General features: G+C 31.0%; 1 protein-coding gene and 5 long non-coding RNA genes across 8 annotated transcripts; 5 read left to right on the forward strand and 1 right to left on the reverse strand.

Annotated features, from left to right (window-relative positions):
- Window positions 1-2,196: 2,196 nt before the first annotated feature.
- Window positions 2,197-4,848, forward strand: LOC143072864 (uncharacterized). Its single transcript, XR_012977336.1, has 3 exons — window positions 2,197-2,724; window positions 3,469-3,537; window positions 4,300-4,848. It is a non-coding gene; the product is annotated as an uncharacterized LOC143072864 (long non-coding RNA).
- Window positions 4,849-19,348: 14,500 nt separating this feature from the next.
- LOC143070741 (uncharacterized) lies at window positions 19,349-22,025 on the forward strand. 2 transcript variants are annotated; one of them, XR_012976671.1, is made up of 4 exons: window positions 19,349-20,332; window positions 20,584-20,655; window positions 21,016-21,080; window positions 21,689-22,025. It is a non-coding gene; the product is annotated as an uncharacterized LOC143070741 (long non-coding RNA). The 2 variants fall into 2 exon arrangements; XR_012976670.1 differs by having other exon boundaries at window positions 19,349-20,655.
- Window positions 22,026-26,817: 4,792 nt separating this feature from the next.
- On the forward strand, window positions 26,818-97,829 carry LOC143072865 (inositol polyphosphate-5-phosphatase A-like). Of its 2 annotated transcripts, none has more exons than XM_076247990.1 (18): window positions 26,818-27,124; window positions 29,385-29,426; window positions 35,886-35,986; window positions 47,897-47,984; window positions 50,290-50,353; window positions 54,069-54,100; window positions 58,506-58,577; window positions 59,366-59,418; window positions 59,828-59,891; window positions 61,758-61,813; window positions 62,360-62,444; window positions 87,993-88,082; window positions 89,331-89,408; window positions 90,109-90,182; window positions 91,430-91,541; window positions 91,943-92,005; window positions 93,258-93,294; window positions 97,566-97,829. In XM_076247990.1, exons 1-18 carry the CDS (start codon window positions 27,062-27,064, stop codon window positions 97,727-97,729), a joined length of 1,338 nt encoding a protein of 445 aa, XP_076104105.1. In that variant the 5' UTR covers window positions 26,818-27,061; the 3' UTR covers window positions 97,730-97,829. The 2 variants fall into 2 exon arrangements, with proteins under 2 accessions (XP_076104105.1, XP_076104104.1); XM_076247989.1 differs by having other exon boundaries at window positions 93,258-93,935; window positions 97,566-97,703.
- A 13,539-nt stretch (window positions 97,830-111,368) lies between these two features.
- On the forward strand, window positions 111,369-113,204 carry LOC143070742 (uncharacterized). The gene is made up of 2 exons (XR_012976672.1): window positions 111,369-111,401; window positions 111,987-113,204. It is a non-coding gene; the product is annotated as an uncharacterized LOC143070742 (long non-coding RNA).
- Window positions 113,205-121,588: 8,384 nt separating this feature from the next.
- On the reverse strand, window positions 121,589-124,529 carry LOC143070743 (uncharacterized). Its single transcript, XR_012976673.1, has 3 exons — window positions 124,464-124,529; window positions 123,089-123,200; window positions 121,589-122,055 (listed from the first exon to the last, which is right to left on the reverse strand). It is a non-coding gene; the product is annotated as an uncharacterized LOC143070743 (long non-coding RNA).
- An 8,670-nt stretch (window positions 124,530-133,199) lies between these two features.
- LOC143070744 (uncharacterized) lies at window positions 133,200-140,014 on the forward strand. Its single transcript, XR_012976675.1, has 4 exons — window positions 133,200-133,277; window positions 134,123-134,250; window positions 136,072-136,156; window positions 139,877-140,014. It is a non-coding gene; the product is annotated as an uncharacterized LOC143070744 (long non-coding RNA).
- Window positions 140,015-144,179: the final 4,165 nt, after the last annotated feature.

A 144,179-nucleotide genomic window follows, 5' to 3' on the forward strand; every position in this document is an offset into this window, starting at 1 on the left:
GTTTATGTATTTCATTTTATATGTTCTTGTGTATGTTTATTTCTTTTCTTTATATTTTCTATAAGTTACTTCAAAGAATTGATATTGATTCATGTTTATGTATTTCATTTTATATGTTCTTGTGTATGTTTATTTCTTTTCTTTATATTTTCTATAGGTTACTTCAAAGAATTGATATTGATGCATGTTGATGTATTTCATTTAGTTCTTGTGTATGTTTGTTTATTTTTCTTTATATTTTCTATAGGTAACTTCAAAGAATTGATATTGATTCATGTTTATCTATTTCATTTTATATGTTCTTGTGAATGTTTATTTCTTTTCTTTATATTTTCTATAGGTTACTTCAAAGAATTGATATTGATGCATGTTTATGTATTCCATTTAGTTCTTGTGTATGTTTATTTCTTTTCTTTATATTTTCTATAGGTTACTTCAAAGAATTGATATTGATGCATGTTGATGTATTCCATTTAGTTCTTGTGTATGTTTGTTCTTTTTCTTTATATTTTCTATAGGTTACTTCAAAGAATTGATATTGATGCATGTTTGTGTATTTCATTTAGTTCTTGTGTATGTTTATTTCTTTTCTTTATATTTTCTATAGGTTACTTAAAGAATTGATATTGATGCATGTTTATGTATTTCATTTTATATGCTCTTGTGTATGTTTATTTCTTTTCATTATATTTTCTATAAGTTACTTCAAAGAATTGATATTGATGCATGTTTATGTATTTCATTTTATATGTTCTTGTGTATGTTTATTTCTTTTCTTTATATTTTCTATAGGTTACTTAAAGAATTGATATTGATGCATGTTTATGTATTTTATTTCATATGTTCTTGTGTATGTTTATTTCTTTTCTTTATATTTTCTATAGGTTACTTAAAGAATTGATATTGATGCATGTTTATGTATTTCATTTTATATGCTCTTGTGTATGTTTATTTCTTTTCATTATATTTTCTATAAGTTACTTCAAAGAATTGATATTGATGCATGTTTATGTATTTCATTTTATATGTTCTTGTGTATGTTTATTTCTTTTCTTTATATTTTCTATAGGTTACTTAAAGAATTGATATTGATGCATGTTTATGTATTTTATTTGATATGTTCTTGTGTATGTTTATTTCTTTTCTTTATATTTTCTATAGGTTACTTAAATAATTGGTATTGATGCATGTTTATGTATTTCATTTGATATGTTCTTGTGTATGTTTATTTCTTTTCTTTATATTTTCTATAGGTAACTTAAAGAATTGATATTGATGCATGTTTATGTATTTCATTTCATATGTTCTTGTGTATGTTTATTTCTTTTCTTTATATTTTCTATAGGTTACTTAAAGAATTGATATTGATGCATGTTTATGTATTTCATTTTATATTTTCTTGTGTATGTTTATTTCTTTTCTTTATTTTCTATAGGTTACTTCAAAGAATTGATATTGATGTATGTTTATGTATTTCATTTAGTTCTTGTGTATGTTTATTTCTTTTCTTTATATTTTCTATAGGTTACTTAAAGAATTGATATTGATGCATGTTTATGTATTTCATTTCATATGTTCTTGTGTATGTTTATTTCTTTTCTTTATATTTTCTATAGGTTACTTAAAGAATTGATATTGATGCATTTTTATGTATTTCATTTTATATGTTCTTGTGAATGTTTATTTCTTTTCTTTATATTTTCTATAGGTTACTTCAAAGAATTAATATTGATGCATGTTTATGTATTTCATTTTATATGTTCTTGTGTATGTTTATTTCTTTTCTTTATATTTTCTATAGGTTACTTAAAGAATTGATATTGATGCATGTTGATGTATTTCATTTTATATGTTCTTGTGTATGTTTATTTTTCTTTTCATTATATTTTCTATAGGTTACTTCAAAGAATTGATATTGATGCATGTTTATGTATTTCATTTTATATGATCTTGTGTATGTTTATTTCTTTTCTTTATATTTTCTATAGGTTATATACTTCAAAGAATTGATATTGATGCATGTTTATGTATTTCATTTTATATGTTCTTGTGTATGTTTATTTCTTTTCTTTATATTTTCTATAGGTTACTTCAAAGAATTGATATTGATGCATGTTTATGTATTTCATTTTATATGTTCTTGTGTATGTTTATTACTTTTCTTTATATTTTCTATAGGTTACTTCAAAGAATTGGGTCAGGATCCCTAATAGACCTTGAGATGAGGAACTCAGATGACGTAATTAAAAAAAATATTAGTCCGCCATACAATTGTGGATGCTGTGATTTTAAAAATGGACATAAATGAACAATAAGAACTGTTTTATAGAGCTGGTGTGATGAGAAAAGAAAGATGTAGATTTGACCTGAAATAAATTATTAGAAAGGACAATTTTTTTATTGAATTTTATGATCAGAATTTTGGGATTATTTCATGAGGAGACTGACATTTTTCACCATCTTCCGGGGTCCATCAATTTGCGAAAAAAGTAATCTCACTTGCCACCCCGAAAATTTAACCAGACATGTATAAATGTATCAGCTTCGATATGAGCCATCATACATGTTCAAGTAAACGATATGGACTGAGCAACGGAGGAAAACGTTACCATTACGGCCTATGGAGAATTAATTGTAAATGTATACCCAAATTAGAAGCTTAATTCCAGAAGTTTTCAGGCTGATTTATGGATGATTTCACCTTGTACACCACCGAAAATGATGGTTAGTAGTTTTTTATTTATACCTAGTTATTATAAATGGTTTAAGATAAATATTATTGATAAAGATCAGCAAAAACTCAATGAAACTTTGCTTTTAAAATGCATTACTGGCACGGGGCTGAACACTTTTTTTAGGCACAATCATCACTTTGTTTACTTCCGAGAGATCCGAAAGGAATTTGTTTACTATATTGAAAAAGGCAAGAAACAACTTTTAAATATTATTAAATTGTAAGTAAACATGACACAATATAGTCTTTGTTATGTAATTATCACTTCGGTCTACAGGAATACCTGATAATCAAGGGAGATAACACACTTCATACGAGTAAAGTGAGATACATCATCGCATGTGCTTTTATCCAATGATTTGACCCCTGGTCAGTAGATATCATATGCAAAAAAAACAGAAAAAACATGTACATGTTTTAAGAAAATCATGAACTAATATTTTTAATGCGCTTGAGCAAAACAATAGATATTGTCATTTCTCAGTGAAAAAGGGGGAGGGTCAAACCTTTTTGAAAACAATATTTCTGCACCTATTCAACTATTAAGCTAGTTAGCTACTACCCATTGCTTCTAAAATAAAAGGTTTAAATGAAGGTGACTAAGCCACAAGGGAGAAGCATTTGTCTTTCTTTGTGATTAAACTTTCAAGAATTAGATTTTTCTCTCTCAATAGTACTTATGTATTTAAATCAAATGATAACACAGCCTGAGTAATTTTTTTGTCTTATTTCAGTTCCAGACATACCATTACTTTTTAACCTGAGATGGCAAACTAGAGGTTTTAAAAAGTCCTGAATAACTGGTAAGCATTTTGCTTTATTAGGCAAGCTCTAAATTGTTTATTTATGGTATTTATGCAATTGAAATTACAGTCGGTATGTTAAAAATATGCAAATATGAAAACTGTTGCTATGGTCTTGGTATTAAATGAAAAGGCTTAGTTACAGATCGTTTCGACTCAATATTTCGAGTTAAATCTTGCGGCAACTGTTTCTCACGTAACACTGCAAACTATATTTAGCTCTATTTTGATCTGTCGTTATTTAATGACGCCATAATACATGTGATGTCACAATGTTTCCTTTAAAACCTCATGTGGATTTCTCACTAATAAAAGGTTTTCACTGAAATACATGTTAAAAACATTTTTTCTCAAATAGAATTATGTGAAAGGACAAGTTTTGAAAATTTGCACTATATTGCACTCTAATTATATGATAAAGATGACTTTCCAAGTAGTTAAGAGTGCTTTCCACAGTTTTAAATACCAGATTTCCACTAGTAAGAATAATTATTTTGGTGTTGGTTTTTTTATAAAATCTTCATTTTTGCATAATTTCTCTGTCAAAATGCACTTTAAGGCACAAGAAAATTTTATAGAATGCTTTAACAGGGTCTGTGTATTGTAATTAAAGGTTATAATCAGAAGTTTTGTCCTTGTTTTGACTAGTGAAGGTATTCTGGAAGAAATTAATTATACAAACACATTGTATTCAAAATAAATGAATATAGCGACGAAAGTGTCATTGCCTTATAGTGCTAAAACAACTTTATTTTTTTTCAGAAATGGACAAAAATACACAGATTTATTCAGAATGTTATACCGATGAAGATCACATAAAAATATTTGGAAAAATCAGAAGTATGAATTTCAATATGGGTCAGGATCCCTAATAGACCTTGAGATGAGGAACTCAGATGACGTAATTAAAAAAAATATTAGTCCGCCATACAATTGTGGATGCTGTGATTTTAAAAATGGACATAAATGAACAATAAGAACTGTTTTATAGAGCTGGTGTGATGAGAAAAGAAAGATGTAGATTTGACCTGAAATAAATTATTAGAAAGGACAATTTTTTTATTGAATTTTATGATCAGAATTTTGGGATTATTTCATGAGGAGACTGACATTTTTCACCATCTTCCGGGGTCCATCAATTTGCGAAAAAAGTAATCTCACTTGCCACCCCGAAAATTTAACCAGACATGTATAAATGTATCAGCTTCGATATGAGCCATCATACATGTTCAAGTAAACGATATGGACTGAGCAACGGAGGAAAACGTTACCATTACGGCCTATGGAGAATTAATTGTAAATGTATACCCAATTGATATTGATGCATGTTTATGTATTTCATTTTATATGTTCTTGTGTATGTTTATTTCTTTTCATTATATTTTCTATAGGTTACTTCAAAGAATTGATATTGACGTATGTTTATGTATTTCATTTAGTTCTTGTGTATGTTTATTTCTTTTCATTATATTTTCTATAGATTACTTCAAAGAATTGATATTGACGTATGTTTATCCATTTCATTTTATATGTTCTTGTGTATGTTTACTTCTTTTTCTTTATATTTTCTATAGGTTACTTCAAAGAATTGATATTGATGCATGTTTATGTATTTCATTTTATATGTTATTGTGTATGTTTATTTCTTTTAATTATATTTTCTATAGGTTGCTTCAAAGAATTGATATTGATGCATGTTTATGTATTTCATTTTATATGTACTTGTGTATGTTTATTTCTTTTCTTTGTATTTTCTATAAGTTACTTCAAAGAATTGATATTGATTCATGTTTATGTATTTCATTTTATATGTTCTTGTGTATGTTTATTTCTTTTCTTTATATTTTCTATAAGTTACTTCAAAGAATTGATATTGATTCATGTTTATGTATTTCATTTTATATGTTCTTGTGTATGTTTATTTCTTTTCTTTATATTTTCTATAGGTTACTTCAAAGAATTGATATTGATGCATGTTGATGTATTTCATTTAGTTCTTGTGTATGTTTGTTTATTTTTCTTTATATTTTCTATAGGTAACTTCAAAGAATTGATATTGATTCATGTTTATCTATTTCATTTTATATGTTCTTGTGAATGTTTATTTCTTTTCTTTATATTTTCTATAGGTTACTTCAAAGAATTGATATTGATGCATGTTTATGTATTCCATTTAGTTCTTGTGTATGTTTATTTCTTTTCTTTATATTTTCTATAGGTTACTTCAAAGAATTGATATTGATGCATGTTGATGTATTCCATTTAGTTCTTGTGTATGTTTGTTCTTTTTCTTTATATTTTCTATAGGTTACTTCAAAGAATTGATATTGATGCATCTTTGTGTATTTCATTTAGTTCTTGTGTATGTTTATTTCTTTTCTTTATATTTTCTATAGGTTACTTAAAGAATTGATATTGATGCATGTTTATGTATTTCATTTTATATGCTCTTGTGTATGTTTATTTCTTTTCATTATATTTTCTATAAGTTACTTCAAAGAATTGATATTGATGCATGTTTATGTATTTCATTTTATATGTTCTTGTGTATGTTTATTTCTTTTCTTTATATTTTCTATAGGTTACTTAAAGAATTGATATTGATGCATGTTTATGTATTTTATTTCATATGTTCTTGTGTATGTTTATTTCTTTTCTTTATATTTTCTATAGGTTACTTAAAGAATTGATATTGATGCATGTTTATGTATTTCATTTTATATGCTCTTGTGTATGTTTATTTCTTTTCATTATATTTTCTATAAGTTACTTCAAAGAATTGATATTGATGCATGTTTATGTATTTCATTTTATATGTTCTTGTGTATGTTTATTTCTTTTCTTTATATTTTCTATAGGTTACTTAAAGAATTGATATTGATGCATGTTTATGTATTTTATTTGATATGTTCTTGTGTATGTTTATTTCTTTTCTTTATATTTTCTATAGGTTACTTAAATAATTGGTATTGATGCATGTTTATGTATTTCATTTGATATGTTCTTGTGTATGTTTATTTCTTTTCTTTATATTTTCTATAGGTAACTTAAAGAATTGATATTGATGCATGTTTATGTATTTCATTTCATATGTTCTTGTGTATGTTTATTTCTTTTCTTTATATTTTCTATAGGTTACTTAAAGAATTGATATTGATGCATGTTTATGTATTTCATTTTATATTTTCTTGTGTATGTTTATTTCTTTTCTTTATTTTCTATAGGTTACTTCAAAGAATTGATATTGATGTATGTTTATGTATTTCATTTAGTTCTTGTGTATGTTTATTTCTTTTCTTTATATTTTCTATAGGTTACTTAAAGAATTGATATTGATGCATGTTTATGTATTTCATTTCATATGTTCTTGTGTATGTTTATTTCTTTTCTTTATATTTTCTATAGGTTACTTAAAGAATTGATATTGATGCATTTTTATGTATTTCATTTTATATGTTCTTGTGAATGTTTATTTCTTTTCTTTATATTTTCTATAGGTTACTTCAAAGAATTAATATTGATGCATGTTTATGTATTTCATTTTATATGTTCTTGTGTATGTTTATTTCTTTTCTTTATATTTTCTATAGGTTACTTAAAGAATTGATATTGATGCATGTTTATATATTTCATTTGATATGTTCTTGTGTATGTTTATTTCTTTTCTTTATATTTTCTATAGGTTACTTAAATAATTGATATTGATGCATGTTTATGTATTTCATTTGATATGTTCTTGTGTATGTTTATTTCTTTTCTTTATATTTTCTATAGGTTACTTAAAGAATTGATATTGATGCATGTTTATGTATTTCATTTCATATGTTCTTGTGTATGTTTATTTCTTTTCTTTATATTTTCTATAGGTTACTTAAAGAATTGATATTGATGCATGTTTATGTATTTCATTTTATATTTTCTTGTGTATGTTTATTTCTTTTCTTTATTTTCTATAGGTTACTTCAAAGAATTGATATTGATGTATGTTTATGTATTTCATTTAGTTCTTGTGTATGTTTATTTCTTTTCTTTATATTTTCTATAGGTTACTTAAAGAATTGATATTGATGCATGTTTATGTATTTCATTTCATATGTTCTTGTGTATGTTTATTTCTTTTCTTGATATTTTCTATAGGTTACTTAAAGAATTGATATTGATGCATTTTTATGTATTTCATTTTATATGTTCTTGTGAATGGTTATTTCTTTTCTTTATATTTTCTATAGGTTACTTAAAGAATTGATATTGATGCATGTTTATGTATTTCATTTTATATGTTCTTGTGTATGTTTATTTCTTTTCTTTATATTTTCTATAGGTTACTTCAAAGAATTGATATTGATGCATGTTGATGTATTTCATTTTATATGTTCTTGTGTATGTTTATTTCTTTTCTTTATATTTTCTGTAGATTACTTCAAAGAATTGATATTGACGTATGTTTATCTATTTCATTTTATATGTTCTTGTGTATGTTTATTTCTTTTCTTTATATTTTCTATAAGTTACTTCAAAGAATTGATATTGATGCATGTTTAGGTATTTCATTTTATATGTTCTTGTGTATGTTTATTTCTTTTCATTATATTTTCTATAGGTTACTTCTAAGAATTGATATTGATGCATGTTTATCTATTTCATTTTATATGTTCTTGTGTATGGTTTTTTCTTTTCTTTATATTTTCTATAGGTTACTTCAAAGAATTGATATTGATGCATGTTTATGTATTTCATTTTATCTGTTCTTGTGTATGGTTTTTTTTATTTTATTTTAATTTTCTATAGGTTACTTCAAAGAATTGATATTGATGCATGTTTATGTATTTCATTTTATATGTTCTTGTGTATGTTTATTTCTTTTCATTATATTTTCTATAGGTTACTTCAAAGAATTGATATTGATGCATGTTTATGTATTTCATTTTATCTGTTCTTGTGTATGTTTTTTTATTTTATTTTAATTTTCTATAGGTTACTTCAAAGAATTGATATTGATGCATGTTTATGTATTTCATTTTATATGTTCTTGTGTATGTTTATTTCTTTTCATTATATTTTCTATAGGTTACTTCAAAGAATTGATATTGATGCATGTTTATGTATTTCATTTTATATGTTCTTGTGTATGTTTATTTCTTTTCTTTATATATTTTCTATAGGTTACTTCCAAGATTTGATATTGATGCATGTTTATGTATTTCATTTAGTTCTTGTGTATGTTTATTTCTTTTCTTAATATTTTCTATAGGTTACTTCAAAGAATTGATATTGATGCATGTTTATGTATTTCATTTTATATGTTCTTGTGTCTGTTTATGTCTTTTCTTTATATTTTCTATAGGTAACTTCAAAGAATTGATATTGATGCATGTTTATGTATTTCATGTTATATGTTCTTGTGTATGTTTATTTCTTTTCTTTATATTTTCTATAGGTTACTTCAAAGAATTGATATTGATGCATGTTGATGTATTTCATTTTATATGTTCTTGTGTATGTTTATTTCTTTTCTTTATATTTTCTATAGGTTACTTCCAAGATTTGATATTGATTCATGTTTATGTATTTCATTTTATATGTTCTTGTGTATGTTTATTTCTTTTCTTTATATATTTTCTATAGGTTACTTCCAAGATTTGATATTGATTCATGTTTATGTATTTCATTTTATATGTTCTTGTGTATGTTTATTACTTTTCTTTATATTTTCTATAGGTTATATACTTCAAAGAATTGATATTGATGCATGTTTATGTATTTCATTTTATATGTTCTTGTGTATGTTTATTTCTTTTCTTTATATTTTCTATAGGTTACTTCAAAGAATTGATATTGATGCATGTTTATGTATTTCATTTTATATGTTCTTGTGTATGTTTATTACTTTTCTTTATATTTTCTATAGGTTACTTCAAAGAATTGATATTGATGCATGTTTATGTATTTCATTTTATATTTTCTTGTGTATGTTTATTTCTTTTAATTATATTTTCTATAGGTTACTTCAAAGAATTGATATTGATGCATGTTTATGTATTTCATTTTATATGTTCTTGTGTATGTTTATTTCTTTTCATTATATTTTCTATAGGTTACTTCAAAGAATTGATATTGACTTATATGTTCTTGTGTATGTTTATTTCTTTTCATTATATTTTCTATAGGTTACTTCAAAGAATTGATATTGACGTATGTTTATGTATTTCATTTAGTTTTTGTGTATGTTTATTTCTTTTCATTATATTTTCTATAGATTACTTCAAAGAATTGATATTGACGTATGTTTATCCATTTCATTTTATATGTTCTTGTGTATGTTTACTTCTTTTTCTTTATATTTTCTATAGGTTACTTCAAAGAATTGATATTGATGCATGTTTATGTATTTCATTTTATATGTTATTGTGTATGTTTATTTCTTTTAATTATATTTTCTATAGGTTACTTCAAACAATTGATATTGATGCATGTTTATGTATTTCATTTTATATGTACTTGTGTATGTTTATTTCTTTTCTTTGTATTTTCTATAAGTTACTTCAAAGAATTGATATTGATTCATGTTTATGTATTTCATTTTATATGTTCTTGTGTATGTTTATTTCTTTTCTTTATATTTTCTATAAGTTACTTCAAAGAATTGATATTGATTCATGTTTATGTATTTCATTTTATATGTTCTTGTGTATGTTTATTTCTTTTCTTTATATTTTCTATAGGTTACTTCAAAGAATTGATATTGATGCATGTTTATGTATTTCATTTAGTTCTTGTGTATGTTTGTTTATTTTTCTTTATATTTTTTATAGGTTACTTCAAAGAATTGATATTGATTCATGTTTATCTATTTCATTTTATATGTTCTTGTGAATGTTTATTTCTTTTCTTTATATTTTCTATAGGTTACTTCAAAGAATTGATATTGATGCATGTTTATGTATTCCATTTAGTTCTTGTGTATGTTTATTTCTTTTCTTTATATTTTCTATAGGTTACTTCAAAGAATTGATATTGATGCATGTTGATGTATTCCATTTAGTTCTTGTGTATGTTTGTTTCTTTTTCTTTATATTTTCTATAGGTTACTTCAAAGAATTGATATTGATGCATGTTTGTGTATTTCATTTAGTTCTTGTGTATGTTTATTTCTTTTCTTTATATTTTCTATAGGATACTTAAAGAATTGATATTGATGCATGTTTATGTATTTCATTTTATATGCTCTTGTGTATGTTTATTTCTTTTCATTATATTTTCTATAAGTTACTTCAAAGAATTGATATTGATGCATGTTTATGTATTTCATTTTATATGTTCTTGTGTATGTTTATTTCTTTTTTTTATATTTTCTATAGGTTACTTAAAGAATTGATATTGATGCATGTTTATGTATTTTATTTGATATGTTCTTGTGTATGTTTATTTCTTTTCTTTATATTTTCTATAGGTTACTTAAATAATTGGTATTGATGCATGTTTATGTATTTCATTTGATATGTTCTTGTGTATGTTTATTTCTTTTCTTTATATTTTCTATAGGTTACTTAAAGAATTGATATTGATGCATGTTTATGTATTTCATTTCATATGTTCTTGTGTATGTTTATTTCTTTTCTTTATATTTTCTATAGGTTACTTAAAGAATTGATATTGATGCATGTTTATGTATTTCATTTTATATTTTCTTGTGTATGTTTATTTCTTTTCTTTATTTTCTATAGGTTACTTCAAAGAATTGATATTGATGTATGTTTATGTATTTCATTTAGTTCTTGTGTATGTTTATTTCTTTTCTTTATATTTTCTATAGGTTACTTAAAGAATTGATATTGATGCATGTTTATGTATTTCATTTCATATGTTCTTGTGTATGTTTATTTCTTTTCTTTATATTTTCTATAGGTTACTTAAAGAATTGATATTGATGCATTTTTATGTATTTCATTTTATCTGTTCTTGTGAATGTTTATTTCTTTTCTTTATATTTTCTATAGGTTACTTCAAAGAATTAATATTGATGCATGTTTATGTATTTCATTTTATATGTTCTTGTGTATGTTTATTTCTTTTCTTTATATTTTCTATAGGTTACTTAAAGAATTGATATTGATGCATGTTTATGCATTTCATTTGATATGTTCTTGTGTATGTTTATTTCTTTTCTTTATATTTTCTATAGGTTACTTAAATAATTGATATTGATGCATGTTTATGTATTTCATTTGATATGTTCTTGTGTATGTTTATTTCTTTTCTTTATATTTTCTATAGGTTACTTAAAGAATTGATATTGATGCATGTTTATGTATTTCATTTCATATGTTCTTGTGTATGTTTATTTCTTTTCTTTATATTTTCTGTAGGTTACTTAAAGAATTGATATTGATGCATTTTTATGTATTTCATTTCATATGTTCTTGTGAATGTTTATTTCTTTTCTTTATATTTTCTATAGGTTACTTAAATAATTGATATTGATGCATGTTTATGTATTTCATTTGATATGTTCTTGTGTATGTTTATTTCTTTTCTTTATATTTTCTATAGGTTACTTAAAGAATTGATATTGATGCATGTTTATGTATTTTATTTGATATGTTCTTGTGTATGTTTATTTCTTTTCTTTATATTTTCTATAGGTTACTTAAATAATTGGTATTGATGCATGTTTATGTATTTCATTTGATATGTTCTTGTGTATGTTTATTTCTTTTCTTTATATTTTCTATAGGTTACTTAAAGAATTGATATTGATGCATGTTTATGTATTTCATTTAGTTCTTGTGTATGTTTATTTCTTTTCTTTATATTTTCTATAGGTTACTTCTAAGATTTGATATTGATTCATGTTTATGTGTTTCATTTTATATGTTCTTGTGTATGTTTATTTCTTTTCTTTAAATTTTCTATAGGTTACTTCAAAGAATTGATATTGATGCATGTTTATGTGTTTCATTTTATATGTTCTTGTGTATGTTTATTTCTTTTCTTTATATTTTCTATAGGTTACTTAAATAATTGGTATTGATGCATGTTTATGTATTTCATTTGATATGTTCTTGTGTATGTTTATTTCTTTTCTTTATATTTTCTATAGGTTACTTAAAGAATTGATATTGATGCATGTTTATGTATTTCATTTCATATGTTCTTGTGTATGTTTATTTCTTTTCTTTATATTTTCTATAGGTTACTTAAAAAATTGATATTGATGCATGTTTATGTATTTCATTTCATATGTTCTTGTGTATGTTTATTTCTTTTCTTTATATTTTCTATAGGTTACTTAAAGAATTGATATTGATGCATGTTTATGTATTTCATTTCATATGTTCTTGTGTATGTTTATTTCTTTTCTTTATATTTTCTATAGGTTACTTAAAGAATTGATATTGATGCATGTTTATGTATTTCATTTTATATGTTCTTGTGTATGTTTATTTCTTTTCTTTATATTTTCTATAGGTTACTTCAAAGAATTGATATTGATGCATGTTTATGTATTTCATTTCATATGTTCTTGTGTATGTTTATTTCTTTTCTTTATATTTTCTATAGGTTACTTAAAGAATTGATATTGATGCATGTTTATGTATTTCATTTTATATGTTCTTGTGTATGTTTATTTCTTTTCTTTATATTTTCTATAGGTTACTTCAAAGAATTGATATTGATGCATGTTTATGTGTTTCATTTTATATGTTCTTGTGTATGTTTATTTCTTTTCTTTATATTTTCTATAGGTTACTTCAAAGAATTGATATTGATGCATGTTTATGTGTTTCATTTTATATGTTCTTGTGTATGTTTATTTCTTTTCTTTATATTTTCTATAGGTTACTTAAAGAATTGATATTGATGCATGTTTATGTATTTCATTTAGTTCTTGTGTATGTTTATTTCTTTTCTTTATATTTTCTATAGGTTACTTCTAAGATTTGATATTGATTCATGTTTATGTGTTTCATTTTATATGTTCTTGTGTATGTTTATTTCTTTTCTTTATATTTTCTATAGGTTACTTCAAAGAATTGATATTGATGCATGTTTATGTGTTTCATTTTATATGTTCTTGTGTATGTTTATTTCTTTTCTTTATATTTTCTATAGGTTACTGCCAAGATTTGATATTGATTCATGTTAATGTATTTCATTTTATATGTTCTTGTGTATGTTTATTTCTTTTCTTTATATATTTTCTATAGGTTACTTCTAAGAATTGATATTGATGTATGTTTATGTATTTCATTTTATATGTTCTTGTGTATGGTGTTTTAATCAGACTGTCTTTGTTGCAGAAATGTAGTTCATTCAACAGACCTTTGCTCCATTGGGGAGTGGCAAGTATGGGTTCTCAAGTATTTAATGAAAGTGGTTAGAATAAATATAAATATAAATGTTGGTTCAAAATGATTGAATTTTAGTAAATATACTTTGCCATCACATGTTTAAACAAATTGATGATATTATGCTTTTTTTATGGTGTATTTTGTGTGTAATCTTTCTTTTTTGTAGTCTTGATTTAAACCAACCCTTACTATATCCACTTGCAGTGGCGGGCTGGTATTAGTCAGAAAGTCTTTGTTGCAGAAAGTAGTTCATTCAGTAGAAATTGGCTCCATTGGAGAGTGGCAAAAAATGGGCTTTTAAGTATTTATTGACAGAATTCAGAGTAAAGAATAAATATATTTTAGGTAAAAATAATTAATCAAATTCAAGAAAATTTTGGAATATAATTTTACAAATTTAAGGAAATATTAACTTTGCAATAACATGTTTAAATAAATTAATGGTATAATGATTTTTTATTGTGTGTTTTGTGTGTAATCTTTCTTTTTTGTATGCTCATTTAAACCAGCTCTTACTATCCACTTGCAGTGGGGGGCTGGTTTTAATCTGACTGTCTTTGTTGCAGAAAGTAGTCCATTCAACAGAACTTTGCTCCATTGGAGAGTGGCAAAAATGGTCTCTTAAGTATTTAATAAAAGTGTTCAGAAAAATATATATATATATTTTAGGTCATTATAATTTAACAAATTCAAGAAAATTTGACTGCAATATAATTTTACAAAAGTAAAAATATTTGACTGCAATCACATGTTTAAAGAAATTAATTATGTAATGCTTTTTAATGATGTATTTTGTGTGTAATTTCTCTTTTTTTAGTCTGATTTAAACCAGCCCGGACTATCCACATGCAGTGGGGGGCTGGTTTTAATTTGAACCTGCCTTGACTATTCACTTGCAGTGGGGGAGGGGGGGCTGGTTTTAATCAGACTGTCTTTGTTGCAGATTGTTTATTCAACAGAACTTGCCACTCCATTTTGGAGTGGCAAGAATGGGCTCTTAAGTATTTAATGAAAGTGTTTAAAATAAATATAAATATAATTTTTAAGTCAAAATGATTTAACAAACTCAAAAGAAAAATTGATTTTGTAATGTTATTTATGAATTTAAGAAAATTTTAACTTTGCAATCACATGTTTAAACAAATTGATGACATTATGCTTTTTTATGATGTATTTTGTGTGTAATCTTTCTTTTTTGTAGTCTTTGATTTAAACCAGCCCTTACAGTTCACTTGCAGTGGCAGGCTGGTTTTAGTCAGAAAGTCTTTGTTGCAGAAAGTAGTTCATTCAGTAGAACTTGGCTCCATTGGAGAGTGGCAAAAAACTAGGCTGTTAAGTATTTATTGATAGAATTCAGAATAAGGAATAAATATATTTTACGTAAAAATAATTCATCAAATTTAAGAAAATTTTGATTTTGCAATATAATTTTACAAATTTAAGAAAATTTTGACTTTGCAATAACATGTTTAAATACGTGAATGATGTTAACGATTGTTATGATGTGTTTTATGTGTAATCTTTCTTTTTTGCAGTGGGGTGCTTGTTTTAATCAGTCAGTCTGACTATGTTGCAGATTGTATTTAATTCAACAGAACTTGGCTCCATTGGAGAGTGGCAAAAACTAGGCTGTTAAGTATTTAATGATAGAATTCAGAATAAGGAATAAATATATTTTAGGTAAAAATAATTCATCAAATTTAAGAAAATTTTGATTTTGCAATATAATTTTACAAATTTAAGAAAATTTTGACTTTGCAATAACATGTTTAAATACGTGAATGATGTTAACGATTGTTATGATGTGTTTTGTGTGTAATCTTTCTTTTTTGCAGTGGGGTGCTTGTTTTAATCAGTCAGTCTGACTATGTTGCAGATTGTATTTAATACAACAGAACTTGGCTCCATTGGAGAGTGGCAAAAACTAGGCTGTTAAGTATTTAATGATAGAATTCAGAATAAGGAATAAATATATTTTAGGTAAAAATAATTCATCAAATTCAAGAAAATTTTGATTTTGCAATATAATTTTACAAATTTAAGAAAATTTTGACTTTGCAATAACATGTTTAAATAAGTGAATGATGTTAACGATTTTTATGATGTGTTTTGTGTATAATCTTTCTTTTTTGCAGTCTGACCAAAACCAGCCCTGACTATCCACTTGCCGTGGGGAGCTTGTTTTAATCAGTCAGTCTGTCTGTGTTGCAGATTGTATCTCATTCAACAGAACTAAGCTCCACTGGAGAGTGGCAAGAATGGTCTCTCGAGTATTTAATGATAGTGTTAAGAATAAAAAATAATTATATTTTTAGGTCAGTATAACATAAAAAATCAAGAAATTTTTTACTTTGCAATATATTCTATCAAATTTAAGAAAGTTTTGACTTTAAATATAATTTTACAAAATTTTGCAATCACATGTTTAGATGTATTAATGATATAATGCTTTTTATTGAGTGTTTTGTGTGTAATCTTTCTTCTTTGAATGCTCATTTAGACCAGCTCTTACTATCCACTTTCAGTGGGGGCTGATTTTTAGTCAGAAAGTCTTTGTTGCAGAAAGTAGTTCATTCAACAGAACTTTGCTCCATTGAAGAGTGGCAACAATGGGCTCTTAAGTATTTAATAAAAGTGTTCAGAAAAATATATATATATATATATTTATTTTAGGTCATTATAATTTAACAAATTCAAGATAATTTTGACTTTGCAATATAATTTTACAAAAGTAAAAATATTTGACTGCAATCACATGTTTAAAGAAATTAATTATGTAATGCTTTTTAATGATGTATTTTGTGTGTAATTTTTCTTTTTTTACCAGCCCGGACTATCCACATGCAGTGGGGGCTGGGTTTAATTTAAACCTGCCTTGACTATTCATTTGCAGTGGGGGAGGGGGGGCTGGTTTTAATCAGACTGTCTTTGTTGCAGATTGTTTATTCAACAGAACTTGGCTCCATTTGGGAGTGGCAAGAATGGGCTCTTAAGTATTTAATGAAAGTGTTTAAAATAAATATAAATATAATTTTTAAGTCAAAATGATTTAACAAACTCAAAAGAAAAATTGATTTTGTAATGTTATTTATGAATTTAAGAAAATTTTAACTTTGCAATCACATGTTTAAACAAATTGATGACATTATGCTTTTTTATGATGTATTTTGTGTGTTGTCTTTCTTTTTTGTAGTCTTTGATTTAAACCAGCCCTTACAGTTCACTTGCAGTGGCAGGCGTGGTTTTAGTCAGAAAGTCTTTGTTGCAGAAAGTAGTTCATTCAGTAGAACTTGGTTCCATTGGAGAGTGGCAAAAAATGGGCTCTTAAGTATTTAATGATAGAATTAAGAATAAGGAATAAATATATTTTAGGTAAAAATAATTCATCAAATTTAAGAAAATTTTGATTTTGCAATATAATTTTACAAATATTAGAAATTTTGACTTTGCAATAACATGTTTGAATGAGTGAATGATGTTTACGATTGTTATGATGTGTTTTGTGTGTAATCTTTCTTTTTTGCAGTGGGGTGCTTGTTTTAATCAGTCAGTCTGACTATCTGCAGATTGTATTTAATTCAACAGACCTTAGGTCCATTGGAGAGTGGCAAGAATGGTTATTTAAGTATTTAATGAAAGTGTTCAGAATCAATATAAATTTTAGGTCAAAATGATTTAACAATTTCAAGAAAATTTTGATTTTGTAATGAAATATGTTGCAGATTGTAGTTCATTCAACAGAACCTGGCTCCACTGGAGAGTGGCAAGAATGGTCTCTTAAGTATTTAATGATAGTGTTCAAAATTAAATATTTATTCATCAAATTCAAGAAAATTTTATTTTGCAATATAGTTTTACAAATTTAAGAAAATTTTGTCTCTTTGCATTATAAATAAATAAACCATGTTAACATTTTTTATTATGTGTTTTGTGTGTTATCTTTCTTTTTTGCAGTCTGACTGAAACAAGCCCCACCATTCATTGGCAGTTGGGGACTGGTTTTAATCAGATTGTCTATGTTGCAGATTGTAGTTCATTCAACAGAACTTGGCTCCACTGGGGAGTGGCAAGAATGGTCTCTTAAGTATTTAATGATAGTGTTAAGAATAAAATATAAATATATGTTTAGGTCAGTATAATTAAAAAAATTCAAGAAAATTTTGTTTATTTAAAAGTAATTGTATTTATGCAAATTAATATCATATAATAAATTCAGAAATACATCTTACTTACTATCCATTTCTGTACTAACATTTAACCACAAATCTAACAGACCTAACATTGTTTCTTTGTCATTGGTATGTCTAATCTACATTGGTCATTTCTGAGTGGTGTTTTCTTTATTTTGTGCTATTTTGCTGGTTTGAATTGTTTCCTATGTTTGATAGTTGAAATATTATCTTTAATTTCTATAGAGTTTCTTAGAAATGTATTTCTGAAGTTTATTTGTAAGATATTTTAAGCTTTAAAAAGTTTTTTCTCATTTGATGCAGTTACAATTTGATTTTTTGGGGTAATTATTTCAAAATTATATAACCAGTGTACTGCAGTAGTGCATTATCATTTACATTACTAAAGTTGTCGAGATCCTTGTCCATATTTGTTTTTATCATTTGTTAAGAGGGTTTCTGGGGTTACCTTTATGGGGAATAACGGTTGTGTAACGGCCGCTCCTAATGATTTCTGTTTTAAAAGTTTTCTAGTTCACCAATTTTGGAAAAGCTACCTACTAGAATAAATGTCATGAATATGCATGCAATATATCCAACTGGACATCAACTGGCTGCAACGAGTTGGAATATTTTGAGATAGTGATATCCTAGCAAGAGATCTCCATTACCAGAACAAAGGCCTGATGGAAGAAAACAAGCTTACCGTTGATGATGGCAGACTTGTTTCAATCAGAAAGATGGTCATATCGGATTCTTCAAGAAATCAAGGCTTTTCCATGTTTATTTTAAGGTATTCCATTTTGTTGCAGGGCTGGATGCAGCCATTTTTAAAAAGGGGGGGTCGCAACCCAGGATAAAAAAGGGGGGGATTCCAACCATATGTCACCATTCAAATGCATTGATCGTCCAAAAATAAGGGGGTTGCAACCCCATGAAACCCCCCCCCCTCTGGATCTGCCACTGTGTTGATATAATTTTTTTTGCATAAGCTGTAATATCAGGAAAATGTTATTAAAACAGGAACCTAAAAGAAGATATAGTAAACTGAGTGAAAATATAGAGATCAAATTAGATTATTCACGGTATTGCATTGCTAACTGATAAGTTAAGGAGCAGGCAAAATCAAGTAATATATTTCAAACATTTAAATTGAACTTATTGCATATCATATTTAATATTGAACTTTTTGCATATCATATTTAATATTGAACTTTTTGCATATCATATATTTAATATTGAACTTTTTGCATATCATATTTAATATTGAACTTTTTGTAGATTTGACTTTCTGGATTATAGAAAAAATTATGTGCCAGTTTTGAAGTATGTTCTATTTACAAATGTTAATCCATTCTTTTTCAGATGCCAAGATTACATAAAAAGGTTAATTCAATGTTGCTGCAGGGCTTTGAAAGTTAATACAGTTTAGTTAATAGTTTGTTAATAGATATTTGATTGTAAAAAGAGCATTGTTACTGTTACTGGCCCAAACGTAAAATATTGTAAAAACTAACATAAATTTCAGTCAATATTCTGTGACATAGAAAAACTGAATGGTGATTCTTTTAAGTGAACTGATTTAAAAAAAAACCTATTGTAAAGATGATTTTTTTTTAAATTTGAATACAGGGTGGATTTATTTTGGATTACTGTAAATTCAGAAATAACTGTTAAATGCAAATAGTGTGACTGAGTAGGTCAATAATCATAACTTGCATTCTGATATATAAATATGTATGCAAATTTTTCTGGAATTAGTCTTTTTTTTTCTAAATACACCCAATAGTTTTTAAATCTATAGCCATCAATTTTTAAAATCCTTTATCAGATGCAGACATCACACAAAATAGGTAATTCAATGTTTCTGCAGAACTTGGAAAATACATCCTGTTTTATTTCAGGTTTGTTGAAAAATATTTCATCTAAAGAAAGAAAAGATTTAGTTTTGTTACTCTGTCAGGTTTGATTAAATCTTTAAGGGGAAGTAACAAATGAACATATTCAAATTTAATTCCACTTAAAAGAATTTTATTTAATTTATTTAATTTGTAATTTATTGTTTCAGGGAGAATTTATCTTCTTTTTCAAAAAGCAATTCTATGTTGAATTAGACCTGATATTATTTTCCTACTAAAAAATACTACATTTTTTGTAATTAAAGATAGATATGAATTTTATACTTTTATTTTCATAGTGTTTTTAGAAATTGAGGTACATTGCTGTCAAACATTCTGTAGACTTGAGAATGAGAAACATTCCATCAACAGAACAGTAAATAGCATATTTTAAATCATTCAGAAAATAATTTTCAATTTGCTGCATTCATTCAATCTTAAATTGTATTAAAGAAAAGACTGGTGCCACTTCATGATAATGATCAGAAGAAATTGTAAAAGAACCATTTAAAAGTTAAGAATTTAATTGTAGATATCATTAACATCATTTATTTAAACTTTTAAATTAAGTATGTTTTGTTCTGTTTTTCGTAAAGCAAATGAAATTTGGACTTTTTGCTTTTTCAGGATGAAAATAGCAAACAGGAAGTTCAAAAGATTTTTTCCTCAATTCTAAAATGGTTAAATGCAAAACTTGAGGTAATCTTTTTTTAAAGATTTAGGAAGGTTATATATAGTTTATGATGGTCACATCACTCATATAAGTCCTAGTCATCCATCTGACTGGGACATTACGACTCTCTTATTTTTTACTATACTGAGAAAACACATAATAAAAAAATTCCAATCTGAATAATGGATGTGATACTCTTGCGAGATTTTTGTTGTTTGAAAATTATTCTTAGTAGACTGTTGCAACAAAGGCTGACTTTTAAAAAAAATCTAGAATAGAAATGAGTAATAGGCTAATTTTATAATGCTACCAATTTGAAGTTGAAGAAAAAAAATATATATAAAGCATGTCTGGACAGTACACATTTTGATAATTTATTTTTACAGCTTCATTCAATGCTGGCCTCAATATTTACAAAGTGCCAATTAGAAGAAATTTACCTGATGTTTAGGTAAGTCAGCATTACTACAAAAAAAAAGTACACAAATGCATTGTTAAGAGTAAAGTTGTATCCTTGTATGAAATTTTCTTGTTAAAAAATTCAGATGAGTTATTTCCCTTGATTCACAAGTTTATATATTTTATAGCTTCTAAACTAATTGATACATGACAGGACTCATTCCTCAATGAATTTCTTTTCATTAATAACTCATCACTTTCCAGATATACTTATTATGTAAAAATATGTGCATCACACAAGCATACTTAGGAAAGAGGGGGGATGCATTGATGAAAATTATTTCAAGGGAGATAATTTTAGATTTTTTTCTTCAGGACAAATATTATACAATATAATATAATAATCAGATTTGCAAATAGAGCTGAAATAACAGTTGTATCTTACTCTTAGGTTCAATTTTTTATGCAAGAACCACAGGATGGAAAAGTTTTAATTACTATTTGAAACATTTTGGGCACCAAATGGTATAAAAGTCAAGAATTTAGCAGCAAAACATAATTCAAACTTTTAAGAATGAAGACTAAAATAGTGATATAGAAAAACTGTTTCTCCTTTTTATTTTTAAGAACCTTGTAAAAAAATTTTCATTCCATTTTTAGGTAATATTTGATGCTTCCAATTCTGGGTTTTAAGGGGAAAGGTGGAAATGAAGGAAGGACATCAACACACAAAACATGTCTAAAGACTTGGTAACAAAATACAACTCTGTAATTATTTGCTGTGATAGAATATGGACTTAAACACTAATGGACTCAGGAACAAGCTGTGCAAGTGAAGCAACTTAAACAAAACCACAGACTCAGGAATATGTTGTGCAAAACAATGGACTTCAAAAACAAACAAAAAGAAGACCAAGAAATATGATATAATTCAACAAGAAACTTATATTTAACAACTAGGACATAGAATATAATCAGTGATGAAATAAAAACTATGTTTAGCATGAACTTTTTTATTTATTTGTTAGACAATTGAGATGCCTGTGCTAAGCATAACAATGCTTGCAGTTTTGCTAGAGCCCTGCTATCCTCAGTCATGTCTATAGACTGAATTTATTTTAATCATGCATGTGTTTAAGGATGATGAAAGATAATTTTAACAGTACATTGTAAGTCAATGATATTTGGTACACATTTAGGCAATACCTATAATTTGCATCCATTTTATTCAAAATTATTTGGTGTTCAATCCCTTTTTCCCCCTTTATATCTCTGGTCCATGGAAACACATTTTTTCCTCGTTTGGTGGGTAAAATTATCAGGACCAACTGAAAAAGAGTTAGTATTATACTTTAGCATCTGCAAACAGGATTTTTTAAAAGATTAAGCGTGAACTAGTGCAGTCATGGTTAATTTATAAAAAAATGAAAAGGTTTTCTTCTTGCCTCAATAGAGTCAAAAAGCGAGACATGGGTATATGCTGTTTCCGGTGTCTTAAACGATACATTAGTTTGGAATTCGGTCTCAGTTTATATGAGGAACCACCAGTGATTGCTAAAATTATATTTGGTATGCAGTTGTATCAGCACTGGCATATCTCATTTCCATGGACATTAGTTGGCTCCACCTAGTAATTTTCAACTTAGATGCAAGTCTGAATCCTGGTTATTGGAAGGATTAACTCCGATATGATTGCCAAGGATTGACTGAGTTTGATTTTAATTGCTGAAGATTTGTGATTCTCTCCAGGTACTAGTTCCGTCTTCCTCCACCAATTACATGAAAGATTAGCTAGCTATAAAACCAGGTTTAATCCACATTTTCTACATAACAAAAATGTCTGTACCAAGTCAGGAATATGAGCGTTGTTTTCCATTCATTTAATGTGTTTGTGCTTTTTATTTTGCCATTTGATTAGGGACTTTCCATTTTGAATTTTCCTCGGAGTTGAGCTCTTTTGTGATTTTGCTTAATACTGGCTGTCACATATAACCAAGGTTGCTGAATCAGTGGCCGACAACAATTTAAGAGCTTTGTATTCTTTGAGGGAAATAAAAAGTCATATTTATATATAACTTTTGCAGTGATTTTATTCTTGTTTAATTTAATATGTATGCTGAATTGATAGATTTGTAGATGTTTTTTAAATGTCCAGTGGCAAATGTTTCGTGCATGTTGAGGACAAACACTGAATTGAATCTGAATGGGTCAAAAAATCTTTTTGTGTTAGGTCTTAATTCATAGAAACTGGCAGAATGTCATACTTGCATGGTAAATATGGTGTGACCTTCAGTCAAAATATTGAATAAGCAGCACATAATCATAGCTTTGTGGCTTGTGATAGATTTTACGTCCTAAAATCACGGTATTATATTACAACATTATAAATTTTAGTCCCAGTTTACACCAAAGAAACGACAGTATTAAACATAGCAAGACCGTATTTATTTTTCTCTATCAAATGCAAAGATTGCTGACAATAACAAATGGTCTCTTGCTGGAAATCTGTAAGCGGTTTGGTTGCTAATTAAGTAGAATAAGTATAAGGCTTTCCATCCTGCAAGGGATTTCACTATTCAAAAGAAGTTAGTAATTTCACCAAATTCTAAATCCCATAGGTGCATTCCACACTTTGCACGTTAAAAAACAGCTGCAACAACTCTCTGATGGTTTATTGGGATATTTTCTGTCTCTATCCAGTCTGATCCATTCTCATCAGCAATCCGACGAATTCTAGTGGTAGTCCTTGCTATTCATCTTAACTTGTGTTCCTAATATACAGACTTTTACTTACTAATGGTACGCAGGGCCGTAACTACCTATGAGGCAGGGGAGGCAACTGCCTCCCCTGAATTGTCTACACCAATTTTTTTTTTTTTTAAGTAATAAAATGAAATACTGACAATATGTACACGAAGAACTTGAATTTATATTATAAACAACACAAGTTTACAGTTTGAACAGTGTTATTATGATACGTGACATATCTGTTATTTTCCGGATTTTTGATCGAAAGTGAACCGTTTCAGTATTCGTTCGAGAACACATATGAAACTTTGCAGCAATGCTTTCGACAATTTTAAATAAACCTTAACTATTTACATTTATTTAGGGGCTCAATTAGGCAGAGGAAGTTCCCTTTGTATTGTGAATCTTTTATGATATCGGAAATTCGTTACTGGCTGAATCAGCTGTTGGGTCATCTCTTAACGTCTCCCAATCGTACGAGAACATTATGGTCAATGCCTCAGTAGTTAAACACTCCCATTCGTTGAAGCAGGGACTTTCTATACTAAGTATATACTAGTATAGAAAGTCCCTGGTTGTAGTTATATACATGTCTGTTCAGCTTTCAACAATATTGAAATTCAAGGTCCTCGATCAAAAAAAATCTTGCGTTCTATGATCTTGCTGTATATGGTTTTTTTTTAACTTACCAGTTTGATTTCTAACAAAAATATCTTTAAATACAGATAATAATTGTTTGCATAAAAATTGCTTCCAGGATCCAGCAATACTGATGTTTCTTAAAGTAAGGAAATCGAAGGAAAACGGGTGATTTTTAGCAATATTGAGAAAAAAAATCCGCGGTCACAATGTATTTAATGTAATAATTATAGGTCAAACAACGGCCTTCAAGACGGAGCCTTGGCTCACCCCGAACAGCAATTTCAGCTTGTTTTTGCATAAAAAATGTTTCCAGGTTCAAGCAATACTGATGTTTCTTAAAGAAAGGAAATCGAAGGAAAACGGGTCATTTTTAGCCATTTTACTGAGAGAAAAAAATCGGCGGGGGCTGCGCCCCAACCCCTCTTTCTAAGGGGGGTCTCAGTCGGCGGCCCCCAAACCCCTGCCTCCCCTGAATTCAAACCCTAGTTACGACCCTGGTACGTATGACTGCGATTTGTTCCTGTCTGTCAATCCGTGCATCTGTTTGTCTGTCCGTCCTTCTATCATTCTTTTTGTTTTTAAAGATCCATACTCGTATTTATATCAGATTGCAACCTTACTGGAATATATGCCCCATATAATGAGATTGTTGATTTTTAGGTCAACATTTCAAAGGTCACTGTATTATATGTCTCTGCTAAAATATATGGTCATATTTAATAAGAGGAAGATCTCTACTAATTTGTGAGAAAGTTTCTCATCCGATCTTGTTTACTAAGGGTTTTTTTTAATTGTTTATCTGTTCTAGTCCCGAACATCACGAAATGTTTGTCACTGGAATTGAGGACTAAACTGGCAATCAATCAATCGTGACGTAATATGTATTTTAGAATTTTAACCATTTAACTAAAAGAAGCACATCTGAGTTGTTTTCCTGGATAAAAGACACGGAGGGGTCCAAATGACACACTGAAATTAACAACTACTAGCATAGGTCACCGTACGACCTCCAACAATAAGCAAATCCCATACCGCATAGTCAGCTATAAAATGCCTTTATGATTGGGAACCACAAAAGGTAAATTAATGATATTTGTTATAAGTATATAAGTATTGGCACATCTCAGTTCCATGGATATCATTTGGCCCAACCCCCTTCAATAAGCTTTGGCACATCTCATATCCATCATGGACATGGTATAATTGAATAGGGTCAACATTAATTCCACTAGCGTAGAAAAAAGTTGTTAATCAGATAAAAGGAAGATGATGTATTTCAGGCGGAAACCAAGTTTAAATTAAACAACAGAAATCGAACTATTTGTAAGAGAAGGTGAAACAGGCAAAGTTGGAAAATTTGAATTGGTTACTTCTGTTCTGTGGGCTTTAAGAGTTAAATGTTACATAATTTAGTACTTTATTCATCTTATACATGTATGTGTTTTATAGACAAATTTACAAAGCAGTCGATTGTGGGGCAAATTAATTCATGTGGATCTTTTTTGTCATAGCCATATATTCCGCCTTAGAAAATCAATAGAAAGATATAATAGATTCATATTTTTGAAGCTTCAATTAGCATCGCTTCCCACAGTGACAATTTTTTTTTATTAAAAAAAAATCCACCAAATAAGCAATATCATCGAAATGAGAAAGTTGAGTACACTTTTTTTTGTTCAGGCGTGTTTGAGTTGTCTATTCTGTCTTGAAAAGGTATAATATTTGATACATGAACATCTAGTTTCAGATTCTATTATTTAATTTTTACATATTTAGATTTAAATAACATTAAAAATTTACAGTACTGAAAGATCAAATATGTGGGTCAAGTGAAATACCTTTGTAAATGAGTCATATAAACCATGAACAAGATAAGTGTGTTGTAATTTTTTTTTAATAAAAGTACTTGAAGACAAATTTTCTGACTTTAAAAATATGCACAACTGAAAATTCTGAAAGTCTGCTTTTCCATTTTCTAAATATTTTTGAACTTTCGAAAATTCACGACAACCTATATGAGACAATAGTTTTGAGTTAACCAAATGAAAAAAGTACATTCAATGATGCTCAATAACTAGTATAGATACAGTTGTATTGTAAAAATTTAATACAACTAGCAGTCGGCATAGTATGTAAGATCATGAAAGGATTGTGTAATAAATGTCATTATGATACCATCAAAGACATATAATACATTGTGTACATATGTAATTATATGTCTCTGATACCATGTGGATAAATAAAGCTAAATTGACAGCGCGTCATCACTACAATGTCCTTTTCACAATGTTAGAATGATCAATTTTAAAAAGAAATCGTATTTCCCACCGTTTGTACAAACGAAGTCTTACGGTACTTTACGGTGTATTATTTATAGATGGCGCTGTCAAAGGAGAAGTGACGTCAATCGAGAGTTAGTGCTCGATGGAGAAACAGGAATACACAATTTGTGTATTGAATTGGATTTTATCGTTGTTTACAGGTGTCATTTCGTGAAATAAAAACATAGAGCAGATACAAACAATGAAATAGTTCCAATTGTAAAGTGCAATAGTTATGTGATGTAGAAAAACAACAAATTCAATGCAAACAATTATTTGAGTAACTTGCTTTGCACGAGCATAGATGAAGTGAAAAATTATTATGGAAGGGAATTATCCCCGAATGCTGCTTGTTACAGCTAATGTCGGGTCTATATTTGAAGATGTACGTATAAACATAAATATAATCGATCGTCTGGTAGTTAAATATTTGCATAGTGTAAAAATCAAAGTAATGTTATGCTTTTTATACAACATATGACATACGTATCGTCAGGTCAGTATGTCATGAAAATGACCATACCGTGCTGCTCACCTGAGGGCAATTATAATTACAATTTCACTGGAAATATGGACTGACATCAAAACTTTATCTGATTTGTCTAGTCCAAATAAAAATGACATCTTGCAATGCTATTTTTATAAAATTCTGGGACATGAAGGTGTCTCAGGTGTCAGAAAAAAATTTGAAAATAGCCTTGCAAGACCTCATAATTATTTGTCCTCCTCAATCTATCGGGTAACTGATACAGTAACGAGTTTGGTGACCATATCCCAAAGTTGTTTTAGGAACATGCAAATACTTTTTTCGGCCAGAATATTCTTTATTTTCCAATTTTCTACAGTTTTATTCCAACTTTATTTACTTTCAGGCTATTCATTTTTTTCAACTTTTCAAGTAAGGCTACAAATTAAAAAAAAAAAAAAAACTAACAAAAAAGTAAAAATCTGATTCATTGATTTTCTTGAACATGTTGAAGTACATGTAGTTTTATTTGTGTTAATTTATTTTTTAGTTTAGCAAAAGAAAGGTATCATTATTCTCTCTTGATATTCATTATATATACAACAATGGAGCATATATCAGACTCAGTATAACTTTTTTTTAAAGTATAGGTCTATTATAGCTATAAATTTACATAACAGATAAAATAACCTCTACAACTAATTAAAGTATTTAAATTTATTATTAGTAATTTGCTTGCTTGTTTAACATTTTATATTTTAAATCAAACTTAAAATAGTGTTTATTGTAAATAAACAAGAAAATATGAAGGTTGTGCTTTCAGAATGTAGGTGAAGTCATTTCTAAAAACTCTAAACTAAAACTGAATCCTCATTTTCTGAATCGTCTTGAACACACATAAAATATTTGCCACTGGACATCAAGCTACATTTGATCTGAAAAAAATGTGGAATATGACACTCTTATTGTAACCCCCTTAACTTTCCTGGTCGGCTTTACCTACTTTTAGCTAATCTTTATTATAAAATTTGTTGAAAAGAAGAAATTAAAATACTCCCAATTTCAACCACAAATTAATATAAAGCTCAAAATTTATCTTTTTCAAATCTCAAAAAAGTATAGATGCAGCAAGTGGCAAATTAGGATCTGTTTATTAAGAGCTAGAATCACAAAGATGTCACAAAATACATTTGAAATATGTTTTAAGATAACCAAATATATAAATCACTAATTAATAAAGTATGACTACAAATTTAGTTTAAAAGTAAAAAAACAACAAAAGCAAAAAACAAAAATTTAAATTTACCTATGTTTAAAAAAATTACTACAGGAGGATTAAATGTATAAACCGTAAAATATGTCAATTTAATAAAAACATTATCATTTATGAAATCATTATATTTTGAGTATGTGCTCCTGTAGGGTCCTCAATTGTTCAATAAATATCTCAAATCTGGGTAAAAGTGTTATTAATTTGTCATTGTACATTTACTAATTCATTCTTTCTGCATTAAATAATTGCCTCTGGACTTAGCAATTAACAAGCAATCATTATTTTATTCAAGTTTAATTTAGATTTGTTTAGAAAGGTGCACATCTTCAACAAGTGATAAAAATGTTTTGCCCAACTTGTTAATTAAGGCAGTTTTATAGTAGTTTTTTCTCCCCTTTGTTTCTGTATGTTTTTTTTGGTAGACTGGTAGTCATTTGCCTGACATTAAAGTGAGATGAATGATGTTGGATACAAATTTTATATTAAATTGTCAAGTATTACATGTACAAGTATTGAAATTTTAATAATGAAAAAATTCATGTCATTATGCATTTTATATATTTATTTCATGTTTAATGGGTGCAATTTGCCCTTCATAAGACAGAGTCAATTGAACATCATCATGATCATCACTTATGAAAGGAAAATTAACAATAAATGATAATGTATCCCATTAAACACATGTATGCATGGAGATTACCTTTAAAATTCCATCTAATTTCAATTTAGAAAAACACTTCAGTCACTATTCATGTTTGATGATATACCGGTAGTAAGCATTGGTTGTGGATAAATTTTATTTATGATGTTTTAGAAAAATTTACATGTATTATGATGTACTATCAAAATCTGCACTGGTTGTTTGTTTAGTTATTATGTTCATAAACTATTTTTTCTTTTTTTTAGCCTGATCATATGCTGAAGATTTGGCTGAGGGAATTTTTAAAGGTTTGTACAAAATTTACACATTACATAATATATGTGAACCATGATTGCAAGTGAGTTATACAAAAATCATGCACCATAAACCCAATAACAAAAATCTAATTTAAATTGCATCTTTAAGAGTAAAACGTTTTTGTAATGAAGAATTATGGTAGTTATTTGTTGTACATGAAAGAGATATTTTGAAGATGTTATACATTGCTAATGTATTACTTTTGCATACTACTACGGGGGTGTTTAACGACCTTGACTACCCATGAGGTTCTTGCACGACTGAGTATAACTTTTACATGGAAACCGTTTTATATAATATATGATAATATTACATGTATTAGTACTGAAGCACCTTGATTGGATACTTGGGCAGAAATAATAAAATTTGCATTTCTACAGGGGTTTAAATCAATATCCTTTCGTCCTTCTTCCAACCGAATTTTAAATATCTATTAGGTGCATTAGTATATGTACTGTTAAATTCAACCTACACATACATGTTATGAGAAGAAAGATGAGCAGATTTGCAAGGAATGGGAAGATCAGCTACACACAATAGGGAAAATAATATCAGGCATTATTTTTGTGTCAACTCTTCAAGTAGTGCAGCTGGGATTATAGCATGTTGTTTTCAGGGACACCAGCGTCAACAATTTGTCAAGTGTTGTGAATGAATAACTTTAATGAGAACCAATATTTTCAATTCCATAATAATTGTAATGCATTTACATAAGTACATGTATTAGTTCATCTACTATCCTCTACCTTACTCCCTCAGCCATGGTATGTTGAGCTAGAATCTCCTGTATAAATTACATACATGTTGTCGTTTGGTATTTATGTCAGTTTGAGGGGATCTGTCTTACAAAAAGCATTATATTTTTGGTATGCAGCTCATATCCATGTACTGTAGATGATTTTCCCCATCAATCATGATCTATTGGCTTTGAAACATTAACCATAGATTAAATGTTTAAGTTTATGATAAGGTCAATTGAAGATGCCCCCCATCATGGACCACTAATGATAATTAGTAAGTCTAAGATATTCTGAACTGAGTTGTATCAGTATTTACCTACACATCTCATTTCTATAGACATTATTTAGCCTGTATCTTCACTGACTTCAGCTCACGGACTTCAGTTAGATTGACTTTATAAAAATAAGATGTGGCATTGTTGTCAGTGAAACAAGTCTCCACTTTAAAAGAGACCAAATGACAGGAGATGCAGGTCACAGTAGAGCCTTCAACAATGAACTAAATCCACAGAGCAAATGACAGGAGATGCAGGTCACAGTAGGGCCTTCAACAATGAACTAAATCCACAGAGCAAAGCAACTTATAAAAGGCCACAAAATAGAAACTAAAGACCTGATTAATCATGTTAATGTACAAAACAATAAATTTAAATGTATGTGATATACAGTAACAGAAACTAATACAACCAATAACAGGCATTGCATAGTTAACATTTTAAAGTATTGCAGTTTTAAAATCAACATTTGTGTTTTCATATCTCCTCTGTGTCAAAATTATGGTTATAAATTATTTCATGTTTTTTTTGTTTCTGTACATGTATAACTTCCAAAACAAAGCTTTAGACCTCAAAAGTTAGAAGACAGTTTTAACAATAGTGAATGAATATTTTTTTTTAATAAATTGCATAACAATAGTGAATGAATATTTTAAAAATAACTTGCATGATAATTTAAGTAAAGGATGTTAATATCTGACAATAATGAAGTTGTAATATATATTGATCATGTATTGGGATTAAATCCCTAAATATGTGATGAATGAAATAAGAAGATCAAAATTATAAAATAAACAACAAAGGATGCGTAGGTGGATTTTAGTTTGTAAAAAGAAATCTATACAAAGTACATGTGCTGTCTACAGTGTATAATATTAATTCTTAATTTTATTTTTATGCAGATTCTAAATTAATGATTAAACAAGATACCATGTATTTCAAAACATTAAATTTTTCTACTAGTTCATGTATCATTTCAAATGTTTAACATGTTTATAGTGTTTTATATGAAGGTTTTATTCAGGGTGGTGCCCCCATGCATTTATTGGGGCTAATTTGGAGTCCATCCTTTAAAATTTGAAATTCTCTAACCTATATAACGTTTATAAACCCCCATCTTTCAAATTCATCACCACCATCCTTTTGTCAATCCCCCATTCTTTAAAAAATTTCTAAGAAAAACACAGATTCATTCCTATACATGTACTTTTAAAAGTAGCATTTCACACAATGAGATATAAAATTTTACAGGAAGTTTGTTATCATTATTATATAATTTTGAAGTATTTTCCTAGAAGCGTAAAATCATTATCCTTAAACTTGAGAAATTTATTCAATGATCATCTCATTCATGTCATTGTAAGATAGTAAGAAAAGAATAGCATGTCACTTTAAGTATCAGTTGTTCTAACTTTGTAAATTAAATTGGTGACACATGGATTTTTTTTTAAGTAATCAGTGGTTGTATCACATGTCCTGATTTCATTTTTGTTTGTTTGTTGACAAGTGACATAAAAGTCTCTATCAATATTTCCTTGTTCTTGTAGATCACCACAGTTTGACTGTTTGTTTATCTGGTTGATGAACCATGAATTCTTTATGAACTGTTTATAATTGCTGTGGTTGTATCACATGTCATGGTCTATCAAATGTATGTCCTTATTTCCTTTGGTTAATTGCTGTGTTTGTATCACATGTCATGGTCTATCAAATGAATGTCCCTATTTCCTTTGGCTAATTGCTATGGTTGTACCACATGTCATGGTCTGTCACATGTATGTCCTGATTTCCTTTGGTTAATTGCTGTGGTTGTATCACATGTCATTGTCTGTCACATGTATGTCCTTATTTCCTTGGTAAATTGCTGTGGTTACATCACATGTCATGGTCTATCAAATGTATGTCCTTATTTCCTTTGGCTAATTGCTGTGGTTGTATCACATGTCATGGTCTGTCACATGTATGTCCTGATTTTCTTGGGTTGATTGCTGTGGTTGTATCAAATGTCATGGTCTGTCCCATGTATATCCTGATTTCTTTGGTTAATTGCTGTGGTTGTATCACATGTCATGGTCTGTCACATGTATGTCCTGATTTCCTTTGGCTAATTGCTGTGGTTGTATCACATGTCATGTCATTGTCTGTCACATGTATGTCCTTATTTCCTTGGTTAATTGCTGTGGTTATATCACATGTCATGGTCTATCAAATGTATTTCCTGATTTCTTTGGTTAATTACTGTGGTTGTATCACATGTCATGGTCTGTCACATGTATGTCCTGTTACCTTGGTTACTTGCTGTGGTTGTATCACATGTCATGGTCTGTTACATGTATGTCCTGATTTCCTTTGGTTAATTACTGTGGTTGTATCACATGTCATGGTCTATCACATGTATGTCCTGATTTCCTTTGGCTAATTGCTGTGGTTGTATCACATGTCCTGGTATGTCACATGTATGTCCTGTTTCCTTGGTTAATTGCTGTGGTTGTATCACAAGTCAAGGTCTGTCACATGTATGTCCTGATTTCCTTTGGTTAATCATAAGTTGATTGCTGTGGTTGTATCACATGTCATGGTGTGTCTCATGTATGTCCTGATTTCCTTTGGTTAATCATAAGTTAATTGCTGTTGTTGTATCACATGTCATGGTGTGTCACATGTATGTCCTGATTTTCTTGGGTTGATTGCTGTGGTTGTATCACATGTTATGGTGTGTCACATGTTTGTCCTGATTTCCTTGGTTAATTGCTGTGGTTGTATCACATGTCATGGTCTATCACATGTATGTCCTGATTTCTTTGGTTAATTGCTGTGGTTGTAACACATGTCATGGTCTGTCGCATGTATGTTTTGATTTCTTTGGTTAATTGCTGTGGTTGTATCACATGTCATGGTTTGTCACATGTATGTCCTGATTTCTTTGGTTAATTGCTGTGGTTGTAACACATGTCATGGTCTGTCGCATGTATGTTTTGATTTCCTTGGTTAATTGCTGTGGTTGTATCACATGTCATGGTCTGTCACATGTATGTCCTGATTTCCTTGGTTAATTGCTGTGGTTGAATCACATGTCATGGTCTGTCACATGTATGTCCTGTTTCCTTGGTTAATTGCTGTGGTTATATCACATGTCATGGTGTATCACATGTTTGTCCTGATTTCCTTGGTTAATTGCTGTGGTTGTATCACATGTCATGGACTGTCCCATGTATGTCATGTTTCCTTGGTTAATTGCTGTGGTTATATCACATGTCATGGTCTGTCACATGTATGTCCTGATTTCCTTTGTTAATTGCTGTGGTTGTATCACATGTCATGGTCTGTCACATGTATGTCCTTATTTTCTTGGTTAATTGCTGTGGTTATATCACATGTCATGGTGTATCACATGTATATCCTGATTTCCTTGGTTAATTGCTGTGGTTATATCACATGTCATGATCTGTCACATGTATGTCCTAATTTCTTTGGTTAATTGCTGTGGTTGTATCACATGTCATGGTCTGTCGCATGTATGTTTTGATTTCCTTGGTTAATTGCTGTGGTTGTATCACATGTCATGGTCTGTCACATGTATGTTTTGATTTCCTTGGTTAATTGCTGTGGTTGTATCACATGTCATGGTCTGTCACATGTATGTCCTGTTTCCTTGGTTAATTGCTGTGGTTGTATCACATGTCATGGTCTGTCACATGTATGTTTTGATTTCCTTGGTTAATTGCTGTGGTTGTATCACATGTCATGGTCTGTCGCATGTATGTCCTGATTTATTTTACAGTTTCTTTTCATCAGAAATTGATTTTGTTTTTCAACCAGGCAGTTGTATTTGTAGCTAACATGTAGTTAATTTCAATACTTGGAAGTTTTAAACCAATTTCAATGAAATACTCACATTTGGTCTAGAAGCAGATTTAACATTCATTGTATTTTTGTTTTAAAAGGTTGAAAATCCAATTAATATGGAACGTTGATCTCTTTATGAATTATGATTATTTGTATAAACTGGCAAGTAATTGTACATGATAGTTATGGTTGGCATAGAGACCCTGTGTTTTTGTCATCAGCATTTATCTGATATCTCCAGCTAGGGAATTACACAATAGACAATTATTTATTTGTTTTGACTGAAACACTTACATTATGTATTCATATGTGTACGTAAAACACATTTATATAATTGATGTAAAAATAAAGAGATGTGATGTGATTGCTAATGAGGCAACTAGTCAACAGAGTTTTATAAATTACAAAAATAAAAGCTAAGAAAAAAGATCACAGTAAGGGACGACATCAAAAGATCAATGTAGGATAAAAATCTTAAATCAAATAGTTTTTTTTTTAGGGGGGGGGGGGGGGGGGGGGTCAACATTGCTGCAAGTTTTGTTAATCTAAAATCGATTTTACATATATCCCTATTGGTCAATCAATTTTTCCCAAATTAAGTTAAGAGGGGGCGGGGGGTCACTGAAAAAACTATGTGAATTAAATTTTTTATCCTTCATTGAACTTTTGATGTCGTCCTTAAGACCATGAAGACCTTCAACAATGAAAGGTGCCAAACCACCAATTCAAAATCCCTATTTATTCAACATTTTTTTTCCAATTTTTACAGCTTTATAAATACTTAACCATCACCATGTTAACATGCTTAAGAATATAACTTCATAGAAGCCAGGTATATTCAGAATTGTACATGTATCAACTTTCTACAGACTAATTTTCATCCAATGCTTCAAGTCTTATAATGACCTGTTTAGAAGGCACCTCAAACCCTTACAATATAGTCAGTAATAAAAAAAAAGAGACCCCAACATAAAAATCATGAAAATGTGAATCAATACAAGTATTGAGTACTCATTATTGAGATTAACTACTATATCTTAGAAGAAGAAGAATTCAACACAGAAAAAGCTACTTTTTTGTCACTTAAATTTGACAATGAATCAGAGTTAATCTGGCATTATCTTAGCCCACCAGGATATACCTACATATTTTAAAATATGTCTTTTGAAACTATAAAAACTTCTCAAACTTCTTCATTTGAATAATCTTCCAAATAATCATTTTGATATGAACAAAAGTCTTACTTAAAGATCTATTTATCTACAAGATGTTTTGTACAAGGATATTGATGCCAGTGAAATAATTTTTTTGAAACGACGCACTCATAATTTAGTTATTAAAAATTGTTTTTACCTGTAGTATGTTACCATGGTTACATATACATGTAAATTGTTAAATTACATTTCTGGCCTACAGTGAATACCAACTTGCATCACTATCACTATATATATACCTTCAACAAAATAATTATTATACATGTACATGTAACTTTGAAAAAACTGAAATGTTTTATATATTTTGCGATTCCTGCCGGCTACAAATGACTCCTATCAAAATTCCTACTTTAAATGTGTATCTTGATTTGTAGAGTGTACAGCATTACCAGCCAGGATTACTTGCTCTTCATTGTCAAGAAGTTGGCGGTAAAAACTATGAAGATTCCATGCAACATGTCAACAAGTTCGTCAAGTGAGTACATCTATGAAGAGTCAATGTTTTTTAGCTGTAGTGAGGCAAACAAAAGAATATTTAACAGAAAAGTATAGCCTGCTGTGCTTGATTGTCATTGGAAACTACTTTCACTTAACATGCTTAAAACAAATACATCTATTAAAAAATTTGAGTAGAAAAGTGGTTTAATGGACTGATGATGCCTTCAAGTCTCAGATTTAGGTAAAGTTTGAGTTGGTCAGTAAAAAAATCAACTTTATGTCATATTGTAGTCTAATATTAACCAATGACGATTTCATATAAAGAATGTTTTGAACACTGCATGTGAGAAAATTTAAAGAGTTAAATTCTGTTCAAAGTGTTTACATATCAGTAGGTATATCCTGGTGGGCTAAGATATTGTTATTTTAGGTCTATTTATAGCACAAATCATGCTGTGCATTTGACAAATGTTTGATAATAAGAGATATATCAGAATTGTGGACAATGCTGTCATTATTTTGAAAGATTGAATTGTTTCCTGATAGTTGAGAATTATTACATCATTTCTCGGGGGAAAAAACATGTCAATTCCAATTCATGCATAATAACAATTGAATTTCGTCAGCATCTTAACAAAATAAGCATGTTTAATATGATCAGAATCAGGAAACTTTAATACTTTTCGAACAGGAAATATTCTGTAAATTTAGAGATTAACTTTTATTACATGTTGTTATGTTTAGAGATTGGGTTAATGTTAATTCAGTACTGGTTTAAATTACTGTAAACAAACTCATTTTTGCCAGTAGAAAAATAGCTTTATATTGAGAACCTTGGTCTTCCCTTGTATAATATATGTCAATGACATTTGAATATTGCGAAAAATAAGTCCATGTGATATAATATTCATGAAATATGTTAATTTACAGTATTTATGATATAACATGTATTATATTAAGTGGACATCTGTAAATCAATATTCACTGCTGCAATCTAAGTTAGTCTGGCTTCTGAAAAAGTTGGTGAACAATTGTATATCAGGAAGTTATGTTTCCAGTAGCTAAAATCCAGGAAATCAGTTATTTATCAATTTGTACTTATTTATTTACATTGGCACTGGTACAATCCTTCATAAAAATTCATATTGGCTAAATTGGATTTTTTATTGAAAAAATGTTAATTATGAAAATTTAATATACATTGTAACATAAATTTAATATAGATTGTGACAGAAAAAACGTAAATAGATTGCTTTTTGACAACATCCAACTTTAAGATGGTTTTGTATTACTTTTATGATGTTGCGGCATTGCATTACGATTCTATACAGTTTAGCTTAATATCTGTTTCATAGATTTGTGGATGGTATAGATTTCAGCTATAGACGTCCACAGCATTTTAAGTTCATTGATATTTGAAATATTCCAATACAATTATTTTAGTCCTATCTGTTACAAATATGTATTATTTAGTAGGTATTCGTATCATCTCAACAGCAATTTAAAAGGTGCAAGAGACCTTCAAGGCTTGCTGTTTCAGACTACAGAAGTTTTAATGTACTTTTTTGTTGCTATTTCAATGATATAACCTTTTATTGACATTCAAAGCTGGTTCAATTTTTAAATTGCATAATAATTTAAAAGAAGAACTTATTTTGTCATAATTAGATAAACAACAAGTGATTACTTTTGTCCTTTCTGTTCATTTTGAATATTTACAGCCATGCATTGCCAGTAAAAGTTATTTGCAACCTTTAATCCAATGATTGATGTCTGCAAATACAGAAATATGGAACATCTAAATTTTGTTAAAAGTAAAGATTATTTGTATGGGAAAATATCAAATAGATATTAAAACCAAACTAGTTTTAAATTATGGAGAGGCAATGAAGCAAACCAAATCCTCTCAACATTTAAAATTATTTAATGGAAAGTTGTGCTTGATATTCAGATAAATATTTTAAATGTTTTCTTGTTTTGAGGACCATGGAAAATCTTAAATTTCAGTCAAACATATGAAGTTTTTTAAAATTTTAATCAGTCATTTTAATTTAGTTTTTTTACTCTATGAGTTCCTTATTTTAGTTTTAAGCATAGTTGAAATACATGAAATTCCTATGTTCATATTGACCCGATCATGTTATTTGCTCTTTGGTCAGGTTGTTGTCTCTTTGACATATTCCCCATTTCCATTTTCAATTTTATGATATACAGCAACAAATGCCAACCACTGAATTACAGGCTCTCGACTTTGGGATAGGCACTTACAGAATGTAAAGGGGTTAAACATGTTAAAAGATGCCCAGACCTCCCCATACCTGGGATAGTGGTGTAATAGTAACATATTCCGTTTCCACTATCTCACACTATTTCAATACTCATAATTTTTCATCTAATATATCTCATCACAAAGTTTTTTCTTGTAAAATGCAATGAGTGAAGCAGTATGGTACATTTTTTGCTTACTTACAAGTTCACCACCAAATGTAAAGTGGGGTTCATAATGTTATCTTTTTTTATTTTCTGTGTTGTGTTTGAAGACTATCGTTTGTGTTTTACTCTTTTGGTCATGGTGTGGTGTGTACTTTCTCTACATGTGATATTTGAAGTTATACAAAACCATATCTTCCATCATTTCCATTGCCAAGTTAACATGTCATCATAGTATTAAATCTTGCACATGGAGAATTGTGATAACAAAAGAGTAATATGATGGAGAACAAACAAGTTGTCCATCATAAGAAGTGTTAATCAGCTTTCGACCACCTAATCTCTTTACCTTTTGACATTGATGTATTAATTAAGTTATCTCTAAATTACAAAATCAATAAGTAATTGTATTTAATACTACATCCAATGTAGTCAATGAGTGAGTAGATTAATAATGAACCAGTGGACAGAGGCTCAATAAAAGTATGAAGTAGTGTATTATGTCAATAAGAGCAAAGTTTTACAAGTGTTTTTCTCTATTTACCCCTCAGATCAAGAGATATCGAAACATTAAAAGTAACTTTTATATCTTGGAATAGTGAAAAAGGCATTGAAACCTTACTTTCATAAGAAAAAATTCAGAAAACAATGATATTTATCAAAACAGGTTTCAATTTTATTATACCTGGTTTCTTACAACCACTGGGATGATGCCAATGCTTGTTGACTCTTTGTCCTGGAGGCTAGCCTATCATCAGCCCAGTAGTCAGCACTTTTGTGTTTACTTGAAATATCATTGAATTTTTTTTTTTAGATAAACTTACCCATAATGAAATGTAAAAACCCCGACATAGATACCCTTGGTATTTTTACTATTTGGTACAACTCATTGCAAGCTTTGGTTTTCACTCCTTTTTAACTTGATATTTGATTTGGTATGCCAACTGTATCTATTTTAACAAAATGCCCTTCTGACAAAGCAAATTATAAGCCTGAAACCTGTGATGATTTTTAAGAAAGCTGTTTTTCCAATTTTAGATTGATTTTTCTCACTTCTGTTTCCTGTTTCCTGCCAGATACATACATGTCTGTTACATGTAATTGACATCTGCAGACTATAAAATTTTCATCATGTTTTGCTCTGCAACTTTAAATCCTATTTTCATGGTATTTGTTACCAGAATTCATCTGCTATGCTGCAGGTCATGTCTTTAACTACATGTACATACTAATCTCTTAATAAAATAGGGTAAGGTTAAAATAGAATAATTTATTTTTGGATGTAACGCGTCTTCTGATTGGCTGACGTTATTTTGTTATGAGCCCATAGACATAATTTAGTCATGTGACCGTGACGTCATCAACGTTTTTTCATGGTTTTGTACAGTTTAAAATGGAATTTAGAATTAAATTATAAGAAATGACTGTAATATTTTTCTGTCTATTCGAAATAACATAAAAAATGTGGTGCACACTGTTAAATAACCCGCTACGCGCGTTATTCAGTGTGCACCACATTTTTTATGTTATTTCTTCATAGACAGAAAAAATATTACAGTCATTCCTTAATTAATTCTGTTTATATTCAATTATGATTGATAATTGTGTGTCAACATTTAAAGGAGTGAAAGGTCATCTAATGTTGTGACTAAAACTTTGTAGAATTCATTGCAAAATCATTGTTTGAGTTTTCTCAACCATATTTGGACGGTGTACGGAATGATTGGTAAAGGGTACATTACTGTCTGGCTTTTATCATCTGACCTTGACCTCATTTTCATGGTTCATTGGTCAATGTAAAGTGCATGTGATCTTGTAGTAAAACCTTTATCTTTTAAGACTTTCAACATTGATTCAATTATGATTAGTAAAGCAGGTGAGACGTTTTAGTGTATGCACTCTTGTTTAATACATGCCAAAGATACAACAAATGAGTTGAAGAAGTCTGACCACAGGTTTGCTGTAGATTCCAATGGGTTTGCAAAAGATAATAAATTTTAACTGCATATTTTTGCATTTTATGCTTGTATCCTTTTTGGGTTGTTATGTCCTGTATTCTTACTTTCTTTTTGTTTGTTTGATAATAAAAGCTTAAACCTGAAGATGAAGCATTATTTGATATGATTCATTTGTAAACTTGTCCATGCATGGAACGAAAAAAAAAAATGGCACTGTTAAACTGTTTAGAAACACTATACTACACCAATTCTATTTCAATCATTCCGAAGTATAAACATATACAAAACACCTTGAAGTTCTTCAAGTCAATTTACTTCTCTTGGCAGCTGTATTAAACTGTTTATAAATAGATTAGTGAAGAACTTCTTAGATCAATTAATGATGTGGAGAAAGAACATGAAAATCACATTTGACTATACAGTAGTAAAGGGAAATTCTCATGAAAAATAAAAACTATCAAATAAGCTATTGGTTAGAAAAATATATTTATAATAGTTAATATCAGTGATTTTTCTAACCAAGGGTGAGAAAAAGCTCAAGCGTACACATATTTTGAACACTTTTTAACTTCTTTCCATTAAATAATCTTTGAGAATATATATCTTCTCCAAATTTAAATTCGTTTTGAACTTGATATTGTAGAACGATATACTGTTATGTAGAATCATTAGATAAGCAGGGCAGTGACTTAATGTATTCCAAAAGTTTGAAACATAACTAAACCAATTGCACTTAGATGTTTGATTGCAGTCGTTTGCTTGTTTCTACACTTTTGTTAAAAAAGAGGCAGAAGCTTAAGATACCAAAAAAACAATTGAATATAATCATAAGCCAAAGTAAAAGAGAACAAAAAAAATGGTCTAAATGAAAAAAAAAATTGAGGGTAATCTCGGGTACTTCAGAAGGCTAAGCTACTCCACTTCAAGGACATATATTATGTTAGTTATACGTCCTTGTCCACTTGCTGCACTTGTCATGTTGCAACATGCAAGTAACAGTTTAAGGATGAGTCTTTATGACTTCTGAAGTTGCTGTTAGTAACACTTTCAAACATTGATATTGTCAAAATTTGAAGAGTGTTTTAAATGATAAGAGGTTATACAAGTATGAACTATAGACCAAGTAGCAGGTTAACATAAATCATTCAATTTTAATAAGTTGACTTTAAAATAAATTCTTGCTAATGTGGAGTTCACTTTTATGAATAAAGAAACTTGCTTTTGGACTGTTTGCTATAAATAGAACACTTTGAGGTGCTACATGTATTATAGATCACAGAGTGTTGATGGTTTGTCGATTATTGTCTAACAATAACATTGCATCTGCATATAAACAATTACATGTGATTTTCTTAATTGCATTGTCTGTTTCCAGTCAGCCTTGATTGAAGTTGTTGGGGAAATTAACTGGGGGGTAAATACAACAACAGAAACTTAAGAAATAATGTAATGCAAACGATTAATTTCTTCAGCAGATGTTGATTTCATCACCAGTTAATGAGTACAGACTTGTCCATTCCTAAATTAGTTGTCTGGAGGCATGTTAAACTGGATTGTTTAGGTTGGAATCAGTTCGTTAGATGATTTGCATGTATATAGTCTTACATGAAGAAGTTACAACTTATTAATGGCGTATTAAGTTGTAAGTGATCCAAGTTTTGTGCTGCCATTAATTTGTTTTTACTAAAGATAAAGGATTTTTCTGTTTCTTTATTATTTCTATGTCTATTTAATTTTGGCTACATGTGCTTCACGGCACCTAAGTCAATATATGAAAAAGAGATTGTCTATTTATTCTGCAATTTTGATTCTTTTAAGTTAAGTAGGAAGATTAATGTATTATGATTAAAACCCTTCAGGATGTTCAGTGCTTTGGAGTGAATGAGTATTGCATCTTGAAAGTCATTACGTTTTTTGGGGAACTGAGTACAAAATTAATTACAAGAGTCTTTGAATTGAACAAAAACAAATGTTTTGATTGTTAGAAAATACTTGGATATTTATTTTGGTGTTGTTGATCATTAGAATCTGTGCAGTTATGTTCTACATTAATTTTTATCTTTTCTAAAGTTATATTTTATGAATTGAATATGGAAAAGCATAGAATTACTCGTAACTTGTTTAGTAATAAAGAACTCCGCCACAAAATCCTGGATATCTGTCTTAAGACTTATGAGAATGAGAACCCTTGGGTGAATGAACGCCATGGATTATCTGTCACTTCTAATATGCAATCAATTTATTATCTTCCTTTAAATGTCTAAACAATTTATAGTTCATTAAATTATCAACATTTATCATATAGGATCAAACTTAATTAGTTAAGATTAAACAAATGGATTCATCAATTACACGATACAATTTCGAAGACAATAGTTAGTGATATAATTGAACGGTAAAAAATCTACTTTGGAACTTTTTGGCATTGCTTAAGGGAACAACAACACTCTTAAAACATTTTGGGCAGGGGTGCCAGAACTGACGAGAGTGGAGCACAGAGTCCCGCTTTTTTATGCTAAATAGAAACTCTTGTTATTCATTCTAAACAAGCAAATGACTGAATAGCCTTTTTGTGCCCCAACCCCTTCTTTGATAATGGGCACCTCTACCAAAAACCTTCTAAAAAGTGTGCCATTTAAATAATAAATAAAGTTTATAATGTGCTTTGTCTAACAGGCAGGCAAACTTACTTGTAGGTGATTTTTTTTACACAACCAAGTATATGTGCTGTAATTGCAATGGATTTAAAAGATTAAGTTATTGTAAGAATAAACATTGATAAATGTATAATGCTGATGTCACTTGTTTTTCTTATCCTCAGACAGAAATAATGTTTGGATATGAGATTTACAAAATTAGATTTGTGGGTTTATAATTAAGATATAATAACATGTGTACATTTATTGAAAGAGACATATTGCAATGTAATCATTTGAATAGAAAACAAGCAATATTGTTTGTTTATTAAATACTTATATTTAATTGTATATTTATACATGTATATCAGTAAGATGTGTTATGATGGACTAGAGACAAGATGTAGATGTGAGCAACTGTAGGTTGCACTTTGTAAATACAGCTGTTTCTCAAAACACGCCTCTTTTGGGGAGTAATAGAATATTCATAGAAAATTAATTTTGTTTACATACTGGTTCCCAGTTATGCTCTCTGTGTTCCATATCGCAGAGACAGAACTTGGGAATGTTACCAGTAAATAAACACGTGCAAATTGTTTACATTGAAATCTGTGGTAACCTGTCATTCGAGGTAGGGGTAGTTAAGAAAATTAGTGTAAGTTTACACTCTGAGAAGTTCAGGGCATATAAACGTTGAAAATATGCCGCACAGCCCTATATTTTGACCTTTGAAAAAAATTGTGGTGCATATGAACTTTCAATTCTAGGATAAGATTTTTTTCAAAACTTCATAGTAAAAGTGGTACAGTTTTAGCCGTAAAAGGAGTTCCTATGGGAAATTGCATTGTCAATATTTACAGAAATGCAACCTGTAGAATTGCTGTATGTCCTTCAACAATGAGCTCAGCCTAGACTTGCTACAATTCCCTTTCTATTATTTCTCTCTTACTAATTTATATGTTTACTGATAAGTGCCAGCCTACTGATTGTCCTTGGAGAATGTCAGTATAATTGTTATCTCCTAGTTATAGCAGTAAAATTATTAAAGGGGCAAAATTGAAAAAAAAAATAAAAAACATAATTAGGAAGGGACATGTAGCAAGTCTAAGCTCAGCCAACCTATACCATTATAAATAACAAAATATTATTTGTTAAAAGTAGTAAAAAAAGAGCTAACCCTCCCCATCTAAAAGAAATGGATAGGCAAATAACATTCCACAAAACACTTGAGGTATATATAAATAAACAACACCAACCCAAACACAAATGTGGTATGAATTCACTCCTGATCAGTTATTTGAAGGATAAGCAGTTCCTGCTCCACCAATAGAACCATTGTGATTAGTAATAAACTGGGGTTTAGTTAGATTCAGTAACAAAGCATGAAATGAGGATTGGATTGTGACTGTGATAAAGGGAACATATCCATGGTCCTTAGTGACACATATTTTCTTTTATGTTCAATAAAAAATTGTAATACATGTAACAACAATTACAAAAAGATGACCACAACTTAATAATTTAGAATCTTTTGTCAGTAGTTTCCTTGCAAGCAGAAACTATCTGTAGGATGTAAATTTGTGCATCTTATGGACTCCCAGATGTATACTTGAGTTTTGCTTCATGAATACAGAAAATTCAAAATGTAAAATATTGTTAACAATTTTATACAATGTATTTTATCTGTGTTTCCTCACTCAATGTTTTTTAAGGGTTTAGCAGAAATATGTGATATATGTTTTTGAGTTCAATTAAATGGATGCAATCATTGAATATGGTCACCAAACTTTGAATTGTTCAGTGAAAAGACAATCATTGCAGAAAATCAACTTAAACTTGGTTATTGTTATCTTCTTTTCATTTAGAGAAATTCTCTATTCATTCAAGTCTGTTATACTAAATTTCAATGTTTCACTATAACCAAAAGATAAGTTCTTAATTCAGAACATCTCCTGTACCTTGTAACAGATATTTGCATGGCTGCTGCAGTACAAATTTTCAATACAATGTTAAAGTGAGAATGCTGACCAGACATTTCTTCAATTTCTTATTCAAATTTACCATTTTGCTTCTTTGTTGATTGAAGAATGTGGTAGGTCAATGATCTAGATCAATATTGCAAATGATGTTTTGAAATGTGAACTTTCATTGTATGAAAATTCATTATATGTTAAATTATTGCAAATGTTAGCCACAAATGGCTTTCTATAGATTTAAATTTAGATGATTTGTTTTTTGTACAGTAGTGCATACTACAGGTTAACTGTTAAACATTAAAGTTCACTGAACTAATTTATAACAAGAAATCTTTGTGTTACCCTGGCAAATTCAGTATGAGGGTAACATACACAATCTCTTGCTGACAACTGTTTCATGCTTCATCCTTGTCATGATTGTTATATTGTATGCCAAGAATAGGGAATAACAATTCTGATAAATATTATAAGAAAAATAAACATTTTATGAACTTTCTAGTTAGGTTTGCAAACTTGTATCCAGCTATATAAAAATAGAATATTTACACAACAGCCAATGTGGATTTTGCTTTTTTTACCTACCCACAGTGGGCAGCCCACCCGTGCCCACTCTAGCTATAATCTCTTTTTTGTAAAAATATTGACAACAAATTCTTAAATATAGAATTTATATGTACAATTAAGTCTTGGACATGTCTTCAAATATAGAATTTATATGTACAAGTCTTGGACATGTTTTCAAATATAGAGTTTATATATACAAGTCTTGGACATGCGCATGCTTTCAAATATAGAATTTATATGTACAAGTCTTGGACATGTTTTCAAATATAGAATGTATATGTACAAGTCTTGGACATGTTTTCAAATATAGAATTTATATGTACAAGTCTTGGACATGCTTTCAAATATAGAATTTATATGTACAAGTCTTGGACATGTTTTCAAATATAGAATTTATATGTACAAGTCTTGGACATGTTTTCAAATATAGAATGTATATGTACAAGTCTTGGACCTGTCTTCAAATATAGAATTTATATGTACAAGTCTTGGACATGTTTTCAAATATAGAATTTATATCTACAAGTCTTGGACATGTTTTCAAATATAGAATGTATATGTACAAGTCTTGGACATGTTTTCAAATATAGAATTTATATGTACAAGTCTTGGACATGCTTTCAAATATAGAATTTAAATGTACAAGTCTTGGACATGTTTTCAAATATAGAATTTATATGTACAAGTCTTGAACATGTTTTCAAATATAGAATTTATATGTACAAGTCTTGGACATGTCTTCAAATATAGAATTTATATGTACAAATCTTGGACATGTTTTCAAATATAGAATTTATATGTACAAGTCTTGGACATGTTTTCAAATATAGAGTTTATATATATGTACAAGTCTTGGACAAAGGATGTATGTGTGAGTACTTTGCTTAGCATTTATATTCTGTTATAAGCTGGGTACAATTTTTCGAGACAATGTGTGGTTCTCTTTATACTACAACTCTTACAATAGTTTGAAATTAAGGTGGTACCTAAAACTACAGGGAGATAACTCTGTAAAGTCAGCTAAACGTTTTGTAATATTTTACAAAACCATATTCTTCCTTGTCTGAACAGGTTAAAATCATTAGCTACAGATTGTTTTGGAGACCATAACAGTCCTGACAGTGCTCTTGCCAGTATTTTCAAATTGCGCCATGGGATTTGAATAAAATTATAGCACCACTGTTGCAATACATTCTAAGACTAAGAGACAATCTGTAATGATATCATGCCTTTAAAAAAACACTGCATAGGTTTTTATCAAACCATCAGGATTTGAGGAAGGATTCTTCTATGATAGCTGCTGTATTTATGTTTTAAGAAATCTATCATTGATAATGCATTGAAGCTTACAGCTTTTACATTAATGCTAGCAAGACAAATCTTTGTTTAGCTTGCTTGCTTTGTTTGTATCAATGTTTGCTCAAGCATGGCAATTAAGATAGGCGGGGCTTCAGCTTGTATACACCATACTTAAATTTTATTGGACGTTATGTTTGAGGTTAAGGACACCTAATCACATGACAAATATTCTCACATGTTTCCTCACCTGTAAAAATACAATAATTTGTCAATGAAAATAAAATATAAACTTTTTTCTTGTATGAGGCTGAGAAACTGGCCTTCAGCATTGACCTAATATTGTTTTTTTTTATAACATATCAATCTATTAGTTCAGTCAGTTATTTCCATGTCTGCCCTTCCATTATGTAACTCAAGAAAATATTCAAAAAAATGGGAAACAATTGTATCGAAAAGAGGAAATCGAGTGTACATTTTTTTTTATGTTAGGGTGTGTTTGAGATGAATATTTTGTCTTGAAAACGTACAAAGCAAGAGTATTTGATACATCATCTCGCTTCAGATTGTATCATTTTAATATAGCAAAGCTACAGGTTGACTTTATAACATAAAAAAAATCACAGTACTAAAAGATGAAATATAGGGGTGAAGTGAAATACCTATCCAATGGATCACAAAATCAGAGTAGGTGTGTTCGAATAGCTATTTTACTAAAAGTGCTTGACGACAGTCTTTAAGTTGGATATTTGAAGAAAAAAAAATTGTCTTCCATTTCTACGATTGTGAAAATAAACTGGCGTAATGGGGAGATAATTTCGACGAAGTAAAATCCTGTCTGTATTGTATATTTACAGGTAAGGAAACATTTGAGAATATGAGTCATGGGATGTTTTAAAATTTAGTGTCCTTAACCTCAAACATAACGTCCAATAAAATTTAAGTATGATGTATACAAGCTGAAGCCCCGCCTATCTTAATTGCCATGCTTGAGCAAACACTGATACAAACAAAGCAAGCAAGCCAAACAAAGATTTGTCTTGCTAGCATTAATGTAAAAGCTGTAAAGTTTTGTTATAATTTTCAGAGCCATGTTGGGCTGTGAAGAACTGCAGAAGTATGATAGAGCTAGAGTATTTCTGGATGAGGACTTTACTGCTGCAGACAAATTCACGGTAATACTCGTAACTTGTTTGAAGCAAAGAAAACTTCTTTACAGTCATTTTAAGCATCTCTGTTTATATCCAGTTGTAAATTTTCAAAGAATTAAAATACATTTTGGTTTGTTGTGAGGAATCCTTACCATTCAATGGTATTCCCTTTAAATCTATGGGAGAGTGTACATGTACTACAATTATATTTTATAGATAAAATTGAACCCTAAATCTCCCTTTTATAAGTTTCCCCACATTAGAGTTGTATGTTTATGACTGGTAATTTAAATGTTGAACATATTTAAGTACTTGAAATGCAGTTCCCTAATCCCTATGTTTAAGTCACTTGTGTAGGTAGGATTCTCTTAGTTATCTTTAATTTATACATGATTATATGTTCTACTGAATACTGTGAAATAAGTCACCAAAAGTAATGTAAAGGAAACAATCATAGCTGAAGAAGACTATCCTTCTTCGAGAAACACCTGAATAGGACACTGAGAAAAATGAACATCATTGGAGCAGCACAAACAACCTGGAAAATTAAAGTGCATAGAGAATTGATACCATACCCAGAGTGTAGTGAAGCGACACAAAGTTTTAGATTTACAGCTATTTCCAACCACATTTGTAGGCTTCAAGTCTCTTATGTTTGGAAGACCGTTTTGAAGTGCCCAGGGCAGAGAAAGCATTAGAATAGTATGGGTCCCATAGAAGTGTCATTCAGTTGGGCAATTACATTGGGAAAATGGAATAAATTCTATTCTTTGGTTGGGCTGTTGTCTCTTTGACACATTCCTAATTCCATTCTCAATTTTATTGAAACAATGTCATTGTGAATGATAGTGGTAATGTAACTTTTGGGAACCACATTAACTGACAGATATCTCAGTTTGTGTAATTTGTGTATCAGATTTGTCAGTCAGGAAGATCTTACTCTAGCAAAACTAGCCTTTGTAATAAATTCTTAACTTGTGAATTTAGAGCTAACCAAGGTTGATGATATTTTTATTGCTTAAGAAAATACTAATTTGTATCTGGTGATTGCTGTAAAAAAAATATATTCAGATACTAAATCAATAGAGGATTGAAAAAATACTAAAGGTAGATGTAAAGTTTGTAGCTTATCTGAACTGTACCCTTACCTAAACAGTGACCACAGTTGCCTTTAGTTTTGGAGTGTGGTATGTCGTACAAATACAAAATCACTTCAGTTCCAAGATCACAGAAGAATATTCTGTATTATAAATGATAGATGTATATGTAATCATTTACCATCCTTGATATGGATCACAATCATACTTTTGATCCTTTGATTACCCAACGAGGAATGATGCTAATTTCCTATGACAAAATCAAAGCAGAATTTATCTTTCCCAAATCATCACTCCAAACTGCATAATATCTTGATCAGGGTTTACTGACCTTGACCTATACAGATATTATCATCATACAGACATATACTACAATATTTTATTATTTTAGTGTCATACAGTTTAATGTGGTCTTAAATTGTATTTTTTAACTTTAATCTATTAATACATGTTAAGTATAAAAAACAGAAGTAAAATATTGACCCAAAATACATGTTAAGTTTTATAAACAGAATTAAGGTGTACAAACATTGCATATTGTTGTTTTTGACTGACATTGCTTGTAAATACACTTTTAACAAAGTCTAGTGGTTTTTATGTAAATTTATTTTTTTCTGTTTTTTAATGTTTACATGTCATAAATTAAAACATTTAAGTATGATGAATTTGTATAGTTTACAACAAAACTCTATCCATTTAAAGTCTCAAGGAAAAGCTATCTTATTCAAATGTTACATTTTACATAATACATTAGGGAGGAAATCCTGATTTTTGTTCTCACCTGTAATGAATGTGGCATAGCTGATGCTATTTCTGGAGACAGCAGCTGCTTAAACTATTGGTATGCAGCTTTATTTTCAAGAAAGGTAGAAAACCTGCATTATACATAATTTGTATACAGATGCCTTATGTTCTGAAGTTTCCATCTGGCCCATGCCTTTTGTCCTTGACCTTATGTAAATGGTTAAGCTATTGCTTTATACCATAGTGTTCTATCACTTGATGTTCTTACTAATTGTCAGTAATAAGGTTTATATATTTGATTTATACATAGATGTAATATGATTTATAGACTCAATGTACATGGTTAACATCTGTTGGACAGGGTCCACATGACCTTGACCTCATTTTGTTAATCAGTGAGCAACATTAAGTTTTCATGTTAATGTCCCCGTTTATAAGCAGTATGTCAAATATTTATTGGGTTTTATTTTGTCTGCTCTATATTTCAGGCTTTAGGTAACCTTTATTTCGTCCATGAAAGTGTAGAAGATATATCTATATGGGACTTTGTAGGTAAGTAATAATGGATGTTAGTAGGCTAATCATTTCAAAGTAATAATGTCTAATGGGAAGGGACTTCAATTATAAGCAATCAGGCTGGTACACTTTCAGTTTGTACTTCTCGCATGCCCCCTGTCACACCCTTTTCTTGCAACCGCTTTTCCTAAGTGAGAGTTTTTATTCACCATTTAAGATACACGGTATGGAATTATTATTTGATTTTGAATGAGACATTAACATTAGTTAAACCAGTAATACACCATTAGTTAAACCAGTAATACACCATTTGCAGCATTGCCTCCAAACATTACCTGCATCTGGTATATCCTAGTAGTAGTTTTGTTGATTCATATTAATGCACCTATAAATTGGAAACAATTCAATGTCTCAAAATAACAAATGATACAAGCTTTTGTGTTTTGTTTGTTAAAAAAAAAATCTAAATTTAGTCATATCTTTAAAAATAAAATATTCTTTATGAGGTAGAGTTATGTCAGCTCTATTGAAATCTCATTGTAAATAGGTCAGCTGTACAGGTCTCCAAAAAAGGTCAAAAGTGAAAATTTAATTCACTTTAAATTTGATATTTAGATTGTTATTTCAACTTTTGTCAGAGAAATCAAAATATTCAGTAATAGATTAGGATGTGGTGATCCACACCAACAGTTTGAACTATTATACTATATTTAGATCTATAAACATTTGATAAAAGCAAAATATTACATGTACTATTAACCTAATTAGGTAAAACTCTATAGCTTATCTCATATATGAAACATTTTATAACTTAATAATGTAACAAAACAAAAAAAACATCAGCAAGTATTTCAATACTCATCTTATGATGAATCTGTTGATAAGATTTGGGACAGGCACATACAGAAAGTGGCAGGGTTAAACATGTTTGCTAGCCCCAAACCCTCCCTCTTACCTCGGACAGGGATGTAACTGTACAACTATTTTTAAAAAGTACAGATCTTAAGAGTACCCACAGTTACCATTCTAGAGTTATGCCCCTTTACAAATGGAAAAATTGCTTAATTTTTCTTTTCTGTTCTTGTTACTTGAATTTGCCTCAACCAAGTGTAATGAAACTTATACATAATGCTTAATACCCCAAACTCAGAACTTGTGTACAAATTCGGATATTATCACTTCAAGTGTTCTTGAATTATGTCCCTTTATAATATATATGCAAGCAGTGCCATCATCTGTGTCCAGGCAGATTCCCCATGTATTGCTTTTAGAATCATCAAAACTTGAATAACAGTTGTAATTGAAAAGCTGTCCAGTCATTGTTACATAATTATGATTTATTTTGAGCAAGTTTTCAGGATATGTTTTTGTCAGTAGACACTTGTTACGTATGCAAGCTGGATCAACATAATTTGTATTGTCTGTCTTGGGACATATCAATGCAGCATGTGTGTTATGGCCTTGAACTCATATGTATGCTTTAGTGGTCAGATTTAAAGTTTTGTGTAGGTCAGTTTTCAAACCTTACATAATAAGTTCACAATATTTGAATGCATTATCAAGGTTGCCAAATGTGTCTGAAAGGTTTCATTTGACCTTGATCTTCTAGTTCATTGACCTTCAACATTATACAGGCAGTCAATACATGTTAATTCCTCAACCATTTTGGTATAAGTAGCATTTATTTAACAAATATCTAACAATTGTCAGTTAAATTGAATTAGAACTGTGCATGATTCCAGTTTCCTGTATAATAAGGGCAAATTTTAGATTAGATTTTTGAAATCATGTTTTCTTATAATAGTCTTATATACATTTAGGGAGTTGATTTTTCTATTCTTCAAATGTATTTTGTTTTGATAAATTGGTGTACACACTTAATTAATAAAAAAAAGTTTTCTTTGTAGTATTGAAAATGATATAGTGAACCAGAATTTATGTAAACATTTCTCAGCTGTAATATTTGTTTAGTGATATAGATACTTTGTATTTTAGTTTTATATTTTGACCTTTCTCTTTTGAAATAGTTCTTGAATACATTAAACATGTTAAACATTTACTTACTGATTGTTTTGTGTTTTTTTCTGCTTATTCAAACTTTTTATATTTTCAAGTGTTTCTCTTTTTATTTTACTCTAACAAAATAACATGAAGGAATTAGCAAAAAGCAAATAGGTATTTTACATAAATGCAGTATCTTTCTAGCAAAGAAAAAAAGACACAATAAGTTGACATACAAAATAAGAGAAATTTTACTACTGTTACTACAAGTCTCCAAAAATATACCCTATACCACCATATAAATTATAAAAGGCTAAATTACATATCATCAGTGCATAATAGAATCACTGATTAATGGTACCCTCTCAGTGCCGTTTGATTTATGAAAATAAAAGAATTGTCTTGTCCTAAGAATACTGAAAATCATTTATGAAAATAAAAGAATTGTCTTGTCCTAAGAATACTGAAAATCATTTATGATTTATATAGGTTCACTGACTGAGCCATTTGAACTATGAAATTATAAAGGGTAGAAATCAGCTTCATTTTAGAGAGGGAACTATAGCCCAGCAATCTGCTGACTTTCCATTAACATCAATAATTTGATATCAAACAATAAAGTTTATTCATATTAGATAATTAATAATTTGTTTATTACATCAGTGTATTTTCATATTTATCAGATTGTTATCTTTTACTTGTGTATTTAATGTTTCATCACATGCTATCTTTTACATGTGCATATTACATCATATGAATCCTACTGATAGTTTAATCCTTTTTTAATCATTTAATCTTTCATATCACAGATTAAAAATGTTGTTTGTAGAAATCTGCAAAGTTTGTTTACCTTGTAAATGCATGACAGCAGTTTACTAAATTAATTTGCAACTGAAGATAATTTTTCTAACCATATTTGTGAAACCTTGACAAGTGAAATTAGGTTGATTGATTACTGTGTGCTTAATGTTCTTTGACAAATATTTCATGCATATTTGATGAAATTGGAGCTTTTAGCATAAAACGTGATCCATTGTGTGACTAACCTTCCCAAAGGTGTAATGTTAGTTCTTGCTATTGCAATCCCTTACAAGCTTCAGTTGACAGAGGATCAATAAGAATCTGAAACATACTGAAACTTCTGTATTTAAATTAAAGCACCATTTTTACAGAAATGTATAAAACTTTTGAATAGTTTGCATTTTACACAGGAGATACAAATCTTTGTATTGACAGTTTGTGCTCTTTTGAAATTATATTTGATAAACTTAGGATATGCTTTTAGCACACATGCTGCCACTGAAAAAACATGAGTCTGCACGAAACTTAATGAGTAACTACATTCACATATCTTGTCCTGAGAAAACTGCATGTTCAGTTTGTACTTGCATAAGCAACACATAAAAAAATAGATACCAGCCGTGATTTCCTTTTTCTATGAACATGGATATATGAAAGTGTGAGAGGGACATAGTGTCCCTCAAACCTATGTCCCTCAAACCCATATACTGTAAAAGAAGAAATTTTTGTGGAGGATTTAATTTTGTTTTTTTTATTAAAGCCCCCACGAAAATTTAACCTCCATGTAATACCACTTACATTTAAGAAAACCACTAAATTAAATCACCATGAAATCTTATAGAGAGACAAAACCAGGAAATTTTAACCACACAAATATTGATATTTGTTTGTATTCAGACAGAATACAAAATGATATTCTTGATTAAACAATTTTTTTTTTCTTTTGCAGACTGTAAATTTATACCAGTTGTTGGAAGAGAGGTGAGTTGATGTTACTAGCTGAAATAGTTCCTCATCTTATTGTACTATAGGCCCATTTCCTACATTGCCCATAAAAAAATATCACTGTCAACACTTTCCAAATATCTTGTGTGAATATGCTGCAGTTGCATTTCTGAATTCACCTTAAAAATGTTTAACTTTTGAAAAAATATTTCTTTTGACCATTTTCCTTCAAAATTGTGTGTGGATTAGAAGGTATGAAGGGGGTACGTAGAAATAAGTGATAAGAAGTCAAAAATCAGGAAAAAAGACATGCTTAAAGCACAGGCTTTTAGACACCTGGATCTGACTTTTTTCAATGTCTTTGTATATTTCTTCTGCTACCACAGTTGTTTTGTCAGAGCTATTTCTTTTTGTGTGTGTGTGCGAGAAAACACATTTTCTCTAACGTTATGGAATAACATTGACAAAAAATTTGAAAGTCTAGAAATAAGGGGGAGATAACCTGTTTGAATTATTTCCCTTTAAATGTTAAAATAGTTAAGTGGGTATAAATTTGTTGGGTCTTTTCATATCAATATTTCTTTCTTTTCAAACAGGCAATCTAAACTTGTTTTAAGTTGTATTTAGAAGAACACATAACATATTATTCATGACAAGCATGGTTTTTGTTATCTTGATTGTTTTATTTATTACAATTCTTATGTTTGCACAGTGTTATGCCAAAGACTCGTTATGTAAGCAGGTAAATTTCTACATCATCTTGTGTATAGGGTACATTATCACAGCTTTGAGTTTTTATAAACATTTGTTTGAGTTGAAGTGTAATCAGAGGAATGAAATTAATACAAACAAGGGTGGGAAAAATGCATTTTTTAATTCCTTGCCATAATGAAAAAAAAATCACTTTTGGAAAAAAGTATTAAATGCATCAATGATTTTCAATGAATACAAGATATATTTCAAATTAACACATACAATATCTGAATGAACAACAAAATGAAAGTATGATTGGTGATCAATCAATTACATATTAAGATTATAGACGGAAAAGGGGGTTGGTTGATTGATGACTTGTTGGGATGAACATTGGAAGTTCATGACCTCTGATGGTTTTGAAGATGTAGACAGTACAAGTTTTAGCTTTCTGAAAAGCTCTCTGTCTCTGTAGGATTACATGATTAGATTTAACTACAGGAATGTATTAATATAACACAGACGTTACTATTAAACATTTGCTCACAGACATTATTATTGAATATTTGCACACAAGTCGATGCTTTTTTATTATGACTGAACATTTGCACAATAACTGAAATCTTATTATTATACGACCGCAAAATTTGAAAAATTTTTCGTCGTATATTGCTATCACGTTGGCGTCTGCGTCGTCGTCGTCGTCCGGCGTCCGAATACTTTTAGTTTTCGCACTCTAACTTTAGTAAAAGTGAATGGAAATCTATGAAATTTTAACACAAGGTTTATGACCACAAAAGGAAGGTTGGTATTGATTTTGGGAGTTTTGGTCCCAACATTTTAGGAATTAGGGGCCAAAAAGGGCCCAAATAAGCATTTTCTTGGTTTTCACACTATAACTTTAGTTTAAGTGAATAGAAATCTATGAAATGTTGACACAAGGTTTATGACCACAAAAGGACGGTTGGGATTGATTTTGGGAGTTTTGGTTCCAACAATTTAGGAATTAAGGGCCAAAAAAGGGCCCAAATAAGCATTATTCTTGGTTTTCGCACAATAACTTTAGTATAAGTAAATAGAAATCTATGAAATGTTGACACAAGGTTTATGACCACAAAAGGACGGTTGGGATTGATTTTGGGAGTTTTGGTTCCAACAATTTAGGAATTAAGGGCCAAAAAAGGGCCCAAATAAGCATTATTCTTGGTTTTTGCACCATAACTTTAGTATAAGTAAATAGAAATCTATGAAATTTAAACACAAGGTTTATGACCATAAAAGGAAGGTTGGGTTTGATTTTGGGAGTTTTGGTCCCAACAGTTTAGGAATAAGGGGCCCAAAGGGTCCAAAATTGAACTTTGTGTGATTTCATCAAAAATTGAATAATTGGGGTTCTTTGATATGCCGAATCTAACTATGTATGTATATTCTTAATTTTTGGTCCCGTTTTCAAATTGGTCTACATTAAGGTCCAAAGGGTCCAAAATTAAACTTAGTTTGATTTTAACAAAAATTGAATCTTTGGGGTTCTTTGATATGCTGAATTTAAAAATGTACTTAGATTTTTAATTATTGGCCTAGTTTTCAAGTTGGTCCAAATGGGGGTCCAAAATTAAACTTTGTTTGATTTCATCAAAAATTGAATAAATGGGTTCTTTGATATGCCAAATCTAACTGTGTATGTAGATTCTTAATTTTTGGTCCAGTTTTCAAATTGGTCTACATTTAAGGTCCAAAGGGTCCAAAATTAAACTAAGTTTGATTTTAACAAAAATTAAATTCTTGGGCTTATTTGATATGCTTTATCTAAACATGTACTTTGATTTTTGATTATGGGCCCAGTTTTCAAGTTGGTCCAAATCAGGATTCCATATCAAGTATTGTGCAATAGCAAGAAATTTTTAATTGCACAGTATTGCACAATAGCAAGAAATATCTAATTGCACAATATTGTGCAATAGCAATTAATTTTCAATTGGAGTTATCTTTCTTTGTATAGAATAGTAGTTGATAATATATGTTGGAAATTTGCCAGACATGACTATGATGTCATTTTCTATTTTTATTTGCCAATAACTTTATGTAAATAACTTCATTGGAAATTTGCCAATATAAAATGTTGCTGATGAAGCTTTTTTTCCTTATCTTATCTAAAATGTTTTTAGATAATGTATGTTGGACATTTGCCAGACATGACTATGATGTCATTTTCTATTTTTATTTGCCAATAACTTTATGTAAATAACTTTATTGGAAATTTGCCAATATTAAATGTTGCTGATGAAGTTTTTTTTATTGTTTTATACAATAAACAATGTATATTCACTTTTACTACCAACCAATCTTTACCATTCAGTGATAACAAGCACTTTATTTTACATTTTAATATTTTATGATGTATTTAAAAGAGTAGTTATTGTTGCAAACTCCATTAGAAATTTGAATTGATATCAGTTTTGGAAAAAGGGAAACGGGGATGTGAAAAAAAAATGGGGGGGGAGGGGTTAAATTTTTCTCATTTCAGATTTCATAAATAAAAAGAAAATTTCTTCAAACATTTTTTTTAGAGGGTTAATATTCAACAGCATAGTGAATTGCTCAAAGGCCAAAAAAATGTTTTAAGTTCATTAGACCACATTCATTCTGTGTCAGAAACCTATGCTGTGTCAACTATTTAATTTTAGATTTAAATAAGTTTGAAGAAGAAATCTTTAATTGATTTGTAAAATCTTGACATTTGTTTTGTGTAAAAAAAAACCATGTAATGTCAAAAATTTGATCACAATCCAAATTCAGAGCTGTATCACGCTTGAATGTTTTGTCCATACTTGCCCCAACTGTTCAGGGTTCGACCTCTGCGGTCGTATAAAGCTGCGCCCTGCGGAGCACCTGGTTTCAATTGATAAAAAATGAAAAATTTTATGGGCAAAATATTCTGTATATCATTTTTTACACTCGGACCCGGCCTATATGATTTTATATTTGTTAAAATAAAAAAAGTACTTTAATAAAGAGTTCAAACCAATTCCCCTGTGGTATTGGAAGACATTTACTAGGCTTCAAATTGTCTCAGCCAATCAACAGATTTTGAGGCAGTAATAGTAATATCTGCCAATCAGGTAGTACACAGCATTTACCCCATAGACTGGATGGCTCAACTCTTAATACTGTCTAAGGGGAGATTGTTATAATAATGAGAGACATAATTTGTTGTTTGAAATATGTATGTATTAACTAGTAACCAAACAAAGACAGTCTTTGCAATCATATTCTGGTCTGTTGAAGTGATTTTTTTGGTGTGTTCATGATTTCGTATTAATAAAATTTTGGTTGTTTATCTTACAATTGGATATTTTTCGCCTTTGTTTTATATTTCTTCTTACAAGCATTGAAATATTATGCAAATAGTCAATATTACTGAATTAGATTATTTTGTTTCTGTATAGATAATAGAATAAATCATAAAAAAAAGAGATGAATAAATCATAATAAAAGCAATTTTTTTTTTAAAGGTTTGCATTGACAACTGTGAATGAAGCAGTTTATTTCTTCAGATGTCAGTTGATGACTAAGAAAGACATGTGTGTCTGTAGACATTTTGTCAAGTTCTTTTCTGGTAGGAGGGTTAACTAGTATTTTTCTACAGTAAAAACCTAGTATTTTTTAAATGATTTCCTGGAATTAATTTATACATAGAACACAGCTGTTTATTATATTTGACATTTGTTCTGTTATTTTCTGGTTTCAGGTCCTCTCAGGGAATATAGAAACAGTACAAATTAAGGAGAAGGCAAAGTTTCCACAAGACTTTTTCCCAGATGTAAGTCAATATCACATGGTTTAATGTTCTTTTAGTACACTATCTAATGACAGTCATTTTTTCTGTAATGAATCAAATATTTTAAGGCAGTTTTATTTTCACTGATGGTTTTAAATTTTCACATCGGATGTATGAATCTTCATCTGAATATAATTTTGTGTCGTCTGTAGCAACACATGTATGTTGTCTTTGAGTTCAGGTTGTCTTCAAAATCATACTGGGTTTATTTGAATATCCATGGAAGTAAACTAGACAGAGTTATACTAAACCTGAACAGATCAGATTCTTCTACAGATCATGATACTATGCCCATGCTATTTGAAACAGTTAATTTTGTAGTCCTCCAACACTTGCTTATGGTAGATTTCTTTAAAAAAAAAAAGAAGAAAAAATGATCAAATATTAAAAAGTCTGTGATTGTTTAAATTGCATTTACAGGTAAAAACAAATAGTAAAATAATTTTTAAGGCCTTTGCCTAATCTCAAAAAAGGTAAAGGATGTTTTGATTAGATGTTCCAGCTTGTTAATGACTGTAAGAATAAATTGGGTACTAAAGTTGTGAAATACTTGCATGTCTTTGAAATGTAACTGACTCGTTGATTTTTTCCATGCTTTCTGTTATTAGAAAGCTGATATGTTATATGCATTAATTAAGCATATAATTGAATAGCTTAAAATATTGTTCACCATTATGAAATATTGCTATATATAATAAGTTCATAATTGATTTGTCTTTATAAAAACATTGAAAAATATTTATATATTTGATTTACTAATTTCTTTGCAGTTTAAATGGTCTAGAAAAGGTTTCATTAGGACAAGGTGGAATATCAAAAATTGGTAAGGTTATGACATGTTTAAGGTTATTATAGGGTAAAGGTTATGATAAGGTTAAGGTTATTATAAGGTAAAGGTTATGACAGTGTACATGCCATGACATAGTAGTGTCACTGTCAATAATGCCTTACAGAATATATAAACAGAACTATTAATTTGAACCAATCATTTTAGTAAGAGTATATTTAAAAAGTCTATTGGAATATATGAAAGTATATAGTGGTTAAAGAAAAAATAGTAATGACAATGTATTTGTTGTAAAAGGTATGGTAGAAAGTCTGTATCAAGGTAAAATAGAAAAGCTTTCTAAACATTGATGGATATATAAGAATTTTATTGATACTAATTTGTTGTTAATGTAAATATTTGCACAGTAGTAATATTGTCCTGACATGCTATATTATTTTTTCAGCATATTTGACCTTGTCAACATTCATTTGTTCCATGACGCATCCAATATCATCTCCATGCAAGATGTAAGTAGTGTTAGGTACTAATTAATTTAATTTGTTTTTAGCCTGTCAAGTTGTTTTAATTTTGTCAAATTACGCTTAAAATCATTGCCGCTGTATTATTGACTTGCAAGTCAGTAATTCAACTCTTTTGAATTTGTATTCATGGATCCTTTTGACCTTGGTTAAGGCTTGTGCTTACTGTAATCAGTTTTTAAAAAGAAAAGAATATCAACATGGAAAATTGGTTGACCTATTCATTCCACAAAAAAATCCTTCACATACAGGTAAATGAAATATTGACATTTTTTATGCCTCCACTACTCCTGTTGCTAGGAGAAGGGGACATTTAGTGTTACCCTTCATCATCCTTCTTTTAGTCTGTTTTTCCATCCTACATACCTGTCAACCTGTGACGATGAAAATGCAGGTCATGACCTGCATTGAAGAATAAAATCTCAGGTCATAGCGCGTACGAACTTTTTGCGAGCTGAATTTCAGTATTTATGGTACATTTTCTTACAATGCATATCAAAGATACCAAACATCAATGCATGTTCACTTGGTTAAGTCATTTTAAGTCTTATTATTAATTTGTATGTCAGTGCACTTTTGAAGATTTTTATAAATTTGTGTATAAAGTCTTTTCTTCTTTATTTTTAGTATTTATCTAACATTTCAATTTATTTTTCAAATGTATATTTACAGTTTAAGAATATTGGCTATGTTGCCTTCTAAAATGAGAATTCTAATTAGCAAGGAAATAAGACTATGATAAAATATAGTAATACAGTTAATGGAAGTATAAATGTAAAAAATAATTTGCAACTTTTTTTTAAATATTGTATAAAGGTATGAAAATAATGAAAAGTTATTTTTCAATATGTATTTGAATTTTATATTTATATGATTTAATCTTTTTCATCCATAAAACGCGAAAATAAGGAATAATTTTGAATGGTGACAAATAAGGGGAAGTAACTAGTTGAAATATGTTTGTTTATGTTTATAGTGCAATTTATTTACGACCTAAAGCTAAGGTAATTTGTGTTAATTAACAGTGTGTTTGACACCAAAGCTGTCAAATAAAGCCATGCACTTAATGGGTCACTTAATTTGACAGTTTACATAGTTAGATGAACTTCCTGTTCATGGAAGAAATTACGAATTTGCCGGTATATCAAAGGAATATTACTAAATCAATCTCAAGGCTAAGAAATACGGGTGAAATCGGGTCATTTTCGGTATTCCCGGGTTATTTCAATGACCCGGCGGGTGTCCCGGGTGATCCCTCAGAATTGTGAAAATCTCGGGTCACACCCGCAAAATACGGGTCAGTTGACAGGTATGATCCTATTTTTGTTTCCACACTCTAATTTCAGTTTTTGTCATCAAAATTTTATGAAACTCATAATCAGTCAATGCTAAGAATCAAAACTCATAGACAGGGTACAAATTTGGAACCTGAGTCACTTTAAAGAGTAGTGGGCAATATAAAGCAGTGAATGAAATTACTGAATGAGAAACTTGAAGCATAGACTGTCATTGATGGGATGAAAAATGTGAAGCATAGTTTGTTTGTCAGAATGGAAAATCCAACTAAAATACTGTAATTTTCTTTGTAAGAAGTTATATCCACATAAAAACCAATCCTAATGCTATTGTAAACCAATAATGGGGGTTGTTTGTTCAGTTGGCAGCAGAAAGGTTCATTAATTTGCCATTTACTAAATATATACAATAAAACCTTGTTATAAAAACTCAAGTACCTCTAAAACAAACTGTTTACCCGTTTTAAGGTCAAAGATTATGATTATTGCAGTAATCGTGATAAGAAATGTTTATAGCACACTTATCTTCTGTTAATATGTACAAATTTACGTTTTCCAGAGCCCATCAGTGTACAGTAAAAACAGAAAGGCAGCATTTATACATACTCTTAAGAGGTAAATAGGATAAGTATACTTAGGTCATAAATCAAGATATATTTATTTTACAGAAGTGTGTTAGTTTTACAACTGTAAGGTTATGTTTGTTTATATTATAAACTGTTTCAACATTAAATTCCTTGAATTAAGATAAATGATATAGTTCTTATTCATGAAATGTCTTCTTCGGATTATAAGTAAACCCTCCATTAGACAGTAACCCAACAATATAATTAAATCAAATACACTTTTGGAGGTCTCCAACGCTTTATGACAGGCTATTACTAGACAATCGAATAATAGTTTTAAACAATCATTTGATAACAGTACACATATTAAACATCATATATACATCTGTCTTCTTGATGTTTCTATGTTATGTAAAAAATTGCCTTGTCACACTAATGGTTGATGAATAAAAAAAACCTAATGTATTCAAATGGATTAGGCTACCCAGATAGCATTTCCTAATTGTGAAAATAAAAAAGGGACATGTATTTTGTTTGCCAATGAGACAACAACCCACCAAAATTTAAATGAAGTAGATTGTTTTTGTATCTTTAGGTTTGAGGAAGACCAGTATGATAAAGTCCCACAGTTTATTTTTGGAGATTTTAATTTCCGACTAGATTCTAATACCTTAATAAATGTAAGTATGGATATTAATAGACATGACACATAATTTCACAAACAACCCTCTTAAATTGCATGTATACAATTCTATAAGTTGCACTTCGGTTATAATAGGGAATGCAATTTCCCATAGGAACTCCTTTTATGGCTAAAACTGTATTCTTTTAACTATGTAGTTTCATAGTGGCATACATATATATGCCTCAAACTTTCCTCTGCTCAGATTCCAAGATGGTTGCTATCCAAGTGGATTTATACTGATAAAAATTGACAAGTTGTGTCTCTATGAGATAGAATATTAAGATTAATTCTGGGAACCAGTATGTGAACAAAAAAGAATATCTATGTATATCAAATATCTCCCCAAAAGCGGCTGTATTAAATTCAAGTTATGAACAGGTAAATCTGTCTGAATAGACCATTTTCATATAATTGACTTTTGACTCTGATTCTACAATTATTCGGCAGGTTACATACTCTTTGGTAGAACATTCTAGTACTCAGTCATTAACAAGCAGCCAAAACAAGTACAATTAAATATATGATTGTGTAATTTTGGGGGAAGGGTACTATTTTCCGATTATTAAGTCATGTATAACAAGCATTTTTAAAACGGTTAACTTTCCCTCAAAATTTTACCAATTAAAATCTTGAATTTACTTATTATGGCACCCTCAACGGAGTTGGGGTGACATATTGTTATTCTACGTTTCTTTTTTTTCTTATTATGTCACCCGATCGACAATGTCGGGTGACATATTGCTTTTCCTCTGTTTCTTTTTCTGTATTATTATTATACTTCCACCTATTTTGTCCGGTAGGTTTTTTGGGGTGAAATGGAACCAATCTTAATGATAGTTCACTATAAGGTGGAACAAAAAATTTCGGGGTGCAGGTGGGTCTAAGACCATTAAAAATGGCTGCCGTTTCCATGGAAACGGAATAATTGTGAAAAATTCCAGTTTTGGGTTTTGGTGAATAATTTGGAGTTCCTTAAACTCAGAATCATCATATTTTGATACAATGTAGGTGCCAGCCATATACTGGTTTTGGATGATTTTGGCATTCATTGGAACTACTATGTTGCCATGGAAACTGCACCAAAAATTTCAAAAATATCAAAATGCTCCAAATTTTTTTGAAACTTCATGGTAACGATGAGCAACTTTGGTAGATGTGGAATTTGGCGTTGGAATTTCCAAAATGTCTGCTGTTACCATGGAAACAGAGCATAAGTGTCAAAATGCTCTAAAAACTTCAGGGTTTGGTGAATAATTTTGATATGCTTGAACTTGAAATCATCAAATTTTGACACAATATAGTTATCCACTTTATACAGGTTTAGATTGATTTTGACAATCATTGGAACTACTCTGTTACCATGGAAACAGGATCGAATATCTCAAAAATTTCAGAATGCTCCAAAATTGATGAAACTTAATATGATAGTTGACTGGCAAGTCTGGATGAGACTTTTGACTTTGGAATTTCCAAAATGGCCACTGTTGCCATGGAAACTGCAAAAAAGTCAATATTTCTCAAAATGCTTTGAACTTAATGAAACTTGATATTATTGTTAACTGGCAAATACAGATGAGACTTTTGACTTTGAAATTTTCAAAATGGCTGCTGTTGCCATGGAAACAGCAGAAATGTGATTTTTTTTAAAAATGCTCTGAATGTACTGAAAATTTACAGAAAGATGTATTGCCATGAATATATGTGCATTCACTGTTAAACCATTTTGAAATGGCTGCCGGTTAGTGGCAATAGGGGAAGGGTGACATCCGCTATTGCTTGCAATGGCAATTCTAGTTATGTCACCCGATCGACAATGTCGGGTGACATATTGCTTTTCCTCTGTTTCTTTTTCTGTATTATTATGGCACCCTCAACGGAGTTGGGGTGACATATTGTTATTGTTCGTTTCTTTTTTTCATATTATTATTATGTCACCCGATCGACAATGTCGGGTGACATATTGCTATTCCTCTGTTTCTTTTTCACTATTATTATTATTTTTCTTCCACCTACTTTTGTCCGGCAGTTTTCTCAGAGCCAATGGAACCAATCTTAATGATAGTTCACTATAACAAGGACCCCTGACTTTAGAGTTGCAGTGCAACTTTGGAACTATAAAATGGCTGCCGTTACCATGGAAACAGCAAAAATGTGAAAAAAAAATCAAAATTGAAAATCCATTCAATCTTTCATCATTAGACCCAACATGATGAAACTTTATGGGAATGTTGCCTGGCATGCCAAGATGTGTTGACCATATTTATAAATTCCAAAATGGCTGTTATTACCATGGAAACTGGATACACATTTACCATTAGACCCTATGGGAAATTCTTAAAAGTGGCATTTACTTCCTTAAAATGGTAGGTCAAATCCATTGAAACTCTGATGGTATGTTCCCTCCCATGTACCAATGTGGTATCTGCCATTAGAAATTTGGAATGGTCTGTGTTACCATAGAAACCAGCCAAAATATCAAAAATTTCAAAATGCTCAAAAAATAATGAAACTTTATATGAGTGTTGACTGTCAAGTAAGCATGAGACTTTTGGAGTTGGAATTTCCAAAATGGCCGCCGTTGCCATGGAAACTGCAGAAATGTCAAATATTTTCAAAATGCTCCAAACTTAATGAAACTTAATATTATTGTCAACTGACATGTATAAATGAGACTTTTGACTTTGGAATTTTCAAAATGGCTGCCGTTGCCATGGAAACAGCAGAAATGTGCAACTTTTGACAATTATCTTATTGTACTGAAAATTTACAGAAAGATATATCGCAATTCATAGATCTGCATTCACTGTTAAGTTGTTTTGAAATGGCTACCGCTTAGTGGCAATGGGGGGAAGGGTGACATCCGCTATTGCTTGCAATGGCAATTCTAGTTATGTCACCCGATCGACAAAGTCGGGTGACATATTGCTTTTCCTCTGTTTCTTTTTCCCTATTATTATTATGGCACCCTCAACGGAGTTGGGGTGACATATTGTTATTCTACGTTTCTTTTTTTTCTTATTTTTCTTCCACACATTTTGTCCGCGCGAGATCTTGGAATCCTATTGACCAATGTTGATGGAACTTTACTATAATGAGGACCACCATCTGAAGTTGTGCACCTTGCTATGGAATGGTAGAAAATGGCCGCCGTTTCCATGGAAACAGCACAAATGCGAAAAAAATCAAAGAGGTCCAAACTGAAAGAAACTCCACAGGAATGTTAACTGGCATGTGCTGATTTCCAGTTTGACTTTGGAATTTTCAAAATGGCTACCGTTACCATGGAAACAGCTAAAATATCAAAAATTCTAACTCTTTCGTTATAAGATCCAACTGGATGAAACTTTATGAAAATGTTCTCCAGTATGCAAATATGTCAAGACAATATTTGGATAGTTCAAAATGGCTGCCGTTGTCATGGAAACTAGGGCCAAGTTTTGCATTGACCCTATGGAAAAATGCATAAAATCACCATTTTCTCAGGGAATAGTGCAGCAAAGTAAATGAAACTGTATTGATATATAACATGACATGTGGCAATGAGATGTCTGCTTTTAGAATTTTGGAATTATCTACTGTTACCATGGTTGCAGCACAAATGTTCAAAATTTCCAAAAAAAATTAAGTGCGGCAAACTGGATGAAACTTTACAGGAATAGTGACTGACATGTGCGAAGTTGCATTTTGAAGTTGGAATTTCCAAAATGGCCGCCGTAACCATGGAAACAGCAAAATTGTCCAAAATTTTAAAATACTCCAAACTTAATGAAATTTTGCAAAAATGATAACTTGCAGGTGTAGATGCACTCTTTGACTTTGGAATTTCCAAAATGGCTGCCGCTCGCCTGGCAATGGGGGGACGAGGGTGCCATCCGTTATTGCTAGCAATTACAAATCTAGTTATTATTATTATTATTATTATTATTATTTTTCTTCCACCTAATTTTGTCCGGCAGTTTTCTCAGAGCCAAAGGAACCAATCTGAATGATAGTGCACTATAACAAGGAACCCTGACTTGCCTGTTTCTTTCCGGTATTGGAACTAAAAAAATGGCTGCCATCACCATGGAAACGAAAAAATGGTGAAAAAATATAATTTTAGAGTTAAGGGAATTGTTTGAGAATGCTTAGGCTTAAAATCTTTAGATTTTAATACAATGTAGGTGCCCACTATATACTGCTTTGGGATGATTTTGGCAATCATTGGAACTAGTATGTTGCCATGGATACTACACCAAAAATTTCCAAAATATGAAAATGTTACAAATTTTATAAAACTTCACAGTAACAATGAGCAACATTGGTTTATGTGGAATTTGGCGTTGGAATTTCGAAAATGTCTGCCGTTACCATGGAAACAATGCAAAACAGGTCAAAATGCTCAAAAAACTTCAGGATTTGGTGAATAATTTTGGTATGCCTTAATTTAGAATCATCTAATTTTCATACAATATAGTTTTCAACTATATACAGGTTTTGAATGATTTTGACAATCATTGGAACTTCAATGTTACCATGGATACAGCAGCAAAAATTTCAAAAAATTCAAAATGCTTTAATCTTAATGAAACTTCACAATAATGTTGACTGTCATGTGTTGAAGCAGAATTTGGGCTTAGAATTTCCAAAATGGCTGCCGTTGCCATGGAAACATCAAAAATTTCAAAAATTTCAAAATGCTTCAAATGTTCTGAAAAGTTGTAGAAAGATGAATTGCCATGCATATATGTAAAATCACTGTTTAAAATTTTTGAAATGGCTGCCACTTAGTGGCAATGGGGGGAAGGGTGACATCCGCTATTGCTTGCAATGGCAAATCTAGTTATTATTATTTTTCTTCCACCTAATTTTGTCCGGCAGTTTTCTCAGAGCCAAAGGAACCAATCTGAATGATAGTGCACTATAACAAGGAACCCTGACTTTCCTGTTTCTTTCCGGTATTGGAACTAAAAAAATGGCTGCCATCACCATGGAAACGAAAAAATGGTGAAAAAATATAATTTTAGAGTTAAGGGAATTATTTGAGAATGCTTAAGCTTAAAATCTTTAGATTTTAATACAATGTAGGTGCCCACTATATACTGCTTTGGGATGATTTTGGCAATCATTGGAACTGCTATGTTGCCATGGATACCACACCAAAAATTTCCAAAATATGGAAATGCTCCAAATTTAATAAAACTTCACAGAAACGATGAGCAACATTGTAAAATGTGGAATTTGGCGTTGGAATTGTGAAAATGTCTGCCGTTACCATGGAAACAATGCAAAACAGGTCAAAATGGTCCAAAAAACACCTAAAAGTGGCATTTACTTTCTTAAAAGGGTAGGTTAAATCCATTGAAACTCTGATGGTATGTTCCCTCCCATGTACCAATGTGGTATCTGCCATTAGAAATTTGGAATGGTCTGTGTAACCATAGAAACCAGCCAAAATGTCAAAAATTTCAAAATGCTTCAAAATTGATGAAACTTACTATGATTGTTGACTGTCAAGTCTGCATGAGACCTTTAAAGTTGGAATTTCCAAAATGGCTACCGTTGCCATGGAAACTGCAAAAATGTCAAATATTTTCAAAATGCTCCAAACTTAATGAAACTTAATATTATTGTAAACTGGCATGTATAGATCAGACTTTTGACTTAGAAAATTTCAAAATGGCTGCCGTTGCCATGGAAACAGCAAAAATGTCATGTTTTTAAAAATGATATAAATGTACTGAAAATTAACAGAAAAATGTATAGCCATGCAAATATGTGCATTCACTGTTAAAAGTTTTTGAAATGGCTGCCGCTTAGTGGCAATGGGGGGAAGGGTGACATCCGCTATTGCTTGCAATAGCAATTCTAGTTATGGCACCCTCAACGGAGTTGGGGTGACATATTGTTATTCTACGTTTCTTTTTATGGCACCCTCAACGGAGTTGGGGTGACATCTTGTTATTGTTCGTTTCTTTTTTTTCTTTTTATTATTATTATGGCACCCTCAACGGAGTTGGGGTGACATATTGTTATTCTACGTTTCTTTTTTTTCTTATTATGGCACCCTCAACGGAGTTGGGGTGACGTATTGTTATTGTACGTTTCTTTTTTTCCTTATTATGTCACCCGATCGACAATGTCGGGTGACATATTGCTTTTCTTATGTTTCTTTGTTATTATTATTATTCTTCCACCTTTTTTTGTCCGACAGGTTTTTTGGAGTAAAATGGAACCAATCTTAATGAGAATTCACTATAAGGAGGAACACAAAATTTCGGGTTGCAGTAGGGTCTAAGACCATAAAAAATGGCTGCCGTTTCCATGGAAACGGAACAATTGTGAAAAATTCCAGTTTTTGGTTTTGTGAATAATTTAGAGATGCTTAAACTCAGAATCATCATATTTTATCACAATGTAGGTGCCAGCCATATATTGGTTTTGGATGATATTGGCAATCATTGGAACCACTATGTTGCCATGGAAACTACCCCAAAAATTTCAAAAATTTCAAAATGCTCCAAATTTTTTGAAACTTCATAGTAACGATGAGCAACTTTGGTAGATGCGTAATTTGGCGTTGGAATTTCCAAAATGTCTGCCGTTACCATGGAAACAGTGCATAAGTGTCAAAATGCTCTAAAAACCTCAGGGTTTGGTAAATAATTTTGGTATGCTAGAACTTGAAATCATCAAATTTTTACACAATATAGTTGTCCACTATATACAGCTTTTGAATGATTTTGACAATCATTGGAACTCTTCTGTTACCATGGATACAGGACCAAATATTTCAAAAATTTCAAAATGCTCATAAATTGATCAAACTTAATATGATTGTTGACCTTGCAAGTCTGGATGATACTTTTGACTTTGGAATTTCCAAAATGGCCACCGTTGCCATGGAAACTGTAAAAAAGTCAAAAATTCTCTAAATGCTTTGAACTTAATGAAACTTGATATTATTGTTAACTGGCAAGTAAAGATGAGACTTTTGACTTCAAAACTTTCAAAATGGCTGCCGTTGCCATGGAAACAGCAGAATTGTGAAATATTTTAGAATGCTCTCAATGTACTGAAAATTTACAGAAAGATGTATTGCCATGCATATATGTGCATTCACTGTTAAACAATTTTGAAATGGCTGCCGCTTAGTGGCAATTGGGGGAAGGGTGACATCCGCTATTGCTTGCAATGGCAATTCTAGTTTTTATTATTCTTCTTCAACACTTTTTGTCCACACAGTTTCTCGGAATTATATGGACCAATGTTGATGGAACTATACCATTATGTGGACCAGCATATGAAGTTGTGCACCTGACTTTGGAATGGTCAAGATGGCTGCCGTTTCCATGGAAACTGCAAAAATCCGAAAATATTCAAAGTGTTCCAAACTGGAAGAAACTCCACAGGAATGGTAACTGGCATGAGATGATTTGCAGTTTGACTTTGGAATTTCCAAAATGGCTGCCGTTACCATGGAAACAGCTCAAATATAAAAAATTCTAACTCTTTCATTATAACATCCAGCTGGATGAAACTTTATGAAAATGTGACCCAGTACGCCAAGATGTCAAAACAATATTCGGATAGTTCAAAATGGCCGCCGTTGTCATGGAAACTAGGGCCAAGTTTTGTATTGACCCTATGGAAAAATGCATAAAAGCAGCATTTTCTCAGAGAATAGTGCAGCAAAGTAAATGAAACTGTATTGATATATAACATGACATGTGGCAATGAGATGTCTGCTTTTAGAATTTTGAAATTATCTACTGTAACCATGGTTGCAGCACAAATGTTCAAAATTTCCAAAAAAAATAGAGTGCTGCAAACTGGATGAAACTTTACAGAAATAGTGACTGACATGTGCGGAGTTGCATTTTGAAGTTGGAATTTCCAAAATGGCCGCCGTAACCATGGAAACAGCAAAATTGTCCAAAATTTCAAAATGCTCCAAACTTAATGAAATTTTACAAAAATGATTACTTGCATGTGTAGATGCACTCTTTGACTTTGGAATTTTCAAAATGGCTGCCGCTTGCCTGGCAATGGGGGGACAAGGGTGCCATCCGTTATTGCTAGCAATTACAAATCTAGTTATGTCACCCGATCGACAATGTCGGGTGACATATTGCTTTTCCTCTGTTTCTTTGTTATGGCACCCTCAACGGAGTTGGGGTGACATATTGTTATTGTTCGTTTCTTTTTTTCTTATTATGGCACCCTCAACGGAGTTGGGGTGACGTATTGTTATTCTACGTTTCTTTTTTTCTTATTATGTCACCCGATCGACAATGTCGGGTGACATATTGCTTTTCTTATGTTTCTTTGTTATTATTATTATTCTTCCACCTTTTTTTGTCCGACAGGTTTTTTGGAGTAAAATGGAACCAATCTTAATGAGAATTCACTATAAGGAGGAACACAAAATTTCGGGTTGCAGTAGGGTCTAAGACCATAAAAAATGGCTGCCGTTTCCATGGAAACGGAACAATTGTGAAAAATTCCAGTTTTTGGTTTTGTGAATAATTTAGAGATGCTTAAACTCAGAATCATCATATTTTATCACAATGTAGGTGCCAGCCATATATTGGTTTTGGATGATATTGGCAATCATTGGAACCACTATGTTGCCATGGAAACTACCCCAAAAATTTCAAAAATTTCAAAATGCTCCAAATTTTTTGAAACTTCATAGTAACGATGAGCAACTTTGGTAGATGCGTAATTTGGCGTTGGAATTTCCAAAATGTCTGCCGTTACCATGGAAACAGTGCATAAGTGTCAAAATGCTCTAAAAACCTCAGGGTTTGGTAAATAATTTTGGTATGCTAGAACTTGAAATCATCAAATTTTTACACAATATAGTTGTCCACTATATACAGCTTTTGAATGATTTTGACAATCATTGGAACTCTTCTGTTACCATGGATACAGGACCAAATATTTCAAAAATTTCAAAATGCTCATAAATTGATCAAACTTAATATGATTGTTGACCTTGCAAGTCTGGATGATACTTTTGACTTTGGAATTTCCAAAATGGCCACCGTTGCCATGGAAACTGTAAAAAAGTCAAAAATTCTCTAAATGCTTTGAACTTAATGAAACTTGATATTATTGTTAACTGGCAAGTAAAGATGAGACTTTTGACTTCAAAACTTTCAAAATGGCTGCCGTTGCCATGGAAACAGCAGAATTGTGAAATATTTTAGAATGCTCTCAATGTACTGAAAATTTACAGAAAGATGTATTGCCATGCATATATGTGCATTCACTGTTAAACAATTTTGAAATGGCTGCCGCTTAGTGGCAATTGGGGGAAGGGTGACATCCGCTATTGCTTGCAATGGCAATTCTAGTTATTATTATTTTTCTTCCACCTAATTTTGTCCGCCCGCTTTCTCGGAGCTAAAGGAACCAATCTGAATGATGGTGCACTATAACAAGGAACCCTGACTTTCCTGTTGCTTTCCGGTATTGGAACTAAAAAAATGGCTGCCATCACCATGGAAACGGAAAAATGGTGAAAAAATATAATTTTGGAGTTAGGTGAATTTTTTGAGAATGCTTAACCTTAAAATCTTTAGATTTTAATACAATGTAGGTGCCCTCTATATACTGCTTTGGGATGATTTTGGCAATCATTGGAACTGCTATGTTGCCATGGATACTACACCAAAAATTTCCAAAATATGGAAATGCTCCAAATTTTATAAAACTTCACAGTAACAATGAGCAACATTGGTAGAAGTGGAATTTGGCGTTGGAATTTTGAAAATGTCTGCCGTTACCATGGAAACAATGCAAAACAGGTCAAAATGGTCCAAAAACCTTAAAGTGGCATTTACTTTCTTAAAATGGTAGGTCAAATTTAACGAAACTTTGATGGTATGGTCCCTCCCATGTACCAATGTGCTATATGCCATTAAATTTTGGGAATGGTCTCTGTTGCTATAGGAACCATCACAAATGTCAAAATTTTCAAAAATTTCAAAATGCTCCAAAATTGATGAAACTTAATATGTTTGTAGACTGGCAAGTCTGGATGGGACTTTTGAAGATGGAATTTCCAAAATGGCCACCGTTGCCATGGAAACTGCAAAAAAGTCAAACATTTATAAAATGCTTTGAACTATATGAAACTTGATATTATTGTTAACTGGCAAGTAGAGATGAGACTTTTGACTTTGAAACTTTCAAAATGGCTGCCGTTGCCATGGAAACAGCAAAAATGTGAAATTTTCTAAAATGCTCTGAATGTACTGAAAATTTACAGAAAGATGTATTGCCATGCAAATATGTGCATTCACTGTTAAAAGATTTTGAAATGGCTGCCGCTTAGTGGCAATGGGGGGGAAGGGTGACATCCGCTATTGCTTGCAATGGCAAATCTAGTTATTATTTTTATTTTTCTTCCACGCTTTTTGTCCAGCCCATATCTTGGCACTGTATGATCCAATGGTCATGGAACTATACCATAATGTCACCCAGCATATGTAGTTTTGCGAACAGGGTATGGCATCATCAATATGGCTGCTGTTGCCATGGAAACTGATAAAATGTGAAAAAAATAGCAAATTAAAAATCTTTCATTATAAGACCTAGCTGGATGAAACTTTAGGGTAATGTTCCTTGGTATGCCTAGATGTTGTTACAATATTAGGAAATTCCAAAATGGCTGCCATTGTCATGGAAACAGGGCAAAAGTTTAACATTGGCCCTATGGGAAAATACATTGAAGCTGTATTTCATGCAAGAATATAAGATTGAACCTACTACAACTTCGTGGGAATGTAACATGGCATGTCCTAAAGTGGCACCAGTCTTTGGAATTTTGGAAATGGTACCCGTTACCATGGAAATAGCAAAAAATTCAAAAATTTCAAAATGCTCCAAAATTAATGAAATGTTACAAAAAGGATAATAGACATCTGTAGATTCCGTCTTTGACTTTGTTTTTTCTTCAAAATGGCTGCTGCTCACCTGGCAATGTGGGAAGGGTGCCATCCGCTATTGCTTGCAATGGCAAATCTAGTTATTTTTATTTTTCTTCCACACATTTTGTCCGCGCGAGTTCTCAGAATTGAACCTACCAATGTTTATGGAACTCAACTATAATGAAGAACCCCACTTGAAGTTGTGCACCTTGCTATGGAATGGTAAAAGATGGCCGCCGTTTCCATGGAAACAGCACAAATGGGAAAAAAATCAAAGTGGTCCAAACTGGAAGAAACTCCACAGGAATGTTAACTGGCATGTGCTGATTTCCAGTTTGACTTTGGAATTTTCAAAATGGCTGCCGTTACCATGGAAACAGCTAAAATATCAAAAATTCTAACTCTTTCGTTATAACATCCAACTGGATGAAACTTTATGAAAATGTTCTCCAGTATGCCAAGATGTCAAGACAATATTTGGATAGTTCAAAATGGCCGCCGTTGTCATGGAAACTGGGGCCAAGTTTTGCATTGACCCTATGGAAAAATGCATAAAATCAGCATTTTCTCAGAGAGCAGTGCACCAAAGTTAATGAAACTGTATTGATATATAACATGACATGTGGCAAAGAGATGTACGCTTTTAGAATTTTGGAATTATCTACTGTAACCATGGTTGCAGCACAAATGTTCAAAATTTCCAAAAAAATTAAAATGCTGCAAATTGGATGAAACTTTACAGGAATAGTAACTGACATGTGCGGAGTTGCTTTTTGAAGTTGGAATTTCCAAAATGGCTGCCGTAACCATGGAAACAGCAAAATTGTCCAAAATTTCAAAATGCTCCAAACTTAATGAAACTTTACAAAAATGATGACTTGCATGTGTAGATGCACTCTTTGACTTTGAAATTTTCAAAATGGCTGCCGCTCGCCTGGCAATGGGGGGACGAGGGTGCCATCCGTTATTGCTAGCAATTACAAATCTAGTTATGGCACCCTCAACGGAGTTGGGGTGACATCTTGTTATTCTACGTTTCTTTTTTTTCTTTTTATTTTTATTCTTCCACACATTTTGTCCACGCTATTTCTCGTAATTGGTCAGACCCATGTTGATGGAACTATACCATAATATGAACCGCCATGTGAAGTTGTGCAATAGACATTGGAATGGTAAAAAATGGCCGCCGTTACCATGGAAACAAAAAAAAATGTAAAAAAAAATCCAAATTTTAAATCTTTCGTTATAAGAGGCAAAGTCTTGAAAGTTTATGTAAATGTTGGCAGTGGTGCCCCGAGGTACCAACAGTACTTGGAATTTTCAAAATGGCTGCCATTGCCATGGAAACTAGACAAAAGTTTAACATTGACCCTATGGGAAAATGCGTTTTAGCTGCATTTTCTTGAAAAATATAACAACAATTCCACGGAAATCGTAATTAGGAGTGTGTGCAAATGGTCACATGCAATTGCTGTACTGCTAACATGTACTAGAATATTCTAGAATAAAAATATGTATTTTATTTAATGTGCTTTAAAAAGAAAATCGCCACCGAGAGAACGAGAAACACTCAGAGTACAAATTACTGACATTTCTGCACTTGCGTTAAAGTACATATCCGTGAATGACACACCTGCTAAAATATACACATTAGCTGAAATCAATCGATAAACATGTAATTAAATTGTACACGATAAGTTACATGTATTGTATGATACGCGAGCTATTGAAGAATAAATTGAACAGTTAATACGCCGCTCCGTCAATATATACACATGTTGTCTGTCCTACGTCCCCTCTAAAAAGAATATTAATATGCTAAGTCCACGATAACATACTTGAGTATCACGTGACACCACCTTCCTACTTGCGCGCGTGTCTAATTTTAGATTTAAAAAGGATTCCCAAACTATGTATAGAACTGAAACGTATTCTACGGAAGAGAAAAAAAAAAGGGGGGGGGGGGGTTGTATAGACATGCTGATTCCGACATGTATAATAGATATGCCATTTGACTTTTGTACACTCATAATTGTTGATGCTACTGTGACAATGTGCAGTACGGGGTGCCATCGTCCGCTATTGCTTGCAATAGCAAATCTAGTGTTATAATAACTCATTCGCAATTCTTTTTTTTTCGGATGTAAGAAAAGCAAATAGAGGTATTTTTCTCAAAACTACATGCAAAATTGTGCGTCAGATATTTGTCACTGAACAGTATGAAACGTATAGACAATAAATAAACCTATGCAAAATGTGTCATTTTAGGCAATACAACGTATTGATCAATCGATCAATCAATCAATCAAATCATGATCAGAGTGATCAAATCATGATCACATTGATCAAATCATGATTAGAGATCGATCAATCAATCAAGTGTTGATATCAATCAAGTGCAGAATCCGAAATAAACGTCCCATCGCTATTTTTACGAACTGTCAATCATTCGATCAATCAATCAATCAAACGATCGATCAATTGATTGATTGATCAATCATGATCACAAACCTTCAATCAACCAATACACGTATCTTCTCCGTTGAATTCATGAAAGAAAAAACCTTTAATTCGCTTCGCGTATCATTATGGCACCCTCAACGGAGTTGGGGTGACATCTTGTTATTCTACGTTTCTTTTTTTATGGCACCCTCAACGGAGTTGGGGTGACATCTTGTTATTGTTCGTTTCTTTTTTTTCTTTTTATTATTATTATTATTTTTATTCTTCCACACATTTTGTCCATACTATTTCTCAGAATTGGGCAGACCAATGTTGATGGAACTATACCATAATATGAACCGCCATGTGGAGTTGTGCAAGAGACATTGGAATGGTAAAAAATGGCTGCCGTTACCATGGAAACAGAACAAATGTGAAAAAATACAGTTTTTAGTTTTGGTGAACTGTATGGTAATGCTTTAACTCAGAATCATCACATTTTAATACAATGTAGGGGCCCACTATATACAGGTGTTGGATGATTTTGGCACTCATTGGAACTACTATGTCGCCATGGGAACTACACCAAAAATTTCAAAAATCTCAAAATGCTCCAAACTTCACGAAACTTCACAGTAACGATGAGCAACATTGGAAGATGTGGCATTTGGAGTTGGAATTTCCAAAATAGCTGTTGTTACCATGGAAACAATGCAAAAAGGTCAAAACTTTGAATTTTCACGGAACATTCCAGAACATTAATGTTAAATTTATTCTAGAGACATTAAATGCTATATGATTATGGAGGGAAAAAATTGCAGCGGGGGTTTGACATTGGAATATTCATAATGGCCGCCGTTACCATGGAAACAGCAAAAATATGAAAAACTTCAAAATGCTTTAAATTTAACGAAACTTATAACAAATGTTGCCTAGCTTATGTAGACTTGACTTTTGAGTTTGGAATTTTCAAAATGGCCGCCGTTACCATGGAAACAGCAAAAAATTCAAAATTTTCAAAATGCTCCAAACTTAATGAAACTTTACAAAAATGATGTTTTGCATGTGTAGATGCACTCTTTGACTTTGAAGTTTTCAAAATGGCTGCCGCTCGCCTGGCAATGGGGGAAGGGTGCCATCCGCTATTGCTTGCAATGGCAAATCTAGTTTCTTTTTATTTTTATTCTTCCACACATTTTGTCCACGCTATTTCTCGTAATTGGTCAGACCCATGTTGATGGAACTATACCATAATATGAACCGCCATGTGAAGTTGTGCAATAGACATTGGAATGGTAAAAAATGGCCGCCGTTACCATGGAAACAAAAAAAAATGTAAAAAAAAATCCAAATTTTAAATCTTTCGTTATAAGAGGCAAAGTCTTGAAAGTTTATGTAAATGTTGGCAGTGGTGCCCCGAGGTACCAACAGTACTTGGAATTTTCAAAATGGCTGCCATTGCCATGGAAACTAGACAAAAGTTTAACATTGACCCTATGGGAAAATGCGTTTTAGCTGCATTTTCTTGAAAAATATAACAACAATTCCACGGAAATCGTAATTAGGAGTGTGTGCAAATGGTCACATGCAATTGCTGTACTGCTAACATGTACTAGAATATTCTAGAATAAAAATATGTATTTTATTTAATGTGCTTTAAAAAGAAAATCGCCACCGAGAGAACGAGAAACACTCAGAGTACAAATTACTGACATTTCTGCACTTGCGTTAAAGTACATATCCGTGAATGACACACCTGCTAAAATATACACATTAGCTGAAATCAATCGATAAACATGTAATTAAATTGTACACGATAAGTTACATGTATTGTATGATACGCGAGCTATTGAAGAATAAATTGAACAGTTAATACGCCGCTCCGTCAATATATACACATGTTGTCTGTCCTACGTCCCCTCTAAAAAGAATATTAATATGCATAGAACTGAAACGTATTCTACGGAAGAGAAAAAAAAAAGGGGGGGGGGGTTGTATAGACATGCTGATTCCGACATGTATAATAGATATGCCATTTGACTTTTGTACACTCATAATTGTTGATGCTACTGTGACAATGTGCAGTACGGGGTGCCATCGTCCGCTATTGCTTGCAATAGCAAATCTAGTGTTATAATAACTCATTCGCAATTCTTTTTTTTTTGGATGTAAGAAAAGCAAATAGAGGTATTTTTCTCAAAACTACATGCAAAATTGTGCGTCAGATATTTGTCACTGAACAGTATGAAACGTATAGACAATAAATAAACCTATGCAAAATGTGTCATTTTAGGCAATACAACGTATTGATCAATCGATCAATCAATCAATCAAATCATGATCAGAGTGATCAAATCATGATCACATTGATCAAATCATGATTAGAGATCGATCAATCAATCAAGTGTTGATATCAATCAAGTGCAGAATCCGAAATAAACGTCCCATCGCTATTTTTACGAACTGTCAATCATTCGATCAATCAATCAATCAAACGATCGATCAATTGATTGATTGATCAATCATGATCACAAACCTTCAATCAACCAATACACGTATCTTCTCCGTTGAATTCATGAAAGAAAAAACCTTTAATTCGCTTCGCGTATCATTATGGCACCCTCAACGGAGTTGGGGTGACATCTTGTTATTCTACGTTTCTTTTTTTTCTTTTTATTTTTATTCTTCCACACATTTTGTCCACGCTATTTCTCGTAATTGGTCAGACCCATGTTGATGGAACTATACCATAATATGAACCGCCATGTGAAGTTGTGCAATAGACATTGGAATGGTAAAAAATGGCCGCCGTTACCATGGAAACAAAAAAAAATGTAAAAAAAAATCCAAATTTTAAATCTTTCGTTATAAGAGGCAAAGTCTTGAAAGTTTATGTAAATGTTGGCAGTGGTGCCCCGAGGTACCAACAGTACTTGGAATTTTCAAAATGGCTGCCATTGCCATGGAAACTAGACAAAAGTTTAACATTGACCCTATGGGAAAATGCGTTTTAGCTGCATTTTCTTGAAAAATATAACAACAATTCCACGGAAATCGTAATTAGGAGTGTGTGCAAATGGTCACATGCAATTGCTGTACTGCTAACATGTACTAGAATATTCTAGAATAAAAATATGTATTTTATTTAATGTGCTTTAAAAAGAAAATCGCCACCGAGAGAACGAGAAACACTCAGAGTACAAATTACTGACATTTCTGCACTTGCGTTAAAGTACATATCCGTGAATGACACACCTGCTAAAATATACACATTAGCTGAAATCAATCGATAAACATGTAATTAAATTGTACACGATAAGTTACATGTATTGTATGATACGCGAGCTATTGAAGAATAAATTGAACAGTTAATACGCCGCTCCGTCAATATATACACATGTTGTCTGTCCTACGTCCCCTCTAAAAAGAATATTAATATGCTAAGTCCACGATAATATACTTGAGTATCACGTGACACCACCTTCCTACTTGCGCGCGTGTCTAATTTTAGATTTAAAAAGGATTCCCAAACTATGTATAGAACTGAAACGTATTCTACGGAAGAGAAAAAAAAAAGGGGGGGGGGGGGGGGGGGTTGTATAGACATGCTGATTCCGACATGTATAATAGATATGCCATTTGATTTTTGTACACTCATAATTGTTGATGCTACTGTGACAATGTGCAGTACGGGGTGCCATCGTCCGCTATTGCTTGCAATAGCAAATCTAGTGTTATAATAACTCATTCGCAATTCTTTTTTTTTCGGATGTAAGAAAAGCAAATAGAGGTATTTTTCTCAAAACTACATGCAAAATTGTGCGTCAGATATTTGTCACTGAACAGTATGAAACGTATAGACAATAAATAAACCTATGCAAAATGTGTCATTTTAGGCAATACAACGTATTGATCAATCGATCAATCAATCAATCAAATCATGATCAGAGTGATCAAATCATGATCACATTGATCAAATCATGATTAGAGATCGATCAATCAATCAAGTGTTGATATCAATCAAGTGCAGAATCCGAAATAAACGTCCCATCGCTATTTTTACGAACTGTCAATCATTCGATCAATCAATCAATCAAACGATCGATCAATTGATTGATTGATCAATCATGATCACAAACCTTCAATCAACCAATACACGTATCTTCTCCGTTGAATTCATGAAAGAAAAAACCTTTAATTCGCTTCGCGTATCATTATGGCACCCTCAACGGAGTTGGGGTGACATCTTGTTATTCTACGTTTCTTTTTTTATGGCACCCTCAACGGAGTTGGGGTGACATCTTGTTATTGTTCGTTTCTTTTTTTTCTTTTTATTATTATTATTATTTTTATTCTTCCACACATTTTGTCCATACTATTTCTCAGAATTGGGCAGACCAATGTTGATGGAACTATACCATAATATGAACCGCCATGTGGAGTTGTGCAAGAGACATTGGAATGGTAAAAAATGGCTGCCGTTACCATGGAAACAGAACAAATGTGAAAAAATACAGTTTTTAGTTTTGGTGAACTGTATGGTAATGCTTTAACTCAGAATCATCACATTTTAATACAATGTAGGGGCCCACTATATACAGGTGTTGGATGATTTTGGCACTCATTGGAACTACTATGTCGCCATGGGAACTACACCAAAAATTTCAAAAATCTCAAAATGCTCCAAACTTCACGAAACTTCACAGTAACGATGAGCAACATTGGAAGATGTGGCATTTGGAGTTGGAATTTCCAAAATAGCTGTTGTTACCATGGAAACAATGCAAAAAGGTCAAAACTTTGAATTTTCACGGAACATTCCAGAACATTAATGTTAAATTTATTCTAGAGACATTAAATGCTATATGATTATGGAGGGAAAAAATTGCAGCGGGGGTTTGACATTGGAATATTCATAATGGCCGCCGTTACCATGGAAACAGCAAAAATATGAAAAACTTCAAAATGCTTTAAATTTAACGAAACTTATAACAAATGTTGCCTAGCTTATGTAGACTTGACTTTTGAGTTTGGAATTTTCAAAATGGCCGCCGTTACCATGGAAACAGCAAAAAATTCAAAATTTTCAAAATGCTCCAAACTTAATGAAACTTTACAAAAATGATGTTTTGCATGTGTAGATGCACTCTTTGACTTTGAAGTTTTCAAAATGGCTGCCGCTCGCCTGGCAATGGGGGAAGGGTGCCATCCGCTATTGCTTGCAATGGCAAATCTAGTTATTATTATTTTTATTCTTCCACACATTTTGTCCATACTATTTCTCTGGATTGGTCAGACCCATGTTGATAGAACTATACCATAATATGAACCGCCATGTAAAGTAGTGCAAGAGACATTGGAATGGTAAAAAATGGCCGCCGTTGCCATGGAAACTGATCAAATGTGAAAAAAAATGCAAATTTTAAATCTTTCATTATAAGACCTAGCTGGATGAAACTTTATGGTAATGTTCCTTGGTATGCCTAGATGTTGTGACAATATAAGAAAATTCCAAAATGGCCGCCATTGTCATGGAAACAGGGCGAAAGTTTAACATTGGCCCTATGGGAAAATACATTAAAGATGCATTTTCTTGAAGAATATAGCATCAATCCCAATGAAACTTTATAGATATGTAACATGGCATGTCCCAAAGTGGCACCTGTCTTTGGAATTTTAGAAATGGTACCCGTTACCATGGAAATAGCAAAAATTTCAAAAATTTCAAAATGCTCCAAAATTAATGAAACGTTACAACAATGTTAATACACATCTGTAGATGCAATCTTTGACTTTGGAATTTTCAAAATGGCTGCCGCTCACCTGGCAATGGGGGAAGGGTGCCATCCGCTATTGCTTGCAATGGCAAATCTAGTTTTTCTTATTTTTCTTCCACACATTTTGTCCGCGCGAGATCTTGGAATCCTATTGACCAATGTTGATGGAACTTTACTATAATGAGGACCACCATCTGAAGTTGTGCACCTTGCTATGGAATGGTAGAAAATGGCCGCCGTTTCCATGGAAACAGCACAAATGCGAAAAAAATCAAAGAGGTCCAAACTGAAAGAAACTCCACAGGAATGTTAACTGGCATGTGCTGATTTCCAGTTTGACTTTGGAATTTTCAAAATGGCTACCGTTACCATGGAAACAGCTAAAATATCAAAAATTCTAACTCTTTCGTTATAAGATCCAACTGGATGAAACTTTATGAAAATGTTCTCCAGTATGCAAATATGTCAAGACAATATTTGGATAGTTCAAAATGGCCGCCGTTGTCATGGAAACTAGGGCCAAGTTTTGCATTGACCCTATGGAAAAATGCATAAAATCACCATTTTCTCAGGGAATAGTGCAGCAAAGTAAATGAAACTGTATTGATATATAACATGACATGTGGCAATGAGATGTCTGCTTTTAGAATTTTGGAATTATCTACTGTTACCATGGTTGCAGCACAAATGTTCAAAATTTCCAAAAAAAATTAAGTGCGGCAAACTGGATGAAACTTTACAGGAATAGTGACTGACATGTGCGAAGTTGCATTTTGAAGTTGGAATTTCCAAAATGGCCGCCGTAACCATGGAAACAGCAAAATTGTCCAAAATTTTAAAATACTCCAAACTTAATGAAATTTTGCAAAAATGATAACTTGCAGGTGTAGATGCACTCTTTGACTTTGGAATTTCCAAAATGGCTGCCGCTCGCCTGGCAATGGGGGGACGAGGGTGCCATCCGTTATTGCTAGCAATTACAAATCTAGTTATGGCACCCTCAACGGAGTTGGGGTGACATATTGTTATTCTACGTTTCTTTTTTTTCTTATTATTATTATTATTTTTTTTCTTGCAACAAATTTTGTCCAGGTGATTTCTCGAAATCCAATGGACCAATGTTGATGGAACTCTACTATAGTAAGGACCCCCAGTTGCAGAGTTGCAGGAAGCATGGAATGGTTCAAGATGGCTACCGTTTCCATGGAAACAGAACAAATGTGAAAAAATCCAGTTTTTTGTTTTGGTGAACTGTTTGGATATGCTTTATCTCAGAATCATTATATTTTAATACAATGTAGGTGCCCACTATATACAGGTGTTGGATGATTTTGGTGATCATTGGAACTACTATGTTGCCATGGAAACTACACCAAAAATTTCAAAATTCTCAAAATGCTCCAAACTTCAGGAAACTTCACAGTAACGATGAGCAACATTGGAAGATGTGGAATTTGGCTTTGGAATTTCCAAAATATCTGTTGTTACCTTGGAAACAATGCAAAAAGGTCAAAACTTTGGATTTTCACAGAACATTCCAGAACATCAATGTTAAATTAATTCTAGAGACATTAAATTGTATATGATTATGAACGGAAAAAATTGCAGCAGGGGTTTGACTTTGGAATATTCAAAATGGCCGCCGTTACCATGGAAACAGCAAAAATATCCAAAATTTCAAAATGCTTCAAACTTAATGAAACTTTGCAAAAATGTTACTTGACATCTGTAGATGCACTATTTGACTTTGGAATTTTCAAACTGGCTGCCGCTCACCTGGCAATGGGGGAAGGGTGCCATCCGTTATTGCTAGCAATTACAAATCTAGTTATGGCACCCTAAACGGAGTTTGGGTGACATATTGTTATTCTACGTTTCTTTTTTTCTTATTTTATTTATTCTTCCACACATTTTGTCCATGCTATTTCTCAGAATTGGCTTGAACAATATTGATGGAACTATACCATAATGTAGACCACTATATGAAATTGTGCAATCGGGGTATGGCATCATGAGGATGGCTGCCGTTGTCATGGAAACTGATAAAATGTGAAAAAAAATGCAATTTCTAAATCTTTCATTATAAGACCTAGCTGGATGAAATTTTATGGTAATGTTCCTTGGTATGCCTAGATGTTGTGACAATATTAGGAAATTCCAAAATGGCCGCCATTGTCATGGAAACAGGGCGAAAGTTTAACATTGGCCCAATGGGAAAACATATTGATGCTGCATTTCCTGCAAGAATATTTGATCAAACCTTCTACAACTTAATGAATATGTAACATGGCATGTCCCAAAGTGGCACCTCTCTTTGAAATTTTGGAAATGGTACCCGTTACCATGGAAAAAGCAAAAATTTCAAAAATTTCAAAATGCTCCAAAATTGACGAAACTTTACAAAAATGTTTATTGGCATGTGTATATGTTATCTTTGACTTTGGATTTTTCAAAATGGCTGCCGCTCACCTGGCAATAGGGGAAGGGTGCCATCCGTTATTGCTAGCAATTACAAATCTAGTTATGGCACCCTCAACGGAGTTGGGGTGACATATTGTTATTCTACGTTTCTTTTTTTTCTTATTTTTCTTCCACACATTTTGTCCGCGCGAGATCTTGGAATCCTATTGACCAATGTTGATGGAACTTTACTATAATGAGGACCACCATCTGAAGTTGTGCACCTTGCTATGGAATGGTAGAAAATGGCCGCCGTTTCCATGGAAACAGCACAAATGCGAAAAAAATCAAAGAGGTCCAAACTGAAAGAAACTCCACAGGAATGTTAACTGGCATGTGCTGATTTCCAGTTTGACTTTGGAATTTTCAAAATGGCTACCGTTACCATGGAAACAGCTAAAATATCAAAAATTCTAACTCTTTCGTTATAAGATCCAACTGGATGAAACTTTATGAAAATGTTCTCCAGTATGCAAATATGTCAAGACAATATTTGGATAGTTCAAAATGGCCGCCGTTGTCATGGAAACTAGGGCCAAGTTTTGCATTGACCCTATGGAAAAATGCATAAAATCACCATTTTCTCAGGGAATAGTGCAGCAAAGTAAATGAAACTGTATTGATATATAACATGACATGTGGCAATGAGATGTCTGCTTTTAGAATTTTGGAATTATCTACTGTTACCATGGTTGCAGCACAAATGTTCAAAATTTCCAAAAAAAATTAAGTGCGGCAAACTGGATGAAACTTTACAGGAATAGTGACTGACATGTGCGAAGTTGCATTTTGAAGTTGGAATTTCCAAAATGGCCGCCGTAACCATGGAAACAGCAAAATTGTCCAAAATTTTAAAATACTCCAAACTTAATGAAATTTTGCAAAAATGATAACTTGCAGGTGTAGATGCACTCTTTGACTTTGGAATTTCCAAAATGGCTGCCGCTCGCCTGGCAATGGGGGGACGAGGGTGCCATCCGTTATTGCTAGCAATTACAAATCTAGTTATTTTTATTATTCTTCCACACATTTTGTCCATCGTGTTTCTAAGAATTGAGTGATCCAATATTGTTGGAACTATAACATATTGAGGACCCCCATTTGAGGGAATGAGTCAACGGAGTTGGGGTGACATATTGTTATTCTACGTTTCTTTTTTTTCTTATTTTTCTTCCACACATTTTGTCCGCGCGAGATCTTGGAATCCTATTGACCAATGTTGATGGAACTTTACTATAATGAGGACCACCATCTGAAGTTGTGCACCTTGCTATGGAATGGTAGAAAATGGCCGCCGTTTCCATGGAAACAGCACAAATGCGAAAAAAATCAAAGAGGTCCAAACTGAAAGAAACTCCACAGGAATGTTAACAGGCATGTGCTGATTTCCAGTTTGACTTTGGAATTTCCAAAATGGCTGCCGTTACCATGGAAACAGCTAAAATATCAAAAATTCTAACTCTTTCGTTATAACATCCAACTGGATGAAACTTTATGAAAATGTTCTCCAGTATGCCAAGATGTCAAGACAATATTTGGATAGTTCAAAATGGCCGTCGTTGTCATGGAAACAGGGGCTAAGTTTTGCATTGACCCTATGGAAAAATGCATAAAATCAGCATTTTTTCAGAGAGTAGTGCACCAAAGTAAATGAAACTGTATTGATATATAACATGACATGTGGCAAAGAGATGTACGCTTTTAGAATTTTGGAATTATCTACTGTAACCATGGTTGCAGCACAAATGTTCAAAATTTCCAAAAAAATCAAAATGCTGCAAACTGGATGAAACTTTACAGGAATAGTAACTGACATGTGCGGAGTTGCATTTTGAAGTTGGAATTTCCAAAATGGCTGCCGTAACCATGGAAACAGCAAAATTGTCCAAAATTTCAAAATGCTCCAAACTTAATGAAATTTTACAAAAATGATGACTTGCATGTGTAGATGCACTCTTTGACTTTGAAATTTTCAAAATGGATGCCGCTCGCCTGGCAATGGGGGGACGAGGGTGCCATCCGTTATTGCTAGCAATTACAAATCTAGTTTACGTTGCTCTTGTATGACCAAGTACCAGGATGTCCTACCACAGAAAGTAAACTGTCGAATAATATTAATTCTGTAGTCAAAAGTTGGTAATATGAAAATGGACTATTGATCACTTTTGAACTAATAAAAATTTTGTTAAGAATCTATGTAAGTTTTATGTGTGATTAAATGGATGAATGTCTTACCTTGTCCTTAAAATATATGGACACCTTTAAAAATAATGCATAATTTCTTATCATTTTCTTTAGGTTAACCATTATACTAAACTATATGAAAAATAATGTTTGAGAAGCATGATTTGAATCCCTTTTTATAGCTTAAAGCTAATACTGTTAATAGGATTGATACGCTAATGTTATCAGATATGACATACACATTTTTATGCCCCACCTACGATAGTAGAGGGGCATCATGTTTTCTGGTCTGTGCGTCCGTCCGTCCCATTTCAGGTTAAAGTTTTTGGTCAAGGTAGTTTTTGAAGAAGCTAAAGTCCAATCAACTTGAAACTTAGTACACATGTTCCTTATGATATGATCTTTCTTATTTTAAAACAAAATTAATCTTTTGACCCCATTTTCATGGTCTACTGAACATAGAAATTAAAAATTTGAGTTTCAGGTTAAAGTTTTTGGTCAAGGTAGTTTTCAATGAAGATAAAGTCCAATCAACTTGAAACATAGTACACATGTTCCCTTTTGGTTGATCAATTTACTTTTAAGGCCAAATAAGATTTTTTACCCAATTTCACGGTCCATTGAACATGGAAAATGATAATGCGAGTGGGGCATCTGTGTACTTTGGACACATTCTTGTTTTAACATCAGGTCAAAAACAGATTTTACCGAACATGCTGGAAATCTTCTACCACCAGTCTACATTCAATATTTATAGGATTTTGTCTGGACTTCTCATCAAGCAAAGTTTTTATTTAATTTTTAGACATCAAGCGAAGTATTAACTTTATTCTTAAACAACATTTTGAAAATATCTAGATCTGCACAAGAGTTATCTTTCTTTTCAGCTTATATTACAGCTTACACATACACTTTACTAATATTTTATAATTACATGGCAAGTGTATTAATAAGGAACTAATCATTATTTATCAGTGTGATTTGGCATACATATATTGTTAGGTTTGTTTTGCTTTTGGTTAACATGCAAAGCTATGGCTCTTTTATTTACTGTAGATTCATTTATTTTTGTGGAAACCAGTTTATATGGATATGTTATTTCTGTGTATATTTGATGTCATGGTTTGTTTTTTTAATTCTGCATACAGGCCTTTGGAAATTTATACTTTGTTGAACATTGTAATAAGTGGTTCAAATATACACATTAAATTCATGAAAATTGATAGCCCAAGAATAATGATGAATCCACTGTACTGTGGCTATTTTCACGATCACGATCGTGTAATCAGGACATAGGGTCAAAATCGTGTAGTACACGCCTAAATCGTGAAAGTTGGCAGGTATGCAGTAGTTTGAATTTATGGTGATATAAATAGACATTAATATGCATTTTATTACAGCAAAAGAAAAATGTAATTCCATATATATTTTGTAAGTGCTTAATCTAATAGTGAAGTTTAATCAAACTTCTCCTTAATGGTTTTATTGATTTTGGCATACAAAAATGAAATCAGTTTATATTAGTCCTTCTTAATGACCAATTCTAAAAATGAATATTCATGAGAATTAACATGTTTTTTAATAAGTAGAAATAGTTTTCTAAACAGTATAAAAAGTGTAGATATATTATCAGTGTGAATAGTTGAATTACACTTTTCCTTTCAAAGGTGGTGAAAATAGTGAACTCCTTAATCATTATTATTATTTTACCAACTGAAAATGAATAACCGTAAAATAAAAGCCTGCTTGTTTATGTTTCAGGAACTTACAAAGAAAACCACTTCAAACCAAACAAAAGGAAAGAAAGGGCAAGTCAATAAGATTTGTTATACTGAAGAGGTTAACAATAAGGTGAGTCAAAGGTCAGGAAAAGTTATTAGATTGCAGAAATGTTCACTCAAGAAAAGTTAATATTATTATTGTGTTGCGAAAATTAATGGCGTCTGCTTTCCATGCAGATAAGTAGTTTTTCCTGCTCAGACTTTGTAAATTACATGACATGATCTTTCATGCCACTGTTATATACACCGAATATGAATCCAGGACATTACTACGATTGACATTATTTTTATACCCCCGCTTTAAAAAAGGGGGGTATACTGTTTTACCTCTGTCTGTCCGTCCGTCCGTCAGTCCGTCCGTCCGTCAGTCAGTCCGTCCGTCCCATGAAACTTTCGTCACATTTTTCTCAGGAACTACACATCCACCCTTTCTGTAATTTGGTATCAACATTTATATATGTCAGCCATACCGTGTGATGCGTTTTCAGATTCATCACTTGACAACTTCCTGTTTACCGAACACTTGTCTGATTTTACACATGATAGCCAAGTTGAAAATTTTCGTCACATTTTTCTCAGGAACTACAATACAAGGATTTCTGAAATTTGGTTTCAGGATTTATATAAGTCAGCTATACCGTGTGATGCGTTTTCAGATTCATCACTCGACAACTTCCTGTTTACCGAACACTTGTATGATTTTACACATGATAACCAAGTTGAAAATTTTCGTCACATTTTTCTCAGGAACTACAATACAAGGATTTCTGAAATTTGTTTTCAGGATTTATATAAGTCAGCTATACCGTGTGATGCGTTTTCAGATTCATCACTCGACAACTTCCTGTTTACCGAACACTTGTATGATTTTACACATGATAACCAAGTTAAAAATTTTCGTCACATTTTTCTCAGGAACTACAATACAAGGATTTCTGAAATTTGGTTTCAGGATTTTTATAAGTCAGCTATACCGTGTGATGCGTTTTCAGATTCATCACTCGACAACTTCCTGTTTACAGAACACTTGCATATTTTTACACTATTAATATTATCCACTTGTGGCGGGGGTATCATCAGTGAGCAGTAGCTCGCAGTTTCACTTGTTTTATTGACATATTGACCGTTGCCAAACAATCAGCTTGTGGTCAGTGATGTCAAATACTTTTTATTGTGATGGGTAAAAACTATGAAAAAAGATTTATTTTTTTAAAAGACAAGATTGTTGTATAACGTTGCTGAAGAGTTGACAATCTTTATCATTTTGCCAGGAATGTTTATATATATTTATTAGTAATTTTGTCTTTATGTTTTACAGGTTGTGCTAACATTAGAGACAAAAGGCTTTGACTGTCATGAAAAACATTCAGAAATCTTCCTTAAAAAATCCAAACATGTAAGTCATTATTTATTTTTGGGTAAAGCTGTATTGGATATTGAAGGCACTGTGTATATGTTTATATTAATGTTAAATAAATCCCTGTTAAATTGCACAAAAGAAGCATTGTTATTCTTTAAATTACAATTTAATGCTATAAATATGAAAGTACAAGTTAGAGCAAGCCTTTTGTTTGTTTTCGATGCATTGATTGAAAGTTATCATGAAAATCATGTGCAGTTATAGATTTTGCATTTTATTGAGATATGAAATATTGCTTTCAGAATGCTTTGCCAATCAAAACAGAGGAATCATGATAGTTATTTGTAATTTAATTATTGTAAATTATCGTGCCTATGAGCAAGTATGGTGTCATTTATGAGATCAACAACTCTCCTTGACCTCTGTAACATTATCCACAATATGTCAAGGACAAATATATAACCAGCTGATAGTTGGATGGTTCCAATAAACACAATTCATACCATCCAGTTATTATTTAGATCTTTGTTATGAGTTGCTCTATTATTACATAATTTGAATTGATACAAACATAAGGGAGATAATATTTATTGGAGGACTTGTTAAAGAAATAAAACTCTTGATTTATATTAAGTTGAATTTTACTTTTACAGCTGTTACATTTATTTTTATAGCTAATGAAAAAAAATAAAAATTTATAACATGTTTGATTTTGATTTTAATTTGTTTTTTGTAGTTGCGGAAATATGACAATGAAATGCTACTTTATAAAGATAGATTATTTGAATATGAGATTAACTTCCCTCCAAGGTAAGGATTGTAATGTGGAAAAATACTATATAACTGTGTGACTAACTTACCTCAAAGGTAAAGATTGTCATGTAGAATAAAGCTATTTGATTCTGTCCTTGTGTCCAACAAATATTTTCAACATTTTTGAACCACTGAACACAATTACTTCATTTTTAACCGGATTTTTGTGACAAAAATGTCGGTTATTGATTTGGGGATGTACAGCGGGCGGGCGGGCGGCAATCAAATGTTGTCCGTGCATTAACTCATGAACCGTTCAACCAAAGCTTTTAAAGTTTTAATATGTTATTACTGACAACTATACGAAGGTCAAGTTCAATAATGGCGATTTTGACTTTGACCGTTCAGGAGTTTTGGTTCTTGAAAGATTGAAAAATGGAGTTTCCAGTCGTGTCCGTGCATTTATGCATGAACTGTTCTACCAAAGCTTCCAAAATTTTAATATGCTGTTACTGATGACAAAATGGAGGTCAAGTTCAATAATGACGATTTTGACTTTTACCGTTCAGGAGTTATGGTTCTTGAAAGATTGAAAAATGGTGTTTCCCGTCATGTCCGTGCATTTTCTCATGAACCATTCCACCAAAGCTTTTGAAATTTTAATATGATGTTACTGATGACAAAATAGAGGTCAAGTTCAATAATGACGATTTTGACTTTTACCGTTCAGGAGTTATGGTTCTTGAAAGATCGTAAAATGGCGTTTCCATTCACGTTGTTGCATTTACTCATGAACCTTTCAATCTAAGCTTTTCAAATTTTAATATGTTGATACTGATGACAAAATGGAGGTCAAATTTGATATTGACGATTTTCACTTTCACCATTCATCAGTAATGGTTCTTGTGATATTGCCAGGACACAATAAATGTTAATAAATCTGGTTTGCTGTCGTTGTGACAGCCTCTTGTTAGTGAATAGCTTGACTGGGATGAGTCATGAAGTGTGAGTGCTTTTTTTTTTTTTTTTTAGATCTGTGGGACACCTACTTTCTATTTGCCAATGCTTTGCATTTTTCAACATGTTTAATGAAAACAAATATTTGCGACACACATTGTCAAAATCTACGGAACAGAATGTCTTCATATTTGGTCAGCAGATTGCAAGAATGAGATGTACTATAATTGAGAGCATTTTTTGGATCTGTTGGGACACAACTGTTGTTTTGTTTCCTGATAATTGGAACTACAAGTGGGGTATGCTTTGCACAACAACTTATTCATTCTTGTTTTTTTTCCTTACAGTTATCCCTTTTCTGAAGATGTCAGTGATGGTTTATCTTATATGAAAACAAGATGTCCGTCATGGTGTGACAGATTACTGCTCTCACATAGTGCCAAAAATATCATTGTACAAGTACGTGTTGAAATAAAAATAGATATGTAAAAAATATCATTGTACAAGTACGTATTGAAATAAAAATAGATGTGTTGACAAAAATGTTTAACAAATATTTGGGCTTTGAAAATGAATATAGAAATTAAAACTTGAATTTATACATGTATGAAGATATATTCAAAAACTAGAAGTCCATGAAGTTATATAACTTACATTTGGTTAAGCTTATTCACATGTGATTTTTAAAAAGACATTAGATTTACGGAAGAATTCTCTGATTCAGATTTAGATTTTTTTTTCGTATTTCATTTTTAGCCATCTTATATTTTTCTTTTGTCAGTTATGAATACTTTAGTTATTAAACATAGAATACACAAGTAAGTGATGCTGACTTGGTTTTTTTTTATCAACAATTTCAGAATGAAACAGTTGTTCCAAAATATGACACAATAGGTAAAGACAGCTGTATGGGAGATCACAAGGTACTTATACTATGTATAGTTGAGATTGAGTACTCAAATAATTGTCAGTTTTCATATGAGGTTAAAGGCACCACTTTATTTCAGAAACTGCAATTAAGAAAAACAATACTTATTCATCAAATAACTTAATTCTAGTAGGAAATGGTTTGGTTATACCCAGGGAATAGAAATTAATTTTCTTACTACAGTAAAAATTTGCCAGTTATAGAGAGATCAACTGCAAAAATTAAACATTACTGGTAGACAGAAAAGTTATTGCTGTATTTCAAATGAGGCTCAAAACTATGTGGTATGCTTTTGTATTTTTTAACAAATTCCTTATTATTAATACTCTTTCTGCCGTATAGTAGATCAGTGCAATAAAAATTTATTGTATTTTTTACTGGGATACGTGAAAAATAACACTAGTAGGAAACTTAAATACCTAGGCTTAGTTTCTTTTTGGGAGGAAGAAAACATAAGATATATCCTTATGCTGGAAGCCTGTAACAGCAACAAGGAGATTTGACATAAGCTGACCTGAGTATTTCCAGTGAGGTCAGGTATCAGTTATCAATTATAAAATGCTATCCTTGCACTTGAAAATTAATTGTTATAATACAGATGTCAAATAATGAAGGGAGTCCTTCTTGGAGATTGACAGTGTATATACACTTTGCTGCAGTCAAAAAGGTGCAAACATGTGGCAATCAAATATGATGGAGGACTACAGGACATAATTGTCAATCTGACAACTTGAAGTGTGAAAACTAGGTTTTATCATTCTTATATGCATAAAGACAAAAGTATCTACAATATTTATTTAATATTAATGATAAAAGCATCAATGTTAACAGCAATTGATAACTGTGGATAAATTGTATTTGAATAGGTGTATTTTGAATTTATATTTTGTTATTCTAAAAGACTTTGGTTTTTGAGTTATAAGCCCAAAACTGCATTTTACCCCTATGTTCTATTTTTAGCCGTGGCAGCCATCTTGCTTGAATGGCTGGGTCACCAGACACATTTTTTAATTATTTGCCATTGACTTTTGCTTAATTGATTTTCTTGTTTTATACAATAGGAGTAGGATAATTTATAAAAAAATATGTATGATTTGTTGTTAAATATGAATGTGAGAACATTTGATCAAACATAATAAAGTGTAAAGGAGCAACTCTTTGATCAGGGATATACTTCATATATAACAAGAAATGTACAAATTAAATCACATGATATTTGTATTGACACATTTTTGTTCTATTTTTAGCCAGTGTTTCTGTTCTTCCACTTAAAGAAAAGCCAAGGTAACCTTGAAGACAGTGTTGTTTCCTCCCAATCCCCCCTGCCTCTTGCAAAGTCTCTCTCTATTAACGGCAATATTATTGACCCTATAGACTTAGAGGATATTAATATTCATGATTTTGCTCAATTTGAAAGTGAACAGGGTCTTTCTCCTGAATTTAAGAGTAGCATTCGCAAGCGTGGAAGTGGAATTGAATTGACACGTCCAAATGGAGACAGAAAAATGTCATTTGTAGAAGCAGCAAAGCATGTACAGAAAGTACGCAGCGTTTTACGACAATGGCCAAAGCGCCCACGTTCACGTCACCACAGCTCTTCCTCAGAAGACAATATAGATTCCGACAGTGATGAGATTAAATCCAATGATAATAATAACATTGCTGGTAGCGAAGACTGTCTCTCAGAAAATACTACTGTATCTGATGTTTCAGAATCTCCTAGTAACAGTCCCATTAAATTACAAATAAACACTAATCCTGGTATTGGAAACACTAACACAAAGCATGTCTCTATAGAAACAGCCGAGCATGATGAGCATGTGTCACTTGTTAAACCCAGGACAGAAAATTCAACTCAGAAGATAGATGGAAAGAGGCATTGTCCCTGTGTTGTACTGTGATTGTTCATGTTTAGTTTATTTTTAGTAAGTTTATGTTATTTTTAGTTTATTATTTTATTTTTTGTTATTTTTAGTTTATTATTTTAGTTTCTATTAGTTTTTGTTTATATTTTATTTAGTTAACTGCACAGTATTTATTTCATCTTTATCCATACTTGAGTTGATATCTTTTAGAATTTTCTTTATATGCACTTGTTAAACATGTTAAAGAAACTAGCTATATTTTGAAAATAAGGTTTTCTAAAATCCCTATATCCTTTTCATGGGCTTGTGGTCATACAACTTTTGATAACAGTTATTGTACTCACACTCAATTATTGTACTCAAACTTAGAAATAAACGTATCATAATACTTAGTTTGATATTTCAAGCACAAGTTTTGAACTCTCAACCCCCGACCAAAAGCCTTGATCTGATGAATTCAAAAGAATTTCAAACAACAGTTTAGCACCAAAAGATTTACTGTATGTATGTAACTTGGACTGATGATTTGATTGTAAGGACACATTACTCTTTCACTCTTTTAGTTAATATATATTTTATAGTTGTTGTATTTTACTGTTGATTCATTGTGAAAATGACTGACAACCTTTTAAATAGTTACCTTGAATTTTAGAAGTACAAAAAAACTGTTTATGTTTATTTTCCTTTGAAATCCTCTCTAAGTTTACTTTCAAGTCAATGAAAAAAGTAATAAATATGGTTGTAGAGAGACTTTTGCAAGCTTCTTATACGCAACTTCCATAGCTTTGTCACATTAAAACTTTGTTGTTTTTTTGCATTGTAATATCTTTTCAGAGCACCTTTTTGTTAAATACTGTTTTTTTTTCTTCCCAAATGATAAATTATATACCGATTTCAGCATACCCATTGAATGTTTCTGGAATAACATTCATCACACGCACTCTAGACCAAATTTGGCAAAAAAACATGCTTTTAATACAATCAAAATTAATACAATCAAAATTTTAAATTCAAACGACAGAGAAAGAAAATCCTGATAACAGATAAAGCAATCTTATTATTATTGTTCCTATTGTCATTGATGAAGGATGCATAGTTTTCAAACTTAAATGGCTAACCAATATAAGGAAAAATTAGTATATAGGAATTTGTCATCAAGTTAACCAGATATTGTAGTCAGCCAAACTTAATTTTATGAATTTCAAATTAAAAGAACTGACTAAAATGTGTCAGTGTCAGTTTGTGAATTTTATAGTTTTGAGACTTGTTCATTGTTTGAAAGCAACTCTTCTGAGGACTCAGAAGAGTTGCTTTCAAACAATTTCCCTCATTTTTAAGCAGTTAAGCTGCTTTATGCGAGCACCCTAGAACATAAACATTACTGTACAAGCATTATTTGATACTTTAGAAATAGCTGAGAACAATGCCTGAGATAAATATTTTGACTAATTCTTTACACTATTCATGAATCTGAACGTGGCCAAGTTTGCTTTTGGGTTTTTGATTAACTGCCTATAGCACCCTTTGGTGCTTTGATTTCAATATGCATATACCTGAGATTAATTTTCTTTGGACCACTTATTTTTACAGGGTGCCTTTTTAACCATAAAATTCTTTGCTTGGACAGAAACTCTTTTAAGATTTAAAGATAAGACTGGCCTAAAGGTTTCATTTTACAGTTTTTACTAATTGATGGACTAAGATTTTTGCACTTAATATTTTCAGACTGGTAAAAAATTACGACACCACTAACTTTTTCAAACCTTTGTAGAATGATACCCAACATGAACAAAAAACACTACACTAATATTGTCCAGATGATATATGTATTTTGTGTAATGATATTATAAAAAGCTTCATTTATGCTAATGATATTATTCAAAATAATGGAAATGCATGGTAAACTATTAACAAGGTGGATGAAATATTAAAAAATAACAACACAAAATAAAACGATATAAGAACAGATTTGTAACAAAATGTGAGCTGGTTTCTCTAATTCATTGTCATTTAAAAATTTTGATAATTTTTTTTTTTAAACTTCTATGGCACATAATTGTTTATTTAATCTTTCTTTCATTTTACCTCATGAACTATGATATTATAGGAGGGTAATAGGTAAAAAATAAGGGCATAGCTGAATGGTGGGTGGCCCTATAGTGATCAGTTTGTAACAAATTGTGTCCGCTCTACATCTAGAAAACCATTATAATTTCATAGCTAATACTTAACATGTATATCAATCAACACCAGAGGGTATGTCATAATGTATGTACAACTTCCTAGGTCAAAGGTCAAGGTCAAAACTTTGGTTCCAATTTACATTCCCATGTTTTACATGTAGGGTAAAGATAAAATTATTTTACCACACATTATTCACAGCCGGCCCCACAGAGATGGCTCCAATCTCAATGATGTCTAGTTTAATATCTGACATGAAAATATATATCAATTGATAAGTGGATCAATTACTACTTTTAATGCATATACTGTTGATGTTATAAATATTTCCTCTGACAAAAATCAAAAGATGGTCAACTCTACTACTGAACATATCAGCTCTTCTAAATTTAAATTGGCAAAGTCAACTTTAGGAACCTATTCAGTGTTTACTTAAACAATGTACATATGGAATATGAAACTTTAGAAAGAATATAAAGGGTACATCCTGCTTTGGGATAGTATCTCTAACTTTAGAAAGAACGTAAAGGCTACATCCTGCTATGGGATAGTATCTCTAACTTTAGAAAGAACATAATGGCTACATCCTGCTTTGGGATAGTATCTCTAACTTTAGAAAGAACGTAAAGGCTACATCCTGCTATGGGATAGTATCTCTAACTTTAGAAAGAACATAATGGCTACATCCTGCTTTGGGATAGTATCTCTAACTTTAGAAAGAACGTAAAGGCTACATCCTGCTTTGGGATAGTATCTCTAACTTTAGAAAGAACATAAAGGCTACATCCTGCTTTAGGATAGTATCTCTAACTTTAGAAAGAGCGTAAAGGCTACATCCTGCTTTGGGATAGTATCTCTATAGTAAATCAATATAAATTTATGCATATGGTATATGAGCAAGGTAAGCCACTACCAAATTAGACTATTTACCGGATTTGTAATAACAAAAGCAACATGATGGGTGCCACATGTGGAGCAGGATCTGCTTACTCTTCCTGAGCACCTGAGATCACCCCAGTTTTTTGTTGGGGTTTGTGTTGCTTTGTTTTTTCAGTTTTCTAGGTTGTGTCTATTGCACTATTATTTGTCTATTTGTCTTTTTATTTTTAGCCATGGTGTTGTCAGTTTATTTTCAATCTATGAGTTTGACTGTTCCTCTGGTATCTTACGTCCCTCTCTTGAAGTTTTTTTTTTATTCATAAATGTAATGTGTGTAGGATGGTATGGTCCTGGTCTCAGATTCTTTTAAGACATGAAATGAAAGATTTCAAAGAATGGTTTCTCATGAGTTTGACTTTAATGAAAATTATACCAGGAAATATTCAGCACAAACTGTTATATACAAATACTTTAGAAATAAACTGAACACAGAAATTTGTATATGTCTTATCTTGCATGACTGAATTAAAAAAAAATTTGATAGAAATATATGTATTTTTTTTTAAATTTGATAAAGTTAAATTGAGTTTACAAGTTTGTACATACTTATCTCTCATATTTCTTTTTCAGCACCAACAGTTTCTGCCCCTGAATTGTTACAGCTCCCTACTGCAACAGAAGTTATTATCCCTAGTACACAAGTGAAAATTTCTCATGTTGACACAACAAAATACATTCATATACGTCAACAAAATGGAAAATCTACACGAGTATTTAGAGAGACATCTGTGTGACCAAGAATTATAATTTACTTCATATTCATAATTAATCAATCAGTTATTTTTTTTAAAAATAAAGATTTGCTGATGGATGTATCTATCAGTACCGTGGAAAGGAAATATTCTATTTGTAATACCTCAATAAGACATACTATACTTATGTGTCATGATGACATGTTCTACTTACTTACTCAATGAAACATGTTAACTAATGTGTCGTGGTGACATTTTCTTCTTACATGCTGATCTACGGGTTATGTGAGAGGACATGGTTGTTGATGGGTATGTGTTAATTCTAAGTACAACCCATTGCAAAAGTGTGTTTATAGTAAAGTTGATAGTGCGATGTAGCCATGTAATGTGTTAGGTGAAGCTTAATTTGAAAGAATAATTGCTGCTTACAATAGATAATATGAAAAGTGTACAAAGTTAGCGTACACACACATGACACATTTGTTTAGTTTTAATCTTTTTTTTTAAATTACTTTTTTCAACAAAAAATTTAAGGTTATTCTAAAGAATCTTGCCTAACAGAAACTAGATAAGTTGTGTATGAAAAATTGGAAGACAAATTAATGATGATTTATATACAGGACATTATTTTCTGTTTCAGTGTCTTAGTACACAACTAAAACTTATATTTGACTCCTAAAAGATGCAATATTTGTTATTTGATTGATGCCAATATTATAATTATGTTAGTCATATGAAATGGTTGGGCATTATTTTACACTTTAGACAATACAACTTGTATTGATTTAGGTAAACATTTTTCCAGTCATTTTTGTTTGTTCAGCATGTCTTGGTACAAAAAGTACTACAAATTTGTTATTAAAGAGACATGTACATGTATTTAATTATTATTTATTTATACAAAAAATAGTGCATTTATTTATTATATTCTCAAGTGATATTTTAATAAAATCACTTTCTAATAGTATAAAAAATATAGCATCTCTAAATCATAAAATATAACTTCCTATATCAATAATAATGCGTAGATTAATATTAGGTCAACAGGATCACAAAGTACTCGGATCATGAATTTATAACTCATTAATAATGATTGTCAAGTTATATTTGTGCATAGGTTGTGTAGGTAGAATGTTTGGCTCACAAGTTTTGTGTGAAAATTAACACATAAACAGTAGTTTTTGCAACGTTATGGAAGAAGCAAAGAGGATTTAGAATTGAAATCTTAAACTTCTATGTAGTGTAATATATTTGAAATCCTAAACTGGAAAAAGGCTTTTATCTCTATCTTAGTTCATATTAAATGGTTCAATTTGAAAATCATCTTCATAACCTGTCAATCATATAAACTCACTGTCAAAGTAAATGTACATGTACTCTGAATTTAGGCATAGAGTGCAAATGGCAAAGTAACCTGATTTTTCTGAAAATCATGTCTTTCAAATTTATATTCATTGCAAATGAGTGAGTGAGTGGGCTGAGAGCGTTCTTAAATTCACTAATGTTGATAGTTCCAGCCATTACCAGAAATATACCAAATAAGTAGGAACATTATGCCCAAAAAGTGTATCAAAACAATGCATATAAAAAAAAATTAGTGTGTCAATTCTAAGTTGTGTTTATGAATCAATCTCTCAAATTTTTTTCATGTAAAACTTGCATTAGAAGTAATATATGTTATGATTACTATAGACTTGTTTTAATTTTAGCAATAAATTTTAAAATGGCCATAGACTGTATAAAAGGTAGGGAGTCTATTAGGGACAAATTGCTTCTAATGTTAACACAAATGGTTATTTCAATATTAACACTAAATACAGCTTATAACAACATCAACACAATAAATGCTGCTAACAACAACAACAAAGAATAGAAGGATTTCATTGTATTTATATTATTTTTATTTTAGGAACAAAAAAAGGGATCTATTTTAATGTGAAAAGGTTTAGAAAAAGTAAATTCAACATAATTAAATTGTTAGTGGGATTGATGAACTTCATAAGTTTTTCATATTTTAGTAATAGAGATTGTGAATTTTTTCTAACATATCAGTCCATGCATTATATGCAGTCAGATGACATTTAAACCTACACACAGCTTTCACAAAATATGGACCCAAAAATTCCAGAAAGTAGAATTTTTTGCTTTATGACAAACACTTAGATGTAAATTCTTTTGGCAATAATGGTATGTTCCAACAGAAAACCCCTTTTGGCAATAATGGTAGGTTCCAACAGAAAATCCCAACTTACCAACAAAAACAAAAGTAAATTATATCATGTTATTGTTTACAAAAAGGATCATGTATTTGCATTTGAAGATGATGTGTCGTCCATCATTTTAATTTTCATTAATAATATTTGAATTAAAAAATGTGTATTAATTAACAATTTTATTATCATAATGGTTTGTTACTGTGTCAGATGTTCAGTAAAATAGTTTTTTGACAACTTGGAAAAACTTACAGATATTAAATGTAAATTTGCTAAATAATGATACCTGTTGCTATAAATAATCCATGAGATATAACAAAAGATATAAAAGCCTTTAAATTCCTGCTGCAAAAGGGAGGTAATTCTTGATTAGAACAGGAATTAAAAATTAGGTATATAGAACAAAAAGTACAATACTACAGGGTTAAAATATGCAAACAAGGTAAATGTTGGTAATGAGGATTATAGAACTGTAAATGATCATAAAAGTTGTTGAGTTAGATACTAAAAATATTCAAAATACGTGGAGTTCCATGATAATATTTGTGTCCGACTCATTTTGTTAATTATAACTTCTTTGGTCATCATATATTTATATATAGGTGCTTATTTATGTAGTGTAGTAGATTAGTGTACATATGTGTAGCAATAGAGATCTGTACAGAATATTTACTTTTGTTAATCAGGTAAAACCCTAATTAGTTACTACTAATATGTCGTTGATATTTTATAGAATCTATTTATTATTATTATTTGCATTGCTTATTTGTATGCATATCTGTGTTAATTCTTATATCTGTATATCAACATTCTGACATTGTGATGGGAGGGAGGTGCTGTTTTTGTTTTAATTCAGTCTGTTTTATGTATATTCTGTTGGAAATAGTTATAGAATGAACTTTTGTTAAGATTCCAAAAAATTCTGTGCAATTATATTTTTTCATTTGATGGTGCTGTCTTTTTGGTTCTGACTATACAAAGTTACCAGACATATGTAGGAACCTTATTGGATCAGGCATACAGTTGAAAAGAAAAAATAGGTTTAAAATGCAAACAAAATTGATACTTTGGCTGAATCCAGGTTATTGCATATTTAAGCATCACCTCAAATATAGACATAACATGCCATATAAAAAGATATTCTCCACTAAATCAGAATTTCAGGTTAACATTCAAATGATAATTTATTTTATAAAAATCATATAATCAGTTAATATATGCAATTCAGAAGTAATTATTCAAATTAGTATCCAGTTTGAATTATCATATATACAAAATAGGATATAAACTCTTATAATTAAATAATTATTTTCAGTAATATGTTATAAGCTGTCTCCATTTAATTTCATCACTAATTTTACTCAGGAATTTTGGTAGATAGTACAGACAGTACTATAAATAGATTGTAAAATGTGTGGGGAAAATATGAATTTTGTACAAATTAAAAAAAATGCATGTTACATACCGGTATTTGTTAATTCTTTTGTTTGAGTATGCAGTTGTTCTTTTTACAAATCAACCATTGTATAGCCATTTACCACAACATATATTTTGTTTATATTTAATAAAATAGGCTAGATCTGTGGAGACCTCGGTGCAAGTCCATGACATATAAGTTAAAAATTTTAATTGCCTTAAATCAGGATAGTATTTTTCTGAGAATACCAAAGTGTAGTGGTTAAAATTTGGTGTGAACTTTTGACACTGGTTATTTAAAAACTGTATTTTAATTTCTTAATAAAGTTCAGTTATAAGAAAAAAGGAAAAAAGGATAATGCTTTGAGACCTGTAATAGGGTAAAATATAACTTCCTCAAAGGATAGATTTTGAAGTGGAAGAGTTAATAAAATAGCTTAATCAAATCTTACTAAGGCCAATTAAAATTAATTGATAGATTTTCATCCCCGCCCGCCCCGATTTTTTTTATTTTATAAAATTTACGATTTACGGATTTTGTTCGTTTCCATTACCGATAACCTTTAATATTTCATTTCATTTATAACTTCCTGTTTCAAATTTCGGTTTTGTACTTCGAAGAAATCTAACCAAAATGATTGCCGACATATTTTGCTGCTCTATGATGACAACATCATCTTCCGAGAGTAAAGATTGATAACGAGAATGATGTGAAATATTCGTGATACGAGAAAAAACGCTGTGTCCTAGTCCACAAATCACGAGATGTCCCAAATTTCTGTGATTAGGGAGCTACCATTTGATTTTTATGGGGGGGCTAGGATGAAATTTGAAAAAAATAGGCAGGACAGGAGTTTTGAGTAAAAAAAAAAGGGAGGACGAGACAATTGCCAAAAAAAAAGCCAGGACGACAATTTAGGTAAAAAAAAGTCAGGATAAACTAAAAAAAAAAAAGCAGGACCAAACAGAGTGAAAAATAAAAAGGCAGGACAGAGATTACAGCTTAAAAAAAATGCAGGACAAAATTTTTCATCCTAGCCCCCCCATAAAAATCAAATGGTAGCTCCCTTAGAAAACTGTTTTTTTTAGTCCGAGATTACTCTGACGTCCAACGGCCCCAGCTTGTCTGGGAAAACAGCCGTTGGACGTCAGAGTAATCTGGGACTAAATTTTTTTATGCAATGACTTTTTACAGGAAGTTTAAATGTGAAAGACATATCCAAAGCGCAAGACTCGTGGAACCCATTGATACAGAAAACATGACTGGATTAAAAATATTGAAACACAAACACAAACTTGTTAGATTTATGCCAAATTATGACCCTATGTTGAGTTTAAAAAGTCGACTAACATACACTTTTTATTTACACATGCCCTTAGATTTTACCTATGACTGTCTTTTCTTGTTGAATAACAGAAAATGTCCAAATACCCCAAAAGAGTCATTAAACAACAATTTTTTTTTTTTTTTTATTAAGTTCATGTTTTACATGGTACTTATATTTTCATCTTGCCTAAATGCATAAGTACCATCCCTATTATTTTCAACACTGTTTAAGTTTTGTTCTCGTAATAATTGTATTGCATACCAATGCATTTTCTTCATTTTATGGGGGACTAAAAACCATTGTTTAGAAACCCAAATACATTTAGTGTAGAAAGTCCAACTAAAGAGAGCATTTCTACACGTTTTTGTTTTTTAGTTTCTAAAGCCGCAATTAGAGACATTTATTCTAGGATTTGAAAGATAATGTAAGATTCCTCATACCTGTGCATACATGATATATGCTTATTATTACACATGCATATATGAAGAACTCGTCACAAAATGGTTTCATATGAAATAAAATTTAAAAAATAAAATCCTCCCACCCGCCCCATTTTTTAAAAAAATTTGGATGAAAATCTACTAATTAATTTTAGTTGGCCTAATAGTAATAACTTGACATAACAACTCAGGATATATCAATTATTTGAGACCTGTAACTCAATAAGTATATAGAGTTTATTTTTTGTCTAAAGTTAACGTTTTAGTTGTAAATACTCATAATTATACAACTTACATCTTGGGTGTAGATTCTGGTGAATGTTTTATTTTTTGGTTATGTTCATTTTGGCCAATTCTTTGTGGCACTACACAAACTCAAATATCACAATTTGCAGTATTGGTAGTTCAGCTGTGACTTTAGCTGCAACTCCTATAATTAAGAAGACAAGTACAAATTACTGTTTACTATCTATTTATTTCTTGGATGTTAGATATATACCAAACTTTGAGTTATTTTGCATATTTTTCATCATACAATTTTTATTTTCTAATCTTTGTAATATGCTTTCTATAAATGTAGGATCTTTTATTGTTTAATAGATGATGATGAAAATATTAATCGTTCCTACTTTTATCAACAGAGTGTTAAAATTTGACATTATCTTTTATGTTTACACTGTTAATTATCTTTTACACATAAGCATCCATATCTATAAGAAAAACATAAATATTTTACTGAAAATCTATTATTGATTTGGTCAAGAAATTGATTTATTTTTTAGATTTCAGCTTTTGGCGCAGAGATAGAATGAATGATTAGGCAGTTGTCAATGCTTAACGGAAGCAACATCAATTTAGTGTGTTGTTCTAACTTTGAATGACGAAAGAAAACTAATTTTAAATATTAAATCAAATAATATTTGTGTTTCCTGGACGCACCATTTCTGTGAGCTGTTATTCTTTTGCTTTCATTGAATATATAAGCAGATAGTACATTAACTCATGAGTGAATTGCAAAGTTTTTTATTGAATGGCTAAAGTTTATGGTTCACTAAGTATAAAATACTCTTTTTTATTTAATACTACTATAAACAGGCAAACATAGTTAGCAAATCAATAAACATTTATTTGATAATGTATAAATTTTAAAAACAGTTATTTGTGTTGAAACATTTTTCATTAAGTCAAATCATTGCTTTGTATTACATTTAACTATCCTATTAACTTGATAACATTTTTGGTATAAATTGAAAGATAATTTAATTATGTGCAGTATTTGTGATAAGTCAGTAGATTTATTTTATCGCTTGAAAACAATCATATTTGAAATCCATTCAAGGTTATTAAGTACAGCCTTAGTGTACAATTTGTTTTATTTTTATCAGTATAAAACAACAACAACCAGACCTTGTTAAAACCACATTTTCATTGTTGTGTTTCATTTCAGCAATATTACATTTTTTGTTATATTTTTCTGTCTTGTTGTAAATCCAAATAAACTATGAAAACTCTTATTTTTGTGATCTTTGTTACAGATCTTTTAGTTCTGTCTAGAAGAAGAATATTTTGATAAACAATGTTATGGAGAAAAATGTGAAATAACAAAAATACCACAAACTCCAAAGAAAATTAAACATGGAATGTACCTAATCAATATGATCAAATGACAAATCTAATGCTCAAACACATCAAACAAATGGAAAACTGTCACATTCCTGACTTGGTATTTTATAGCTAGCTAAATCCCTCACTTGTATGACAGTCGCATTGAATTCAAATATATTGACGATAATGTGTGTACAAAATAAACATAATATTCAAGTGTTAAAAATAGGGGTACAGCAGTCTTCATTGTGTTATAATCTTGACTACTATAACCAAAAAAAATATGAACAAAGACAAAAATGGTATAGACAGAGCACATGAGAAAATAAGAAAGACAAGAATCCTAAAAATAACCACAACACAACACTTTGAGGGATGCATAAGTACCAAGCCATGCAAACACGATATGACCATATGGATGACAAACGTAGGTGTTGCTGTCATATAAATTAAGTTATTTTCCAATTCGTTCCGGTAACGAACATATACTTTTTGTGTTCTAGTCTACATAATTTTACCCATCATTTAATAAATAAAACAACAGTTTTAGATCTTGTCAGACACGATGACCATTCTCTATTTCATTTTGATTTTTGCGCTAAGAAGCACAGTGTCCAAAATGTCTACACCTGTAACACATGTCTCCTTTTCAGGACTTTTTGACAAGGTTTCTATAATTACGGTCTGCTCCAACGAAAGGGTGGCACGCTTACAGAAACAGGGTTTATGTTGTGAGCAGTCTGAATTTGAACATGAGGCAGGAAGCTTGTGGTCGTTATGCTTCTTGCTCACACACTTTGCATATTGTACTTGATATCTGTGGCATTTAAAGGATTTTTCTGTCTTTTTGTCTTGCTTGCCAAGTGGCAAAATCAAAGGATATATCACATCATACGAATGGACAACTGTCATATTCCTGACTTGGTACAGGCTTTTTCAAATGAAGGAAATGGTGGATTGAACCTGGTTTTATAGCGCTAAACCTCCCACTTTTATGACAGTCTCATCAAATTCCGTTTTGTTTATTTTTACAACAATGCGTGAACAAAACCGACATAATCGGTAAGACAGTCAAAGTATGGTTACATCAGTCATCACTGTGTTACAATGTCAAGACAAACAAACATTTAAAAAAACACAAAAAGCATCTACCAAATTAAAAAACACATTCCTTGTTTCGCGTGTTGGGCGTCAGAAAATACAAACGTAACAAAACAAAATTTTGTTGTTCAATGTCTATTCAAAACAATTATAATTTCAAATAGGGAATGGTGGTATACAGGTTTATACAATCAAAGGTTACGTTAGAATTAATTTCAGAAACAGGCCGAGATTAAAAAATATCCAGCAGTTCATTAAATTTTTTAAGAATCCATATATGGTTAATACTACTACGTGAGTGAACTAATTTTGTCATTTGTCGTTCAAAGTATTGTCAAATTTATAATAAAACAATAACATAATGACATATAATAGAACAGTAACATAATGATGGGAACTTTTAAAGTACGGAGTCAAGCGACACATAGGAAATGCTTTGACGGCGACGGTGACAATGCTAACTGCATCAACAATTGAATCGAGTTCACCTAATATAAATTTTCGGGAACATCAAATCTGTTACAATTCTATTCGATAGTATAAAAGAATTTTCGGATGATAAGATTCATCCACACATACATAAATTCATATATAAGCCCAACTTGACGACAGGACTATAGGTCCAGTGTGAGTTCTAACCATTGCTTGACATATGTCTCCTGTTGTAATAATGGTATTCCACTGTCTGCTCTACCTTTTTTAAGCCCCACCTACGATAGTAGAGGAGCATTATGTTTTCTGGTCTGCGTCCGTCCGTTCGTTCTTCTCACTTCATGTTAAAGTTTTTGGTGTCGAGGTAGTTTTTGGTGAAGTTGAAGTCCAATCAACTAGAAACTTAGTATACATGTTCCCTATGATCTTTCTAATTTCAATTCCAAATAAGATTTTTTTTACCCCAAATTTCGCGTCCACTGAACATAGAAAATGATAGTGCGAGTGGGGCATCCGTGTACTAGTCACAGCAATCCTTCGTAAATATTTTCCCTAATTTACAGTTAATATTGCTCAAAAAGTAGATGCAGATATTATTCTAGCTGGCACATTTTGACCTGTTGATGTGTATCTGTTTTCGTAAAAATAACAATCTTCTTCGACCTTTTGGTAGATAGTGAGCTAGTTACAACAGTATCCAACCGTATCAATTTTACTGAACCATAATTTCCATTTATAAAAATAAGGTCTTTTTATAACTAATTTGACCGAAAAGGACCAACAAATAATGAATAGTAAGTCAATAAAATGCATGTATTCAATTGTTCGATATCACGTCTTGATCCTCTTGTTCTGTTAACGATGTCTGAATAATACACCCTATGACACGCAGGCACAAATGTGCCTGCCGGGTAACGTTCAATTGGTCACACTTCATTAAAAACTATAGTAATAAACAAGGTGTATTAATTGAGAAATTTTGCTTGTCGGTATTAAAGAATATATAAATTCCATTGTTTGAGAAGTTGGATATTGCATTACATCAAACTCTAAGAGGTAAAGTAGTCCTTAGATGGAATTGGCTGTCTTTTTGTATTCTTGTCTTTCGTTTATACTTATGTGCTTTGTCTATAAGCCTTTTTTTCCTTTGTTGACATATGTGTTTGTTTTTATAGTGATAAAGATTATAACACAATGCTGTACCCGTGTTTTTGACCTATTATGTCTGTTTGCTTTGATCACACAATGTTGTCAATATAATAACGTTATGCGTCTGTCGTACAGGTGAGAGGTTTGACAGGGTATAGGACCAGGTTTAATCCACCATTTTCAACGTTAAAAAATGTATGTTTCAAGTCAGGAACATGAGAGTTGTTGTCCATTCGGTTGATGTGTTTGAGCTTTTGATATTGCCATTTGATAAGGGACTTTCCGTTTTGAATTTTCCTCGAAGTTCGTATTTTTGTTATTTAACTTTATATGTCGCATTTGGTCATACAGCTCCCTTAAGCTTAGGGTATCTTCATCTGAGTAGGTACCTCGGTAATGCCATGATTTACAACATTCAACATATGTCTTTAATTCCTCTTGCATAAGTATATAAATTATTAAGAAACTAAGGTTCCAATTACCTCGTGTTCTGTTGATATCAATTTGGGTATGCACCTTTCTCATGAAGGTTAATCCAGAAATGCGCTTCTGATGCATCCAATATATAAAGTGCTATTTTTATTTTGAATATTATGCGACTGTCATACAAGTGAGAGGTTTAGTTCGCAGCAAAACCAGGTTTAATTCAAAATTCTCTAAATATGGCAATGTCTTTTGATATGTTTGAGCTTTTGGTTTTCTTATTCTACATGGGACTTTCCGATTTAAATTTTCTTTTAAGTTTTTTGTTTTTGTTATTTTACTTTTCATTTACGTGTATTAGAACATGATTGATACTCTCCTGGTGGACTGGTAATCCTGGATGTTTTTCCACTGGTTATTCTGTGCTGCAAGTCTGACATGACTTACAACGAGGATTTTCTTCAATTCTCTGTTCATTCATGAATTATCTTACAAATCTAAGTTTTAAACTTCAAGCAAAGTTGATCCATGATTGATTGACCTGTCTTTTATGTTTCTTATACGTCAGTTGCTTTCAAAATATGACTATACGCATTCTTTGTGAAGGATAATCCATAAAAGTGCTTCTTCGGACGCGTACAATTTTTAAAACATATATAATTTTCATTTAATAGTTTCAGCACTGTGTCGGTACCTCGCCCGGTGGACTTGGAAGTCCCTGCTGATATATCAGCTGATAAGTCTGTGTATCAGTCCTAACATGATTTACTTAGTGAAGTAACAAAAAATACCCAACTTCAGGAAAATCATTCAGGACGGAAAGTCCCTTAACAAATAGCAAAATCAAAAGCTCAAATACATCACACGACTGGAAAACAATTGTCATATTCCTGATTTGGTATTATTTCATTTTGTAAAATTTTCCCTTTTTAATTCCCCGTTCACAAATATAGAAAACTTCATAATTGATAAATGGTACCAATGGTTTCAAAATCTTCATTCAAAGGGAACTTCAATGTGTTGGATATTTGTGTATATCGCTTTTAGTCGTATTGCTGCTCACATTTTCAATTTCATGTACATCATTTATTTTTTGTTATTTCTTTGCACGTTCATGGTGAAGGTTGATAAAGAAAAGTGCTTCGGACACACAATTTATAATTTTTTCATTATTTTTTTGTTTCTTTTGTTCGGCTGGGGACTGGTAGACTATTGGGGTATAACAGCTGAGTAGTCAGTGTTTCGGTACTGACATTATTAATAACATTGACTTTCTTAAATTCAACGTTCATAAATTCAGAAAAATTATTACCAATCTTATGGTACTAAATTTCCTAAGCGAAATCGACCTTTGAATGATTTAGGCAAGTTGACCGTTGATGAACTCAAGTTTTTCTTCTATATTTCATTTGGCCATATCGCTTTTCATTTTCTAAGCACGTCACTGATGAAGGTTAATCTAGAAACAATTTCTCGACTTAAAGAGGCAATAGCTGCCAAATTCATGTTCACCGATTTGACTCAAATTCTCATAAAATTGAGAATGGAAATGGGGAATGTGTCAAAGTTATACTTTATTTATAACAATGTAAAACATTTTTCTAAACTATCAAAAGTATAAATTAAACAATTTACAGGACATGGTCTCAATAAGATGTAACGTTTCGTGTGAATTTTAGCCTGGACGCCATCTAATTAACTATCGAGTTGAACATCTATGATCATATAAGCGATGTAAGCATAAACATAGATGTAAATAGATTGAGCAACTCGAGCAATCAGATTTTAAAAGGTCTGTTAAATTTTGTAATGTAGATTAGAAATTCATGTTGATGGTCGTTTTTACTTTTAATAGAATAATTTTGTGTGGATCGAATCAGTAAATCAAATTATTTACCTTTGTTTCACTTTCAATGTTCACATTTCCTTTAAATACCCGTACACGGACAATGCATGCGAAATTCTATCTCTTTCTACGGTGTTGAATTGGGATTTATATGAGGTCGAATTATTCACTTGCAAGTGAATAATTCATTATCAAAGCTTATAAGCTTTATTTGACAAAATTGAACCATTTTTGCTGATAAAAGCAAGTTATTATTTCACTAATTCACTTTAATGATTGAACAAAAAAATCATACTTTTGATTTTTTTATAAATCTCGTAGCTACTGCCGCTTTAAGGGTTTAAATATCCCTTTGGTATCTTCTGTTTCTTTTTGATGCATTTCATACAAATTAAGACATTACAGTTTTCTAGACTACTGCAAATAATCTACTGGGGGATTCTTTGCATAACCTTTCAGGAGTCAACATTTTTCCGCAGATTCGACATCTTGTTAATTCCTCCAATGATAGCAATGTCAGCCAATAATTGTCTTTTGAACGCTTCCCAATTTCTTTTAGCTCCATGATCATGTAAAAAAAGTTAAACTCAGGCTGATGTTAAGTCCTTCTGAAGAATGAAGGCTTAAAATATCTCATTACCAATCACACTTTAACTTAGTTAATATTTCCGAGCATTTGTATCTTATCCATAATTATTAGCCCATGATATTTTAATGCCCATCCTGCGATATCACAATGTTTTTAGGTTTGTGTGTCTGTCTGTCTTAATGTTATAGTTTTCATGTAAGGTAGCTTACCACGAAGATGTTATCTTTCGAATTTAAACCATTTATGATATGATCTTTTTCAGAATTAAAGTTTTGTGTCAGATTTCGCGTTTCACTGGACCATGTGGACATAAAAATGTAAACGTGTTAGCGGGAATTTGTCCAATGAACTCTATTCTTGTTTATAATGCTTGAATTATTAGACTTTAACCTTTTTCGTTGGTGTAAGTAGATACACACACTAACTTAACAAAAACAAATCAATGCACTGAAGTATTAATTTGTCCGTTCGACTGTGTAAATCTAACATCTATAATGTATCACTAAATATAGGTTGTTACAAAAAGAAATGTCAGATGCTGAGATGGAAATGTCTGTATTTCTTCGAATTACGGTTTTAATTTGCCCTTTGTATATCTAAAAATCCAGTTTGCACCTCTTGTTTCGACTTAAACATATATCATGGAGTGTCCAATGAAATTACTGTTTCAGAAATTTTATAGTGTGTCAAAATGTTTAAAACATTTTTGTCACTCAGTCCACAAACATCAAGTTCGTTCAATGGTTAATTATTTCTGTACTTCACTCTCTCATTTTTTCGCTATTGCCCTATTTCAATTATTAGTATACTCATAGTTGAATAAATGTATGTTACCGGTGGACAATAACAGATATAATGTACAGTTGTAAGTACATATAAGCAGTCATTTCTTCTATGCACAAAGTTTAACTGAAAACTAGAGTTATCTTTCCTTTTACATCCAATTGACTCTCCTCGATCTGTTATCAATATACATATGCACAAATTTAGTATGAGTGTGTTCTGCGAAAAATATGCAAGTGTGTGCGAATAAGCTTTTTCCTGGTAAGACTTATAAAAAGCCGTTTGCGAAGGTTAAATAAACATTTATAGTTTATATGGTTTATAATATTCTATAAATAGATTGTAGTCAGGGTGATAAGTTAAATAAATATTGTGATCCTGGTAAACCGGTGAGTTATTTTGTTAACATATTTTACGCGTATGTCACTAAATGTTTTGAATAATTTGAATAGATGTCAAGTCAAAGGATCAGAATCATGTTATCAAACAATAATCATAACTTGAAACCACTGTGACTCATAACCAAAAGCTAATTAACACATGATTAATGTTGTCAAATTCTTGAAATCTTAGCCTAGAAGTCATTAAAATTACCAAGACTATACAGATCTGGTGGTCATATTGAAAATTTCTAGGTTCTGCATTTGAAGTGAAATATTAAATAGTGCCAGGCTATCAATTATTTCCATAGGATTAAATTTGAAAAAGGCCAATTTACACATGTTACATACTACAACTATCTTGTTGCATATTATTATATTGATATACATTTTCGATAAGCCAAAAAGCCCTCCCTCTGACAAAATCAATGAAATAAGACCACACTAATCTCAATAGTCGACATCTGGACCACAAGGATACTCAATGATATAAGCCGGATGGACAAATCCTGGTATCTGGTCAAGAAAAGTACAAAATTAGAGTCACATTAACTCATTCAAAACTCTTTTTATTTCTATGCATTTTTATTTAAGATCGATTGAATCATGACAACAACTACAAGACAACATATGATACAGCACTATGTTGATAATATGTCAAAGATTGGTTCACAAAAGGTTAAAGCGCTCAATCATTTAAAAACTTTCTGCAGTGAATTACGTCAACAAATCGACAGAATGGAAAACTCTGTCAAAGAGGAAATAGATTTAGCAGCGATCAGATATAAATCAAAACTTCAAGAGCAAATTAAACGTCTTAAAGAACAAGAATCTAGCACTGAAGAACCTGTCAAAAAGGAACCCGACAGCACAAAACATCTGAAACAGCTGTCCATAGAGCTCTCCCTTGATAGATCGATTCTTAATATGATCAAAGGTTCAGGGAAAGTTCTATTCAATGAATCAGAGACATCAATTGTTCAGGTTAAAGAAGAGACAAAAAAAGTCAAAAGTATTGAAATGGGTAGTAGCATATTTAATGCTGTAGGGAAATTTCAGTTCCAAAGGCAAAGCACAAATGTAAATATGCCAATAAATGGAACACTTTTGCCAAACGGTAATATCATATTTGCAGTTCCTTTTCCTCCAAGTGGACAGTTACTTATCTACGATCAGACAGGGGAACAGATTAAATCAGTTCATTTAAGCTCGTTTCCTCACTCAGTTATTGCCATCAAGCCATCTTTAGTTTGCGTTTCAATTCAATACATGAAATATGTAGAATTTCGAAACGTTGAATCTCTAGAAATTATCCGCTCGGTAGAATTACCAGAAGCTGTATCAGGTCTGGGTCGAATTGGTGAAAACTTAGTTCTCGCTTGTGAAAATACTGGGATACTGATTGTCAATCCAGCTGGCGAGACAATAAAAATGATTAAGGCACCTATAAAAACAGGATACATCGATACTATGGAAGAAAACATATTTTACATTGATACAAAACTAGGCAATTTATTTTGTTTCAATAGTGAAACTGGTGATAAATATTTTGAGGTAGATTTTAAATTTGAAAATTCAAATGGAATCGCAGTTTTAAGGGATAAAAGTATTTTGATTTCTATGTTCAGAATGGGTAAAAATAATATTTCTCGAATCTCAGTGGACGGTACTAAACAGGTAAAACAGAACGAATTCTCTTCATTGAGCTGGCCATGTGTAATGATATACAACAGTACAATAAGTAAATTATATGTTGTTCATAGCAATAATCAAGTGTCGATTTTTGAAGAAAAATAAAACTCATTAATTTTGTTGTTGTTTTTTTTCCTCTTCACTTATTATTCACTTTATATATATATATATATATATATATATATATATATATATATATATATATATATATATATATATATATATATATATATATATAAATGTTAGCTATAAGATAACATTCAAAATACATATGATATTAAAGAATAAGGTCTTAGGGAAACGGATTTCAAATTTGCTTTAATACTTATATTGTCGCTATATTTCTATGTACCTTTTCTTTTTTGTTTTTTAATTCTTATCATGTATATTACATTTTGTCTTCTAACTCAAATGTTGTTTTTGTTTAAATTACAGTCTAGTCTCTAATAATCTTAATGATGGTCCCTTTCGTGTTTGTTTTTTAATTATGTAAGCGTACATTTAATCTGGTGTGTCTAATATATTTAAGTACAAATTGTTATTCAGTATAGGATCCAGAATCCTCCTAGTACAAATTGGTAATCCATTATCTACTAGAATATATTCTGATTAAAACTAATGAAATTCCAGTACAAATCAAAATTCCAAAGATTATTACTCCAAAAGACACAATACAACAGTATTTTGATTTACTTCATCATTAAAATTAAAATCAAAACAAGTCTGAATCAAAAGTAAAAGAGGTTGGACAACTTTCCCCTGAATTTAATTGATTCAATTCAATCAATCTTTACTAAAATTCTTTTTATATTTTAACAACACTTTAGTGTATTTCCAAAAATTTGATTACATTATAGATAACATAGATGGTATTTAACTTATATTTCAATAGATTTTGACAATTTTTTGGTAATAATTTATAAATTATGACGTTCCTAACCAGTACCTAATGCTATTTTAAGTATTTTCATATAACGTTATATCTATAATGTAGTGAACTGAGATAACTAAAAAAAGCACGTCAAATTTTCAATATTGTCTTCAACAGCTGTAGAGAAATATCTTAAGCTTTTGATAATGTTTTTAGAATATTATATAGACTTTTTATTATTGAATACAAAAAGGATTAGGATGATTTTAGAACTAATATCATGGCCGGGTTAAAAATGAACAAACACGTTTGCCAATGACAGGATGAAAAAGAATATTTTGCTGGAAATAGATGTGCACAAAATTGAAAAACAAATTCCGGGAGGAATAAATAAGTTGACCTAGCAAGAGGTGAAAGTGAATATTTCTTCTTAAACCCGCAATCCAGAATATCGAATGATTGTTCCTTTAGCTATTAAAAAAAAGAAATTCACGAAAGTGTATATATTTACCAGATTTATGTGTGATAGGATATTGATAATGGCAATTTATTATCATTTATTTGAGTTTCCTTTTTATCAGTGAAAATATCAAAAATAAATTGAAACAAAACCAGTAAAATTAAAAATCATACTAACATACTTACTATATTTTTTTTTTAGTAATATTCTGGAAATTCAGTACGATCCAGAATCCTCCTTGTACAAATCTTGATGTTCCGATTTTTTACTAGGAGATATCGGAATTCCGATTTGTAGTTAATAATAATAAGTATAAACCAGAACTTTGATTTCTACAAACCAGAACTTTGATTTCTACGAGAAGATATTCGAATTCCAATGTGGACTATGAGGATTCTACTGAATTCCAATTTGTACTGTAACATGTCATACTAGTGTTTATTTCGATGGAAATAAATCCTCAGTGAAAATCTGTCATGGAACCTTTACACTAGTGAATTCACTCCAAAAGGACAGGGTTCACTGCAAGGAAAGATTCATTTTCATTGGTATTTCACTTCTCAATGTCTAAATAAAGACTAGTGTATATTACATTTTTACACATTTATTAAAATCTAACCCTTCCGGAGCACCTGCGATCATCTATAGGTTTTGGTTGGGTTCGTGTCGCTCAGTCTTTAGTTTTCTATGTTGTGTGTTTTTTACTATTGTTTGTCTTTTCTATTTTAGCCATTGCGTTGTCAGTTTATTTTCTACATAGGAGTTTGAATGTCCCTCTGGTATATTTCGCCTCTCATTTACACCAAGGCGAATGAAAAAAGTAATGGTTAGTCTTTTAATATGACTTTTGGCGAGAATGAATTACAATTTGCCGCTACCGACTTGGCCTGTCAAATTACCTAAATGCTTCTTTAGACAAATACATACGTAACTATAGTGCCTGACTACATTTTGTAAGGTAGATTAATCTTGCTTTCAAAATGACCAAATTGACTTTATATGGTATAAAATAGTCAGCTCGGTCATATTTTGACTTCATTTACTCACTAATCTCGTTTGTGTTGAATTGAAATGCCACCCCAATAATAAGACTACAAAATATTTTTTTCGCTTATAAAATACAAGTATTTGCACTAGCTTAGACGTGCGTAGAATATATCTTAATGTAATAATCCGTTCAAAGGATGAATACTCACGATACATAAAATTTCTAAAATTTTGGATGAATTTGATATTTTAATTTTAGTTTTCTGTGTTGTGTTTTGTTTACTGATTGTCTTTTGGTCGTTTTTCATTTTTTGCCATGTCATTGTCAGCTTGTTGTCGACTTATGGTTATCTTTCTTTTTATATTGTAAATATTCTCTGTATTACAAAACTGTTTGAAAACTAAGAACTGCCAACTCTAACCTTTTCAATGATAAAGATAACATAAACTCGTCCAGTGCCCATTTCAAGTTACAATTAGAAGTAAAAATTAGCCTTAAGATAATTTTTTCATGTACTTGATATATTTATATTAAAAATTTATATATATATAGTAAATTCAATGAGTAAATGAGATTAGACTTGAACACTTAGTAAAGAAATAGTCAGAAAAAAGAAATCAAAAGTATAATTTTCAATCGGTAAACAAAAGTAATTTTATAACTTCGTTTATTTTCATTTTGAGACTTTCGATCACAGTGACTGCTTGAAGTAACAATATTGATGTAACATAATAAGATTTCACGTCCGGACACGTTCGAAAATTTCAACAGACAATTAAGTCAAAATCGGATTAAGTGTGATGGGGGGACTGGGTAGGGACAAATGATAGCTTTAAAAAGATAATGTCTTGTAAAATATTCTTTCCGAATTTGTTTAAGCTGTGAGGTTAATACACATCAGAATGTTGTTGTCCCCGCAGATAAATTACAAAAAAGGAAATCCTGAACAATCATAGGTCTGTTTTCTATGTCCCTTTGGAATTTCAACCAAAGATGAAGAACTTAATCTTCCTTCACTGTATTGGATATCAAAAGTACATAAATGTCCTTACACATAATATTATATTACTGGGTCGGCCAAATGCTTCACGAAACATCTTTCCAAACTATCAACATCAGTTTTATCAGCAATCAAAGCCAGTCATTGGAGTGAGTATGAAACTGCCTACTCTCAGGGCGCTGTGAATCAGATGCCGATACCGAAAACTTCAAAAGATCTGTTATAGTACATGCCATCTAAGACTCTATACCCATGAAATAGTATAAAACAAATTTGACCTCTCTACTTTTTTCACTAGTATACATAATTCTAAACTTAAAGACACGGAAATAACTCGTCCAACTTTGTTTCATCAAAAAGGAATGCAAACGAATATACATATATCTTGTCCTATGAAGGATATATCTTACCTGCTAAAAATTACTTTGATTCAAACAAAAATTCTCTAAAACTGACATCATCAAGGTTGATTTGTTTTTATTAACAGCCTATTTTTTTACATTAGGAGGACATGTTTATCAACATACAATCGGTATTCCTTTAGGATTTATTTGTGCCTCATTTTTTCCGACTTGTTCCTTTATTCGTATAAGACAGACTTATACAAGACCTACTCAGGAATAATTAAAATAGCTACCATTATCCTTTAACTTCACGTTCCTCTATATGGCTGATTTCCTCGCACTAAATAAATCACAGCTTGGTGACTGTATTGGAAGCATCTATCCCATGCATCGTACTTGAGATAAGGGATACCAAAGATACAGTTAAATCTGACTCATATTTTGACTTTCATCTAGGAATTGACGATGAGGGTCGATTGAGATCAAAACTTTACAGCGAAATAGGTGATTTCAGCTTCCAAATTCAATGTAGCAGCATCTCAGCAGCGCCTACATATGGAGTATATATCTACCAATTGATACAATATTCTAGAGCTTGCGTTTTTTTTATGATGGTTTTCTTCATAGAAGGTGCTACTTATAGCATGTATAAGGAAGGTATCGAACCATGATTTCGAAATGGTGAAGTTGACGTCATCACTTCGAAGGTATAACGGACGCCATCACGAGTTGGTTGACCGTTATGGAATATCTGTGACTCAGATGACCACGGATTTTGTCAAATTGTTATAAACATCACGTCCCCTTTTCTTCGATTGTGACATTACCGAATAACACTTGTCACCGTATTTGTACTTGCATGATCAAAACGGCAGGTGTCACATGTGGAGTATGGATCAATGTTTAGTATGTTTTTTTCATTGCAGGGGTTTGTGGATTTGTTCGTCTTTTCGTTGTTTAATGTTTTTTGTCTATGCGTTGTTAGTTTTCTTTCGATTAATGAGATTTGAATGTTCCTTGTGTGTCTTCCGCCTCTTTTCCGTAGATAAATTTTGTTTGTTTTGTGTTTTTGAAAAATTATCTTCGGCCTCTTTTCAGTGTTGATTTTTTTTCTTCATTTAATTTTTTTTATAATGGTGCATTTGTAGCATCACTGATGGTTGGTTTATAAATAGAATTACTAGTACTACATACTGAACTTAGTTTGATGCTCCATATGCATATTTTGAATATTTATTTCTCGTCGATGGTACTCAAAACTTATCGTTAATATGTGAAAGTATCATTATAGATTTATTCAAATGACATTCAGAGGACGCCATGACGTTCAACCAAAGAACACGTGTAAATTAGACAGAAAACATAATTATTAAACAAATTTACCGTTTTTTATCAGCTAAAAATTTAACAAATACTAATACCAAGAAATTTTACATCTTAATTACGTGTTATATTGTTCTTTTATTTGTCTTTTTAAATTATTATTTTTACTCTTTAGTCTATTTTTGGTAAAATTCATTTGACGTGGCTCGGTACTTATACATACCGTCATTGTGTTATTGTGCTATGGTAAAAAAAATGTATTCTTGTCTTTTGTTTTTACTAATATGCTTGCTCTATATGCGTTTTTGTGTTTCTTTGTTGACACATTTGTTTGTTTTTATAGTGATTAAGATTATAACACAATGTTGACTACTGTACTCCTATTTTTGATATGTCTGTTTGTTTGTTATAATTCAATTGTTGTACATTTAAGAAGATTTTGATAATATAAAGGATTTTCTTTTGCAAGAAAGTTCACGTACACTTGTTTTATAGTAAAACTTAGTCATTCAATTATATAAAACATATTCAACATTTTTTTTAATTTGAAGTTTCACATGACTTTAAATAATTATTTAAGTGTAAAATCAAAACATTGCTTCTGTTGTGAAAAACACACAAATATGCATTCCTAACAAATATAATGTTTTGCTGAAATAAAGATTCTTTTATTGAAAAGAGTAGAGGACCAATCATATATCTTATATGAACTAATAATTACATTAGATGTATGTTTCATATTAATATTTTATTCTGATTGGTTAACTGCACATCACGTGTTATTCCTTTAGCAATTGCATCACTCAATAAAACTTATCATTCATGATAACACGTGGTTCCGCAATAAAGTGCACAAGTGAATTAAATAAATTGTTTTATAAAATTCGTGTTTTCGTGATCATATCTAGAAAATGTAATTATAAGTATTGAATGCTTCTTTTTGTAACTTCATAGGGTTGTAAAAGCGTTGACCGTGCGCACATTTTTAGAATGAAGCGCTTCCGCGCTTCATACAAAATGTACTTCGGTCAACGCTTTTACACCCCAATAAATTTACAAAAAGAAGCATTCAATTCTTAAATGTGCATATATTTTGTGTTTGTTATCGTTATGCACCCTCATTCTTCGATTTGTTGGAAACCATTTTGTTAAGGATGATATGGAAACATATAACACAACAAGGATGATCTCCTTTAAAACCATAACCGAAACTGTTAAATGAATTAATTAAGGTAAAATTCTTATAATATACAGTATTGCTACTTTTTTCAATTTTTTAGATTCAGTTATAGATAATGCATATTTTAAGGTTTTTCTTGTTGTATAACACACCGACTGATCAAATGAAAGAACGACCTAAGGAGATACGTTTGGGCAATTCTGACACCACAAGGTGTGTTACACGACCAGAACAACCTTTGAATATGGATAATCTGACTTATTTAACGTAAATAAATATGAATTTTTTGCAAAGAATTGCAGGTTTTGCATCCTATTTTACCGGCCACGCTTAAGTGGAATATTCTTTTCTGATGCGTTCAGGTTGTAATGTGAAATAAAACTCATTTATTAATCTAGGTATAAACTTTAGAAATCATTTTCCAGTAACAATAAAAATATATCTGTAACTGCAAGAAGCAAGACACACATGAATTGTTACGGTGTATGAGAATTACAAGTCATTTTATATGTAATAAATTGTTTCAACTTAGTTTGTGAAAGGGGAAGACATTTTTATTGCAGAAATGCAGATTAATTTTTCTTCAATTTTTAACGAAATATTTAGAATAATTTTTTTCTCTCTTTTGTCTAGCAATACAATATTTTTTTTGGAAACTCAGAATCAGGATTTAATATTATACTTTTCCACACCATCATAAAGTGTTATTTAATAGAAAAAAAGAATATTGGTCATTTGATCGTTTGATAGAGTAAATAGTATATATAGATGTAATCAGTAAAGAACTGGAACGAAGAGAGCACGAAATTTTGATACATGTACATGTAACACGAGAAACGTCACGAAGAGAGCACGGAATTTTGATACATGTCGTGTTACACAGGCAATTTTTTCCAACGTGTGTTTCACGTTTGTGCTCATCACGTGAGAACAACGTTTTTCACACGTGTGTATCACATGGGTTAAACGTTTATATTACGTGTATTTTACAAACATGATATTCTCACGTGATAATCACGTTTTAATCTGATCACGTGATATTCACGTTAAAATATCACATTATTATTACATGTAAAAATTTTAACGTGATTTTAACGTGTAAATATTGTGTTAATTTCACATGTAAATTTTTTAACGTGATTTCAACGTGTAAAAATTGTGTTAATTTCACATGTAGATTTTTATGCCCCACCTACGATAGTAGAGGGGCATTATGTTTTCTGGTCTGTGCGTCCGTTCGTCCGTCCGTTCGTTCGTCCGTCCGTTCGTTCGTCCGTTCGTCCGTCTGTCCCGCTTCAGGTTAAAGTTTTTGGTCGAGGTAGTTTTTGATGAAGTTGAAGTCCAATCGACTTCAAACTTGGTACACATGTTCCCTATGATATGATCTTTCTAATTTTAATGCCAAATTAGAGTTTTGACCCCAATTTTACGGTTCACTGATAGAAAATGATAGTGCAAATTTCAGGTTAAAGTTTTTGGCTTCAGGTTAAAGTTTTTGGTCAAGGTAGTTTTTGATGAAGTTGAAGTCCAATCAACTTGAAACTTAGTATACATGTGCCCTATGATATGATCTTTCTAATTTAAATGCCAAATTAGAGTTTTGACCCCAATTTTACGGTTCACTGAACATAGAAAATGATAGTGCAAATTTCAGGTTAAAGTTTTTGGCTTCAGGTTAAAGTTTTTGGTCAAGGTAGTTTTTGATGAAGTTGAAGTCCAATCAACTTGAAACTTAGTATACATGTGCCCTATGATATGATCTTTCTAATTTAAATGCCAAATTAGAGTTTTGACCCCAATTTTACGGTTCACTGAACATAGAAAATGATAGTGCAAATTTCAGGTTAAAGTTTTTGGTCAAGGTAGTTTTTGATAAAGTAGAAGTCCAATCAACTTGAAACTTAGTATACATGTTCCCTTTGATAAGATCATTCTAATTTTAATGCCAAATTAGAGAATTTATTCCAATTTCACAGTCCTTTAAACATAGAAAATGATAGTGTGAGTGGGGCATCCGTGTACTGTGGACACATTCTTGTTTAACTTTATTTTAACATGTAAAAGTTGTGTTATTTTCATGTCTATTTTTTCACATGATTATGATATAAATTTATATCAATATCACATGTATTACTTATGTAAGTGCAAGTTATTTTTTCATTGGCCATTTTTGATGTTCCTGTATCAAGTGAATATATTTATAAGGTAATGCATGTGCATCATCAATCATATAAATTTTACCTTCAAATTACTGTCACAAGAAAAGTAGTAATATACATGTACATGTACATGTACCTTATAATTAACCTTTCAGTTCAAACAAGACTTAAATGTACAGTTATTATCACTAGCGTTGCACTGATTTAAAGCAAAAGTTTAAAATTCTGAAGTTTTATTAATATTTAATAGAAAACAGACTACTGTACTGTAATCATAGTTTTGAAAGTACAGCATAAAAATTCAGCAATTGCAAAAAATGAAATTGTACGTTATTGTATGTTGTTTACTGTACAATATTATTCCTTCACATGAGTTATTCTGAATTATGCTTTGTTATGCTCTTTGATGATTGAGTCTTTTCCTTCATTTCCTCTTCAATGTTTTATTATCTTCCTTTACTTAAAGTTGACAATGGTCTTGTCTTCAATAAAATTACAAGAGGAACATTCTGTAGCAAGTCTTTTTAACTGAAATAAACTCATTTCATATTCTGATATCTTCTTTTCACAGTCATAATGATTTACTGCTTCAGACACTTAAATCCTCTTTTTATTTCTAATAGATGTTACACTCCGCCAATTTTCCCTACAAACATAAGAAAAGTTATATTGGTCAAGAAAAGAAGTATTGTTTTTGGACCCTAGTGTATAAACTTTTAAGCCATAACCCCTACCCAACCTCCTTTTAGGGTATGGAACCATGTGGTACAATTTCATAAAGATTCATTTAGTTACTAAAGTTATTGCCTGGAAACAAAAAGTCTTCAGACGACGATGCCATACCATAATATGGTTGCAAAAAAAAATCAAGGTTTTATAAATATATCATGAATAATATAAGAATACAAACTTTATTTAAGGGATTTAAAAATAAAAGTAATGAAAAACAAATGAGGATGGAAAAAATAATTTTTGGAGGTTCAATGAATGCCAGATATTTACCATACCCCTAAAAATTAAAAACTGCATACCGGTAGACCTTTATATAAAATAAATATATAATGTGCAATGTATATACATTAAATGACAAGCCTGCCTGATACAAAGTTATCAGTAACACTGAAGAAAATTTTGGGATGGATGATGAGACAAAAACAATCATACTAGTACTCTTGGGTCTCCTTATGTACATAATGAGGTTGCATGGACAAGTATTATATATAGCCTTTATTTATATCTCTAACCGCCAGTCACTTTTTGTCATTTTTAAAAACAGATTTTTGGCTATCTATGATACTTGTACATAATATTCATGATATTCAAGAGTAGAGACAGTCAAATTATTTTACATTTGTCATTCTGTGGTATTTTATATATTTATTAAACTTAAAGATGACTATGCATTACAGGTTTTACTCATCGTTGAAGGCCAAATCAATAGTTATTAATGCCTGTAATATTGGTCTCTTGAGTAGAGTTGTCTCATTGGTAATCATACCACATCCTCTTTTTTTGACATTTGTTTTGACATTTGTATTGACACTTAGATTGATGTCTTTGTATTAACTCACAGATGCCTCTACTGATTTTGTTGTTTGTTTACGTGCTGATTTATTGAAATATAGACATTTATCTCATTGGTTTGATTGTTACAGCCAAGTTAATTAAGTATATAATACCTGCTTCTTTCACTTCTCCTCCTTATAGAAAAGTACATTTCCTTTGTTAAGTTTTTTCCCCAATGATCTCCTCAATAATTTTCTCTGTTCATTTATATCTAGGGACTTGTTCCTAAAACATAAATCAAATTATTCAATTGATGGGAAATATCTTTCATTTTTATAATTGTAATATTGTTTGGTTAATAATATTTATTACACAATAGAAAAATAACTTTAAATAGTTTTTCACATGTAGCTTAAAAGTTTGTAGTAATGTCATTAATGTTTAGGCTAAACATGAAATAAAAGACGGCTGTTCAAAGCTGATAAAATAAATTCTATTCTCCACATGCTTCAGCTGACAATAAATGTAAATCAAATATGAAGACAAATATCCGTTGAGGAGGAGTTCCATAATTGGAAGGATAATTATAGAAGAAGAAGACAACTTCCAATTACACGTCCCCATTCAAATGCCTTGATCGTCCATAAAAAAAGGGGGGGGGTTACAACCCCCGGTACCCCCCCCTCTGGATCTGCGCCTGCCAATATATAGTTAAAAGCCTTAATTAAGGATTATGTTGATTCAATGCTAAACATATGGAATTTTATAGAAAATCCACAGCATTTATCCTTGTACTCTTACATTTGGCAATTTGATTACTGATAGATATAGGATTATTGCATGCATTGCTAACATTGATTTCCTAAAAACAAGTTTATTAATGTAATTATTGGTTAAAACAATTAAAAATATTGACCAAATCAAGTACACCTTTTAGAGTGCACTCGACTTTAGTGACTCAACAGAGGTATATTGGAATTAACAGATTTGTTAGAACATTTTGTAGAAAATGAACACTAGCACATCATAGAAAAGCAAGTGAGTAATCTAGCTATGTTTCAAATTTTATAACGAAAATCTCTGTATTAAAGGCTGTGGATTTTCTATAAAAATCTTGATTTATTTGCTACAAAGTACTCTTTTTCTAGTAAATGCAATGAAACAGTAAATAATAATGCTTTCAATCAAGGTTCCCCTTGGTACATGTACTAAATGGCCTATCTCTATTAGACTATTATTCATTATATCTGTAGTTTTGATACAAGTGAAGTTTGAAAAATTCGTACAAAAATGGCTACAGAAGGGCTCATAAACCTTAACCTAAGGCAGTCATGCAATATATGCAACCCCCACCCCCCCCCCCCCCCCCCCCCCCCCCGCTTTTTTATCAAAATTTATGGATCCACCACTGAGTATGGAAAATAGTTCGTAAATCTGCTTGACTTGTGTCTCATCGAGTTTGTGTTAAGTGAGGTGCTATTTCTTAAACTTAGGCCAGTTAGGGTAAAAAAAAAATCAGAAAAAAAACGGTAATTTTATTGAACTTACCTGCACTGCAAATTATTAAAGTCACATGTACGCAGTATAGTAGATCAGAGAAGTTTCTTTACTGCTTTCTTTAAAGTTGCGTTGTAAGTACACAATGTCAGTTGTAAAGAAACGGTTACCACATGGACCTCAGACATGGACAAGGAGATTGCTTGCTAAAAATAACCGCGGGAAATACCGCGCACCTTGATAAATTTCGGAATCGGTGTGTAACCCAGAAGAGGAATCATTATTATCATCGTGTAATGTGTTTTCGTACTAATAACAATTTTCACTGCTTACGGTTTTTACTGTTGAGTTTTTATTTAGGTGTTTACTCAGATTTAAAAAGCATGTCCTGTAGATTGATTTTAGGTATCTAGTTTTTTTGTCAATGATTTCTACGATTTTTTACTGTTTCCGATTACTTTGCGATTTTTGTATGTCAAAAAAACGGCGTCATATGTTTTCGTATGAAATAAAAATTGGATCAGTACACGGACAGGAAATGACTACAAAATCCGGAAATAAATTTTTTCTAAAGTCGTGGTTCTGGTGATCGCTTGAATCATAAAAAAAGTTATTAAATACTTTTCAGTACTAAAAATTACTAGTAAATAGTGTAAGGTTGGTGTTTCGTGTGATGAAATTTTTAGATTTTGATTAATTTTCAGATTGGCACCTGGTTTGTACAAAATACATTATTTTTTCTAAAATAAAATGCAGTTTTCAAAATTTATGATTAAATATAAAAAGTTAAGACTGTTTTCATCTTCATGTATCAAGGATGTATAAAAAAAAATTGTCAATGAAATATTGATTAGTTGGATTTTGAACAACCATTTTATATAAGAACCCTGCTAATTTTAACTCGATGGTTTGTAATTAAAACGGCAAAAAAAACACATGACAGTCATATGTCTTGAAGATCCGGTGTCTGACTTGCAAAAAACATATCTGGACTTTATTTTAACCCTTCAGAATTTTTTTCCACAACTATTCTAGTGATGCGTATTTTTGACATTAAATAAAAATGGCTAAATAGGTCAGTTTTATTTAATTTGTTCTAACGTCTTTAAAAAGCGACGTTGAATATGTTTTAAATATATCAAGTTGTAGTGGTGTTGTTGTTCTAAATATAGAAACAGAAAAACATGCCACAATGTACGCGTATGCAGTCGAAACCGACGAAATGTGGTTGATACGAAAACACATGACATACGAAAACATATGACACGACGATAACATTGTTTTGTTTTCACCTGGTAGCATAGAATGATTTAGATTTTAAATTTAATCAATATTTTGAAGGTTTGAATATGAAATGCAATCGATAAATGCAGTTTAAATGATAATTGATGTGCTTCGTATCTCAGATAATTATCCCGTACGGTTCATGGAAACGAGCGTCCTATACCAGACGACATGAATATTGACACCACAGTACTGGAAACGGAGATATAATATAAACTGGACCCCTGTTGTGTTCACTTATCGCTACACTGACAACAGGTATGGCCTAAATCCCGTGGTCAGAATTCTGACCACGGGATTTAATAATTCGACGAGACTAGTACATCATGGGCTATGTTTGATTATGTATTATACTGATAGCAAATCAAAGAAAAATTAGCACATTTATTACCCTACTGAGTTCTTAAGGGAATAAAAGATACCGGCTCAGATTGTCAAGAACATGTTAACACGCTCGTTGGTCATTTATCTGCCCTACTACCATGGGGTAAATTAACAGATACTTTTTATTCGAGGCATCGCAGTATTAACATTTGAGGTCAATTTCCTATCACTTTAATTGGCCAATTTTATTAGCGAATCGTTGAATTTGTAAGACTCATCCAATTAATGCCAATGTGACAATAGCTCCAACCCGTTCCTTCGGTGCAAAGCTTTAGATAGAACGGCGAACCAGTTTAGATATAATACAGCTCTTGGAGATATATATATCAGGTATATTTTTCACAAACACGTTCTACAGGCATGTGTACAGTAGTAAATTATAATATACCAATCCCAAAACAAAGGCGGTCTTCATGAAAAACTTGACAGCCCGAAAATTTGAAAAACCTGTCAGTGTCAATGTCATAACACCAAAATTTTAAATGTCTTAAATTTAAACAGTTAAATCATGTGATATAAATGATATACAGATATTTGGTTAGTCCGAGATTACTCTGACGTCCAACGGCTGTTTTGCCAGACAAAGCTGGGGGGCCCAATATAAATTTTGGTATGCGAGTTGTGTGTCCTTTTTTCATTAAAATGTTACTGTCACAACAACATTTATACGTGTCTGGGCGGTATGATTTTTATGAGTGTATCATGAAGACCAGATCACAAAAATACACAGGCACTTGTTTTTGTCAATGTGGGGTTTACTATCCACCCCTTACGAAAAATCACTTCGTACGGGTGTGGATTGTAAACCCCACATTGACAGAATAAGTGCCTGTGCAATTTTTGAAAGAAAATTACCACGGCACAGGCTCTTGTTTCTGTCAATGTGGGGTTTTACTCTCCACACCCTTAAGAAATATCACAAGGTAGCTATATAAACTGATCTGTCCTAAACTAAAGCCATGCAGATACTCTGGAAATCAATGAAGATATAGCAGATATCATATTTTATCTCACAACCCATTTAGGCATGTTGACAATAGTAATACTATAGTCTAGTTAATTCTTGCGGTGGTGTTGGGGTCGAGCTGGGAGACCTCAATACTTAATTGATAGGGTGTGCTGCTGTGGTTTTGTTACCCCACCCTTTTTATATAAATACGCCTAATTAAAAATGTAGACCTTTTCATATTTTACGTACGGAAAAATGTTACATTTTCCCATATTGACTTTTATTATTGTTTGTGTTTTGGTGGTGTGAATGTAGTCCAAAGTCGTAGGAAGGCGTCCCAGAAAAAACTAAAATAGCCTTGCAAGACGTCATAATTATTTGGACTAGTGTGAATGAAAAAAAAGAGAAGTGCCAAAGGAGAGCAAATTAGTTGATAAAAAAACACAGCCTTCGGCTTTCTTTTAAAAGAAAATTACCAAAGACACTACAACTTTTTATAATCTCTGTAAAACTATCTTGATGCCCCCTTTTAAAAATCCTGGATCCCCCTTTTCCCAAATGAAATATAATTCAGAAGTTTAAAAGAGAACTAAAGTTAGTATTTATAGATACATGTTCATTGGTAGATTAGTTTATATTTATATATCCATTTAAAATTTAAAAAAATTATGAAAAGATTGATTGATTTTAGGTTGATTAACATCCAATTGACTGTGGTATTATCATTGATTATGAAAAGAAAAGAAGAGCTAGGTTATGAGGATTTTTTTTATTTTGGAATATCATGAATAAAGCCAGAGGAATCTGAATATCTGGCAAAAACTCAAATACAGGAGGCCTTTTTTAGTGGAAAAAGACGTCAAGTCTTCTGAAGACTTAAGGGGCTGACCTTTGGCATTGAGCCTCCGTATGCCGCATTCGTTTCGTGTATTACAATTTCATAACAACTTCAGATTCCTGACACCGATTTTTACACATGATTAGGCATCTGAATCATTTAATTTGTAAATTAGGATTGAAAAACAATCAGTATCGTAAATATGACCCTTTTATTTATGTAAATTATCAGATTTCATCTCATCCACATGAACGTTATTTGTTTACTAACTGTAGATATTTGTATTACGCATGCGTGAATTTGGTATCGGGACAACTCGCCCTGTTTACAAGTTCGCCCTTGAAGTTACGAATTTGCAATCCTGCAGACAAGAAGATTTTGTTTTTTTGTAAATAAAAAGGATATATTTCTTATTAAATTGTTGTCTTAATTCATTGTTTTCCTTTGTCATGTGAATTAGATGCCCTTCTACTCCAAATGGTTTGAATCTAATTATAAAATTATTCAAGACTCAGTTGACAAGAGCAATACGTTGCTGTTTGGAGAATGTGACTAAAATCTAAGCTCATAGAAAAAGAAATATAATTGAAACTCAATGTACCTCCTTCTGAAGAATGTATTGCAATATAAATATAAATTCCTTTTGACAAGAGAAATCTGACTTTTGTCAGAAATATTTTTTTCACATGTGCAAAGGTAATCACGTGTGTCGGCCATATTGGTTTGTTTACAACTATAGTGTGAAGAACCATGACCTAAACATAAATAGTCTCTGAAAGCGTAAACTTCAAGCAATACTATTTTATCAATCATGAATATTTTCATAAATTTAAATTTGATTATTTAAAGAAATAAAATTATAACAATTACAATTTTTGATAAGAGATTCTACACAGACATGCTTTAATCTATTTATAGCCAAATTAGTTTACCTGTGTGAAAATGTAAATAATTTGTTTACTAAACAAGTAAAGACAAACTATGGATGGAAGATAATAATTTACATAAATACTTCAGGACATTTAATTGATTTTAATAAATATAGGATTTAAAAACTGCAAGTGGAAACAAATATATTCATTAGCTACATAATCAGCTGATAATTTTATTTCACAAACATCGTGGTGATGTTATTGATAAAAATCACTCCATCAATCCTCCAGCCCTTTCACATATTAAGCAATAGATCTACTTGTTATTGTAGAATATTTAATGAATATACATTCATCGTCTTATTGAATATATCGGGTAATCAGATATTTTTAGCTGACAATCTGGGTATCCCATTGGCCGGAGTCTACTGTACTACCAAAAACATGATAAAGATAGTAAATAGTATTTTTTCACTAATTTATTGACATAATACTGGTTGTAACATATTTTATTTTTGTATTTAGGTTGGGACCCCCCACCCCACCCCCACCCCAATTATGAGTGGTGTCCCTTAAATGAGGGACTGTCCCTAAAACAAGGGGTCATTTTACTGTTGAAAAAAAATAAAGTACATTTTGAAGATTTTTATTAAACTCAAAAGTGGGAAAATTCATATTTGGAACAACTTTTCTAAATGAGGGGTCAAATTATTAAAAAAGATATAAGTTTAGAAACAACAGAAAATTCTTTTGACATGTTTTGACTATTCAGTACTTAATAGATGCATAGTTCTTGGGGAAAGGTTTCATCAAATAATATGAATATAAATGACTTTTTTGGTGCTCATTTTTTACAGTGGGTTATACTGATCTTCCAGTTACAGTCTTCCAACTAAGCCCTTCAGAGTGAAAATTTCATATCTTCTCTCAATTATAAAAAAAAATGGTTAAGTAGAGATATAAATATGTCATCCACTACTGATTAGGGGACAGATGATATTACATAAAACAGATGTTTAAAACAAAAACTGAGTGTGTAAATTTTTGATAAACCCTCAAGTTAAGAAATTACAAAAGTAAAAAGTAAATATTCAGATTTAGTTTTACATCTACACATTACCTCATCAGATATTAAAAAGAAGAAGCACGAGTTTTGAATAATGTATTATTTTTCATAGTTTTATATGTTATATTTAAGCTTTGAATCTTTAATATGGTAAATTTCGGTAAATTTCAACAGCTTAATTAAGTTCATTACATATACATTAAGTTGTTGTTACTAAAATACTATGAGAGCTCAACCACACCCTCTTATTGCATGTATTAATAGATTGTCAAAAGATGGTAAGAAGAAAAAAAAGAAAAAATTATAAGAACAATTAGGTCTTTTCTCATCTAGGGGATAGATCCCATTGATACTAAATGATACCTCAATATTTTTATGGTAGGGGTGTGCCATTCTGGCCTAAAAAATGTACCAATTTTAATATACATGTAACATAACGTTTAGCACCTATAGTCAGGAGCAGATCCAGAACTTTTTGTAAAGGGGGGGGGGGGGGGGGGGCTGACTGACCTAATAGGGGGCCGCTCTAGTCATCAGTGATTCCCTAAATAATCAACCAAATTTTTCCCATGAAAAAAGGGGGGGACGCATTTGGAACTAATTTTGAAGGTGAACTTTCATATTGATTCATATATTAGTTTAATTTAGTATAATAACATTGACTATTTATAATTTAAGATTCTGAATAGCATATTCATATATGAAATGAAGATCATACATACCCCAAATCAATATATAGTTATCAAATGTAAATGAATTTTTATATAGTATGTTATAAAAAGGAGGGTCATTTTTAATAAAACCTCTCAAAAAAGGGGGAGGCAGTGCTGTGTATTTACTATTAATCCATTTATGCAACAATTACCACTTGTGGATCAGGATAAAATAACATGTGCTTCCTGTCATCTGACAAATTTTAATTGGAGTGACAGTTTAATTTGAAATTATGGTGTTTTTTTAAGTGGTGCAGATGATAAGCTCAACATCATTTTGATGTGATTTCTCGGGCTTAGTTGCAAGACTGGTTAGGTTAATCTCATTTGGAGTGTTGTTCCCAACCTGTTAAAGGTCCATCTTTGTGCATAATTTAAAATTGGAAATTTCAACAAGCATCTAATATTCTTACTCTGGAAAATAAACCCTGGTCTGCTAGCTTCATGTATATTTTTTCTACCGAATTAAAACTAGAATCATGCAAACAGACTTAAGAAAAAGGCATGCAAGTTAATCATACAAATATGACACTTTTTCTAGACAATCCAGATCGTGCAAAATACATCGCTAAAAATTGTAACCTTTAAAAAAAAAATTGTGCAGGAAAAACCCATATGGGAATTGGGAACTTTCAAAAGTTGGCGGGTATGTAACGAGCCTTACTTTTTTAATCTCCATTTTTGGGCAATATGTTTTCTAGTCTGTCCGTCCGTCCTGCTTCTGGTTATAAAGTTTATGGTCGAGGTAGTTTTTATACGCCCGTCGTCTTTTAGACGGGACGTATTATGGTATACCGTTGTCCGTCCGTCCGTCCGTCTGTCTGTCCGTCCGTCCGTCGTCCACACTTCGGACTATAACTCAAAAACACTTTCATCAATTTCCATGAAACTTAAGTGAATTGTTTATATCTATTGACGTAAGCTCCCTTTCGTTTTTTTTTAATTTCAGATTTTAAGTTTTGGATTTATGGGGCTTTATTCATAAAAAAGGGGGGATTTTCAACACTTCGGACAATAACTCAAAAAGGCTTTCACCAATGTCCATGAAACTTTGGTGAATTGTTTATATCTACTGATGTAAACTCCCTTTCAATTTTTATAAATTTCAGATTTAAAGTTTTGGATTTATGGGGCTTTATATTCATAAAAAAAGGGGGATTTTCAACACTTCAGACAATAACTCAAAAAGGCTTTCACCAATGTCCATGAAACTTTGGTGAATTGTTGATATCTATTGATGTAAGCTCCCTTTCAACTTTTATAAATTTCAGATTTTAAGTTTTGGATTTATGGGGCTTTATTCATAAAAAAAAAGGGGGATTGTCAACATTTCGGACAATAACTGAAAAAGGCTTTCACCAATGTCCATGAAACTTTGGTGAATTGTTTATATCTATTGATGTAAGCTCCCTTTCAATTTTTATAAATTTTAGATTTTACGTTTTCTTAAGTAATGAATTTTTATACTTAAAAAAGGGGGATTTTATGAAACTTTGGTGAATATATTTTATTTAAAATGTAACATCCTTTTTGATTTGTATATATATTTCTAGTTGATCATATAAATTCATTTAAAGCATAAAAGACAAGTTAAAAGAGCAACGGGCGTATCATGCGCTAAAGCGCAGCCCTTTATTGATGAAGTTGAAATCCAATCAACTTGAAACTTAGTACACATGTGTTCCTTATGATATGATCTTCTTAATTTTACTGCCAAATTAAAGATTTTACCTAATTTTCATAGTCAACTGAACATAGAAAATGATTGTACGGATGGGAAATCCATGTACTTATGACCTTTTCTTGTTTGAAGAAAACAAATACATTATAACGATAATGGAACAAAGCAGCCTGGGTTAGTGGGGCTGCTTTTATGGTAATTCAAGTTACCTTTTATTCACCTTCTTCCACTTCAGAGCTATCAGCTCTTTGATTATATTCAGCTGCAGGTTATGATATACATGTATAACACTGATCTATCTGGAGTGGTATATAAACTTCACTTGCCATGCTTGTCTCATACTAAACATTTAACTCCTTTCCTTTAACAATTTAATATACATGATTATGATGATACATGTCAAAATTGTTCACAGAATGACACTTGAGTTATCGGGCAATTAACTTTCACTTGTCCCACTATTTATCACACAATGTTGGTTGAAATCAAATTATGTTAAGCCCAAATTGCAACATGGCATTATTTATGTATGTGCCTGTCCCAAGTCAGGAGCCTGTAACAGTCTGTACATGCTGTAATTCAGTGGTTGTCGTTTGTTTATATGTTACATATTTGTTTTTCGTTCATTTTTTTACATAAATAAGTTAGTTTTCTCGTTTTAATTGTTTTACATTTATCGGGGCCTGTTATAGCTGACTATGCGGTATGGGCTTTGCTCATTGTTGAAGGCCGTACAGTGACCTATAGTTGTTAATGTCTGTGTCATTTTGGTCTTTTGTGGATAGGTGTCTCATTGGCAATCATACCACATCTTCTTTTTTATATGGCTATAGTTATCATAATATGCCTATGGTAGTTACTGTAATTTTCCTTTAAAGTTTTATCAGACTATGACAATAACTGTTTATGTTACTGTAAATGAAATGCTGAATATTTATGCATTTATTTTTTCCATATGACAGTTATTAAGCAGGTCTTGAATGAAGTCTTGATTATGGAGGACACGAAAAAGAAAATGACAGAGGGAGAAGTCTGGGTCAGCGTTAGAAGGACAATTCAGCATAGTTCCAACAGATATGTATGCACTTATTCCATTTTATTAAATGTTATGCATTTAACAAAATAGTATGCTCTAAAAAAAAAAACCTTCCTTTTGGCTTGCGGCAAATGTGCAGATAAAGAATATATTTCATTTGTTACATTAATGCTACATATGATATTTAAGTAACTTTGCAACAAAATGCTAGCATTAACTGTTTGCTACTTGTCAACTGAAGGATGTCATGTATACAAAAATTTATAAACATGATAAATCAAATGTTGTACAAAAATGTACTGCCTTCTATATTTCATTCTATACTTTAAACAAAATTGATATGAATTTGGAGGGCTTGCCATCGTGCACTCCTATTGCAGCCGTTTATTTTATTTTTAACACACTGTACAATAAGCCTGCATATTTAGAATCATTATACAAAAAAAAAAATACTGTTTATCCTATAAAAAAAAAAATGGACATTTATTGATTCATTGATGTTTTTATTTCCTCATACTAAAAAGTAATTGAGATATTGAGATATTAAGTGCCACTTTAAACACCATGGTGCTATTTCGTGGCATCCTGTTTTTTATTAGTGGAGAAAACTAAGACCTTTATAAGGAAAACTGACAATCTTAGTCAATGAAGTCTTAATTTAATATCACACAACAAAAGGAATGTAAGATAAAGAGAGAAGAAAAAAGAAATTTTTATACATACAGACAAAAAAATATTTAAGTCTCTCAGCATAAAATCCCTGTGCAATGATGCCAATCTTTAATGATATAAAATATTCATAATATCAACATTACTAAAGATGAGTATGTGACATTTGTTTTTCAGTCAGTAGAAGGAGGCATTTGAATATACTTATTTTTTTTCAGAAAATAAAATCTGAATTTGAGGCAAATATATATGTAAGATGAATAGAAGACATGATACTCTAGCAGTGCTTCAGAATCACACTTCAGAAGTATGCATAATTTTTGATTGTAATCAAGTTAACCTGAAGGTAATTTTATAGTAAAACAAGAAAACATTTCCTATTCAAGTATACTATAATATAATTTTTTTTATGTTTAGGTCACAATAGGATAAAGTTTTTTTTTCTGTCTTACTTTCCATCTCCTTACATTTTTTTTTTGGGGGGGGAGGGGGTCATTTTTTGGTAAAGTAATGGTAAAAGTCAAAATTTGTTTGATAAAGCACCATTTAAGTTTAGAACATGTTGTATATAATCTGTTAATAATTAGATATATATAAGAAAAAGAAAAGAATACAATTATTTTATCTATGTATATTCTATTTAAAAAAAAAGAAAAGATGTGGTATGATTGCCATTGAGATAACTCTCCACAAGAGACCAAATGACTCAGAAATTAACACCTTTGTCCTATAGGTCACTGTACGGCCTTCAACAATGAGCAAAGCCCATACAGCATATTTTACTTTATCTTTCTGCCAGGAGAGAACAAACAAGTGTATACATTTTTTTAATTTCATTGTTCAATAATGTTGTTACAACCCATAACCAAATAATGATTATATCATTCATACTGCAGGTTATTTATATACTTGCATACACAAAATCTCGTCAAAGATGATTGAATATTTAGAGTTTCAGTAATTCATAAATTGTCTTATTGACAGCTCATTCAAAATTGAAATCTAAAGTTATGACTGTCCAATAATTGTGGATTTTACAATGTTGACAGCAACAATAGCTTAAACGCTAAATTGACATAAAAAGTTAACAGCAATCTGAAACTGATGCTCAGAACCTTGAGGAATATCTAGAATTTCATTTTGATCTTAAAAACTGTATAATATAATTGTTCCAGACCATATGAGTATTTGGACCGTACGTGTACAGTCCGGACCGTATACTTATACTCGTACGGTCCGACCATACGCGTACGGTCGGACCGTATGAGTATACGCGTATGGTCCAGTACGAGCTGACCATACATGTTATTAGATCATATGGGTTAAATTTCAAAAAATTAACATTAATCACAATCTTTATTTTCAGATTTACTAATTTAATATTATTACAATTACACGGATAAAATGAACAAATGAACAATTGAAATAAAATATTTGTTTAATTGTATATCTTAATCCTAATTTTGGTACTCTCAACCAATGTTAAACTTGCTACCACATGTAACGTACTAATATTTTTTACATTTACATTTTTGCAGTTCTGTATGTTCCTTAATAGCAAAAATATTTTTGGTAAAGTTGTAAATATTCTAAAACAATTGTCCTCCCACATTATATTTACTTCCGATATTTTCAATTTTAGTGATCATAATTCAATTATTTTACTGAGTGATCGACATGTTTTAAAATACAAGAGATTAACAGATTCAATTAGCGTGAATTTTTTAAATCATTAAAATATATAGTTGGTTTTTTTTTTTCAATTATAAATTAAACTTTTTTATATCTATTTGAGAGTTAAGTTATATGGATCAGTTATATGGATCTAATTAACTTTGACAACTTCTTGATATTAGTCAGACCGTACGCGTACGGTCCGACCGTATGAGTATTTTGAAAAAGTACGCATACGGTCCAGACCGTACGCGTACGGCCCAAATACTCATACGGTCTGGAACATAATCATTTTCTTGACCTTATTTCATTTTATGAACCATTTATTCATTCATTGATAAAGATTTAAATGAAAGGCTCAAAGCATTGAGATTTATAAAAAATAGTTAAGATTTCCAGATGAATGTTTTCCTTTTTTCTCCTTATTGCTCTGTTTCAATCCTGTTCTTAAGCACATATTGACAATCTGATGTTATTTTTTTTTAATTTACAGCTTCATAGTTAAACAGATGCTAGGCAACACCTTCACTATTCAAGTCAGACTATAAAAGAAAGCTTTTTTGTTGATAGCTGAACTTGTAAGTAATTATATCTTATGTGTATATTGTACATTTTAAAGAAGGAAAGAAGAAATAAGAAATCATTTCAGAATCTAAAGGATTATGGGTAATCTTATTGTTTGTACACCAAAATGAAAATAATGTTATGTCTTTGTTTGAATTTCTATTGTTTTAGAATATTTTAAACCAACCACAACGTTTTTGTGTACACTTTTGAAAATATAATACAAAATGCACTTATTTAGATTCTGATAAGTTGAATTAAACAGGCTATAATAGAAAGGATTAAAATGAGAAGATAAGGTATGATTGCCAATGAGACAACTATCCACCAAAGTTCAAATAAAGTGGATGTAAGCAATTATGGGCTACTGTACATCCATAACAATGAAAAAAATCCATAATGTATAGTTCAGAGATGGGTCCGATTACTTTCAATGTAATTGATTAAATTACAATTACTTTGTCATTTGTATGATTAAATTAAATTAATGATTACATCATTTCTGAAAGTATCTGATTAAAGTAATGATTACATTGGCAAAGTAATCATGATTACATCTGATTACAATGAATTTAAAAACAAAACATTTTGAATGATGTGAATGAATAAATGTTCAATAACACTATAGCATTTTTGAGAAAGTATTTTAATTGGTTCAATTATAAAATGATAACTTCAAATTGAACTTCATTTATTTAAATAAACACCAAATTTCACTACATATATACATTACATTTTATCACCAATGATCTCTGAATTATTTTGAATTAAATTTAATAAAGATAAATCATAATGAAGAGTTTTTTGTTTGTCTTCTGACCTCTTTCATAATTTAGGCCTAAAATAAAATTTCATTTGTTTGGCATTGCCGCCCGACCCACTGAAAAACTTGCCGCCCAAATAATTTTATTTGCGTTTCAGAAATTTATTTTTTTTTATTTTAAAAAATCTAAATTGTGCCGGAAATTGATCGTATCCACCGAGTTTGTTCCTGGCTTTACTTATTTCAAATCATGATCTTAAAAGCGCTTGCCCTACACTGTATTGGAAGCAAACATTTAAATGACATGGAATAGAAAAAGTCTGCCAAAAGTAATGTCAAAGAGGCCGGGAGGCAGGGGAAGGCATCTCCCTATGCTGCAATGCATTGGTTAAGGGAGATGGATTTCAGCTATTCTTTGAAAGAAACGTTCTGAGAGACCTTGTAGAGGACTCAATTTTATCTTTTGTAAAGCAGAAACAGATGATTTCTGCTTGACTTTGTCGCTTCATGAGATAGAAGTTTTTCACCGGGACATCAGTCATCACAGAACAAATATGCGTTGCTCTTACATTTGATGAACTTATTAAATATTTGAAATTTATCATTGATAAATTTTCCCTTGAACCAGAGAACAAAGTATCTACTATAGTCAGAACCACAATGATGCATTCAAGATAATTATGGCTGTAAGCACCAAAGCTTAAAGACCATAATGATTTACAGGTTTTTGTACCAGTAGATGCTAGCCTGGAACAATACATACATATTTTAAAGACTAGCATCTTGTGTCAATTGAAGTACTTCCCCCTTTTCTTGCCTTTCTTCTTAACATGAATAAGATAATTCTTAAAACATAAAAGATACTGACAGAAACATATTTATAAATGTATCCAGTGTACTAGTGATGAATAAAATCCCCTCCTTTTCCACAATTCTAAGGGCTTGTTAATTTATCTGTATTCATGTAATGCATGTCCAGATTTCAGTTAATCAAACAAGCATTACAACCCATAATTTATTTATCTGCAAAAATTGTCTGTCCTGCTGCATATTTCCATTTTGAATTTATCATACCTTTTAAAACATATCCCTGAAAAACCTTGCACTTGGATAATATTAGTATAAACACCATGTCTATTTGTGCCAACCTTCCAAATTTTTAATATTTTGCTATCCTAATTTGGAACAGATCCTTTATCCTCAAAACTTATCAGGGGAAGTAGGCATGTTTGTATGGTAGTTCGTCACACCTTACATGTATGATTACTAGCCTCCAGGTATTGGTTTGAGCCCTAGTTGGGCAGTTGCAAAATTAAGGTTTGATTTTCATGTCAGATGTGATAAGGTTAGTCAGTTTCCTCCCACAGGTTGGCATTTTCCTTCAAGTACTACAGTTAAGCACGGCACTAAAACTGACTGCCATGAAATTACCCATATGGTGTAGAAAGTGATGTTTATAAAACCAAAGCAAAGTTTTAAATCTTTGTCCATTTGTACCAGGAGCCGTAGTGGTTGAGCCATTTAACTTATGGTAATTTTACCAAACTGTGACCACAACTTCAAGATGTGACATCAGGCCTCTGTTCAATGGGCAGTCCCACAATAAAAGTTCAATTTTCACGTCATACATTTTATATGGTTAATTTGTCAGTTTCCTGCCTCAGTTCTGTGTTTTTTTCTGGGTACTTTGGTTAACTTTGCCAATAAAACTGACTGTCTTACGTGAAATTATCCATATGATGTAGAATGTGACATTGATGGTTGACCCTTTTCAAAGAAACCACCAGCATGTACACACAACAATGCTGCAATGCTTTAGACAACATTGATCTGGAGACTTCATGATTTACATGTATAAGGCTTTTAAATGTAAAAAAAAAAAAAAAATCCCTACCTACCTACCAACCTGCTGATAGTGTGAGTCGGCAATGCCAAACAAACAATTTTTTAAGGGTGGCCTTATATGTATTCCAAGTTGCAGTTTATGGAAGTTTAAGTATGGATGAAATAAAGTTACCAGTTAAAACTATGTTAAATTTGAATAGAAGTGTTTAATCAAATTGTAAACAATATGTAAGTACTAAAAATCATTGCATTTTACATGTCCAGTCCAATACAAAAAATTTAAACAACATATTTGTCCAACTTTTAATTTAGTTTGTGCTAATTAGATAAATGTTCATGTCTGATTTATCTTTTATCAGTCATGGAAGTCATAGATTTGTTGGAAATTTACGCATGGCCTTGGTTGTGATATTCAAATTTTATCCTGAGCATTAGCTGATAAAACAATTTTCCACAAGAGACCAAATGAAACAGAAATTATGACCTATAGGTCGCTGTATAGCCTTCAAGAATAAGCAAAGCCCATACCACAGTCAGCTACATGTATGAACATGATAAATAACAAACTTTAAAGAATTCAATTGAGAAAACTGGCAGCCCTATTAATGTATAAAACAATAAAAAAAAAATTAAAAAATTATGTAACGCAGCAACAAACAGCAATCACTGAACTACAGGCTCCTTACTTGGGACAGGCACATACATACAGAATATTAGATGGATACAAATAGAAATACATATATATAACAAAAGCACAAAGTGGACATGGATTTGTAATTGTACATCCAACAACAAAAAGACAGTAGGTAAAGATCTGAGAGTACTTGCAGTTACCGAAAAGCTGGTTCAATTGAGAATTTTAAGGGGCTTTTTCCAGGAACTTTTATTAAAATTTGATGGGTGGTGGTTATTTAAGAACACTGCTTGAACATTTAAGTGAAATATCCAAATTAAAATGTATGCATGGTGGGATCATGTACATTTATTTTTGGAACAGCCTCATATTGTTGTTTTACATTTAATAAAAGCAACATTCATATTAGAAGTAAAATAAAGCTTTTATTATGTATGCTAATATAAGATAATACTTATAACAATAAATATAATTCTTTTTTTATCCTTTCAGATGAAGAAGAATTCAAAGAGTGGAGCATTTAGAAGATAGAACATTCAAATATTATTTGTTACTATTTCAGTAACTTATCAAATGTGAACTGTTTAAAATATTCTTAAATATGAATATAATTGAATTTCAAGTTGGAAAGTGTTTTTTTCTTATTTAACATTTGGCAATATATGTCTTTGATAGGGACAATTTTTTAGTCATAAGCTGATTATTTTTAGATCATGATAAACCTACAAGGGACATAACTCTTAATAGTTATCAAAGGTACCAGGATTATAATTAAGTATGCCAGACGCCTGTTTCGTCTACATAAGACTCATCAGTGACGCTCATATCTAAATTTTTATAAAGCCAAACAAGTACAAAGTTGAAGAGCGTTGAGGAAATTAAAGAATGGACATTGTAAAATAGCTTGTTTGTATTGAAATGTTGTTTGGTATACATTTGGTTATGCATAATTTGTTGTACAATTTCAAATTCGACTTCCTTTCAAACTTTGAAAAAAGATACATTGTAATGATAGTTAAGTTTTGATGTATGCTTAACATCCAGCTGCAAATATTACATACATATTCAGGATGATAACAGGTACATTAAACATGCATATGAGGTAGCTGATAATCAGTTATAACCTACAAGACAATTTATTGATGTTTAACTCACTGTTACCATACTTTTAAGATAAAGCACCAGAAAAACATCTTCAAATAGAGATGACCAAGAAAAAAATGATATGTCAATAAGTACAACAAAGACAATATTTCATTTTTTCCAAATGGCTGCTTCACATAAATGTCCTGTTGTATTATCGCGTTTATATCACGTGGTATATATTTAACGTGAATATCACGTTGTATTATCACGTTGATATCATGTGGCATTATACACAACGTGAATATCACGTGTGACCAACGTTTTGTTCACGTTTGTGCTCACAACGTGAATATTACGTTTCTGCTCGTTTCACGTTCTACTCACGTTGTGTGGACAACGTGAATATCACGTGATTCTCATGTTAAAATCACGTTGGAAAAAATTGCCTGTGTACATGTACAGGTATCAAAATTTCGTGCTCTTTTTGTTCCAGTTCTTAACTAATTACATCTATATATACTATTTACTCTATCAAATGATCACATGCCCAATATTCTTTTTTCTATTTAATAACACTTTATGATGGTGTGGAAAAGTATAATATTAAATATGATTTCTAATGTGTGAATCAATAGGATATGTAACATCCTTCAATCGAACGTGTTAAATCGGGCTTGTTTCTAAAGTGTTATGAAACGTTTTGCATTATTAAATTCATGTTACATAATCTCCCTTTATTTTAACAATAAATTAACAAAACGTCACATTTTTTGTTTCGAAAGTTAAAATGTACGTCAACGACCATTTTTGTTGGTATTTCAGTCTTATAAATGGAAGAAAGGATTGTTTCTACCTTTAAACTATCAAAGATGGAAAATTAAGAAGTGAAACTCCAACACACGGTTACTATTAAATGAATTAAATGCTTAGATAAATTATATTTTGTTTTTAATCAGGAAGAATAATAACCTTACACATTATTTTATGCCTTGAAGCAAATTTCTTCGAAAATTGGTATCGTCCATAATTGTTTTTTTTTCAAAATAAAGACCTATCGTTCTGAAAGAAAATAACTGCATACAGGTTTATTAACATCAGTTACAGTAAATGCATGTAAACGTATGAATGACAGAATGATAATTTTAAAATATCTTTCAATAACTTCCGGTACAAGTGGTTTATTAGAACAAGTAAGCAATTGAATAAGGAATTATAGCAAGAAGATGAATATTATCCATTAATGGCTATCTAAGGAAATTGAAGATGTCTCTGCCAAGTATTTCGGGGAAAATGCATTCGTTTTCTAAGAAAACGTGTGTCGCCTGGTGTTGTAAAAAAAAAGTACATACCAAAATGGCAAAGCAAATAACTATTTTGAAAATAAAAAATTCCCCAAACGCCATTCACATCAAACGTGAAACGTGCAGATGCCCAACGTCATATCTCATAAACGAATCCGTCAATCCGCTTTTAACAAAGAAAGGCGAAAGATACCAAAGGTATACTCAAACTCATAAGTCTAAAACGAACTGACAGTGCCTTGGAAAAAAACGGAAAAACAACGAAAAGATAAACAACAATACACAAAACACAACATTGAAAACTAAAGACTGAGCAACACGAACCTCATCATAGCAGGTGATATCTCAGATGCTAAAGAAGCTGCGGATCAATAAGATGTGTTAATAAACGACATAGAACTTGATATCAAATCGCTAAAATATATTTTTGATAAAAATATCACTAAGGGGAAAAAAACGCCAACGCACAAAATGTTGTCACATGCAAAATGATATTAACTGACCGGACTAACGATTAACCAAATAAGGTTCTTATTATGGAGAGTGTGTGTCTACCCTGCAAAAACTATTTATTCGTAAACGGATGCGTGGTTTTAAAATTGTTAGTGTCATAGTTGTCATTCGTTTAATCGAGATTCCGGTATGTTGATGTTGTAAATGGTCACAATACAAAATTGATCTGTTGACTATGTAAATATCTTTAGCATAGCCATTTTTTTTAATTTTATCAAAAAAAGACTTTAACATAATATCATCATTTATTGATTAAGATTATAACAAAATGTTTACTGTTGTACCCCAATTATTGACATTTTTACCAATTATATCTGTTCGTTTTGTTCACACAACGTTGTCAATATAATGGAATTTTATGCGACTGTCGTACAAGTGAGAGGTTTTGCTAGCTACAAAACCTGGTTTAATCCACCATTTTCTACATAAGTACCAAGTCAGGAATATGACAGTTGTTATCCATTCGTTTGATGTGTTTGAACTTTTGATTTTGCCATTTCATTAGGGACTTTCCGTTTTGAGTTTTCCTCGGAGTTTGGTATTTTGTATTATTCTACTTTTTATCATATTAATAATACATATTACATCCGTCTGTTTTTGGCTAGGATTCTAAGGCATAAAAAAATTAATTTCTATTTTATATTGTCTGGTGTTGTTTTCAATGTAAAATGGAATAGATGCATCCTTTAAACTATGTCTCTTCTTCTAGTTGCTGTAGAATCTGTTCAGACAAATCATTACTGTCTTTTGAGGAATTTAATTTTCGCCTATTGCTATTTCCTATGACTTTAATTCCAAGCTAATAAAGATTTTTCAATTGTTCATTTTATTAGTTTAATACATGATTTGAATTCGCTAAAATTAGTTTTTGGATAAAAAAAACTATTCGGAATCATTGAAGAAACAAAACGTCAACGAACCAAATGTCATTACCTCAAAATTATGACATATTGACTCGTGTGTGAAAACTTATGGTGAGTGTTCCATGCTTAGCAAGAGACGCTTGCTCTTTCGACCTATCCAGTGTCGCCTCCTTTGGAGTTCATTCGATTCACTCAGTTTTTGCTAGTAACTTTGATTTTGTTTTTCCTAGTCGATTAACGAGATTAGAACACCAATAAACAACTGTCGACTTCATTTTGACTATTAGAAATTTGTTGATTACTTACCATTTTGCTAGACAAGGAATTAATACAATAATCTCGTTAAAAGCATTATATCTGATACACAATTTCACAAACTTATCTACAGTGGGCGTGTTCGCTGTTACGATATTGCAATAAGATAATAAGATCAACGAACTCGTTCGTACTCAATGAATTGAATGATGGGCGTAAATTAGATAGTCCCTCGCCAAAAAAAAAATAAACATAGACATTATTGATTCCGATTTTATTGTTGAATATGAATACTACTGAAAAACGTAAAATAACAAAAAAAACTTAAATCCAACGGAAATCCAAAACGGAAAGTTCTTTATAAAATGGCAAAATAAAATGCTCCAACACATCCAACGAATGGAAAACAACTGTCACACTCCTGATTTGATACATGCATTTCCTTATGTAGAAAATGGTGGATTAGACCTGGTTTAATAGTTCGCTACAACTCTCACTGACAGTCGTATATATATATATCTTTATTGTTTTCAAAATGTTTTTACATCACAAAGAATAAAATCCATTTATCGAAACCAACGGTTAATTTAATGAAGGTAATATATAGAAATAAGAAAATGTGATAACTGTCCATCTAAGTCACCACGTGTAAACAGTAAACAAATATAGATCAAAGTTCGTCATTCAACACGGACCCTTAGCTCACACGGAACAGCAAGCTATAAAGGGACCTCGCATGACTAGTGTAAAACAATTCAAACAGGAAAACCAACGGTC

This window comes from Mytilus galloprovincialis, chromosome 4, assembly GCF_965363235.1.
Source record: "Mytilus galloprovincialis chromosome 4, xbMytGall1.hap1.1, whole genome shotgun sequence".
In the NCBI taxonomy this organism is placed as follows: Eukaryota; Metazoa; Mollusca; class Bivalvia; order Mytilida; family Mytilidae; genus Mytilus; species Mytilus galloprovincialis.

What these genes read in the sequence shown, in the direction of transcription:
- LOC143072865 (XM_076247989.1), top strand. Translation starts at nt 27,062, where the DNA reads ATGGAAGGGAATTATCCCCGAATGCTGCTTGTTACAGCTAATGTCGGG. An exon ending in TACCAGTTGTTGGAAGAGAG is followed by an intron (nt 54,101 to 58,505) that starts GTGAGTTGATGT and finishes TTCTGGTTTCAG; the next exon opens with GTCCTCTCAGGGAATATAGA. An exon ending in GCTGTATGGGAGATCACAAG is followed by an intron (nt 92,006 to 93,257) that starts GTACTTATACTA and finishes TTCTATTTTTAG; the next exon opens with CCAGTGTTTCTGTTCTTCCA.